This window comes from Eumetopias jubatus, unplaced genomic scaffold (genome assembly GCF_037043125.1).
Source record: "Eumetopias jubatus isolate StellerSeaLion01/CBP00866 unplaced genomic scaffold, mEumJub1_p1.0 scaffold_4, whole genome shotgun sequence".
NCBI lineage: Eukaryota > Metazoa > Chordata > Mammalia > Carnivora > Otariidae > Eumetopias > Eumetopias jubatus.
This window is the reverse complement of record NW_028274810.1, coordinates 110,260,748-110,401,525: the sequence shown is the minus strand read 5'-3', so window position 1 is coordinate 110,401,525 and position 140,778 is coordinate 110,260,748. Positions and strand designations below refer to the sequence as shown.

Below are 140,778 nucleotides of genomic sequence, written 5' to 3'. Positions count from 1 at the left end.
TGCTTAGCTGTGTTTGCGGAATTAGATCATGGAAAGTCTCTGTTCTTTTTTATTTTTTTAAACCTGATACTATTCTTTTACAATAAATAAAATGTGGAGGAATATTGAATTATCTCCAAATCCTGACACTGACTCAGGAAGAGCTATGATTTGTTGCTAAAGTAAGACCGTAAGCGCGCGGCTTGCCGGGACCGCGTGGGGCCTGCTGTGCTGGGCGAGGCCGGGGTCCGCCCCAGGACACCCAGGCGGGGCGTCCGGGGCGGTTGGCTGAATTTTGCCAAATGTAGACACTGTGTGACCACCACCGCTATTAAGACAGAGAACATTTTCACCACCCCCAAAGCTCCCTCACGCCCTGTGGTACTTCCCAGCCCCTCTGCCCTCAGGCACCTGCTGGTCCATTATGCATTTCCGTTGGTTGCGGTTGTGCCTTGAGCAACACGGTTTGAACCGTGCCTGTCCACATACACCCAATTTCTTTCGACAAATACAGTAATGTAAATGCATAATGTAAATGTATTTTCTCTTCCTTAGGATTTTCTTAGAAACATTCTCTTTTCTCTAGCTTACTTTATTGTAAGAATACAGCATATAATGCATATGACATACCAAATACCTGTTAATTGTTCGTGTCATCGGGAAGGCTTCTAGTCAGCAGTGGGCTATTAGCAGTTAAGATTTTGGGGGGCGGGTGAGAAGTTCTACACAGGTTTTCAACTGCGTGGGGGGTGGGTGCCTTTAACCCCTCACATTGGTCAAGGGCCAACCATACTTCAAAAGTCAGAATGCATTTGGGAAACAAATGTGGTCAAGCACTTTCCTTTGAGATGTTTACTCGCTGCTGAAGTATGACCCAGACAGAAACTGCACGAATTCCAGCCGTGTAACCAGCACTCACAGCAAGAAAAGAACATGGCCAGCCCCCCAACACCCCACCTCCCCACCCCCTGCAGGTAGGCCCCGACCCTGGGCCGGCCACACCCTGCTGTCTCCCATCCGGGGGGTTGTCCCCCCGTTGCTGGGCGGCCCTGGGCCTGCCGGCGGAGGCAGACGTGTCAGCGCTGATTAGAAATATGCTAAAATGACAGTTGGAGGCTGATACTTATTTTGTGATGTGATTTTTTTTTTTTATTTTAGTTTATTGACTCACCTGAAGCTCTGTAAAGACTTTGAAGTTGACAATCACATAAAAGATTTTGCTGCCAAACTGTCTTTAATACCTAGCCCGCCGCCTGGACCGCTTCACTTGGTAATTAAATCTGAAATTTTGTCTTTTCTTTGCGAATAGTAAAAGTCATATGATGATGACGGTTTTAATGTTTTAAACTATTTCTTACATTCCAGTGTTTAAATTATGCTTCTCAAGTTCCTCACGGAATCATCTTATTACGCCATTTCTAAAGATGAGTTTGCCTGCCAGCCTCGTGGTGTGGAGCCTGTGATGGGCCCCCTTAGTGCTTAACACATCGGTTCATTACTTCCTGTGCAAAAAAACATACTGAATTTACTCAAATTACAAATGTCCCTTTGGTTTATTTGTCTGGAATATTGGGTACTGTATTACATTGATTCATGTTTTCTCCTGTCCAGGGTGATTAATGAAAAGTACCTGGCTTCCTATTTTTTAGTTTTTCCCAGTGCTGTTGAATGAGTAGCCAAGTGTTTCCGGGGATCTGGGTTCCCTGGCAGGCTTGTCCTGAGATGTTGTTGGCTCTTTCACCACGCAAGGGTTTCAGGCTAAGGACAGTTGCAGAAAGGCAGCCCACGTTCCCTCTTTGCCGAGTAACGGGCCAAGACGGCTGAGCCCTGACGACACCTGTCTGGCTCAGCATTTTCCAGGCTGACACAACCACCGGGCGCTTCCTCATTCTCAAACAGGCACCCGCCAAATTAGTGTCTCGAGGCAGGTCATAAATTTGACTCTGTTTCACTCAGTCATTTCTAGAAGATTAGACATAGAGATCTTGGTTCTCTCTATATTATTATTCACAGTTGAGAAATTAATTTTATTTCACAGGAGACACGTGATTATGAACTTAAAAAATGTATATTTTTAATACCACCCTATAGTGTGTGGGGTGGGGGTGGGGGGAATCCTGCCAGATGCGTTCCAGGCCCAGAGACAGACCAGGTTGCCTGAGTACCTTGGTTCCGCTCCCAGAAACCTTTGTAGGGACATTTATTGGGTACTTGTTTTGTGCAAGGCTGTCATCTTTATTACATGAGTGATTGGTGGTTTTTTATGGTACACTGAAGTCATCGAAGTTTCTGTTCTTGCTCTATTCACTCAACAAATATTCCCTGAGGACCGGCTAAGCAGTGAACGAAACCGAGTTCAGGACAGTTTGAGGGTTAACCCTACATATTATGTTCTGCCTTCGAGCATGAGTAATGCACGAACCACCCCTGTACCAGTTTTCTGTACCTTGGAATCTTGGATTAATTCATAGTTGGTTCTCCGACTTTTACCACCCCTGTGAGAAAGTTTCCTGGGGGTCGTTCTTGACACCTCTTCTCTTCACCCCTGCATTCCATCCATCACTCACCCCTGACCAGCCAGCTCCCAGCGTTTGCCTCCAGTTGGCCACAGCCACCCTCTCACGTGGGGCCACCGGCTTCTCCCACCTGCGTGACTTGAGGAGCCACTGGTCTGTCCACGTCCATCCTTGACCCTTCATTCCGTTCATCCTTTGCATAGTGGCTGCAGAGACTTACCAGCTATCCATTGGACTCTCCTTTTGTGCTTAGAACCCCACAATGGCTTCTTGCTATATGTACCTGCAGCCAGTCCTACATCCCTGGCCCCTGTGTCGTCTGCTCTGTCTGCAGCCTCACCCCCTTGCTCACTGTTGTCCAGCCACACTGGGTCTCCCTCCATCCCTCGCAGGGGCTGCCCCTCGCATGTGCTGTTCCTGGAGGTCAGGTCCTTCGGGACAGCCTCTGTGTGACCTCCCACCCCATCGCTCCGTGCCCTGCTCCCTTCTGCAGAGCCCAGCACAGTCTGCGGTTGGGGCTCGCGCACGCGTGTGTTTTGTTTTCTCCATCGGCCTCCGAGCGGCGTGAGGAAGAGGCCCCGTGCAGAGCTGCATATGCGGTGCTGTCACTACGCCCGCTGTTGAGCGAATGAATGAACGGATGGGTCGTGTTTCAGGCTTAGCCTGTCGTGTTCTCAGAGTGGGGTCTGCATCTTGGCTCTTGCGCGTTTGTCCGAATGAGCTGAGCCTGGCTCAGGCTTGCCGCTGTGATCCTCCCTTGCAGCCTCACCAGCTCTGGGGTCCCTGTTGACACGTGGCCCTGACCCATCCTTGGGAGTGTTGAGCCACGTGGCTGTTCCTTGTTTTGGAGAAATGCGAGGCCAAGGTTCTCCTCTAACCCAGGAGCCGATTCTGCAGGAATTTCCAGAACCCCCTGCAAATGAATGTCAACGGAGAGGCTTGTAGCTAGTGCTCGGGAGCTGTGATTCCTGAGAGTCAAGTGCATGGGTGCCAACTGGGTCATCTCTGGTCTGTGACAGGGGAGGTGGCGCCCAGCCTGGCTCCGTGCCCTTTTAGCGGACAGCGCCTGGACCACCAGCCCGAGGGCAGCAAAGACACCCCACGCCCCTGGGGAAACACTTTCCAAATTTCAGCCTGACTATAGCCCCAGGCAAACAACAGGTTCCCCACACAAGGCTTCTCTGCCCACCAGCGGGTCTGATTTTATGTGCTTTCAGAGCACGGGCCAAGTTATTGGGTGTACACACGAAATGGGCATTTTCCTTCTCTCTCTACCTGACTCATTTCCTGTGTTGCCTTGTGTGGGGAACATGTTGTTTGCCTGGAGCTACAGTCAAGCTGAAATTTGGAAAGTGTTTCCCCAAAATATCTCTCTGTCCTCAGTTTCTTCCCTATAAGGTGATGAGGGGGGACAGCAGAGCCCAGCTCAGAGGGTGTGGGTCTCACGCGCCGCAGTGGACACGTCCCAGGGTCCCAACAGCGTCACTGGTAGAATGACTGGCATTTGTATTTAGTTTTTATCTGTAGTTGGAAAGCCAGTTGACGCGTTTATTTTTTGAAATATTAAGGGGAGTTTTTCACATAAACTTTACAAGTTTTCATCATTCATCACCACCAGGAGCATGTAACTCTGCTCTACCTTGTTTTGTTTTAAATAAAAAGGATGTTAACATCCACACAGAGCCTCTGCCTTGTTCCTGATGTGTCTTGCTTCTGCAGATCAGTGGGTGACAAGACGGTGCCGTCAGGGGACACTTGCAGAAAGAAGTCCTCCCTTGTCCTCAGGCTCTTTGCACGAGCGTTCACACAGAGCTGTGGTGACACAGGTGTGAGGAGGTGTGGATGGCGAACATTTGTTCTGGAACCTTCTTCCCTAGCCAGTGCTCTGTGTCTCTCCGTGTGTCTTCCTTCCATACTTTTCCTGGCGGGAGCTTCTCTGTCTCAGATTCGAGAATCTTCTCTCTGCTTTCGGCCCGGCACTGCTCACACTCGGGTCACTCCATTCTGATCGCCCCCGGGGTCCAGGGGCACTCCTGGGTGCTCCCCCATGAGGCTGACATCCATGGTCAGGAGTGAACTTGCCATCGAGCTGGAAGGCCCCTACCGTCCCCCTCCATCCAGAAGGGGCATTCTGCAGATATTGAGTTCGAATTGAAGCGTTATTTTGAAATACTATCATTTGGAAAAATAAAGTCTTTCTCGGCGATTTCTTCAAGTCCATGTCTTTAAGGAGCTTTGATGATTACGTTGAAAATACTAAGAGAATTCGTTAATATGCAGTAAGTGTTCTAGCTAAGATTAACCTGATCGTGCTTGACTTGGAATCTGTGCTGATTGGGACTCACGTCCGGGCGTCGGTTAATCTTTGCCGATGAGCAGTTTGCTAATGAATTAAAGAGTTTAGGGAAGATTGGCTGAAAAAGACATTCAGTACTTGATTCATGTATGAGCCTTTCTCAGCGGTTCTGTGTGTCTCTAGACTGTTTTGTTCTGTGCCATATGCAGTGACTGCATGAGTCTTCAAACACGCATCCTAACTCAGACACCCTTGGAGACTAAACTGAGAGTCTCAGTGCATTTTGGCCTCCGCTGGGAGTGGCTCTCTGAACTAATGATGGAACTTGGTCGTCACAGATATTTAACATGAAGCCGCTACAGATCGTGTTTCCCTCCCGCGCGGACCCTGAGAGCCCGCTCATCGACTTGGACCTTCACCTGCCCTTGCTGTGCTTCAGGCCTGAGAAGGTGCTGCAGGTATGCGTCCCTCTGGACCCGGGGTGTCCCTGCTGGTTGGCTTAGTGGGGCATCTAAACTGTCGTCGTCTGGAGGGCGATGCCAAGGCACATGTGTTCCAGAATGCACTGGGAATAGTTGCTTTTTGGCTTCAAGCAGACATTCAGGACTGCATATGCTGTTCACAAGTAGTGCTTTTTGGGGGGCTAAAGGGGCTTTCGTTTTGGCAGGTGTCAGCCCATGTGGTTTTAGTGGTGCGGTTCAGGGCATGGCGCGTGGCAGGTGTCAGCCCATGTGGTTTTAGTGGTGCGGTTCAGGGCATGGCGCGTGGCTGGAGGTGTGCACACGGTGTTATTGATTCCCCCCAGATCCTAACGTGCCTCCTCACGGAGCAGCGGATCGTGTTCTTCTCCTCCAACTGGGCGCTGCTGCCGCTGGTTGCCGAGTGCTTCCTGGCCTACCTGCACCCCCTGCAGTGGCAGCACACCTTCGTGCCTGTCCTGTCACACCAGATGCTGGACTTCGTTATGGCGCCGACGTCCTTCCTCATGGGCTGTCACCTCGACCACTTTGAAGAAGTCAGCAAGGTTAGGCCTCGAGTGTTCGCTGGAGAATGTCGGATCCTTGGGAGCCCTGCCGGGCCCGGCAGGCAATGGCTTCGAAAGGGCCCCGCAGGGAGGGCCGTGCGCCGTGGCCAGGGAGAGTGCAGTTCTTCCCGTCCCCGAGGCTCGTGCCCTGGGTGCCACACACGTGCAGGGTGCTGTCGCACATCTGCACCATCCCCCTGCGGTCCTCCAGGCGTGTTCAAGGCCATGGGGTTCTGGGCGCCGGGACCCTGTGTCACCTGCCAGTCCGCTTAAATTCCCAGGGGTCCGTGGCTTCCCACAGTTCCAGCGAGGAGAGTGCGGGCTTCGGCGCTGACGGAGCCTGCTCTCTGGCCCAGCTGTGGCCCCGTTCTAGTTTTGCGGCCACAAAAGTGAGGTCCCAGCCCTTGCTGAGCCTCAGCCGCCTTGCCTCTGAAGCGGGCATGTCCTCCTGGGCTGGGCCCTGAGTGGGGACCACCCCGCACCTGCCGGCACGTGGCAGGGGCTCAGCAGACTGCAGCGGCCGGTGTCCCTGCTCCAGATCTTGTGTTTCTCTGCTTGGTTCAGCTTCTGTTGTTCAGTAATGCTGTGGACCCTCCTGCTAGAAGATGCCTGTCCGCGCTGCATGTCACTCACAGCGTCGGGGTGTGTGGGCCTTGCTGCATGCAGTGACCGTTTACTTGCCATGCCTGACCTTCGGCAGAGCGTTCGGCCCTCTTGTGTCCTAGTCATAAAAGACAGAGGTTAATTGGACACTTAGGTCATCAGGGTCAGGGTCCCCGACAAGAAGGCAAAAGCGCCGGGACAGCTAAGACAAAACCACACTAGTATCCTGCTTTACACCTTAGACGAGACCACAACAGCATCCGAATGGCCTCTACAGGAGTGACTTTTGCAGAGCATCCTGAAACAAAACAGTTAACCATGAAACACTGGTCGCTGTCACAAGTTGAGGCACTTTAGTCTCCAGATGTCAGCCCAAAAGACCATCAACACGTGAACAATAACCCGATGGGTAGACAGGGGCATGATCAAAGCCCTGATTGGCACACCTTAGCACCCACGGGGGCCCACACTCAGGATGCTCAAGATAGTTTCTCAGAAGAGCTTATAAAAAACCCATAGATTTGAATGCCGAAATGGCAACCCTCTCAGGGAACTTTGTACTATCGCTCAATAAACTTTTCCCTGCTGCCCACCACTCTTCGTCTGGTCACCTCTTCATTCCGCGAAGCGGCGCGACCAAGAGCCGTGGGCACGGAAGGGAACAAAGATCCTGTAACAGCAGTAAGTGTGCTGGCCCCATTATCGTGGTAGGGATCAAAGGGTCCAGTAGTACAGCACTCAGCATACAGTAAGTGCTTAATTACATACGTTTAGATGGTGAGCTAATGTGGATTTGTAACACTGTGATAGTGTCGGCAGGCAGAGCAGGTTTGGCTTTCTAAAACACTTTTATTCATATAAAATACCACGAAGTTTGCCCGATTAAAATGTGCAATTCAGTGGCTCTTAGTAACTTGACAGAGTTGTGCCAACTAATTTCAGACGTTTTCGGCACCCACAGAGAAGCCCTGTATGCCTTAGCGTCGCCGCATGCTGTCCTCCGCCCGCCCCTGGCCACCCCCACCTGCTTCTGTGTCCGTGGATTTGCCCGTTCCACACACGTGGTTTTAGGCCCGTAGCTGGCCGTTAGTGGCTTCCTTCGCTCAGCACAGCGTGTTCTAGGGTCGTCCATGCCGTGCATCCACATAGCCATGGTTCTTGCTGCCGAATAGGATCCCGTTGTGCAAACGTGCCACAGTTCGTTCGTTCATTCATCGGTCGATGGATGTTAGAGTTGTTTCGATTTCTGACTGTTGTGACCAGTGCAGCTGCGAGCCTTCGTGTGTGTGAGGTTCTGTGCAGCGTGCACTCTCCCCCGCGCGGGTACACACGCCCCGCAGACGCTAGCCGTCTAGCCGCTGGAGGAGAGGCCGGGCGGTGCGTGCATTCCCACCGGCAGCGTGGGGCCGCGATCCTCTGCCTCCTCGCCAGCGCTGGCCCCATGTATGCTTCTGGCCGTCGAGGCGGGGGGGACGTGGCATCTCACCGTGGATCTGATGCACGTTTCCCCAGCGACTGACACTGGAGCACCTTTGCGCGGGGGCCTGGAGCGTTTCAGAGCAAATCCCGGGAAGGTGCCCGGGAAGGTGCCAGGTGTCCTGTTCGGCCCGGCCGCTCCCGGGGAGGAGCCGGGTTCTTGCCGAGTTCTTGCCAAAATCAGTGACTCACCAAGCGACAAACACACTTTGGGGAAAGGCAGTTCAGACCTTCACGTAAGGAACGGAAAATGTCTCCCAGTCTGCCTTGCAAATGAGGAAGAAATAGGGCCATGCTCTGAAGTTGAAAATGTGTGTCTTTTTTTAGTCATTAGGGAAAAAAATCATCTTGTTTCAGGCCTTTCCCTGGGGAACCTTTGTGGGCACATCCACCTGACAGCTCCCGTCCATAGTCACGAAGGAGGCCCACTCAGGGATTTACGTGTTCTGGAAGATTTCAGGACAGGCAGCAGGCTGAAGAGCGTGTGTTGGGTTTGGACGTTTTCCTCTGTAGGGCTGGGGCCTCGGACGTGGTCGTGCAGCATGCGTGTGTGAGAATGCTCACCTTGCCCAGTCAGTGTGCTGGGAGACGGCGTGTGTTCGCTTCTTGTGCCACCTGGAACAGGCATTCAGAGCCGGGCCCAAAGGGGAGTGGAGGGGGGGCCTTCAGAGAGCCCAGGGCTGCCACACTCCTGGGGCTGCTGGATGCGGGACTCCAGAGCGTGACTCAGTGTCTGTGTATCTCGTTACACATCAGGCTTTACAAGGAACCCGGGCACATAGTTCAGAAATCCTAAGTGTGTGTGCTCACTGAGCCCGGGGCCCAGCCCACACTCCAGTTCTGGAATGTTCTCTCCAGACTCCCTGAAGTGGCCCACAGAGTGTTTATACCAGGGCAGGGAAAAGCCAGATGACACTATGGAACCCTGACTCAGCCTGGGGCGGATTTGATCAAATCTAGCTTGTTGACATGACTCACAGCATATCCTACATTTTTTGGTAGGGACAGTATAAGGTGCTGTGTACGTGTTAAGTGTGGTGATTTAATTAATAGCAACGCTACCTCAGGGAACGCAAAGTGTGTTTTTGTGTTTTCAAAGATGTCTACAAATTCATGTTCTTACATCAGTCTCTTCAAACTTACAGGAAGCTGATGGTCTAATTCTGATAAATATCGATAACGGGAGCGTCACCTGCTCTAATGACGAGGACGTCGATGTCCCGGACATCCCCCTGCTAGCGGCACAGACCTTCATTCAGAGGTAAAGGCGGGAGGCGTGTGTGCTTGGGGACGTCTCTGCTCCACTCTGTACTTGCCCGCTCTGAGTGTCTTGAGTATCTCTTCCATCTAACATTCCAGAGCCGCCCTTTCTGTCTTTATAGTTTGGAAATTATTCGTGAATGTTTTAAGGTGAAAGTCATTCGTCCTTGTTCTGATCTTGTCTGCGGAGTAATCGCGGCCCCACAGAGTCACGTGATGGTCTCATCATCCCCCAGGGAACCTCCCACCCCCTCTCTGTCACCCTGTCGTCTGCCTGGGACCTTTGAGGTTCCTTCCGCTCCTGCCTGCCTCCTTCCCTCCCTCCTCCCAACCGTCCTCCCTCCTTCCTCCCTTCCCTCCTCCTCCTCTCCACCGCCCTCCGCCCCCCCCCCCCCGCCCCGGCATGAGACATGTATTCAGACCCGTGGGACGCCCCCCCGCCCCGGGGCAGGATTTGTGTGCTGCCCCTGCCCTGCAGCGCAGAGGTGGGCATCCCGCCCCCGACGAGATGTCGTCCTGTCCTCACCCCAGCCCCCATTAGCGCTCTTACGGCCTCCTGCCTGCCTTGCTCATCGCGCGTATGGTTTTTCTAGCTCTGCTACCCATGTCCTTAGCCTGCACCAGGCAGCAGCAGCTGCTTCCCAGAAGGGCCAGGTGAGGCCTTGCGGCCTGTAGTGGGGGTCGAGGACTTCCGGAGCTGCGTCTGGGGAGGGTGAAGGAGCTCTCGTTCTCATCTGCCGGGACGATGGTGCGTCCCGTGGTCGGGGTGTCTGGCCATCCGGGACGGGGCAGCACCGTGGCATCCTTGGTCGTGGCCGGCTGCTGGGTGTGTGCAGGGGACCTGAGCAGGGTGTGCTGGTGGAGTGTCTCCCTGTGTGAACCTACATTTGTAATTGTTCACTTTTTGGTGAGCAAAAGCCGCTTTCCGCTGACTCTGAGTCTGACGTTTTAGCTTTGGCAGGCGCTAGTGTTTGGTGCTTCTCAAGCGTGCGCTTCGGTGGCGCATCCCCAGTGGGATGGGGGTCTCGCACTTGTCCGTGTGGCATTGTCAGGATTCTAGAATATGCACAGTGGCTTGCGTCTCTGCTTGGCTGGACCCCCACATGGATGGGATATCGTGCCTCCTCCAGTCTCAACCACGTGAGCTAACCCACGTGCCGTCGTGGCACATCTGGGAAGGCTCTGAGGCTGCACCGGGCAGTGGTGGTCGGTGTCCCCGGGGGTCCTGGAGTGGTGGGGTGTCCACACGGGCCTTTTGGTGGGGCAGGCAGGACAGGAAGCAGCCCTTCCCCATGAGACGCCCCGATCCCACTCACCCTCTCTGTCCCCCGTCATCCTCACCTGCATCTGACTGTGTGTTCATGGTGTGTCCTCCCTGCTGCCCCCCACCTCCCCGGGGCGGGACAGGGACCCCAGCTCTCCCAGCCGGACTGTCGCAGAGTGCTCAAGTAGGAGGGACAGCCTTCTCCTCCAGCGGAGGGGTCGTCCCTGCACAGAGCTCGGAGGGGGAGGCGGCCGCCACGGCTCTGTACGGATTCCTTCCCCGCGGCGCCCCCGTGCTGCCAGGTGCGTGGCCAGCTCACGACCCTTCCAGGTGGCAGGTACCTGAACAGATCAGCTGAGGTCGGCGGGGCTGGGACACCTGTCTGCAGCAGTAGCTTCTTGTCACACGCGGGGCAAATCCAGAGTGCTCCCCGGCCCGCCCCGGCCCCGCCGACCACTTGGACCCAGTCTCAGCCTGCCTGCCCCACCTCCCCAGGCTCCCGTGGGGCCTCTGGCAGCTGGGTGCTCCCTACCTGCTCAGGGCCGTTTGTGTGTGTCTGGCTTTTCACCTTTCAGGCCCGAGGTCCTCGAGGGGCCCCTCCAGCCCCCAGCCAGGCTTTTTCAGCAGGGGGGGTCCTACTCTCTGACCCCCACGCCCTCCTATTTGGGGTGCACTCTTCTGTTTTTCTGTTTCTTCCCACTTGCACATAGGCCCCACCCTGGAGCTTTGCCTTTGGTCACCATGCAGCCCACACCCAGATGGTGCCAGGCGTGCAGGGGGTGCTCAGGAAACACGGGTGGGATGGGTGTTTGTTGGGTGTGTGTCTTCTGCATGTAAACCGCATGCTTGCTGGTTGGTTTCCGAAGCTGTGGCCTTGATCGTGCGGGGGAGGCCGGGGTGGCCCAATGCCGGTGCAGGGTATATGGACACAGGGTTCCGCCAGGCGGCCGAGAGCCGTGACACACAGGGCGTTGGGTGCATCCAATTCTCCCAGACAGCACGTGGTGGTGGGAAGCTGCCGGCCAGGAGGCAGCCTGCGCTGGAAACCCCTTGTCCTTCCTAGGGTGGGGAGTGCATACTCTTGCCAGGCAGAGCCGGGGGGAGGGACGGATTCGGTTTGGGTGAAAACGTGCACAGTCCACAGTGGAGGCCTTTGTAGGTTCAGCATGGATGAGCTGTTAGCATGGAGCGGTGAGTGGACTCTCCGGGGATGTATTTTTAGTGACCCAGCCCGGAAGTTCTTGATGGGTCTTCTGAGCATCCGGGGTGTTCATGCACCTGGGAGAGTGTTCTCCCCGCCCGTGAACAGCAGTCCCGGCACGTGGCGTGAGCTGTGGTCAGCGTCCATCTCTCTTTTCTAGGGTCCAGAGCCTCCAGCTGCACCACGAGCTGGACCTTGCACACCTGGGCACCAGCACGGACCTGAACGAGGGGCGCACCCGCAGGCGGGCCTGGCAGCAGAGACTCAACTGCCAGGTGCAGCAGGTGGCCCTGCATCTGCTCTTCAGCATCTTCAGGTACCGGAGACCATTTCCTTGGCCGCGGTGGCTCAACCCCAAGTGACGTGGCTGAAATCCTTGCCCCTTCGGCCCCCGACCGCCTGTGGGGGATCACACCAGTTGAGAGCTTGGGGCCAGCCCAGGGTGGGGACACTCGGGTCACTGCGGGAATGAAGCCCACCCCCGAGGCAGCAGCACTCCGGATCTGTCCCCGTTAGAGAGCCTTCCTCTTTGTCCTCATTCCCGTGGGCGCCACCATCCTGCAGGGTTTAGACCAGAGCCTTTGTGATTATCCAGTGGCTGTGTTCTTCAGATGTATGTATTTCCGTAGAATAAATAATTGATCAGGAAGAAAATGGGACCGTGTATTGTAGACAGGTTGTGTTATCTCTGCTCAAAGCAGTGTAGTTGGTGTGGACACAAATAGGTTCTTTTCATTTTGCTTTTTTGAAATGAAATCTTTCACGAGCAAGGTTGGGTTTTTTTTTTTTAACACCTTATAAGCTTGATGAATTCGTAAAAAAGCAGAAACTATGAATACAGAGGATCAAACTTTATGTCCCTTAGATAACTTTTCCTGACAACAGAAGGAAAGCGTTGAATGTCTGACACATGGAATGTGGCCCATGGGCTCGTTGATCCCACGTGTGGACTACTTCCGCTGTGGCAGATCGTACGGGTTCACGTTCAGAGTCTGCCTGCTCTACGGGGTTGCCCCCTCGAGTCCGCTTTGTGTGTCATCTGCAGGAGGAAGTAGGGGCTGGGAAGGGAGGAGGCCCGTGACGGTCCCCCCAGGAGGGAAAGGCCGTGCTGAGGTCACCGAGCAGCTGGAGCAGACCACGCCCAAACCCAGCCCTCCCCGGGGTCGGAGCCCCCTTTCCGCGGCGGGGCTTTTGCAAGGGCTGGCCTTCCCGTCTTTCCTGGGTTGCTAAATCGTCATGACTCTCACATATTTAAAAATAGTTCCACACCTAGACCCTTTTTCTCTTCATCAGGGAAGTGAAGAACCACCTAAATTACGAACACAGAGTGTTTAATAGTGAGGAGTTTCTCAAAACCAGGGCTCCGGGGGACCAGCAGTTTTATAGACAGGTGAGGAGCGAGTGGGGCTGGTGTGTGCATGTGCGTATTCTGTCCTGCATACGTTTCTGTATTTGCAGCATTATTCGAAGTACATTTTTTTCAGCATCTGTTAGTATTTTGTGAAGTATTAACGTTTCCAGAAGGTTTCTTTCCACATGGTCCCTTTGGACCCTTTGGCCCCGTTTTTTGATCCGCTTTTCAGAGTATAATTTACCTGTCATGAAATGCACCCATTTTCAATGTAGTGGGCGATAAATTCTGACAGATGTGTGTGCCTGGGAGCCACCTCCTCGGTCCGGATCGGGACCTCTCCATCAGCTCGGACGGCTCCCGTGCCAGGCGCGCGGCCGCGGGGCCTTTCCGTCCGATGCGGGAGGCGGCGGTGGCTCTGTCCACCTGCTCACAAGCCTGTGGGACGCTTCCGTTCTTGTCTGTTACGAGCAGTCGTATCTGGGGCTTCGCGCTGGCAGGTGGTGCAGCTGGCACCGATCTTCTGGGTCCTTGAGGGCTGCTTTCACACTTTTCGGGTGGCCTCTCTCGGTGGCGCCCTGTCCAGCTGATGGCCAGAGGGGCGGGTGAGCCTTGCGCCCGCGCCGCAGCTCCCCTCGTGACTGAGGCCCCACAGCAGTCATTCACGTTGGCCGGCCAGCAGCCTCTGCTTCTCCGGGCACTGCCCGTGCCCCCATGTCTGCTCTCTGACATTTGCGGGACAGACTCCACGCTCCCCCTGTTCGCGGGCGCCCCGGCCATCTGCTCCCTCTGCACTCACTCCCCGGGGCACAGAGCCTGGCCTGCAGGCCCCATGCTGCCCACAGAAGACCCTGCCGTGAAAGGCGCCACGGAGGAGCACAGGGAGAAGCCACAGGGACGCACGTGGGGCCAGAGCAAAGCCAGGAGCCCCATTCGCAGCCGGGTCACAGCTGTGACAGGCGCCTGGGCCGAGCTCCCTGCCGTCCACCTCCTTGCTCCGCCAGCTCGTGGAGAGTACTCCAGCAGTCCCCGGGAGCCAGCTGCCACCTCCCATCCCGCTGCGTGTCCGCTCCTGCCTTCATTCTTCTGCGGGTGTTTTGTACGTGGGGTTTCCAGCACCTTCCTTGTGGGCCCTGTGCCCCTGCAGCCCTCCTGTCACCAGGCTGGGCGGTGTCCCCTGGGCCTTGTCCCCTGCAGGCTGTTGGACCACAGCAGGGAGCAGGGTAGGGACAAGCACCAGCTGCTGGAGGGTCACCTTGTCCAGCGAGAGACCAGCAGCTGGGTCACGGGAGCCACGGGTGGGTGCCAGCCCGTGCACCTGCTGTGAGGAGGGGGCTGTGGTCCCTGGAGATCTGGAATCACAGGCCACAGGGCACCGTGGCTCTTGCTGTCATGAGGGCAAGGTGGTTGAGCTTTTGAACGTTTGGTGGTCTTTCAGACACAGACTGGCCGGTCCTTCGCAGTGGCCTGGGGAGGACCTGGAGGCTAGCGTGGCAGGGTGGGGTCAGTGAAGACAGCTGCCGCTTAGGAACTTGTGTCCAAGGAGCCGGGGGTCGGGGAGAGGCTGCGGCCGGTGGGGAAGGGACCGGGCAGCCGCTGCAGGCGCCCCGGCGGCACAGCGAAGGCCAAGAGCGCGGCGGTAACTGGCCTTCCGTGGTCTGTTTCAGGTGTTGGATACCTACATGTTTCACTCTTTCCTTAAAGCCCGGCTCAGTGGAAGGATGGATGCCTTCGCCCAGATGGACCTCCACATGCAATCCGAAGAGGACAGGTGCTGTCTGCAGTGTGCAGGCACAACTCTGGGGACCAGACGCTCGAGTAGCATGGATTTATTTGGGTGGATGAATGATACATCCGACCAGAAAATCTCATTCCGAAACTTGTAACACGTCGGGCTCGTCCCCGAGCGTTTCTGTTGGGGGGGAGGGGTGGGACGCCGAGCACAGCGCGTCTGCCCTGCCATCCACTGCCGTCCGCCTTCCCTCTCCTGCCGCATCGCCACCGCCCCCCCCGTGCTGTTCCAGCTCTTCCCACACTGTTCCCGACAGACTTTGTTTATGTGTGTCCCTTCGGGGGTACGGTCTGTCCTCCAGCCGCTGGCTGCACCGGGGAGACTCCGACACAGTGCTCCTGCTGTTTTCCCCTGGCACGCGGGAATAGCGGGCACCGGTGTCACCTGGGAGAAGAGGCTCAGGCGTTGAGACGTATTCTGTAGTTGTTCTTCTAGCTAAAAGGTGTTGCTTTTTTCTGACCTCAGATTTAACGGGATGCTGGCAAGTCCAAGAAGACCGACCATTGAGAAGATGGCCTCACGGAAATCCTCACCCCTGCACGTCGCTCACAGGAGGATGGTGGTCAGCATGCCCAACCTGCAGGACATCACCATCCCCGAGCTGCCAGCCCGGAACTCGTCGCTTCGCAAAGTGGATGCCTCGGAATGCAGTAGCGGCAGCACAGGTGATAAACTGGCCCCTGTCCGGGCGCTGCTCCGCCGCTGGGCTCTGCTGGGACCAGTCGCTAACACAGCCAGGGTCTGCTCAGCGCAAGGGGGTGGGTGTTTGGCCTGTGTGTGTGTCTGCGTGTACTTACAAAACACACGTTGACACGTGTCCGCATCTGACGGACATGACTGGCAGGCCCCAGCAGCCACCACGCTCACTCTAGATCCTGGGGTACGAAGGGCCCGGTGTCCCAGCCCTCGTGGAGCTGCTCTCCTGGGAGGAGGCCAGACCAGAAACATAAACACGGAGCGACAGGGTGTGCGGTGTCCCAGCACGAAGGAAGCGGCGTCGGGGTGGTGACGGGGGCTCAGGTGTGGCAGCCACGGTTTTCAGCAGACACGGAATGGCGAGGCCAGGCCACTCCAGTGGCAGGTGGCAGGCGGAGGGACAGCAAGGGCCCGTGGGTGCCATGACGGGAGCAGCTCCGTCTGGGAGGCAGGCCTGTGTGCACAGTTCCAAATGTCAGCCGGGAGTTTCCTTGGAGTGTAAAGTGCTCTAGAACACGTGTGCACGTGTGCGAGCCCATGTCTCCTTTCTGTGTGAGCTGCAGCAACACGAGCCACGTGTGCCTCAGGTATTTACCCTCAGGGCCCCCTCCGTGGGGTTCCAAACACAGCGGCCAGGAGAAACGGGTGCGGCCAGGCGCCGTGCACCGGGGGGGCCCTGAGGCCGCTGCCTCGGGCTAAGGCCCCAGGTACCAGTTGGTGCCTCCTGACGACCGTGCACAGCAGAGTGGCAGTCTGAGTGAGGGGCGCACCCAGCCGGCCTCAGGAGGGGCCGTGTGTCCAAGAGAAAAGTCCTCAATGACAGAGCACGCGTTCTGGAGGCGCCTGCTGGGTCTGAGGCCCCTCACAGCGGCCTCCTGGCTGTGTGACCCTGGGCAGGTGGCTTCACCTCTCTGGGCCTGTAGTTCTTCTGTAAAACCCAGTGATGCTTTTCACCCCTGGCTGTGCTCACTCTGCTGTGGGAAGGCACTCTGCCCTCTCTGCCCCCTGAACCTTCACCTGGAGCCCCCCTTCCCCTCCCAGGCTCCTCCCTCTCCCCCAGGCTTCACGGCGGAGACGCCACCTCCGTGGGGTACCTGGCCTTACCTACAGGACTGGCCTGGTCCTGGTCCCCTGGTGCCACCTGAGAGGCACTTCAGTGACATTTGTGGAAGGAATCGGTGTGACACACCTGGATTAGGTTGGCTCTGGCATTTAGTAGCTGGGCACCTGGGACGCACAAAGCCTCAGTTTGCATGTCTGTACGACGGGGTTGATGGCAATGGCCGTCTCACAGAGCAGGCGCATCTCGGCTTGGGTCATCAGCTTAACCCTCCCGTGAAGACTCACTACCAGATGTTTCTGTTTAGCGCTAGAGTCTTAGCAAATAAAATTATTCCGTATTCTCAAGGTGCCATGGAAGCAGAGTGGGGGGACCCCCATTCAGCTCAGGGGCACGTGGAGCTTTCTAGAAGAGGCATAGAGGTTCTCACTTGATGTTGCACCCAGGGCCCAGAAACGTTAACCCGGACGAGATGACAGGGACCCAGGTCTGTTTGTCGGGTCTGCTGATTGTGTGCGTGTCTCCTCTCGGCTCTAGTTCTGAGTGTGACCCCGAAGCCGACGTATACGTTCAAGATCCCGGAGATCCACTTCCCCCTGGTGAGCCAGTGCGTGCAGGCCTACTACTCCGACTGCGTCGCCCTGCTGAGCAAGGCCATGAGCCTTCTGGCGCCCGACAGCTCCGTGCTCCTGGCACGGTACTTCTACCTCCGCGGGGCCGTGCACCTGATGCACGGGCAGCTGCTGGATGCCCTCCTGGACTTCCAGAGTCTGTACAAAACAGACATCAGGATCTTTCCTGCTGACCTGGTTCGGAGGATGGTGGGGTCCCTGTCAGGCCCCCAGCGCGCCCAGGCCGAGCGGGTGCCTGAGCTGCGGCGGCTCATCAGTGAGGTGGTGGACAAGCCCGGAGAGGCCCCCAAGCCGGACGACCGCGTGAAAAACTTCGAGCTGCCCAGGAAGCACATGCAGCTGGACGATTTCGTGAAGAGGGTTCAGGAGTCAGGCATCGTGAAGGACACCAGCATCATACACCGACTATTTGAGGCGCTAACCGTAGGTAAGAGGCCGGCCGTGGCCCAGATGGCGAGGCGTAACCACTGGGGACGGGTCTGCAAACCGTGCCGCGAGCCCCCGTAGGGGGAGGCCCTACCGGACGTGGGCAGTTACAGGATGGGGGGTGAAGGTCCGCCCAGGGTCTAGGGGAGTGTGACCAGAGAGCCTGAAGCCGCGGCAGGCTGGCTCCTGTCCTGGGGCCCCGCTCGCTGTGCCATCCCCCGGCGGTGGGAACGCTTCACACGACCTGACGGCGCAGACAGGAGTGCCGCCTTGTCCCGCGATTACTGCCGCTGCCTGGCTCATTTGGGACCTTTCTGCCCCCCCGCAAGGGACCACCGTCCCCAACTGGAGCCTGCCCCTCCACCGTGTGTTTACGTGTTTACTGCACGCGGCACGTAGGCGTGTGTGGTTTTAAATGGCCCGAGCGTCCCGCCGCGTCAGGCTCGTCGCTGTTGGGCAGCCTTCCGTGCTGACGCGCGTGCGCCTGGTTTCTCCACCGCATCTTCCGACGCTGGGGGGGGGGGGGGGGGGCGGGAGCCAGCACGGCGCACCTGTGTGTGGCCATCGGGTGGCGTCCGGGCGTCTTACTTTCCCAAATACTGACGTGGCGGGTTTCACGTACCTGCTGCCCTACGTGGTTGTGCACGGGTCTCCCTGTGACTCGTGCCAAGAGGCCCAGTCTGGGCACGGGTACCGCCATCCTGACGGCGAGCTGCCTCCTTGCCCTCGGCGGCTGCAAGGCCCGGGACACACCCACGTCCCACCACCGCCGGGCAGCGCTGGGCATCGTCCGCCCTGGGTGGTGGGTCGGTGTGACGAGTGTCCGCTCGCCCGCTCGGAGCTGCTCTGGTGTCGTCTGTCCATTTCTACACCAGGATGTTCGCCTTTTCCTTCCAGCGTGTGGGAGCGCCTCGTGTCCTCTGCACAGGCTGTCCTTTGCCAGACGCGGGCCTCTCTCCTTGGTCTCGTCCGCGGCTCCGTGGGCGGGCTCGGCCATGCAACCCTCTTTACCTAGATGCGTCCTGCTGCCCCCGCCAGGAGGAGGAGCCGATCGCCCGTTTGCTGGCCCCAGGCACTCGGCCTGACCAAGGCGCAGGCCAGCCCGGCCCTCGCTGGTCACCTCCCTGTGCGGTGCTCTGGGGATGCCACGGAGAAGAGACACCGTGTTGGCCCGGGCAGGGCGCAGTGGAGCGCATCTCGTTGGGTGCCCAGGAGGCACCCGTGGGGCGGACAGCTTGGGAGGATGAGCTCGGTCCGAGGGGAGACAGGTGCTCGCAGAGCGCCCTGGGCAGCAGTGCTGGGGCTGCCAGGAAGGGGGAGCATGGGCCCCCATGACTCATGCTTCTCAGGGGAGACCCTGCCCCTTCCCTTTACAGCGGGGCCGGCCAGTCCAGTGGCCTGAGATACGGTGGATACAGCCACTGGTGGTATTGTTCTTGGGGAACGAGATGTCCAGGTTGTGCCTGGCTGTTCCTGGACGTCACCAGGCTCCCCTAGCGTGGCCGTGTTGTTTCACGGCACGAGACGCTGATGGCCCCGGGCGGCGCTGTTCTCCCGGCAGGAAGAGGAAGGTCTGTCCCCACTCCTGTGGCCAGAAGCGTGTCCCGCAGCATGTAGCTGCCTGGGGAGCATGGTTTAATGGCTGGACGCATGGACAGTGTCCAGCATTTCCAGACTGACGCTAGCAGGGACGCGGAGGACGCCCGGGAGGGCACCGGCAGACATGGCCCACGCTGATGGGCCACTGACGGCCCGGTTGTCATTTTGGGTCCATTCACATTGCAGAACACATCCGTTAATGGTCCCAACTCTGGGACATGTGAGCCGCTGTAGGGCAGCACCAGATGGATGTTTCGGCCTAATGGCCACGTGTTAAAAAAGCTCCTATTAAATCAGAGATGAATGTTACCACCTTGGAATGAACAGCTGTCGTCTAAGAACACACCTGAGATTTTATTTAGGAGATTCCTGTCACTGTTTTGTCATTACGCGTCTTTATAGACGTTTCAAAGTCCGGTGTTGACACTGCAGGACCAGTAATTCCCGAGGGGCCTCAGGGCAGGGAGGTGGATGCGTGCGTGAGCCTGGGGTTCCAGAGCTGCCACCTGCACCGCAGGTGATGGGGTGCGGGAGGGAAAAGCCGGCATTTCTGGGTGGAACTGGGGACAGGTGAAGCATACGTGACCTGTCTGCACGGGTGCGTGCAGGAGCCGTGGTGGGGCACGGCAGCCCCCGGTGCACGCAGCAGGCGTGTGGGGAGCTCACAGATGTGCGCAGTGGCTGCAGGCTTGCACCATCCAGTTGTGCGGCAGCCCCGGAGGGTGTGGTGGCCAAGGCCTGCAGATGGCTGCAGGGATGGCCCCCTTGGGCCAGACTGTCTGGTGGCCGTGATATCCAAGTTCCCAGGGGACTCTCCCCCTGACACCATGTTATGGAGCCAGAGCAGGGACGCGGCTGCCCTGGAGCTTTCCTGCATCTTTTGTCCATTTCCGATCTGGCCTCCAGCAGGGCTGGCTGGGGAGGACACAGCTCCTGCTCTCCCAGCCGCCTCCGCAGGAAGGCACAGCCACCCACCCACACAGCCAGGCCCGGCTCCACACTTAGCCTGCCAGCAATGGCCTTCCTCCCCGTGCCTTGGTTTCCCGATTTGTGAACAGCCTAACAGTGCCTGCCTCCTGAGGGGGCAGGAGGATTGAGTGGGACCCCGTGTTGTGGGGAGTGACACGTGAGTGAAATGTGTGTGCAGCTTCAGGGAAGGGAGCACGTGGGCTGTTTTATCTGCGTCTTGCGCAGGATGCATAGGAGTTTTGCGGTCTGAGCACCCTGGACCAGTGTGCGCAGAGGCACGTGACATAGGCCTGTTTTGGAATATACTCAGTGCGACTGGAGTGTGCGAGTGTGAAGGGGCACAGGGGCCCAGTCCTGGAGGGATTTGGGGCCTGGTGTAGAGGAGGAGCCCTGAAGTGTTTGAACGGGAGAGGGAGCGCCTACTTGTATCTGAGGGCATTCCGCGCGCCAGGTGCAGCAGCTGCGAGGCCGTGTGGGCGTTTGTGCCTGTGCAGGACGGGAGGGGCCTCTGTGTGACCGAGGGATGCGGAGCAGAGGCGGAACCCGGCCACAGCAGCAACAGACACAGGGAAACGTGGGCATCAGAATGGGCTGGACTTCTTGGCAGTCGGGTGGAGTGGGAATGGGGTGGGCCCATTTCCGCTGCATGGATGAGCAAGTGGGTCCGTTACACAGCTTGCTTGAAGTCCCACCACTAACCAGGAAAGCTGGGCTTCAGATTTGGGTCTCTCTCTGACTCAGAGCCCGTGACTGTTGGGCATTTAGAAATGTTACTATATCAAGTTCATCTTGGTTACAAATAAGACTTATTTGCTCATGTAAGCGGAGAATACTGAGATAGGGCTAGCTTCAGGCAAGGCTTGATCCAGTGATGGAGGAGCGTCACCAAGGGTCTGGTCTCTTTAGCATTAGCTTCATCTAAGGACTAGCTCCCCTCATGGCCCCACGATGCCTGCCGCCAGGTCTAGTGGTGACCCAGGGCTTTGCCACCGTAAAGCGTGTCCTGAGAGTTACTGTGGCCGCTGGGCTCAGGTCACAGGGCAGCCCCTATCCCCTGGTTCGAGTGCCCATCCTCCACGGGCAGGTGGGGCGGGAGGCGTGGGTGCTGGCGCCACCTGCTGGCCCACGTGGGCAGCACACCGCGTCTTCTCCCACGCAAGGGCTGTGTATGTGGCTCTAAGAAATCTCTTTTCTCTACAAAACCAAGGACACCAGAAACAGATTGACCCAGAAACATTCAAAGATTTCTACAACTGCTGGAAGGAGGCAGAAGCAGAGGCCCAGGAGGTCAGTCTGCCTTTGTCGGTGATGGAGCACCTGGATAAGAATGAGTGTGTTTATAAGCTGTCGAGCTCTGTCAAGACGAATCACGGCGTGGGCAAGATCGCCATGACCCAGAAGCGCCTGTTCCTCCTGACGGAAGGGAGACCAGGCTACGTGGAGATTTCCACCTTCAGGAACATAGAGGTAAGAGCGCAGCCGCTGGATTGTGCTGTTTGCTAACTTGGGGTGCCCCTTCGAGTGTAAAGGTGGTCGTCTTCCCCACTGAGGACGCTCAGCTGTGGCCTCGTCTCAAGCGTTATATTTATTTTCGAGGGGCGTATTGGATGTGTTAATCCAGCTCTGAATGCTCCTGGAGTTGGGAGAGGCAGGAAGGTACCACAGCCGCGGGGAACGCTGGCCCGTGGGTCACCCCCCGTCCTCCAGTGCCCCCCAAACACCTGCTTCCACAGACTGCCTCCCAGAATTCCAAAGAAAGAGAAGCATTTCAGGAGGCAGAGGAATGAACCCTGTTTGAACCCTGTTTGAACCCTGCGGACGAGCGCCTTTGTGCGGATGTGCTAACAGGTCACGCCCGTGGTCGGCCAGGAAGGGGTCCCCGACCCGCTGTGACGGGTGTCTGACAGCAGGGTCGCACGGAGGCCCCTCTCTCGGGCCGTGCCTCTCCTCCCGCCCGGGGCCGGGCTCCGCCTGGGGCTCCCCGCACCGCACCCCGGCCAGCCCCCCATTCTGCCCCCCTCGGCCCGGGGCCTGCCTTCACGCTCGGGCGCCAGCTGCTGAGCCACCTTCCCTTGCTGACCCCCGAGTTCCTGCCAGGGGGCATCTCTCTGACCTGCTGCTGCTTTTTCCGCCTCCACAGGAAGTGAGAAGTACCACCGTAGCGTTTCTGCTTCTGCGAATACCCACTTTAAAAATTAAAATGGCGTCCAAGAAAGAAGTGTTTGAAGCTAATCTGAAGACGGAGTGTGACCTGTGGCACCTGATGGTGAAGGAGATGTGGGCCGGGAAGAAGCTGGCTGACGACCACAAGGTCTGGGGGATGCGGGTGCCTGCTCATTCCAACTCACGGCTCGTCTCGGGGGCTCGGGCGTGGTCCCGTGAGCACGTGTTGGTTAGACAAGGTCCCTCCAGAGGCCCTGGAGATGCCGTGGTTTGTATGGCCCAGTGCGTGGCCAGTGGCATCTGGGGACACTGTGGAAGGACCGGGGCTGGCCTCTGAGGTCTGAGTTGGGTCTCCCGGGCACACCCTGCTCCAGGCGTCTCCTCTGCTACCTCCCAGGTCTAGGATTCTGGCAGGGGGCACTCCTCCAGTTGACTTTAGAGCCTAGGGATTTGTGTGCTTTCACTTGCTTTGGGCCACAGTAGCTTTGAGTATACAGAGTAAGGATTGCGTGGGCGTGAAGGGCACCACGGACAGAGGCCCGGATGGGGCACCGGTGGGGCGAGAGGTCTGTACCGTCTAAATGGCAGATAAGGCCGGAAAGCCCACAACCCAGTGCACAGAGCATGGATGGGGACTCACACACGGGGCAGGTCAGGGGCCGCAGAGGGGTGCACGGCCCAGAGTCATCAGAGGGAAGGTGGGGGAGGCAGCCGCCGCCACAGGGGCGAACATTAGAAAGAACAGACTGTGTGCGGTGGGAGCACCGGCCGTCGTGAGGGAGTCGCCAGGCACGAGGGGGCCCAGACCATGGCTATGGAGGGAGTCTTTCTATCTGGAGAAGGGAGGGGGACCAGGTCCTTTCCAGGGCCCCAGCACTCCGTGACTTTCCGACCAGCCATCTGATTTATGCCTGCTGCTGGATTTTGCACAACAGTACAAACTGGAGCCCGTGGGCCATGGACCACCTCTGGCTGTTTTCGAGCCCGGCCACAGAGCCGAGTGGTTGCCACAGAGATCCCAAGGCCCACGGAGCCCCAAGTATTATTAGCTGCCTGGCCCTTTGCAGAACACGTTGGCCAGCAGCGCCTGTATAAACGATCGGTGTTTGTCTTCACTAAGATGGACAAAGTAGTCACATGACATCAGCTCCAACGTAAACCGAGCTGCCTTGAAAAAACACGCCTCTTCAAAGGTGTGGTTTGATGTAATGTCCCCAAGTCTCGCAGGCGTTTTACGGACTTGTTGAAGTGAGTGCCTTTCTCCCACAGGACCCTCAGTACGTCCAGCAGGCGCTGACGCACGTCCTGCTGATGGACGCCGTGGTCGGCACGCTGCAGTCGTCCAGTGCCGTCTATGCCGCTTCCAAACTGTCCTACTTCGATAAGATGAAGAGCGAAAGTAAGCGAAGCATGCGTTCGACAGCCGTGGTGTCCCGAATGTGCCTCCGTACTTTTATGCGGTTGACATCACTTTTTTCCGAATCCCAAGTTTCTCACTTTCTTCCTTTGACACTTTTACACGTTTATGTTTGAGCAGCACACGTCCTTCTGGTCGCCCGTCCCCGGGCGCTCTGTGTGTACCCACACCCACGGAGGGACTTCCTGCTTGAGCTCTGAGTGACGTCCCACAAACGCTGGGTGTTTTTGGTCAGGATTCCCAGTTGCCAGCAGCAGATCTCCAGCAGCTGGTTACGTGGAAGAAGGATTTGTGGACGGCTGTCGAGTGGCTCGTGGAGCCCCTGGCAAGGTCACCAGCGCTCAGCAGTAGGGAATGCGCCCACCGGAGAGCTGTGTGCGTGGTCGGTGTGTCAACTAGAGCCCGAGCGGAGGCCCCCAGGTGGACGGATCTTTTCTTCCCCTTGATGTGGTCGGTTTCCCCAGATAGGAATTCTCTGATCACCTGCACATAGATCTGAATCTGGCTCTCACATTCTGGAAGCCATACAGAGAGAGGTTGGCGGTGGGCTATTTTTATTTGGCAGGGAGTGGATTTTTCAAGTCTAGGAAACAGCAAATGGGTAAGAATAACTTTACGTATCATTTTAGCTACCTCTGTTTTGTTCCAACTTTTAAATGATCTAAAGCCAATGGTCTTGTGATTTGCTTTATAAAGGAGAGAATAGAGAGGACTGCTCATTATTACCATCACTCCGAGCCACGGCCGCCCTGTGCTAGGTCCACCAACAACATCAAGTTCGTGAAACACAGGCGAACTACGTAGGGATGTTTTTAAGACCGTCTCTGGTCCAGTTTGTATGCACTGTTTTTTGAATCACAGCTTTACTGAGATGGAATTTACACACCATACTCGGGGAGGGTGTACAACTCCATGGTTTTAGCGTATTCACGGACTTGTGCAGCATCAGCAGAGTGAACTTTATTTTTTTTTAAAGATTTTATTTTTATTTATTTGGCAGAAAGAGAGAGAACAGGAGCCAAGGGAGCGGCAGAGAGAGAGGGAGAAGCAGACTCCTCGTTGAGCGAGGAGCCCGACATGGGACTTGATCCAGGAACCCTGTGATCATGACCTGAGCCGAAGGCAGACGCTTAACTGACTGAGCCACCCAGGCGCCCCAGCAGAGTGAACTTTAGAACATCTTCATTGCCCCAGAAAGAGACCCTGTACACTTAGGAGCCACCCCTAGCCCCCAAGCAACCACCGATCCACTCTCTCTCTGGATTTGCCTGTACTGGGCACTTCATATACACGGATCCTTTAGCACGTGTCCTTCTGCGAGTGGCTTCTTTCATTTAGCACAGTGCTTTCAGAATCCATCCCTGAAGCAGGTGTCCCGTGTCACTCCGTCCTGTGGCTGAATAATGTTCCATCGTGCGGGTGGACCACTTTGTTCATCTGTTGTCAGCTGACCGTTTGGGTTGTTTGCACCATTTGGTTTGTTGCAAATAATGCTGCTGTGAACACTTCGTGGACAGGTTTTATCTGGGGATGTTGTCATAGCTCCTGGGTGCATAGCTGGAGATTCTGGTTTTTCAAAAAATGTTTTTCCAGATGTAGAAAAAGCAAATCTCAGTTAAGTGTTCATTCGCTTTGGCACGTGTTGCTCTTTGCCACGGCTGTCGCTAACTGTGAGGTCCCTGATGCTTCCTGATCCCAGAACCCCCCCATGTGTCCCGGACCTCACCCCCATCCCAGAACCCCCTTTCCTGGGAGCAGGCAGGATGCTCTGGTCACAACACCAGCAGACTGGGAGGAGCTCTTGTCAACAGTCCTGGAAGCAGGCGTTGGTTGCTTGTTATTTTTTTCATTAGGAACAAAATCCAACACTACAGTTCAGCTGTTTATTCTCAGTCCAAGCTTAGGCCTCCCCTTCGTCAAGAGTTTCTGCAAAAGCCTTCTGACTCCTTTGTGAATGAGGCACACCGTCACCTTGGTGGTCACCAACACCTGTCAGCTCACTCTTAATTGTTGTCCACCCTGTTCCATGTGGTGAAGGCAGGTTGTCTAGACTCAGTGTCCCTGATGCCTTGTCACCCACAAGGACTGCTCTCTGGTGAGCACAGCTTGATGAGGTAAAGGCAGTAAGCCCAGGTTTCGGTTAGTAGCCTGGGGTCCACTCATGACGGAAGGTCTAAAAATTAATCTCTATGAAGTTCCGCACCCCATCCCGGCAGGAAGGCATTTGGGGATGGGGGAGACACCTGTGGTTGTGTGGGGTGCTACCGGCATCTCCTGGTGAGGCCAGGATGCTGCTGACTGTCCCACGGTGCACAGGTCGGTCCCCAGAGCAGCCACACCTATGGCCTGAGATGTCCATGGTCCCCAGGCTGAGACTGCTCTCGGGCTAGTTGTCTTGGTTTTGTCTTGAGACTATTTAGTCACTGAGAAATGTGTTAGGTCTTGTCTTTGGTGGATAATGGGGATGGCTGAGTGTGGACAGAGGTCAGATCACAGCTTCCCCACTGGGACGTGAGCGGCGTCCCGGTCTCACCGGCGGTCCTCACGCACAGCAAGGGAGGGAGGCCGCCCGGAGCGGGGTGCCGTACTCTGATGTCTCGTGTCAAGTGTACGAAGCTCCTGCAGAGAGCAAGTGCCCAGGCTGGGGGAGAACACAGGCTTCCCTGAGTCCGCGAGACTAACGGGGTGCTTGCATTTCAGTGCCCTTGACGGTCCCAAAGACAACCTCGGAAACCCTGAAGCACAGGATAAATCCTTCAGCGGGAGAGACTTTCCCACATGCCGTGGACGTCTTGCTGTACACGCCAGGTGAGGCAAGCGGCTTGCTTGTTGCTGCTCTTTTCAACACACTGGGGACACTGGGTTTGTGTTTGAGGTCAGCCCTGAAGTGAAGGGGGACAGGACCTGTGGAGGACGAGTGGGGACCAGGCAGATTTCTACTTGTTGAGGTGAAGCCCTCTGAGAAGGTGAAGCCCTCAGTGAGGAGGTGAAGGTGGGTAGCCGCTCATGGACTCCACCTTGTGAAGACCAGAGCCCGGGAGCCTGCCGCAACCCCACATCGTGGAGGCCGAGGCCTGGAGGCCGCGGACACCCCGCGTCGTGGAGGCCGGAGCTGGGGGGATGGCCGCGGAGAGCCCCGCATCGTGGAGGCCGGAGCTGGGGGAGCCCGCGGGGACTCCGCATCAGGAAGCTCAGAGCCTGGAGGCCGCGGACAGCCCCGCATCGTGGAGGCCGGAGCTGGGGGGATGGCCGCGGAGAGCCCCGCATCGTGGAGGCCGGAGCTGGGGGAGCCCGCGGGCACTGATACGGGGCAGACACCCCGTGGAGACTCTGCTCCAACCCAGCTGTTGCTCATGTTGCACAGCACTCTACAGTTTAGAAAGTACTTGCACTCACACCCTTTCCTCCGGGGGCACTTAATCCACACGGCTGTCCGACACCCGGGATCTCGTCTCAGGAACTGTGTGTGCATTTGCACGTCCGAACGCGTCACCACACGGGTCCTCTTCATCTGGCGCGGCTGTGCGGCCGCCCTCCCGGATGCGGACCTCCTGGCTCCCCGCAGGCTGCGGCAGAACGAAGGTCGGACAGGAATGGACGCTGCCACAGGTCTAAGCAGGAACGAGGATGCTTTTCTTTAAGCCTGCCTTGTAAAGAATTGCGGTGGGAGGGTTGCTCGCAGGGCTCACCAAGTTGGAAAACAAAGGATGTCATTCTGGGCACTAAAGAACCTTACGGTCCAGGCGCTTTGCTCATCGGAGCATGAGGTGAGCGACGGTGAGCACCATGGGTGTGCTCCCCTGTCCCCTTCGCGGTTCTGACCCCATGGCTGTCCCCAGCTCACTGGTTCCAGATGGCCATATGGCAGCTGGATGGCAAAGCCATTTCCCGGCGGGAGAGGACAGTGATCGTCCCAAAGACCCTGCAAAGTGACAGACTGAGCATAAAGGAGGACAGAGCCCAGTTGGACCTCGCCCCACTGGAGACGGACCAGATTCCTCCAGTCAAGGCTCCTTGTTGACTCTAACACCACAGACTGAGACAGTTTTCATCGCGGTGTCTGGATAAATGAGTATTTTTAGACCTAATTCAGTTTCCTGTACATTAACATTGACTGGATTCTGGGCCTCCTGTCACGATGGGCTAGGTAACTCTGAGAACATCTAGAAGGGCCAGACAAACCACCATGAAGAATGGGGGAGCCCCTTTCTCCTCTGGATTGTCTGCCAACTCTGGAAGTGGTCTCTGAGAAGTGAGGAACTGAGCAGAGCTTTGGCCAGCACCGAGGGGCAAGAGGGACAAAACCAGCCAGGACCTGCTGAGAAGGGGAGTCCTGGTAAACCCGTTAGTGGTGGCTCCAGACTGCAAGGGTTACCCGAGTGTTAAGGAGCCAGCCCTCCGGCACTGAAGCCCAGCCTCAAAGCATCCCAGTCCCTGGTGGGCCTGAGGAGTGTGGGGGGTGGTGTGTCTCCCCAAGGGGGCCCAGAGGCCAGTGGAATGAATACCCCAGAAAGATGGACACATTTATGTTTCCTTGATTTATGACAGAGGTGATATGACCGAGCAGGGGTTTGAGGGAAAGACAGTCGTCACCATAAATGACGTTGGGACATCGTGCTTCCGTATGGAAAACACGAAGCTTGGCCACACTCCAGGTCATGCACAGTTCCAAGTGGATGGAAAGGTACATGGGAAGGCACTAACAAGTGTAAATGAATGAAGCAGGCAAGCTTCCAGCAGCTAACACAGAGGAGCATGTTCGTGACCTCAGGGTAGAGAAGGAAACCGTACGGAAGTGCTAGCCATGAAAAGATTGGTGGATTTGACCACTAAGATTATGGACTTTAAAAAGACACTTTCCGGGCGCCTGGGTGGCTCAGTAGGTTAAGTGTCTGCCTTTGGCTCAGGTCATGGTCTCCGGGTCCTGGGATCGAGCCCTGTGTCAGGCTCCTTGCTTAGCAGGGAGCCTGCTTCTCCCTCTGCCCCTTCCCCCCAACTCATGCTCTTCCGCTTGCTCTCTCAAATAATAAATAAAATTCTAAGAAAAAAAAGAAAAGGACACTTTCAAGAGAGTGAACCGGGTAGTCTGGACTTGGACAGGATGCTGGTAACACAGCAGAGCCAACAAGCGGCTCAAGTCAAGGAGAGTAACACCACCCAGTTCAGAAATGAGCAAGAGACAGAACACCCCCCCACAGAAGATTCCCTCCGCATGGCGGTTAAAGCCGTCAGCCGCTTGTGCAATCGGGGAAATGCAAACCAATCACAATGCAAAACCCCATATCCTCATACTGTTAGAATGGCCAAGATGCAGGACCGACCCCGCCGAGTGTCAGTGACAATGTGGAGCCTGAGGTGTGTCACACGAAGCAAAAATGAACTATTGGGACTTCGTCAAGATAAAAAGCTTTTGCACAGCAAAGGAAACAGTCCACAAAACCAAAAGACAGCTGACAGAATGGGAGAAGATATTTGCAAATGACATATCGGATAAAGGCCTAGTATGCAAAATCTATAAAGAACTTCTTAAACTCAACACCCAAAGAACAAATAATCCAATCAAGAAACGGGCAGAAGACATGAACAGACATTTTTCCAAAGAAGACCTCCAAATGGCCAACAGACACATGAAAAGTGCTCAACATCGCTCGGCGTCAGGGAAATCCAAATCAAAACCTCCATGAGATACCGCCTCACACCCGTCAGAATGGCTAAAATTAACAAGTCAGGAAACGACAGATGTTGGCGGGGATGCGGAGAAAGGGGAACCCTCCTACACTGTTGGTGGGAATGCAAGCTGGTGCAGCCACTCTGGAAAACAGTATGGAGGTTCCTCAAACAGTTGAAATTAGAGCTACCCTACGATCCAGCAATTGCACGACTGGGTATTTACCCCAAAGATACAAATGTAGGGATCCGAAGAGGTACGTGCACCCCGATGTTTATAGCAGCAATGTCCACAATAGCCCAACTGTGGAAAGAGCCGAGATGCCCATCGACAGATGAATGGATAAAGAAGAGGTGGTATATATACACAATGGAATAGTATGCAGCCATCAAAAGGAATGAGATCTTGCCATTTGCAACGACGTGGATGGAACTGGAGGGTGTTATGCTGAGTGAAATAAGTCAATCAGAGAAAGACATGTATCATATGACCTCACTGATATGAGGAATTTGAGAAACAAGACAGAGGATCATAGGGGAAGGGAGGGAAATATGAAACAAGACAAAACCAGAGAGGGAAACAAACCATAAGAGACTCTTAATCTCAGGAAACAAACTGAGGGTTGCTGGAGTGGTGGGGGGTGGGAGGGATGGGGTGGCTGGGTGATGGGCATTGGGGAGGGTATGTGCTATGGTGAGTGCTGTGAATTGTGTAAGACTGATGAATCACAGACCTGTACCCCTGAAACAAATAACATATGTTAATTTAAAAAATAAATAAAAGTAAAAACATGTTTGGGTTGCTTTCCTCTGCAGGGCATCTGGACCCAGCAGAAAAAGTGGAGGATGCCCACCCCAAGTTATGGTGTGCTCTGAATGAAGGCAAAGTGACCGTGTTTGACGCTTCCTCTTGGACGATTTACCAGCATTGCTTTAAAGTGGGCACTTCCAAGTTGGTGAGTAATCACCGCGCCCTGTGACATGGCGGCTTCCCGGGCCGGGCTGTGAGCTCCGGAAAGATGGACACGTCCACCCGTACACAGCAGTGGGATGCACATTATCCCACAGCATCGCCCCATTCGGTAAACAAACAGGAGGTTGCATTGTGAGGTTTTTCACTAGATGCAAACCCGTTCTGTCCCGTCAGTGTCCTTGTTTAGGTGAGCCGACAGTGGCTTTAGCCGCCCCCCAGCCTGGAACCTGAACATGGATTTCAGTGATGTGGACGCAGAGTCCTGTCTCGTATCCACGTTCCCCATCCCAAGCAGAAACGTGCATTATTTTAACCTATTTGGGGTTGAGAACCAAAAACAGTTTAAAGCATGTCGACATGATGTGAAGGTTTGAGCTTTTAGACGGGTGACTTTAAGTAAAGTTGATCACGTTAGTTTGAACAAAAACAGCCATCCCCACCCCTCTCAACCCAAGGTGCTGGGGCGGGCAGTGTGACGCGGACTCAGCTCTGCTTTTCCGAGACTTCGTAAGGCCCCTGAAAACCGCGTCCTAACGTCCCGCGCTGCATGGTGAGGGGCCCACAGGCACCGGGGCCCTGCTGACGGGCCCCACCCGGCATGTTTCAGGTGCACCCTGGTGTTTGCAGGTGAGGAGGCGCTGCTGGTCTGGGACTGCGGCCTGAGGTCCAGCTCAGCGAGCCCAGCGCCCCCCTCCTACACCATCCCCCATCTCAGGGTACGTTCCCACTGACCATCTGGTGGGAGTCATCTGCTCAGGACGCCCTCGGCGTATAGAAGAAGCTGCTGTCCCAAGAGGTGTTGCTAGGGAAGCCCTCACCTCCCTCCTCCTTTAAGGTGAAACTTTGTTTTTTCAGGTTTGAGGTGAGAACAGTCTAGCAGAGTTAGGTGCCTCAGTGTTCAGCATCACTTAGTACCAACTTTGGTGGCCACGTTCCATCATTTAAACATAATGTGGCAATCTGAGGCACAGTCTAAGCTTTCAAAACTCTGTGAACAACAGAAATGCTGTGAATTCAGATGCGTGTTGCTGGGGGCTGGGCTCGTTCTTCACTGAGTGAGCAGCAGACCTCATGTTAGCAAGATAGCAAGAGGTTACTAAACTATTTCCTCCCCTAACCACACAGTGAGCCTCAGACGATAAAGTAACAGGACCCAAGATAAAATATGTACTAAGGTCTAATAGTGCTTCAGAGCAAACAAACAAGAAGGAGAAATTGAGGAAATCATTTTTATTCTAAATTTAATTTTTTCCTGTTGAATCTTAGTTATATGCGTTTCAAAGATTTTTTAGGGGCGCCTGGGTGGCTCAGTCGTTAAGCGTCTGCCTTCGGCTCAGGTCATGGTCCCGGGGTCCTGGGATCGAGCCCCGCATCGGGCTCCCTGCTCGGCGGGAAGCCTGCTTCTCCCTCTCCCACTCCCCCTGCTTGTGTTCCCTCTCTCGCTGTGTCTCTCTCTGTCAAATAAATAAATAAAATCTTAAAAAAAAAAAACTTTTTAATAACAGAATAACTTAAAATCCTAGTTAAAATAAAATCAAAAGGCTGCATTATGTGGCCATCTCTGCTGCTCCCAGTCAGGCCAGGTAACATTTAGGTAAAGCAGTAAGTTCTCCCACTTATGTGAAAACACCTCTGTACTCATCTCACTGAGATACTCTGTACTGTTTAACAAGAAAGAAAGTCGGATAATTACCTCAAGAAAATGCTGCCTCCTCTGAAATTTGAAGTTCCAAGTAGTTTAAGATATATTTGGGCCACTAAAGAAAGACATTTTACTAAAATTATACCAGGTCTCAGGTAGATGCCTGAAAAGAAAGGGATTTTTTTTTTTTTTTTTAAGATTTTATTTGACAGAGAGAGATAGCGAGAGCAGGAACACAAGCAGGGGGAGCGGGAGAGGGAGCAGCAGGCTTCCCGCGGAGCAGGGAGCCCGATGCGGGGCTCGATCCCAGGACCCCGGGACCATGACCTGAGCCGAAGGCAGACGCTTAACGACTGAGCCACCCACGCTTTTAATATTTATCTTATTTTTGTACCAAACAAGTAAACTTTTCACGATTTTATTTATTTGTGAGAGAGAGTGAGCACAAGGCGGGGGGAGTGAGAGGGAGAAGCAGGCTTCACCCCGGGACCGTGACCTCAGCCTAAGGCAGATGGTTAATGACTGAGCCTCCCAGGCGCCCCAAGAAAGGGCTTTTTCAAATGATTAATTTTGAAATTAGTAAGCTAGCATCCTTTTCTGACTTACGGGAATATTTATCGGTAAAATTAAAACTATCACTTTTAGGGGTGTCTGGGTGACTCAGTCTGCCCCTCCCCCCGCTCGTGCTCTCAGTCTCTCTCACATATTAAAACTGGGGAGACTGGGTGGCTCCACCGGTTAAGCGTCTGCCTTCGGGCTCACCGAACGCCCCGCGTGTCCCCCGGAGCAGAGGGGCGGTGTGGGCTGTGAGCTGTACAATAGGACCGCGGTGGCCGACGAGACGTGACTGTTGGCGCTTCCTCCCTGGCCTGCGTCAGAACTGCATGGTGATGGCAGAGCAGAACCAGGTGTGGGTCGGCTCCGAGGACTCGGTCATCTACATCATCAACATCCACAGCATGTCCTGCAACAAGCAGCTCACCGACCATCGCTCCAGTGTCACGGACCTGGTTGTTCAGAACGGGACGCCCAGGTACCGCTGGGTTCTGCTGGGACAAGGGACCCTTGGGCTCCTGGGTGGGTGGGGAGCCCCGAGCAGGAAGGGCTCCCAGCCGCTGTGGGCGACTGCCCGCGGGGCCAGGCCGGCCGTGGAGAGCGAAGTGGGTCTGTCACAAGCCAAGTCAGGTGATGTTCTTGTTTCTGGTCCTGAGCACGGAGGAGCGGGTCCCCTGCAGGCCAGCTGCAGGGTAGGCATGGCGGTCAGTAGCCATGGGCATGTGGCCTTCCTCGCCCGCTCTTGGGGTCTGGGCATCTGCCAAGAACCTGCGGCTTGCAGACACATCCTTCTGGTTCTCCCGCTTCACACAGTGCTACCCGTGTCCAAATCTCCCTTCTTATAAGGACGCCAGTCATGCTGGATGAGGGTCCACCCTGTTAACTTTAACTTGAATACCTCCATAAAGGCCCTATTTCTAAGTACTGTTGCACTCTGACATCTTGGGGGTTAGGACTCCAGCGTATCTTTTTGGGGGGATACAGTTCAGTCTGGAAGTTGTGTCTGCTTCATTCACTGTCTTTGCCGTATTGGGACTGTCAGCCCAGAGGCAGGCACCCCTGTCTGTTCTCTTTGCTGCGTGTCCTGTGCTTAGAACAGGGCCCGGCACACAGTAGGTGCCCAGCGGAGACTGGAGAATGAGGAGGGGTCCCATTTCCCTCTGTGAAGGAATTGGAGGCTCCGGGAGCAAGGTCACCTACTTCAAAGAGGCAGCCCTCCCCAGGGCGCGGGTACCCCCCCCGCTCTGCTGCTCTCCTCCATGCAGCCCCCCACTGCCTTGTCCCCTGAGTTTTAGGGTTGCCATCTGTCCTCAGTTGGGCCCGCTCAGAACATAAGGCACTGACCTGAAAATTAATCGTTCTCGGGGTGAAGGGCCCGCACATCGCTCTGGCTCGCACTCGCCCCTCTCCTGCAGCCGCTGGTGGCCGACGCGGCGCTGATTTGTGAACTTGGGCTGGGACGGTACGCATGCTTGGTCTCACCCGGTGTCAGGGGCTAGATTTGACTCCGTGGTCATGTTACGGTTCTGCAGAGCTGGCAGCAAACACTGAGGGGCAAGGAGAGGCCTCCCCAGAAAACCATTTTTGCCTGCTGCATCGGTTACGTCGTAACTAATCATTCTGTCCACATGGATGGAGTTTGCTTGGGTGGTGGACCTGTACGTAATGGTAACTTTGTACTCCTCGGGGTTAAAGCCTGTTGGAGCCAAACCTGCTCTTGTGTGTTCACACCACCAGCAAGGTGTATTCGTGCAGCCGGGACGGGACCATCCTGGCGTGGAACGTGAGCACCCTGCGAGTGACCAGCAGGTTCCAGCTGCCGGGCGGCAGGCTCTCGTCCATCAGCCTGCATGACGGCTGCCTGTGGTGCTGTAAGTCCTCGGTCCCCCGCTGTCCTTAGGGGTGCCGGAGCCCTGCTCCAGCAAGAGGAGACTGAACACGAGCTTGAGGCTATTTCCTTTGCTGTGCACCTTCCCGGCCTTCCAACTCGGACTCCTTCTCTGTGCTCGCGGGCTCCCTGCTCGTCTCCTGTCTGTGTGGCTTCTCGGGCCTCCCTCCCCCACGGCGGCCGGGACGCCGGCATTCTCCTACCTGCTGCCTCTCTCCTGCTCACCTCTGCTCTCACCCGGCCCTGCTTGGAGTGTGAATGCAGCCCCCATGCCCCCAGGAATCATCACTGCTCCTTTTAGGAGCCCTCTGTGGCCCTGTCACTTTGTGTGTGACCCACGGCCCCCCAGCCGGGGGCAAGCGGGGCAAGGCCTGCTGGGCGTGCCTCGGCACAGACCTCGGGTCAGGACTCTGTGGAGCTCAGCTGGGCATCCTGCCCGGGGTGTGACGGGAGGTGCAGAGGCTCGGCCTGGGGGTGTAGGTCCTGCATTTCTGAGCATCCCAGAGCACACTGTCTGCACTTTCAGGTCTTCCCTGGGCTGTGCCAGATGCCAGGGTAATGGTCATGAACGTAATTTTTTTAAACTTGAGGCATATTTTACGTATGGTAAAATGCACAAACATGAGTGTCGTTCGTTGGATTTTGACAAAAGCATCTAGCACATAACCACGCAAGGACCCAGATATTTCCATCACAGCGGAAAGTTCCTCTGCGCCCCTTTCCAGGGAGCGCCTGCCCAGAGGCCACCCGTTGTGGATTCTGCCGCCCGGGGCTGTGTTGCCTGTTCCCAAGCCTTCCCTGCACGGACTCCGCAGCAGGGCCCCTTCTGTCGCCGCGCTGTTCACGAGCCTCTTGTGCGTGGGGCCACCTGCGATGTTTGTTTATGGCTCGCTCCCGCGATTGCGGAGTTCGATTTGGTCGTAGGAATATATCGCGATGTGGTCATCCAAGGGTTAACCCGGTGTTTACCCCATTGAGAAACCGTGGGTCCGACTCTTCTCTGAAGCTGCCGCACCATGTGGTGCTCCTGCCGGCCAGCCGTGTAGGAGGGTTCCGATTCCTCCGCACCTTCACCGTGCTGGTTTTTACTGTCGGCGCCCCCATGGCTGTGTGCGGCGGCGTCCCACGGTGGCCTCCCTGCCTTCCCAGCCGCATGCCAGGGTGCGTGTGCCCTGTGCGTGTGTGCGTGTTGTCTACGGCAACATCTGCACGCCAGTCTGCTCACTTCTAGCGCCGTTCCGACGGCTCGGGCGGGAGCCCGCCGTCCCCTCTGCCCTTTTCCCTTTCCCACCTGTCCTTCTCGGCTTTTGTTACTCCGTCTAAAAGAAGGCAGGAAAGAATTTTTTATATTCAGTTTATTTTTCTGTCTTTTTAGCTCTACATTTTTTTGCTTTACTTTTTAATGGTTGCTCGAAGGACGGCAGTATGAGCCTGCCCTTCTCACGGCAGACCTTAACATGTCATATGTAAGCCCACAGTGGTATCAGCAATTCCATTTACCTTTTCCTGTCCCTTTCGCTACTGTTGTTAACAGCAGTATTTCATTTCTACAACTGTGATAAACCTCAGAAAATCGTTTTCAAATTTTTGCGTAAGTACTCACTGATTTTTGCCCATATGTTTACCGTTTCTGGGGAGCTTTGTACCTGGTTTCCATCTGCATCGCTTCCCTTAGCTCAAGCATTTCCCTTAGTATTTCTTATTATCTGAGTCTGCTATAAGCAAATTCCAGGCTGATAGACTGTGTTTTTTCCCCCCACACTTTAGAGATATCTTCCCATGGTTATGTAGCTTTGTTTGTTCCTGATGAGAAGTCGGCCCTCTTCCTGTTCGGCTGATACATCGTGTCTGGTTTCTGTGGCCGCGTGGAAGCATTGTCTTTGCTTTTGAGGAGTCAGACTAGAGCGTGCTTAGGCGTGAAGGTCTTCGTGTCTGTCTCACTTACGGTTTACTTTTGTGAGTCAGGAAGACTTTTAACCATTATTCCTTCCGGTATTTTTGTGCATTCTCTTTCTCCGTGTTTTCTGGGATCTTAATTGTGTGTGTGTATGTGTGTATTCTAGAATTACGTTAGAATATAAATATATATTATAGTATAATAATATATATCTCAGGCTATTGGATAATGTCCCACAGGTCTCAGGCACGGCTATAATTTTTTCCCTCTTTTCCTCTGCTTTAGCTTGGTTAAGACCAGACCCTTTCTTCATCTGTGTCCTGTCTGCTGCTGGACCTGTCCAGCAAATTTTCATTTCAATTCGAGAATGTCCATTTCTCTTCTAAAGTCTTCCTGTCCACCCATCCTCTTTATATCTTCCTGTGAGTTTTTAAATTCATTCGTAATTGCCGGTTGAGCTCCTCCTCTGCCGGATCCTGGGTCATCTGTGGGTCTGCTTGTGTGCACTACTTGTTCTGTTGAATCCTAGTCGTATCTGCGTGCTTCACATGTGCAGGAGGTACTGTATTCTGGATGTCGTTGACGACACGTCTAGGAGACTCTGCTTATATCCTTCTTTAAAGACCATTAGGTTTTGTTCTAGAAGGTCATTAAATTACTTACTGGCCAATCATCTTACTCTTGTGTAGAGGCTTGGTTTTTGGCTTTTCTGGGGTAAATATATTTCACTTTTGACCTTAGTCCTGGAGCACATAACACTTTGTTCTGGTGCACAGTCTTGATTTTTGTAAGCACAGCTCTTTTAGGGTTGCAAGGGAATGCCTGAGGTATGTACAAAGCCTTTCTAGCCTGATGAGCTACTATTTTGAACTGTTCCAGTTCTGCCTTCTGTGTTTATGCACAGTTGAGGAGTCAGCCAAGGATTTGAGAATCTATACCTACATTTTTGGGCTCCCTCATTTGGGGGATATTCCTTCTTTCCAGCCACATTGGCAGCCCTAAATCATACCCTCAAGCAAGGTGGACTGTGACAGCACTAGAACATTTATTCCTCAGTGTCCCACAGAGAACTGGGAAGTACCCCCAGGGAAACCTGGGTGTGTGTGCAGGTTATGGAGTTTACTTCTTTCTTTCAAGGACCATACGCCTCAGCCTTGATCTCCAGTGTGTGTGTGTGTGTGTGTGTGTGTGTGTGTGTGTGTGTGTGTGTGTGTCCAGCCTGGATGCATTTCGGATTACCAGAGCTGACCAAACTCTGGGCTAAAAGATGCCTGTTACATACAGTGAGGGAGCAAACAGAGGACAGAACACCTTGTATTTTCCAAGTTAATACAATAAGTAGTTTTCCTATTTAGCAACAATGAGAAAAATGGGGTTTCTTCAGGTAACAGAGAGCGCATGCCTGAGAAGTGTTGTCCCAAGTCTCTTTCTGAATAAGAGTAACAAGCGGAAACCTCGGCCCCTCATCATATGTCACCAGTGCAGATACTGGGACCAGATCAGGGTCTTCTCACACCGGGACGTCGGTGTGCTCGGAGACAGAGCCTGACAGTGAGGGCTGGCCAGGCGGTGCGTCTCGCTTCTCCCCAGGCGCTTGGTGAGGTGAGCCTGAGGGGCTGCGATCTTCCTCTCTAGTCCAGTAATGAGACCTTAGACCTGCGTGTCTTCCCCTAGGACTGCGTGGCCGGCTGCCCTTGCTCAGGCACCCCGCGCCTGAGTGCTGGGTCATTTTCTAGGAGGGAAGTAAACCCCGTTCCCACACCCCGTGGTTCTGCTGTGGCCTTCAGGTGGGTGCATTCAGGTTCAGGCTTTGCCGCCAGACAGCTGGTCACTTTGGAGTCTGTGTCTTCATTTGAAAGTGAGATAGAATACTACCCTTCCCCCTGCAGAGCTCGCTAATGGCTACGAGATGCAAGAGGCCAAAGCGCCATCGTCCTCAGAGTGCTGTGGTGGGGACAGTAGCCCTCCTCTGTTGCTCCACTGCTCACGCCCCTCTTGAGCCTTGTCTTGTCCCGTGCCCCTTCCTATGGGGCCCCTTCCTATGGGGCCCCTTCCTGGGCTCTGTGTCCAGTCCGCTGAGATGGGGCTCGAGGGGCGGAAGTGCCTCCCACACGGCGGGCCCGGTGTTCCTAACCAGCCGCGGCATCACGAGGGCCTCACCAGTTAGCCCAAGTGGGTAATGGCATATCTGGCTAACGGGCCATCATAGGACGAGGTTTTGCTTATGGGGTCTCAGGAAAACCACCCTGACCCCAGCTTAGAAGCTGGAAGGAGAGATGGGAGGGCAGCTCTTGCTTTCCATGACTGAAACCCCAGCTGAGCTTCTAAGTCCTTGGGGCGGCCAGGGGCAGGGGCTCCTGTGTGTGGAGGCTGAGTGTCAGGGGCCTGCGGTGCACTGGCTGGCGACGGGAAGCCGGAGCGGCACGGCTGGGGGCTCCCGCCTCCCTCTGCATCCAGCTGGCACCTTCCCCCACCGAGGCCATGCCCGCCTGTCCCCATGTCTGTGATGCTGGCACGGTGGCCTCAGCGCCAGCGGCAGGGGGCACACGCAGGAAACTCACAAGGAAAGAGCATCTGGCCACCTGCAGCTCTCTCGGTTTGCAGAAAGCCACGTTCCTTGAGTGATTCACAGACGCGGAAGCACGTGGTGACGCATGGCACTGTCACCTTCACCTCTCATGCCCGATGGGGAGGACTGGCTGTGGCTTCAGGGGGCAGGACAGGAGGAAGGGTCCCAAAGCTGCCGTGTCCTCATCAGTAATGGTGGGGTGATGGGCACCGGGGCCGCGAGGTGGCAGCGCGTGGCAGCTGGCTGCCCAGGAAGACCTTTCCAGCCGCTTCATCCCCGTGCCCCAGGCGCGCCCCTGGCCCTCATGCTCACCCCTCCGCTCTGCAGGCACCGGGAACAGTATTGTGGTTGTGACGTCGAACGGACTGCTTTGTCAAGAACTGAAGATCAGCGAGAACGTTGGGGACATCTGCACGTCCTTCCTCAGTCTCCAACTCCTCCCCGAGGTATCTGTCCCCGCAGCGCCGTGGGGGCCGGCTCCACGGAGCGCTGGGTCACCAGCCACAGCCTGACTTCTGTTTCAGCAGGAGCAGCTCTGGGCGGCGTGTGCCGGATTCAACAGCATCTACGTTTGGAGCCTGAAGGACCTGACCCAGCGCCCTCAGGCGGTTCACCTTCAGGACTGCTCCGAGGTCAGCTGCATGATCACAGTGAAGCAGCAGGTAGGGCGAGGAGCCACACACACACCCCCAGAGCACCGCCCCCCTCCCCCAGGCTCCAGGAGGACTTGGTTTTGGGGGTGAACCATTCCACCCGGTACACCGGGTAAAGCACACCTACAGGGGTCCCCCTTCCCGGGCCAGGCTGCGTGTGGCCGACGCCCCCTCCGTTTCTCCCTGGCAGATCTGGGTAGGCGGCACAGGTCTGTCACAGGGCAAGTCCAAAGGGAAGATCTACGTCATTGACGCCGAGAGGAAGACAGTGGAAAAGGAGCTGGTGGCCCACATGGACACGGTGAAGGCCCTGTGCTCGGCAGAGGACAGATACGTGCTGAGCGGGTCCGGCGGCGGGGAGGGGAAGATCGCCATCTGGAAAGTTGAGTAAACGTGGGTGAACATGCTGAACAGGGCTGTGTTCTGCGCCCCCCGCCGGTGCTCCCCCCCGGAGAGGGTGGGGTGGGGAGCCAGTCCGGGCCCCCAGCGGGGGAGGGCAGTGTGTCGGACTTTCCCGATTGAACCGTACCAACAGCCTTTCGGGTTGGGGTGCTTCTCAGGCAGGCAGCTGGATCAACTTGCTAATCGGCTCTGCCGGGAAGTTACCCTGTGTGTTGTCTAGAAAGTTCCAGAACCCACGACTAGGGGCCAGCACCGGAGCCAGAGGGAAGCGATGTAGCCAAATCACGTATGACCGGCAGACCTCAAGTCTCTGGTTTGCGTTTCCTCTACTTCACTCATTTAAATATACAGTAAGCACCACTTTGCAGGAGACCTACAGCCTTAGGCTGACCTCTTGTTTCCAGCAGTTTACGAGAGGAGGTGTTCTTTAAATGACAGCTTTGTGGTTGAGGAGATTTGTGCCTGCCCAGAGCAGGTGACCGAGGAGGGGACAGGGAGGGGACAGCACTGTACTCAGGGTGTCTGGACAAGGGCTGGGCCAGCTGAGGCAAGCTCTGTGTTTCTTTCCTTTAACTAATGCCAAGTTTTTATAATGAAGAAACCTAGAGAGACTTTGCTGCCAGAGATCACAGAGGAAGAGTTCCACCTAAAATAGCCTTATATAATCAAGTTTTCTAGTGAAGTTGCTGCCACTCACAGTCATGTACCTTTCAACCGTCTGCATCTTGTGTGAGTGTCATCTCTGTCTCTGTAGATGGTGCTGTATTATTGATCTTATTAGCTATAAGTAAGTATTTGCAGAAACCACCTCTTATGCATTTTTACTGTAATATTGAGATGTCCAGCAAGGAAGGTTTTGACGTAGTTACTGGATGTGGAGGGAACATTCCCCTGATGGCTCTCCCCCGATGGACCCACCATGAGCTCAGCCACAGACCCTCTGCCCTGGGCTTGTGGAACTCAGACGCCACGCCGGACCTCACTCACCCTGAGAGGTCGCAGACGGTGTTCATCAGGCCCCCAGGACAGGGTTGAGCTCAGTAGCGTCCAGAACCTCCAGATGAAAGCTTTGACCAGCCCTTGGGTTTGTCTGTAGGACCTAAGCGTTTTGCAGGGTCCAGATCACGGACCCAGATTCTGGGGTGTTCTGGGAATGTGGTGCAGAGAACAGCTAGGTGGCCTTATGCCCCCGCGACTGTGCTTACAAAGAGGGTGTGTTCCTGACTTCTAGAAGGAAACAAAGATTGAATTCTGCTTTTGTAAACACATGAAAAATTAGTCAAATCCTGTCAGAAATACTCATAAATTATTTCATGTCAATCCACACATAACCAGGTATTTTCACCTTGTCAATAATAAATTCCTTTGTTTATTAAACACTGATGTCCTGTCTCCTTACTTTCCCCACATTCACTGGTGGGAGAGAGCTATAAAATAATCCAGGACCATTTTGGGTTTGCTCTTGATTCATTCTAAGCGTGCATCGTTATTTTAATGCAGACTTTTCATTCCCTTTATTCTTAGTGACAATTTCCCAGATCTTACTTGACAGTGATAGAGTGGCCGGTGGGGGTTGTTAAAATGGAAAGGGCACTTTATGCCTTCGGTGTTTCCTCTATGCTTTGAAGAGGTTCCGTGATGAATGATTTGTCACAGGAAGCCCCAGATGAGCTGGAATTCATTAGACAGACGATGCCTTCCCTGTTGTGGCTTCAGAAACCTGAATTAAGTTAGTACCCCCCCCCAAAAAAAAGTGTTTATCTTGAATGAGAAGCCAGTCGACTTTAATATGATTTCAGCTCTCCAGCTGTATTTCAAACAATAGAAGAGAAAGCTTGCCCTGGGTGCCGGCCCAGCGCTACGATGCCCATCACACGCTTGCCCCACTCTGCTACTGCTGAAGTTGTCCAGATGGTCACTTGCTACCGCCTTTACGATCTGCTCTCTCAATATGTGAACGCACTGGCTGCCCTCAAATGACAACCTTGGAATCGGATGTGATTGTAATGTCTGAATTAAAAGCACATGACTTCTCTCCATTTCTAGAAGATTCCTTAGGAAGATGAAGGGGTGCTTCCTCCGCATGGCTGGGGAAGGCTTGGATAGAAAGCCAGGCAGAGTTGCCCCACTGTGTCTACTGCCTGGAAATGTCTGTATTTCTTGCAGCGATGCCATGGGGGTCTCCGGGCGAGTAAGAGGCTCAGACACTCAGGAACTAGTTTTTCACCTGTGCTGCTACTGCTCTGCTATGGCGTGACCATGACCTTCAGCAGGCACAGGACTCCAAAGCTCTAGGTTTCTGTGCCTTGGAACAGAGAGGTGGAACAGGGCCCCAGGTGAGGCCAGAGGCCCGCAGGCCCTAGTCCAGGCCTAGTCCATGAAGTCCTGGGCTGGTGGGGTGACTAAGAAGGGCGCTCCACTGCTGGGCCCCGGAACAGCCCAGAGAATACTCCAGCCAGGCTGCTTTGCTGGGCGCTCGTGAAAATACTCAGAGCTTGTAAACACGTGACAGCAGCTGCAGTGGCCCAGAAAGGCCAGTCCATGTCCCGTCCCCTGGAGGACCCAAGATGAGGTCATCCTGGCTTAGGGCGGGCCCTAAATGCAATGACAGGTGTCCTTGGAAGAAGACACAGACCAACACACACATCATCTACAAGAGATGCACTTTAAATACACCAACCTGGAGCGGGGGGGGGGGGGGGGGGTGCGCCGTGAAAGCTGGAACGGGCACACAAGGCAGACAATCAGCACAGTTGCAGTATCGCTATTTGCGTCAGACAAAACAGACTCCAACTCGTGTGCATAATGCCAAAAAGGCAATTCTGTTCCTTGTGATAGTGTTATTAATCCATAAGACATAATCCATATATATTTATATATGCACTTAATAGAGCTTCAAGACACATGAAGCAGACATGGTAGAACTATAGGAGAAAACAGATCCACACTAGGAGTCGGGAGATTTTCACACCCTTCCCTCGGTGAGAGAACCAGTAAACAAAAACTCAGTGACAACATAGAAGGTTCAACACCATCCGCCAGTGTGGCCTGACATTACAGAACGCTACACCCCACAACAGGATACCCCTTCTTTTCAAGTGTACAAAGACTGTTCATCAAGCTAGATCATACGGCTGGACTATAAGTGTGAAAAGATTTAAATCTTACAGAATATGTTCTCAGACCACACCAGACTTAAATTAGAAATCAACAGCAACAGTGCCCTCAAAATCCCCAAATGAAAATTATGTTGGAAATTAAACATTACTTCCAAATAACCTATGGGTCAAATAAAAATATTACACAAGAAATTTAAAAAGTACAAAATTCGTGAGATGCAGTTAAAGCAGTGTTTAGAAGAAAGGTTATCGCTTTAAATGCCTCTATTAGAAGAAAGGTTTAACATTAAACTTCCATCATAAGAATATAGGAAAAGATTAAAGCATATTTAATCCAAAATATGTAAAGGAGGGAAATAATAAAGATAAGACCAAAATCAATGAAATGGAAAGCAATCAACAAAGCCAAAAGTTGGTTCTGTAAAGTAATTGGTAAACTCTTGTAAAACCAATCAAGAGAAAAGGAGCAGACACAAATCACCAGTGTCAGGAACGAAAGACAGGCTGAAATCTTCTTGACATCAAAACAGTAGGTGAACAACTTTATGGCAATAAATTTGGTGAAATGTACAAAGTTCTTGAGAAACAACTGTATGAAGCTGAAGCCAGTGCAAGAGGAAATAGAAAATCTTAATAGTCCTACATCTATTAAGGAAATTGACTTTGGTCAAAAACCTTCCCGCACAGGAAATCCTGGGCCCTGTGGGTTTCATTAGTGAATTCTAACAAACTCTTTAGGATGGAATACTAGAATCCCACAGAAGTCTTTCAGAAGGATAGGGAGCACTTCCTGACCCATTTAGGAGACCAGCATGATGCTGTACTAAAACCGGACAAAAGATCTTACAGGAAAATAAAAGCGCACATTGGTTCCCCTCATCAACATAGATGCAAAATGCCTGAACAAAATATTAGCCGGTTGAATCCAGCAACATTTTGAAAGGATAATACAGCATGACCACGTGGGGCTTGCTCCAGGAATGCAAAGCTAATTTAACATTCGACAATCAATCTGGAAATTCCACATGTTAACAGAATAAAGGAGAAAAGCTACAGTGGTTATCTCAACAGATGCAGGAAAAAACTGACAGAATAAAATAATCGTTCACAATACATATCCCGGCAAACTGAGAAGCAAACGTCCTCAGACTGATACGGGGCACCTGCGGGAACCCACAACGGACGTCGCACCTGACGGCCGCAGACCGGCTGTGCCCCTCTAAGACCGGGAACAGGGCAAGGACGCGCACTTTCATCCCCCCATTCAACACCACACCCCAGGTCTTGGCCTTGGCACGAAGGCAAAAATAGATGATCGAAAGACTGGACAAGAAGGACAAACTATTTATACACAGCCAGCATTATCGATTACATAAATCCTAAAGAATCTTTTTTTAAAGGAAGTATTAGACCAAGCAAATTTAGCAAGACTGTGGGATACAGGTCAATACAGAATAACCACTGCATTTCTATATTTTAACAAACAATTGGAAAATGTAAAAATATGACTTATGATAGCATTAAAAACACATCAGATACGAATAAATTTACTGAAAAAGATGTGCTAGACCTGTATACTGAACTCCAAAACACTGCTGAGAGAAATTTTAAAAGGCCTAAATAAATGGAAAAGTATACTATGTTTATGGATGAGAAGATTAAATATTGTAAAAATGTTAGTTTTCTCCAAGTCAACCCAGTAGATTCAATGTAATTCCAATCCAAATCCCAACACAATTTAAAAATATATATGTTGACAATTTGACATGCACAGGTGTGCACGCACACATGGAAATGCCAGGTTGAATAGTCAAGATAACCCTGGAAAAATCGGAGCTAGAGAACTCACAGTATGTAATGTAAAGCTTCCCCAAAAGCTACAGTGATTAAGACGGTAAGAGTGTGGGCATAAATAGATCAACAGAACAGAAAGTAGGATCTAGAAACATACGCGTAACTGACTATATCAGTTGATAACGCTTAACTGACTGTATCAGTTGATACAACTGTCAACTGACAGTTGATATTCAACAAAACTTGCAAGACAATTCAGTAGGGAAATCTTTTTGACAAACAGTGCTGTAACAACTGGATAAATGTGTGGAAATAGGAAGAAGCTCAACCCTAATCTCACTTCAAAAAATTTAATTCGAGGTGGTTCATCTAGATGTAAAACTATAACTTCTAGAAACAAACAAGGAATATCTTTGCAACCTTGGTATAGATAAGGATATCTTAGAGAATAACACAATAAAAGCTAAATAGAAAAAAAATGATAAATTGTACATCATTAAAATACATCATTAAGAAATTAAAAAAAAAAAAAACCCGAAAGGAAATATTTACAATGCTGGATCTGACGAAGACTTCTACCCATGACATATAAAGAGCTTCTAGAACTCAATACAAACAGCCCAATTAAAAAATGGGCAAAGGATACTTTACTAATGAAGATATATAGATGCCAATTTGAAAAGATGCTTAAAATCATTAGTCATTTAGGAAAGACATTAAGCCACAATGAAATACTACTTGATAGTCATTTGAATAGCTCATATTAAAGAGTCACAATAATGAACGTAGATGAGGCTATGCAGCAAATGGGATTTACTGTGTATGACTGCTGGATAAAAGCTCAGCCACTTTGGGAGAACTGTTTGCCAGTTTCTTTTACTTTTTCAAGATTTATTTATTTGAGAGAGAGCAAGCAAGAGCACAAGCAGGGGGAGGGGCTGAGGGAGCGGGAGAAGCAGGCTCCCCACCGAGCAGGGAGCCCGACACGGGCCTCCATCCCAGGACCCTGAGATCACGACCAGAGCCGAAGGCAGACGCTCAACCGTCTGAGCCACCCAGGCTCCTGTTTGCCAGTTTCTTAATGACACATACCTACCCTACAACTCCACAATTCCACACCTCGGGTTTTTTTTTTGTTTTTTTTTTTGGTTTGTTTGTTTTTAAGATTTATTTATTTTAGAGAGAGAGAGAGAAAACCACAAGCAGTCTCCCTGTGAACAGGGATCCCAACATGGGGCTTGATCTCACGACCCTAAGATCATGATCTGAGCCAAAATCAAGAGTTGGACGCTTAACTGACTGAGCCACCCAGGCACCCCCCCCCAACTCGTTTTTTACCCAAGAGGAACGAAAACCTGCGTCTACAAAGAGACTCTTATGAGTATGTCCATAGCATCTTTATTTGTAATAGGGCTACACTGGAGACGCCCATCACCCAGAGAACAGTTGTGGTGTGTCCTCCCATCAGTGAAGAGACTGGCCCACTTGGTACACGGCAGTGTGTACCACCACCCTCCGAGGCAGTGCGATGGGTGAAAGCAGCCAGGCAGAAAGGCTGCAGACTCTGTTTCCATCCATATTTAGTCCAAAACAGACAAAACTAATCCATGCTCAGGTCCTATCAGTGGTTGCCTGATATCGAATCAATGTAAATGTAGGATTGGATTGAACTGGAAGGCGTCAAGAGAGAACTTTCTGCAGTGAGAAAGATGTTCTATGCAGAATGTGTGTGTTACTCAGGGATGTGCATGTATCAAAACTCACAGACTCGCACACTGTGTCGCCGTATGTCAGTTCACCTCAATTAAAAACCAGAACAACAACAAAAAAATCTATGGATCCTACAGCTGTTGAAAAAGATAGTAAGGGAATTTTTTGAATTTGATACCAATGAATTTGACAACATGGCTGGAATGTAAACATTATTTCAAAGGCACAAAGCAATAAAGCTCATTCCAGAAGAAATAGCCTGAAGAGCCTCATTTCTAATCAAGAGATTTAACCCATAGTTTAAAACCTTCAAAAAAACAAAAAAGAATTCACCGATGGGGGCGCCTGGGTAGCTCGGTTGGTTGAGCATCTCACTCTCGGTTTTGGCTCAAGGTCATGATCTTGGGCTCCGTGCTGGGCATGGAGCCTGCTTGGGATTCTCCCTCTCCCTCTGCTCCGCGCCCCCCTCGCACGTTTTCTCTCTAAAATAAATAAATAGATCTTTTTAAAAATTCACTGGTGAACTCTTCCAAACATACAAGGATAACATGTAATTTCTATGCTAATTTTTTTCATAAAAATAAGGAGTGAACGCCTCCCTATCTCATTTTATGATACCAATATTGCCTTGCTACCAAAACCAGACATTACAAAGAAAAGAAACACCATTTCCCTTCATAAATATAAACATTAAAATCTTTAACAACATTTTAGAAATTCAAATCCAGCAGTAGGGGCGCCTGGGGGGCTCAGTCGGTTAAGCGATGGCCTTCGGCTCTGGTCGTGACCCCAGGGCCCTGGGATCGAGTCCCGCATCGGGCTCCCTGCTCCGCGGGAAGCCTGCTTCTCCCTCTGCCTGCAACGGCCCCTGCTTGTGCTCTCTCTCTCTGTCAAATAATAAAATCTTAAAAAAAAAGAAATCCAGCAATAAGTGAAAAGGATAATACCTATGACGGAGTGGAATTCATCCCAGGACTGGTAGGATATTCGAGCCCATGATGTAATTCACTGTATTAACAAACTCAAACGAGGAACACATGCTCATTTCACTAGATTCAGAAAGAGCCCCTGAGGGAATTCAGCGTCCGCTCAGGATGAAAGCTCCCGGTCGTACTTCGTGGCCAGAGACTCAGTCTTTCCCTCAGAACTCAGGAACAAGGCACACTTCTTCCTCTCTGAGACGAGGAGAAAATAGTCATCAGGACTTGTAGCCTTAAAAACCTATTAATAAGAAAAACCCACTAAACACCAGGACAGAACATCCAGTTCGACATTCCACGGAAGATGTACAAACGGCAAACCCAGGAAGAGATGCTTAGCGTCCGAGTGTTCCTGGGAGCCGCCCAGCCGGGGACTGGCCGACACTGGGTAAGCTGGCCTGGCCGGGTGCTGGGCAGGCACGCGCAGCAGCCTCTAGAGCTCTCGCTCATGGCTGTGGGAGCAGAGTCGTGGGGCCCCCCCGGGAACGTTTGGTAGCTTTTTATAACGTTAAAAATACACCTAGCACGTGACTCGGCAATCCCTTCAGATAGTTAGAAGGCTGCTTGGGCAAGGCCTTCACTCCCGGAGCGACCACCTCCGCCAGAGAGCTATGGGGTTTGTGAGCTGCCTCCAAATCCCCCTCCCCACGGAACCTCCTTCCAACCCTTACACAAAAGTTCCCTGTGAGCATTTCAGATTGTTTCCGTCTTCAGTCTGATTGCTTTCCATCCTTCCAGGATTCCTACCCTTGTCGGAGTGTAGGTGCGCTTTCTACCATTTCTAAGAGCCTGGAATAGAACACGTGCGTGTCTGCCTTCTGGTCTCTGAGTGGTTTCCTGATCTAAAAATTATAGTACAGTCTCCTCCTTTCCATTTCGTTGGAAGAACCAAGTACCATAATGATGTCAAAGAGCCACGTTAGTAGAAGCGAAAGACTGATAATTACAACCAATGTGTTCTCCAGATGGAGTGAGAAGCCAGAGGTGAGCTCTCTCATTAATAATTTAACTGTTTCACAAATGAATTGTTCTTGTCTACACAGCTCCTACTTGAGGTGCCCCATTCTTCCCAGGAAAATCCTAAAGTGCGTCACCCAGAAAAAGTAAATTAGTGCTGCATTTTTAGGAAAGATAGAGGAGATATACACAGTAGACAGAAACTTCACTAACAAAAAACAGAAAACCCCCAAAACAAAAACCCTCTGTTCACCTTATTAAAAGGATGTAGGAGACCTACACATACGAATATGATGATCACATATTTTGCGAAACAGAACATGTCGATCGCAAACCCACGCGTGGTTCCGTTTTTTGTAAAAACCAAACCAAACCAAACCAACACGTGGTTTCTGCGTCAGCATGTGCAGAATCTGGCAGGCTGCCCCCCCGCCCGCCACCTGGCACCTGCACCAGGTGAGGCTCAGGGAGGCCGGGCGGGCGGCAGCGGGCGTTGTGGGGGCAGCAGGAAGGCTGCACAGAGCTCCAGGGGCCTCCAGCCTCAGCCACCACCCCCTCCCCAGGGACCCCGCCGGGACCACACGGTCCCTCCCTCCCTCCCGGCGCCCCGCCCTGCGCTCACATATCCCTGGCCCTGTGGCCTTGAGTAACCTTTCCCTCCCTCCCCCCTCCCCCCCACCCCCGCTTCCTCCGGGGCCACCCCGGGGGGTGGCAGCAGCTTCTGCCGCCCAGGGCCCCACCCAGCCTGAGGCACAGGCACCCCAAACCTCAGGCTTCAGCTGCTTACCTGTGTGGCCAGAGGTGCAGGCCCAGCTTCTGAGCAGCTCCCCCTCTTCACAGGAGGGGAGGCCAGACCTGGGGCCACACCTGTCCTGGGGCCCCAGCCCCGGGCCGGCCCTCTGGGCATAGCCAGCATGGCTCCTACCTGGACGCCCCTGGGCCCCGCGAGGCAGGCAGAGCCTCTGGCCGAGGGAGCTGTCCCGGAGGGGCCGGGGCTGAACGTGGCCTGTGCTGGGGGGTTCCAACACGGGCCCCCAGGCTTGGGAACTGGGGGTGGGGGGAGGTTCTCGGAAGACTCAGTGAGCCCATACTCTGTCCACACTCGGCAGCAGGCCTGGGGGCTCTCTGCCCTCCCCCCATGAGACCCACCCTGGCCCGAGCGGGGGGCAGGGCAGGCCCAGGTCCCCAGCCCAGCCACAGGAAGAAGGCACAGGGAGGGGCTGCGGGGAAGTGACTCAGACACACCCACGTGGTCACCTGGTAGGGAAGGTTTATTAAGATTTAACCACAGAGTTACAGCAAAACAGACCCAGGGAGGCCCTGGGGGGAGGCCAGGCCGGCCTCGGTGTGGAGATGGAGTGCCCCACAAACAACCGTGTGCACAACAGTGAGGCCGACACGCAAGCTCAGTGTACCTGGAAAGAAACAACACAACCGAGGGCTCGCGTACAGACACACAGACATCAGGCCACTTTGCACCACCTAATATAAAAAGTTAATATGCGATATTACTCTTCTTTATAATCCCCTTTCCTCATAAAACATTGTGTTTAACACACACTTGTATCATTGCTAAAATCAGCAAGAGCTAGTATACTGCCCCAACTTAATAAGTTGATAAAAAAAAGTCCCGTGGCCAGTTCACAATGGAACTAAATAGTGTTGCTCCAAGATGCCTGGGGAGTTTCTCTCGTAACAAGAGGCATTTCCAACAAACGGGTCCTTCCACCACCAAGAGACCATCTCAGTCCATGGCACAAGGAGACGTGCCCCCAGCAGCCCAGCGGAGAGCCAGCGGACTCAGCAGGTGGGGGGTGGGCACTGAGCTCTGCCGGAGGTCCCGGTGGAAAGAGCCGGCTCCTGAGGATGCGCTGGCCAAAGGGCCATCTCAAGACTCGGGGTTCGGGCCGGGACGGTGGCAGCTGGCTTCCCGTGAGGAGGTAACGCGCAGCTTTGAGGCTGGGCCCCCAGATGGGCCGCATGGACCCCACTCCCGGGGAGCGCTGGGCTGAGTCCCCCTCCAGCCGTACTCCCACTCCAGGAGTGCTCGGGAAGTGGCCCGGAAGCGGGCAGGGAGATGGATGCCCGCAGATACAACACGAAGGAGACGGGTCTGTCCCCAGCAGCGCCCTCCCAAGAGGACTGGCTGCCAGCGCCCTCACTGAGGGTTAGCTGGTCAGTGTCTCTGGCGAAGCGCGTGCGGGTCAGCTGTGAACTGCGGGTGTTTTACAAACTTGATCAGTGACAGGTGCCGCCAACTCCAGCTGCCACAGGCGCCATCAGACCCCGAAGGGAACAGTCAGCACCTCCTCGAGTCGTCAGACACACACGTTAGCCGTCACAGGCTGCCAGGCTGTGCCACCCCGGGGGGGGCGGGGCGGGGGATGGGCAGGAAGCGCCGCCCCTCAGCCTGAGCTCAGCTCCCCTCCGCCTCCTGCTTCCTGCAGCCCCACACGCCGGTTGCCCTTTGGGGATTTGGGGGTCAGAGACCCACTTCCCCACACACTGGTACCTTTAAGGAACACACCTGAGCACCTCTGGGCGGGGGCCACAGAGGCTGCCAGCTGAGACGCCTGCCCACCTCCCCACCCCGGCTCCAGCACAGTCCAGACTTCGGCTGCACGGGTTCGAGTCATCTCCTTGATTTTTTACTTCGTTGACTTTTATAGGGAACAAAAGTGCAAATCAGACCCACGTTACCCTGTTTTGGTAAGCAGCCCATTTATACTACACAGTAAACCAACTGCCGGCCACACTCCCAGCCCACGGACCTAGGCCCACAAACCCCAGGACCCCTGTCCCGGGCATCGACACCTGCCAGCCCACCCAGCGGGCACGCGTGGGCCTGTCACAGAACCCTCCACCACCAGGCCAAAGATGGCCTGCTCTGGGACATTCTCCTCCGTCCCCCTGGGGCCCACCTGAGCTACCGCATTAGAAAACACCGCCTCCCACCCTCCGCTGAGCCACAGAGCGCAACCACGCTGTGCCCACGGCCGGCTCCTCCTCACGGCTCTTAAGACACTGGTGAACACACTCAGTGCGATCCTGACATGTCACTTCGAGGGTGGGCAGAGGTGCCCCTCTGTGCTCACACCCGGGACGAGGGCCCAGGAAGGCAGCTCCGGAGACCGACTCTGATCCAAACCACAAGGCACCTCCTCCCTCTCCTCGTAGGTCTGCGAGACCAGACCTACAGAGGGAGGAAGACAGGTCATCAACATCCACGTTAGACAGCTACTGGAGCACCCCCAGCCCAGGCCGGCTGGTCCTGGGAGGGGTGCACTGTTCCTCTTCTAACAGGGAGCCTCAGCCATGTGTCTTCTGGGCTCCTTGGTATTTCAGAGCAGGGTGAAGTGGAAGGCTGGGACGTCAAGGGCTAACACGCTTTGATGACAGTGGTCCCACCGTAAGCTCCTTGTGCCTAAACGCCGAGTCCCAGCCAGGCCTCGTGCGTCCGGCCCTGGAGGGAGGTGGGTGGCCCAGAGGCAAACGCTCGTTCACGTCACGTCTGGATTCGGGACTGTTCCACCACCACCCGCATAGTCCGCTCTCCTGCCGCCCACTTTTCCCACTTTTCTGGCCACAGGGAGACCCCTACGGAGCAGGCTGGCTAAATGGAGGCTGTACCCTGGAGGACCCTCCTGGGGCCCTGAGAACCAAAGCAGGGGGACCCAGGGCCGCAAAGCTGTCAGGGGGCTGGGGTGAACTGGATACAGGGACCTGCCCAGGGTGCCCAGCCTGGCTGGCGCAGGAAGCTGGGGCTTCGTGCCCAGGCCAGCCAGCGCTTCCAGGAGCAGGACAGACTCTCCCTGTCCAAGGTCCACATTCACGAGGCCAGCCTCACGCATGAACATGCGGAAAACGCTAGCGTCCTGGTGCCGGCCCTCCGAGGTCCTGGGCTCCTGAGTGGACGGGCCCCGCTGGTCCTTAGACACAAACACGGCCTGCACAGCGCGCCACCAGCGGCCGGGAGACACGGCGCGGCCAGAGGCTGGCCAAGTACACTAGACAGCCAGTCCTTGGGATACACAGAAAATTCAAGTAATTTATTTAAAAACTGCTTAGTCTCATCTTGAAATATATATATATATATATGTATGCATATATATTTGCTTTAGAATGATCATATTGCAGCATGATTGTTCATGCATCCTAAAGTTCTTTATTTAAAAAACAACTTGAGGCAGCGAAGTATTACCATTGTCTGTGTCCAGGTGACACCAGGAAGCTTAGACTGACCATTCCAAGTAAGAAAAGCAGAAACTGCTCAGTTATAAAGAGACTGTGGTTTGGAAAGCATTCCCAAGTAGCTGCAGCATTTCGTGACTGTACTTTCCCCAAAGTCCGGGTTTGGCTTAGACGCTGGAAGCAGAAAACACCGCCAGAGTCCTCTGGGGGAGTGGACCTTCCTTTGGGCCCAGACACTTGCTTCACTTTTCCACTGCTCTGGTTCCAGCGTCGCGCGAGAGGAGCAGGCGAAGAGGTCAGAAGAGGTCAGTAGAGTCCCAGCATGAGGAGTTCACACGCGCCGGGGCCGCGCCCCACACACCCGAGGTAGGCCTGGTGGCAGGACCCAGGGGGCAAGGCCACGCCTGGAGCTCTGCCCTCATGATTTCCCCAACAAATGGTTGAAACACGAGTCAAAGTGCAATGAAAGAGTCCACCACCGCTCTGGGGAGCTTCGGACAAAGATGACGGGGTCGGGGGTCTGGGCATGGACACGCGCGCCCGCCTACCGGGGGGGCCCATCTGCCAGTTGGGACGCTGCCCGCCGCGGGTGCCCGTCCCAGCCCGCCATCCCCGTGGGTCACCCTCCGATCACCCTCTCCCGCCCACGGGGTCCCTGGGGCCCTGCCTCCCCGTGGGTGGGGGTGGGGGTGGGGGGGCGGCTGCCGCCTCCTGCTGCCCAGAGGCAGGCCTGCCGCTCACGCCATCTGTCAGAATCTCTGAGGAAAAAGAAGAAACACTGTTTCTTCTAAGGAAACCAGTTTTGAAAGAAAAAACATTGTTTTCTAAAATAACGATAAAGAAAAATACTCTCCAGTAACTGCAGCACCAACAAAACGTGAGATCTGACAGGAAGTCCCAACGCCTGCAGGCGTCCAGAGAGGCGTGGAAAGGTTCAGTCACCGGCTACACGAAGGACAGCACATACTTCTGTTTCCAATTATAACCTTGGAAATGAAAATCTTACTTTTCTCTAAATTGCCTGTGTCTATTGTAAATCTGACTTGTAATTTTAAAAAACATGCAGAGTAATATACCTGCGGAATAAAAGAGTTGAAATTAGAAGATCCTTTTCAATTAAAAAAAAATATTTCAAATGATTTAATTGTGGAAAGAGTAGTTAGTGTGGTGTTTTTGCCTAGTGGCTCAGGCCTACCCTACGACCACCGCACCCCCACCCGTGTTGTGAAGGAACTCTGCTTTGTGCTGCCACCAAAGCCAACAGTGACCACCCCTGCCCACCCCGCCACCCACCCCCCCCCGGAATGTGTGTGCACAGGGGCGAGGCTCAGACCATGGACTCTGTCTCCACCAGCCCCTGCAGGCCCTGCTTCCGCGACAGCGTCAGCACGGTGGGCTTCTGGCTGCCGTCCCCACCGTCACCTGACGGCTGGCGCGACAGGCCTTTCTGCTCCTCCTTGGCCTCCTCAGACACCTCCGGGTAGATCACCAGGAACGTGGCTGTCAGGAAGCCCAAGAAAGAGCCCACGGAGGCCACCACGGGAATGACACGCACGCTCCCAACGGCGTCCACCACGCCCCCGAGGGCGGACGCCACCAGGATCTGGGAGATGTACACTTGGCAGGAGAGGATTGCGCAGTCTATGCCAAAGCCGCGCTTGGAGTTCCCGGGGCTGTGGTGCACATACTGCAAGAGAAGAGAGCACAAGAGTGAGGGCCGGGCGGGGGGGGGGGGGGGTGCTGAGCCATCAGTCAACGTCCCCATGGTTCGAATATTAGCTCAGAAGTCTGGACACAAAACTTGCCTTCCACTCAGCCTGTCCCCTGACCCCGTCCCACTTCTATTCAACACTGTATTGGAGATTCTGGCCATTGCAAGAAGGCAAGGAAAATAAGTAAGATGTATTAAGGATTGGAAAAGAAAAAATAAATCCCATTATACACGGATGATGTGATTGTGGATGTCCAAAAGAATCCACAGATACGCTGTAAGAATTAACAGAAGAATACACCATATGTATGGGTTGAAAGGCTCAGTACTATAAAGTTTATAACTCTCCCCAAATTGATCTATTTCATCAATGTTTCCAATGCAAAAGCCTAGAAACCGATCTAACATTTAGATGAAAAGTAAACCGTCAAGAATACCCAGGACAATCGTAACGAACACCACAGTTGAAGGACACACAGCACCAGGTGTCGGGTCTTACTACGAAGCTACTCAGAAGAGTAGAACACTTGTCTGAGGACAGACCAGCCAGTGGAAGAGAGGACGGGGGACCAGAAACAAGGGCGCCACCCAATGCCAGCGCCAGCAGCACGGAGCACAGACTGTGGCCAGATGGTGAGAGACGAAAGGGAAGGAAGAACCGCCGCCCTCCGTAAGCACAGGCGTGAAGTCAAAGCAGATATTCCAGTCGCCTAAGGTTCAAACACTGGCAGGATGACTACACAGGGTCAGAGGTTAGGATGAGGCCCAGCTTTCTGTTGTTTCTGGGTCTGCATTAGCTTTTCCAGTTTGTTTTCCAAAAACCCACTAAGCTCTTCATCACTTACAGTTTGTGTACTTTTCTTGTAGTCATATTATGCTCCAACTAAAAAGCTTATTAAAAAAATAATGCTGTTCTTTGGATTTTCGTTAGTTTGGTATTTGATAGGAACCTAATCATAGTGGATTTACTTTGCTTCTATAATTGTGCAAGGAAAGATTAAACATAGTTTAGGTTTAGGAAGAAAGAAATCCGAGCTTTTTTGGGTTTCTTCCTTTCCTTTTAGGGTCTGTGTTTGAAGTTTGAGAACCACGGTCTACATCCGCACTGTGGCTACTAAGCACTTTGAAAGATGGCTGGTCTGAGTCGAGAGGAACCGTAGGTATAAGATACACCCTCATTTCAGGGCTTGGGGAGAATAATCAATATTTTCTACTGAATGTGTTGAAATAATGGGTGTTTTGGATGTACTGCGATAAACAAAATACACCATTAAAGTGATTTCACCTGTCTACTTTCTCTTTAAATGTCGGTACTCAAAGCATAGACTGACCCAGGTGCCTCACGCTCAACTGGACAGGACAGTGCTGGCAGTCCTCAGGGGTCTACGAGGGGACAATAGGGGGCAGGGAGCCTCCCAGGTGCCCAACCAAAATCCCTCAAGATGCAACTGAAGCCTCCAGGCAGGTACCAGTGGCCCAGGCCACTGAAGGTACAGAGCCTTGCAGCCAGGAAGCCTGGGCCTCAGACTGACCCAGGCAGGTGGTGGCTCTGTTGGTCCCTTCAGAACCAAAGATCTAGGGGGATCACCCCAAATGTCCCCCAAGTGGAAGGTACAGAGCTCTGCCTCGAGATGAGTGGAGAAGAACACGGGCTTTGGAGCCAGATGGGTCTGATGATCTGACCTGATGTACATTTTGGGCTGGTGACCTCGTGCCCCAGCACTTCATCCACTGTTCCCCGCCCCCCAGCCACGGACGCACCTCCTTGATGTCATGGTACTGCCCAAGCAGGGCGTAGGGGCAGTAGGAGATGCTCATGGAGACTATGCCCATGGTGCTGATCATGATCATGGCAACATAGACGTTGGCGAACATGGCCATCACGGCTGTGCCGATGGAGAAGCCCAGAGTCCCCAGCACGTAGATGACCCTGATGCTCAGATCATAGTTGTCCAAGTATTTCTGTAACAGGGCTGTAGAGAGAGCGTGGCCACAAGGCCCTGAGCTGCGTGCCCACCTCACTCCCGTCGGGCGCCGCCCACAGCCCCCTGCTGCCTCCACTCCAAGGAGGCTCCTTCGATGCCCACCTGCCCCCACATCGCGGCCCACCTGCCCCCAACAGCTTGCGGCAAACCGTGCCTCGCTCAACTCCCTGGGGCTCCAGCACCTCAGACATGAGCCCTCTTGGGTCCCAGAGCCCAGAGCCTGGTCCCACCCTGCAGCTCCCTGGGGCTCCCCCGCCCCGTAGGCCAGCCTGGCCAGGACCCTGCCCACCAGTCCAGCCCCACACCAGTCTTGACTTGGGATCTCGAGTTGTGGCTGGTTTCCTCACGGGTGAACCCCTGGGTCTAGAGGGACAGCCTCCTGCCGACCCTTTCTGACCCAGCGGCTTAATGTTACCTCCCCCAGGAAGCACCTCTACGGCCTTCCTGAGAACTTCTCTGTCAAACACAGACAATGCTGTGGTGATGGTCAGGTGGGCTTCCCACTGCTTCATGGCCTTCACCTTGGCCATCCTCAGGTCCAGGCCAGGCTGAAACAAAGCTGACCTCCCCCTCCACGGTTCATGTAGAGAATGGGCAGGACCTAGGCCAGACTTGTTTAAAGAGATCCCGGACCCTGACTGTGCCCCATTTCTGGAAGGTGTGCCTAAGCATGCCACCCCGACCCCCATCCTCAAGGATAACCTGCACCTCCAGGGAAAGGCCTCTCCCCCACGGCAAACTGCTCCCGCAGCCACCCTGACGGCTGCAAACACACCTCATGCCCTCATGCAAGCCTTGGGATGCTGGCACCACCTCTCCCTGCCCTCCTGGCTAAGATGCGAAAGACCCCTCTCCCAGGATTGTGGGCATGGTTCCTGGAGTCCCCCCATTCCCGACCCCATCTCCAGCAGAGCCCCTCTCTGAGGAGCCCCCGGGCAGGAACCGCAGAGGTCTCAGGATGCCCAATTCTAGACACACAAGTTTCCATGCGTCTGCCCCTGAACAACAGTCCTGCTCAAAGTCAGGCCCGCCTTCCGAGCAGGATGACCTTGGCCCTATTTCCCATCACTGGGCATCTCCTGGGGAGCAATACTTCTCCACCTTGAGGATCGCTTACCTGAACAAATTGCACCGGTGGCCGCGTAAATCACCAGGCCCCAGCAGCCCATCTTCACGCCAGCATTGTAGGCCTGCCAGGCGGTCGAGTTAGAGGGGGCCTGTTCCGGAAAAGAGACTGGGGTTCAGGGGGGCAGGGATCACGTGCCACACCCTTTGGGCAAAGAAAGTGACTTTACATCTCAACTGCAAGCAAGCTCTTCATTTTACAAACAGTGATGAATGCTACACTGACTGACAGGAGACTCGGCCACAGTCCCGGCTGGGACCCAAGCACGTGGTGTTAACCCCTCCCAGCCTCGCCCCTGTCCTGTGCCGGAGCCGGAGGGGAGGGAGGCCAGAGCCTGGGCTGAGGCCATCTGGCCCAATGTCGGGCAACGCAGCCACAGGTCGTGAGCCAGCTAATGGCACGGGGAACAGAACCAGGTCCCGGCCGGGCCAGGCCGCGGCGCAGAGGGGCCCTCCGTGGAGCCGCTGAGCTCTGGGGCAGGCTGGTGCACAGCAGTGGGGCGCTGCGGCAGTGCCCCCCTCAAGCCTCTCCCAGCTGCTCCTGCCTCGTGGAGCCCCCGGCGTCCCCAGCTACTCTCTGTGGACCTTCCGAGCACAGCAACAGGGGCGCACGCTAGCCGCCTGCCCCCCCCTGCACCCCCTCGGGAGCAGCCTCTTGGATGCAGCGCGCCAGGCTGCGGCCGCGGGCACACGCGCCCGGGCGCTCACCTTGGGGTCCCCTTCGAAGATGACCTGGCCCATGAAGTCGGTGTAGAAGACAGCCTCGGCGATGACAGAGAACCAGGTGAGCAGGTGGCAGAGGCAGAGACGCATCAGCTCCCTGGGCATCTTCAGCATGGACAGCCAGAGCAGCCGCACGGTGGTCTCGCCCTCGCCCTCCTCGCTCTCCGTGTCGCCACTCGAGGTGGTGGCCCCGCTCTGGTTCCGGTGCCGGCAGCGCTGTCGCTGCCGCTTCTGCAGGTCGTACAGGTCGCTCATGCTGCGCGAGGGCTTGATGAGCACCACAGCGTTGGCCCGCCGGTACCGGTAGCGGTGGGAGCCGATCTTGCCATAGTAGGAGAAGGTGCTGGAGGCCTGCCGCCGGAACATGTGCCTGCGCCGCCTCATGGAGCCGGACGCGGCGGGGGGCTTCACGTCCACCCTCGTGTAGCCCACGGGGCCGTCTTTTGGGGGGGAGCCGCTGCCGTTGGGGACTTTGGCTTCATTCAAGTGATTATCGAGCAGCGTCTCGTCCTCTTTCGCCGTTTCCCTGAGCAGTGAGGCCAGGCGGGGCGGTGGCCTGGCTCTGGCGAGCTCCTGGCTGGTGCTGCGGGGGGTGCCGGGGTAAGAGCCGTCGTGGAAGATGGAGGGCTCGATGTCGGGCAGGAAGGGCAGCTCGGGCTCCAGGTCCAGGGCGGCGTCCGGCACATGCAGCACCGAGTCGCTCTTGCTGCGCACCATGTCCACGCTCAGGTAGTCCAGCGTGAGCTCGTGCTCCGACTGCACCTCCTCGGGGAACAGGGCCACGCCGCCGTCCAGAACATTCACACGGGCAGTGGGGGGCAGGGCGTCGGCCCCCTCCCCGCCCCGCTCCTGCTGGGGGCTGTACTGCTCCTCCTCGATGCTGAGCAGGTGCAGGGCCACCGACACCACGAAGATGATGGCCGCGAAGAAGAAGAGCACCTGGTTCTGTGTCCGGAGCCAGGCGCCCAGGAAGGTCTGCGTCCAGTCCAGCCCCCCCAGCACGTAGCCGACGGCCCCGCCGAGGCCTGAGTGGGTGGTGGAGACAGACGGAGCCTGTGAGCCATGTCGGGCGGCTCGACACTCCCTCCCAGGAGGTGGGGGGTGGGGGGAGGGGGGAAGCTAGGAAAAGATCTCGAAGGGCCCTTACCCTTAATCGCGACCCGAGCCAACATTCATAGCTACGTCCTGAGTCAGGACAAGTTTTGGGGATGGAAAATGAGTAAATGGTAGGAAAAACAAGCTGAGAAACTACAGCTGACCCTAGGTTTGGAGTTCTGGCTTAACAGACTCCTGCCTAAGGAATCAGGAGCAGCTATCTGCCAGGATAGGAAACAGATGGCTGCCCGGGACTCTGGGCAGCACTGACCGCCATCCCTTAAGCTCAGGAAGCTGCTGTTCCCAACGGATGTGAGCAGTGCCCGAGTGCAGGGAGAGCTTAGCAGCGGCCTGCTCACCGCCTTGCTGGCCAGCGCCGCCCAGTGCCGCCCGACGTGGGGAGGAGGGCCTTGGGAACAGCCTCGGCGCACCGGCCGGCCTGGGGCCAGCTGGGCGCGGGCAGGGCGTGGGGGGCGCGCTCACCGGCAGAGAAGGCGTGGGTGTTAAGGGGGCGCAGGGCGCGCTCACTGGCGGAGAAGGCGTGGGTGTTAAGGGGGCACGCGCTCACCGGCGGAGAAGGCGTGGGTGTTAAGGGCCATGTTCTGCTCTTCACTGTCCACCACGTCCAGCAGGTAGGCCCGGATGGGGCCCTCGGTCGCGTCGGCGCTGAAATCCAGGACGACCACCCCCAGCACCGTGAGGACGATGCCAATGGGCTGCCGGTTGGGGACATCGCCAAGGGACAGACCTGACCAAACATACAGGGGCAGTCAGATCTCAGCTCCCAAGACCAGACAGCCACCTACAGGGGGATGGGGGCGCTCTTGCCAACGCCCGAAAGGGGCGTGTTCCTGGGCACAGACGTTCAGTACAGAAGACAGGCCCTGTTTTTTCCATTTCTGTTATTTGCAGGGTTATTTCTGCTCCCCAGTCACATTAACCGTTCGGTGAACCTCAAAGCTTACTTACCTTCACATTTTGTAACTAAAAAGGGAAAACGATCCTTCCTCCCCAACCCTCACTGGGGAAGGAGGACCGTGTTCGGAGCACTAAGTGAACATCAGTGAGGAAAGGTGATGTGTGACACACTCAGTCACACGCACCACACTGGGGTTCGAGGTCAGCTCCCGGGCCAGGGCCTGCGGGGGGTGCTCCTTCAGCGCTTACTGAACACGTGATGGGTCTCCCTGGTCATCCACTGTAGTTTCACACCTTCCAACGGAAGACTGCTTGAGTTTGTCTCACTGATGCTGCGTGGTGAGCATGTGTTTATTTTCCAAGAAGAACAAACCTTCCAAGGCCGACACTGATGACACGTCGTACTCAGACCGTACCCAAGGCACCAAGCCAGAAACACGGGCCAGCTGTGCAGAGGGCCACACTCAGACCTCAGGTGACAGACCACCCCAGCCCACGGAAGTGCTCATGATCTGCCCCGGGGTCGTCAAGTGCATTCTTGGAGCAGCCCACGTTCCAGAAAGGTGCAGCTCTGAGGAGCGACGGGAATGGCCCCACTTCTAGAACAATTCCTCCCTCAGCAGGTTGTAAGCACCCAAAGGAAGCAGCAATCACATGCCACGTCTCACCTGCCATGAACCCAGAGACCAAACTGGTACCCCAGTGGCCAAGCTACAGCTGGGTCCATGAGGCCGGCTGGCATCCTGTACCCATGGATGTGGAGGGGCCGTGGGTAGAGAACCTGGGCCCCGGGGCAGGTTAGCTGCAGCATGGGAGGTGCAGGGGAGAAGCCCAGGAGAAGCGTGAACACAGCTAGACAGGGTGCCAGGCGGAGGCCAGAGCCCCCACGTCACTGCCATGCCAGTCCCACAGACACAGCCTCGGAGAACGCCATGCTTTCTCTCTGGGTCAAAGTGCTGGGAAGGGACACCTGCTCCATCGGCTGAAGGGGACAGGCTGAGAGCACCAGCAGCCCCGTGCCCACAGTTCCCGGAAAGCGGCCCCCTTCAGACTTCTGGCCAGCCGGCTGCAGTGGCCTTCCTGGGCCCCAGTCCGGCCCCACACAGGCCTCTGAGAAACCAAGGGTTTCTGGGGCCTCTCCGTGAGTGATCCAATGTCACCGCTTCCACCTCACTTGACGCAGACTTGGGGTCTGCTGGTATACGTCAGAACACAGATGCAGCCTCGGTCTTAAAAAGTCACTGCCCGAAAACAAGGTCTTGTTTTGAACAGTTTTGATGGGCTCCCTCAGGGCAAAAACTATTTTCCCACACAGACTGGCTTTAATTACAAAACAAAACAACAACAAAGGCAGAACCAACCATGAGTACACGAGACAAAAAAACAAGTATGGGCTTGGGTCTGGCCACTTTCAATACCAAGTCTGAGAAAAGGAGAAAAGAGAAGGGGGAATTTCTGAAACTCTGGAAACAGGACGCGCTGTCAGATACGCAGGGGACACAAGCGGTCACAACAGGAAGTGCTTCCCTGTGAACGGGTCCCCACGGCGTTCCCACGTGGGGCCCGGCCCCAGCCCTGCCAGGAGAGCCCGGAAGCCCCGCGCCAGCCCACGGCCGGCCAGGCTGACCTACGGCGCCGAGAGCACAGCCCGTCTGCCAGGCCGTGGCGGAGGGACACTTACCGATGGCAGAGCCGTTAAGGAAGAGTGCCACGCCGAAGAGCACGCCGACGCACAGGGCAAGGATGAAGGGCCGCCGGCGGCCCCAGCTCAGGGTGCAGCGGTCACTGGCGGAGCCGATGATGGGCGTGAAGATGAGGCCGAGGATGGGGCTCAGGAACCAGGTGAGGCTGTAGTACTGCTCCGGAAGGCCTGTGGCAGACACGTGGCGAGCTGTCACGGGGGCGAGCACGCGCAGACACACGTGCACACCTACACCCAGGGCCAGGAGAGGCACCGTGGGGTCCAAGACCTACCTTTGAAGCTGAAGATTTGAGACCCACCAAAGCCCAACCGAGAAGCATCAGGTGGCTGGAGGCCAGCACCTGGGCCTCGGAGCAGGCATCCCCGACAGCCGGGCACTAAGTGTGACAAGCGGCACTTGCTAGACCCAGCAGAGCCTGGACCGGCCACGCACACACAGAGACCAGGCACCTGCGGTGCCGCTAATGCTGACCAGGGCCCCACGTCTCCGGCTGCTCAATGCCACCTCACTGGCATCAGGCATCGCACCCCCATCAGCCCAGAACTGGGGTAGGAGTGAGGACCGCCCCCTCCCCCCGCTGCTATTCTGGGCCATTCTGGGCCTCACTGCCCAAAATCCATCACAGGAGTCCTGCTGAGGGGCCGCACAGACACTGACATGCTCCCTGACCCCCACGGTGGGCTTCTGAGTGGCTCCTAAGGGGCCAACGAGAGGGGAGGCCTGGGTTGGTGTTCAGCTGGAGCCAAGGTGTTTTATCTGGCACCAGATATCCACTCTGCTCTGACCCTCCTAACTGCCCTGGGAGGTAGGGGTTATTGTGCCCACTGTCCAGGTGGGGAATCTGAAGCTCAGAGAGGTTAGGTAACCTGCGCTGGGTCACACAGCGAGAAGGTAGGACCCCCTTGCACTACCTGCTGCCACCCTATTGCACAAACCCCGTGCCCGTCACCAGGTGATCGGCACACTCCACACACCAGAGCGCTACACTCAGCTGGGGGGACCAGGCTGCAGCCACGCACAAGCCGGACCCCACACGTGCCGGGCACGGAACGGCTCACAACGTGCGGTCCGTTTACATGAAGTCCAAGTGGCTAACGGGGGCTCTACTGGCAGATGCCAGGGTGGCGGTGGCCCTTAGGAGGGGTGGGGGCTTTGGGGCTGGTGTGTAATCATCTTCTTGACCTGGATGGGGGTCACTGGGGACCCGTCCCCCTGCCACAGGCTGCCACCGTGCACCTGTGTCCTACCTCAATGACACATTTACTCAGACAAGGACAGCGCTCCGGCCTGCCAGCGATCCCCCGGTCAGCGTGCCGCGCCGCCACGGGCACTGGGGAACGGGGTGCTGGGATGCACCACTGGGAGCCGCACTCGTCAGCAGAGGGACGCACCCTCCACTAACACACCCACGCATGCCATCCACAGGTCAAGGCATCTCTTCGGCCTCTACACCAGGCAGAACCGTGCTCCTACTGATGTCCCAGCACCGTGCCACCTGCTGAGGGACATGTCCCGCGACGTGCCATGGCTTCTGCCGCAGGCCTGGGGCCTCGTTTCTCCTCGGCAAGGGCAGGCAGAGGGGGCAGCAGCAACCGCCCAGGCCGGGCCCACGCTGCCCCAGGAAGGACTGCGAGCGAAACTACTCCACGTGTACGACGCAGAGCGCTCTTACCCCTGGGTACATGGACTCTTACTTTTGTTGGGGTTTTTAATATGGCACAACTTTACTCATAAACACTGACTGGCCAGTGAGAAGACCCCAACCACCGACCCTCTGTTAACCCATCCTCGGGCTGCAGAGGCCAGCCCATGAAACTCCTCTGGTCTGGCCCGTGGCTGTGGCTGGCCCCCTCCATCCCTGGAAGACCCTCACCTGCCAGGCCTGCATCCACCTACCCCGGTGATACCAAACCCTCCCAAGACGCCGGGCTCCCGACAAACCCACGCTCTCCAGTGAGATGCCAGTCTCATCCAACTGCCACGCACCACCGCCACCCCCCCACCCCGCCCGCACCCTCCTTGGCCACAAGCACTCCCTCCTGGCATCACGTCTTCATGACTCCTGGCTCAGGCAATGCACACATTGCTGGTCCAGGTGCCGGGGGATCAGCACCCACGACCTGCCCGGGACCCGCTGGGCCTGCCCTGGGGGCATGGCAGCGAAATCTGGAATTCTGCTCATCTTTGCCTTATGTACCCCCGAGCCCTGTTTGTCAGGAGCACACACATTCCCAGCGGTTGTGCCTCATCACTGACCTTTTCATCCCGTGAGCTGCCCCCTTTCTCGCTGGCAATGCCCGTCTCTACTGGACGTCCACTTTGTCTGAGGTGGGTATGCTTGTCCCCACGAACTCGGGCTTCCTACCTGCCCGGCAGATCTCGACCCATCCATTCTCAAGCCACTGTGTCATATTCTGAGAGTGGGTGTCGCTCTCAGCACAACAATGGCTCTTCTTCACCCCTGCTCTCTGGCCTGTTTTGTCCACTTCCGTGTAGCGCAATTCCTTACGTGGCTGAGAGAATTCCTTACGTGCCACGTTGCTACTCACTGTCTCTGCACCTCTTGTTCCTGCCTGCTTTGGGCCAAGTTAACGGAATACTGCCTTGCATTCCATTTTAATTTATGTATTGGCTTTTCAGCATCATTTTGTAAGTGGTTGCTCTAGAGATTTCATTACACACCAACTTTTCAGTCTAGTGGATGAGAAGCTCAGCACGTAAGAAAGAACCTCACAATCGTCTGTGTCTTTGCGCCCGAGTCTCTTCATGCTACATGTGGTACATGCATCCCATCTACAGACAGCATAAACCCCGTTCTGTGCTGTAAACAGTCAGATTTAAGGGAATTAAAAGGAAAACTCTTTATTTTTACCTCCCATTTCACCACTTCTTCCTTCCTTCCTGAAGACCAAGTGTTCACATGGTAACACATCCCTTCCGCCTGAAGGACTGTCTTTAGTCTCCTCAGCATTTCTTACAGCAAGCTGCTGATGTATTTGCTCTTATAAATGCTCTTGTATTTTACCTAAAATGCTCTTGTATTTTACCTAAAATCTCTTTCACTTCTATTCTACAGGATATTTTTGCTGGATAAAGAATTCTGGGTTAACTCCTCCCACACCGCCCTCCATGTTGAGGCTGTCATTCCCGTTTCTGCAGAGAAGGCTGTGACATTCCATGTGACTGGGGATGTGAAATGTCTTCCTTTCCTCCGGGTGCTTTCAAGATTTTCTCCTTCCTGTTGATTTTTAGCACTCTGACGATGATGAACCGAAGCAAAGTTTTCTTTTTCTTTCTCCTGCTTGGACTCCGCTGAGCTCCATGAATCCGTACACACACGTCTTTCAGAACACGTGGGAAATTTTCAGTTAGTACTGCACAAACTTTTTATGCCCCCTCCTCTAGCTCCTCTCCCCTGGGACCCCAATCACAGGTGCGTCAGACCTGCTGACACTGCGTCACGGCGTCCCGAGGCCCTGCCCCTTTCTGGTCTCCATCTTTGTCCTCTCTGTTCTTCAATCATTTCTGCCAACCAAGCCTTCAGTCTTTCTCCCATCATCCCCCAACTCCCCTAATTTTCTCAGATATTACATTTTTCAGTTCCTGAATTTCCATTTGGTTCTTCTTCAATAGTTTCTCTCTGTTGAGATCTACTACTTCCCACTATGAACATGTTTTCCTTTACGTCCTTGAGCACCCTTAAACACACCTGAGGATTCCAACGAGTCATCACCTTGGGGTGAGTCTCCACTGCTGCCTTTTCTCTGGACTAAGGGTCCCATTTTCATCTTCCCTGTATTTTACCTCTAATAATACTAAGCTGTACCCTACACAGTATAAATGATATGTTGCAGAGACGCTACATTCTGCTATATTCCTTTGAAGGCTGTGGATATTCTCATTTTAACACGTAACTTGGCTAGACTCAAACTCAAAACTCTCCCCCGCAACAGGAGCCAGAAGAAATCTGTCCCATTTTTTTTTTTTAGCTGAGCTGCTTAAACTCTGGCCCATAAATCCACCATTTCAAAAACCAGCCAAAGGAGCGCCTGGGTGGCTCAGTCGGTTGAGCGTCCAACTCTTGGTGTTGGCTCAGGTCATGATCGCAGGGTGGTGGGATGGAGTCCCATGTCAGGCTCCGCACTCAGTGAGGAACCTGCTTAAGATTCTTTCCCCCTCTCTCCCTCCCCCTGCCTTCACTCATGCTCTCACTCTAAAAATGGATAAAAAATAGGGTGCCTGGGCGGCTCAGTCGGTTGGATGTCTGCCTCCGACTCAGGTCATGATCTCAGGGTCCTGAGACTGAGCCCCGTATATCAGGCTCCCTGCTCAGTGAGGAGCCTGCTTCTCCCTCTGCCTGCCACTCCCCCTTCTTGTGCTCTCGCTCGCTTGCTCTCCTTATCTCATATAAATAAAATCTTTAAGAAAATTAAAAACTTTTAAAAAGCAGATACATAAAATCTTAAAAAAACCCCAAAAAACAGGCAGAAAAATGAGCAGAGACGTTGCAGGATTTGGAGTTTCCCTGGCTCAAACTCTGCCCCAAACTTTGTGCTTGAGTCCTTCCAGTAACAGCACGTATCCAGCGTCGTAGCTGCCTATCTTCAGGCCGAAGGCCGTAAAATGACGCGAACTTGCCCAGCACCGCTCCCTTCTTCTGGTTTCCGATGTTCTCCAGCGGCTTCAAGGAGCTGCTTTTACATTCGGCCCTCACTTTGTGTGAACGGCAGAAAAGTTCTTCTGATGGGAGCTGCTGTGCCTAGCTTCTGCGTGGTTTTCAAAATGAATAATGCTGAGGGATCATTTCATTCGATCCTCGCAGAGCTCCGTGAGGCCCAAAGTACCGCCTTCACCGCAGCCCGTACTCCCACCACCTCTTCCGGGCTGCTTCGCTGCATCACAAGCTCCGTGAAGAAAGGGACGAGGTGTGCTCTGTGCCCTGCCATAGCTCCAGCAGGTGCTCAGTAGCTACTGACCGAACCAAAGGGTGTCCTTCAGCAACCGCCAGCAGTTCCCCAGCCCACGCTCCTGACTTGAGACGGGGCCAGCTGTGCAGGGAGACAGAGGGACCCAGGCACCACGTGGTAAGTGACAGGTGTGCGGGGGGGGGGGGGCGGCGGCTGGTAGCTAAGTGGTGGAGGGGACAGCCCCAGTGCCCCAGGGCATCTCTCGTGTTCCACTGACAAGCCTGTGGAACAATTTCCAGAGCCCAGTCGCATCTCATTTATCCTCACAGGCAGCCAGAGAGGTTTGCACCACCATCCCCATTCTACTGGTGAGGGACTGAACGCTCGGAAAGACCTGCCTGTACGGATGGCGAGGGACACACGACGCTTAAATCCGGCACTCTGTCGCCGGAGCCCGCATCCTCCTGCTGCTAGACCACACTGATGACTCTGCGGGGCACATCCAGCTTCCAGTTGGGTCTCGTGTGGGCCACTGGCTCCACGGCCAACCAGAGGGCCAGCAGCAGCCCCACACTGGAGTCTGTCAACTCCCCGAGTCTTGGGCGACCAGCTGCGCCTGCAGGGCATGGGGGCCTCGGGGCAGGAAGCCAGGGTTTGGGGGTTGACGGAGGGCAGGTGCAGAGCTCCAGCACACAAGCAAGACAAGTAGCACCCTCTGGGCACCACGATGCAGCCACCCAGCGATTGCAGATGGGATGGGTGTGCATGCCCCACTGGCAGGTCCTGAATGGTGGGCGCACCACACTCACGGGTAGCATCTCTAGTCCCCAGTCCCACTGCGCTAACGGGCAGAGAGGAAGCTGCACGGAAAAAGTTCCTTCGAGACGTGGCCTCAGCTGGAGAGGCCTAAACAGTGGCCAGCACTTCCTTCTGGCCATGCTCAGTCCTTCCCAGAGCTGTGACCGAGCGCCAAGAGGCTCTGAGCCTGGTCACGAGACAACTGTGTGCACATAATCCCTCCTTAACTTGCACAAACGACCGTAAGCCTCTCCGAGGTGCGAGGCTCCGTGGCAGGCAGGAGCATCTAAGACTGGCTGCTGAGTGCACACCACCACCTGGGTGCCGCCAACGCCTGGTGTGAGCCATGCCCTGACCCCGACCCGCCGGCCCCTGGCTCATGTGAGGCCAGGATGCTGTCCCTAGGAAGTCCTCGAGGCCAGCAAGTGGGCGACACAGCAGGGTCTGGCTGACACAAAGCCTGTGCTCTTCCCCAGCACAGGCCACAACACAGACGTGGCTTGAGAAGCTGGCTGTCAAGGGGACAGGGAAGGAAGCTGCCCCACCAGAGGGGCCCTCTGGAAAACAGGGCTTCCTGCCCCCCCATGAGAGGGCTGGCAGCAAGGGCAGAAGCCTGGCCCTGCCCCGGACAGCTCCCCGTGCCCGACGGATGCCCAGAAAATGCATGGTGGTGGCGACTGAGCCCAAAGGTGTGCTCACACTGTGGCTCGCGCTCCAGTCCAGTGCCAGCTGATGGGTCCGTGAGCTGGGGAGGTGGCGTGCGTGTACCTGGGTGCCCTGCGCAAAGGGCTGCTGCTGTCCCAGGCCCGTGCCACACGCCGGCCCGCCCTAACAGCTGCTTCCTGTGCTAGGCTTGCTCAAGGTGGCCTTGCCGAGCAGGAGCACTGGGCCACGGGGTCGGGGGGGGGGGGGGTGCTTGTGGGAGCCCCACTCAGGCTACATCCCGGAGATGCCCAGATGGCCTCTGGCCCGCAGCACCCGCACGAGGGGAGACAAATACTGGGAAGCTGTCACTCCTTTCTGAGAACAGGCACATGACCAAAACCGAACAGTCATGTGATTCAAACCCCAATCTTAGAAACACATGAGGAAACCAGCCACGCGGACAGGGGTCAGCAACTCACCCCAAGCCTGGGTAGTCGCACAGAGCGCCGGCTGGCCTTGGCAAAGCGGAGGTCAAGACACGGAGCACGACACGTGCCCTGGAGGCTCTATTCCCTGAGAGACAACAGGCTGGGGGTGAGCCACCCGGCTCTCCAGAGCGCCCGGGACCCGCACGTTGCCGGCCCCTCTCTTGCCCAGCCCAGATAAAGCGCACTATGTGGTGGGCTCAGGTGCGTCCCCTTCCTACAGCGCCAATCCCCCAAACAAGCTTCTCCCCGCCCCTACCTTGCATTCACCCCTCCACCGACGGCGGTCTGGCCTACCCCACAGCCCTCCAGGTCTGCCCTCTCGCGGGCCACCACTGTTGCCAACAGAGCTGGTCCTCGTGTGCTCCACTCAGCCCAAGCCCCATAAGGGCAGAGTGCTGGCATCATGCCTGGCATACCGCGGGCACCAAAACCACGGGCTGGATGGAGGGGCCGCTGGGCAGCAGTGCCTGCAGCCCCACCCCGGATCCCCAGCACCCGGCCGTGCCTGGCTCCTCACTCCAGCAGGGCTCTCTTCCCAATGGGGTGGCCCTCATGCTCTGCATGTGAACCCCCCACCCCAGCCTCCCTGTCCACCTGGAGCTCCCCACACTCCCCCCCCAGCACAGCTCTGCCCCGCTTCCTGTGCTGCCCACCCGTCAGGCCTCCCACCTTCTCTGTGACTGCCACTAACTCATCTCCCTCCCTGCCCAATATCCAGGGTCATCTCCTCAAGACACGCCACAGCTGCAACCCTCTGTGCTCAGAAGCCTCTGCCTGAACACTTGGGGTGGGAAGGGCGGGCTGGATCCTGCCCCGCCACACATCCTCAGAGGAGACTCACCAGGCCTGGCAGCTCCCAGGCTTCCTGTCCCCATGTGTCCCCTCCAGCTGGACACCCCAAAGTGTCCACCCATTGAGAAAAGTGCCCACAGAGGGGCCCACAGAGCAGAGGCCAAGGAAAGCAGGAGAGCATGGGAGGAGCAAACAGGACCCACAGCGGCGCCAGCTCAGTGGTGTTCTCCCCAGTGCTCCCAAAAGTGAACCCCAGGTCATGGCACCTGGGGCCCAGCAGGGAGCCCCCGGGAGGGGGATGGCGGGGGCGGGGGGCGAGCTGGGCACAGCGGAAGTGGCAAGGGACAACGGCTTTCTTTGTCCAGCAGGTTGACAAGAAGCATCAGCACTTCCCATCACGTCCCCCAGGCAGCCCCAGGGGCGAGCGAGCCCGGTCTCCCCACTGCCGCGAGGCTGCGGCTGGGACACCTCCGACAGCGCATTTCCCAGCACAGCTCTCAACAAACAGCACGCTGCCCGTAGTAAATGATTTTTGTTTTCTCCCAGGCAGAAGCTGAACAACAATGGTGGGACCAGGAAGGCTCCCCGTTCACAGGAAATGCTCAGTGTGTCAGCATCGTCGGAGGGCCGTGCGAGGTCACGGGCGTCGGTGACCATGCTGCTCACGCGCGGCAGCTCCCATTCAATGTGACGGCTTTTTTGATAAACTGGTCCTTGTTGGGGGAGGGGAGCCAGGGGACTGGGAAAGTGGCCTACAAATGTTTAACAAAAGATCTGAACCGGGAATAGGAACGTACATTCTTTTTTTCAATAGACAAAGCCTTCCACATCAAGATAGGTTTGTATTCTCAGACAAGAATTCCATGATAACGCTTAACTCATGAGAACTAGCTCTCTGGCGGACAGGCCCACCAGCCCTGCGTGACCTCTGATGAACATACATCAACGAGCCCTGGGGGCAACCCTGGCAAGGGCCACGGGCACCCCCAGACACGACCACCGGGCCTGCAGCACTGAGCCGAAGCCACCGGCTCAAGAGCAACGGCCCCAGGGAGGAAAGGGACCCCTGTTCAGGGAGGGCCTACAACTGGGCAGAGGGGGGCAGGCACTCCTCCACCTGCACGGAATGTTCTAGAACCCCAGAGCCACGGGAAGGTAGGGAGTGCAATGAAGGGCAGGGAGCAGCAACTGGCGTTTTCAGGTGAGGACGAACAAGCCCCACGTGTGTGCACACAAGCCCTTCCCAGAGGTCCAGAGGCCCACCGCCAACCAGGCTGCTCTCAGGGGCGTCCCCAGCACCCAGGCTGTGCTCCCCACGTGTGCTCCTTCACCACAGCGCTAAAGAGTGGGCTCGGGTATCCAGAGGGTGCAGCCCCCACCTGGGCAGGCTTTGGGGGGTGCGGGTCCCCTCGAGGTCAGGAGCGGAGGGGAAAGTGGTCAGTTCATGCTCCCTGTGGGTGGATGATAAAGAAGTTTGCCCGAGGGGTTCTCTGGGGCTCACTGTGCCACGTCACAACGCGCTATTCTGAACAGAGGCAGCAGTTTGGAAATGGTGTCCTTCAAACTTACTGGGGGGCACTGAATTCCTGCCCCGTCACACATCCTCAGAGGAGACTCACCTCGGGATTCTGCATTGTCTTTCTTCTGGTAAAACAAGCACTCCCCAGCCCCTGCACTGGCTCTGAAGCTGGGCTGTTTCCAGGGAATAAAGGTGCACAGCGCCCACCAGCCCCGCACTGGGGGCTCCCAACGCCTCCGTGCTGGGGGTACTGGTCCTATTTTAAAGGAGGAGGAGACTCAACAGCCCACCTGGATGCACTTGGCGGGTCACTGAGCCCCTGGAAAGCCAGGGGCGCGAACCTCCCACTGCCCTGGTGCCCAGCTGCTGTGGGCCCTTTCCTTCCCGGAAGCGCCTCAGGAGCACAGCCCCCTGCCAGCTGGAGCACCAGCTGCTCTCGCCCCAACCACCAGCACAACCACCCACCTCACAGCTCTAAAGTACACACTGCAACAAGCAAGCATCTTCGTGATGGCACAGCCATGTTACCTTATCGGTCCAAGAAATCACAAGGTGCTTGGCCTAAGATTCTAGAAGCTTCCCGAAGTGCATGAAATGCAGCTAATCCCGCAGCCAGGCCTAAGCTCCTGGGTCAGGACAGTTGCAATCTGTGGCCACCTCTCAGAGCTACACGGCTTCCAGAAGCCAACAGCTGCCCGCCCACCAAGAGGACCCTGGCCTCGGAGGTGGATAAAGATTCTTCAAATTCAACATGTGCAGAATCTACACCCTGATTCGTGGCTCCAAATCTAGTCCCCCTCGGGGGTCCCCCAACTCAGGAAAAAGGCCACCATCCACCCAATCATGCTGGTGGAAGGCCAAGAGTCCCCTCCCACCCCACGGGCCCCAGAGCTCAGCTCTGTGCCCCCCCACCACTGCGCCCCCCAGGGCCTCCTGCCCAGACCCCTCACCCCACCCCGCCCTCTGTCTCCCAGTGCCTCCAGCTCCTTCGAGCCCTCAAAGGGCTGCACTTCCACAGGAGTGCAACAGAACAGCCCTCTCCAACTGTCCCCTGCTTCCCCATGTCTTCCCACCACCCACCGGTTAGCAGCCAGCAGCCTTCCAAAACCCTAAATGAGTGGATGTCCTGGACTCACCAGCTGCCACAGCTCCCAACCCCCGGCCTACGAGGTCCACGAGCTGGCGGGGCCGGCCCCATAGCAGACCCCCTTTCTCGCCCCTTTCGAGGCTCCAGCGACCCCACCCCCGACCTTCTGTTCCTAGGCTCACGGACCCCGGTGTCTGCATGGAAGCCCCCCCGCCAATCTTTGCAGGGGTGGCTCCCTTCATCATTCAGACGTTCCCGCCATGGCGCCAATCGCCATCTCAACCCGTCTGTTGGGGCATTTCCACCGCCTGCCGCAGAAGGCCCTCAGCAAATCCTTGGGGAGAGAAGGAGAGCAGCATGCCTCCCACTAGGCGGCGGCCCCACGGCCCAGACCCCAGCAGCCTTTCCAGCACACAGTGGGTGCAAGCAGCCTCCAGCCCCAGGAGATGGGGCCAGGCCCCACTGAGCACCAGAGAGCCGCGTGGGCTCTGCAGCCGGAGGCCGAGGACACGCTGACAGAGGTGAGCCCTCTGAAGATTCAACAAGAAGACACGTGCACACAGCTCAGCCCCGGGTACGTGGGCTGCTCCACACACGAGCCTCCCTCCCTGCGTCACTGGGGCCATAGTGCTGTCAAGCTTTCAGTGGGCACGGAGTTTAAAACACTGGGAGGACAACCCAACAGCTCAATGACACGATCAAAACAAAGTTCTCTGGGCGTCCATGTGCTCTCAGGAAACAGGGGACCGTAAAAGCTGGCCGGCCGGATGTCCACACTGTGTAGGTCATAGCCCACTCCTTGAAGTCAGCCTCCCTGGGAGGCGAGAAGCACAACCCTTGATTTCTGGACCAGAAAGCTCCCACATACATGCCACACCTGCCCCGAGAGAACACGGGCCCCCAGCGAGCACCCAGCCCTTCACCCGGAAGGCGCACACGGAGACGCTCAGGTGCCTGGCACTGGCTGGCGGGGCCCATGCCCCCACAGGATGGACTTCAAGTCACAAACACGGCTGAGGGCAGCTCCCAGACAGTCCTGAGGACAGCGAGACATGCCGGGCGTGGGAGTCTAGAGGAGCAGGGCTGAAGCCAAGCCCCTGCCTCTGGAACCACTCCCCCCCACCGCCCCCCCTCCCCGCGAGCATGTTCTCAGATCCTCCATCACAGACCTCACGGGCCCCCCACCGGGGCTCCACAACCTCTTCTTCCTGGTGAAATCAGACACCTAAGAAGTTCCATGCCCGGGTAATGTGGACACTGACACCTTCCTTGTTTCCTGGCAGAAACCAGCAGAACGCTGAGGTGGGGATGCTGCAAGGGAGACAGGCGGACGATGGGGACCAGGCACTCTGGCGGGCACCTGCGCCAGGGAGGATGCCGAGGCGGGTCCACCACCTCCCGGAGCCTTGCTCCCCTCGACTGCAGAACAGGGAGGGCTGCCTGAAAGAAGCTGTGGGGTTCGAGGAGGAGGCTGACAGATGGCTGGGACAAGACGCTCACAGGAGGCTGAGAAGTACCCCGAAGGTCCCCGAGAGCAGCCTGCTGCTGGCACGCACCATCATCACAGGCCCATACGTTGAGCTCGCAGGCGGGGATGGCCACCGTGCCCTCTGCGGCCCTCCCAGCAGTCCAGGCCCGGACCCCGGCAGCGTCGCTGCAGCCTCAGGCCCAGTACAAGCAGGAGGCAGACTGCTTTGAAGAAAAGGACCATAGGAAACTGCATCCCACACAGGACAGCCTCGCCCGGGACCTTCGGGGGGGACTGAAAGGTAGCAGGTGAGGCCCAGGGCCAGTGTGGAAGGCACACTCTGGTGTGAGGTCCCTCCCCATTGTGACATTTGCCTTTTGCTAGCACCCTCAGCGTCCCACGGGACCTGGCCTCCCCACCAGCAGCTGCCGTTCACCATGAAAGGCTCCCAGAACCAGTCAGGAAACATGCCAGCTCTACCTGAGCCCTTGGTCCCGATCAGACCGATGGCTTGCCTCTAGAAAATTCCCCTCCATGCGGCCATGACTAGGGCCCGAAGTGACTGCTCTGACAGAGTGGTCTCACGCCCCAGGAGGGCTGGTACTCCTTGGCCCACTCAGCATACCAGGCTCAGCTCTGACCCGTCCTCCCAGCAGCTTAGGTTCCCAGCGGCTGTCCTTGTGGTGGCTGTAGGACTAGCTGCTGAAGAGCGTGTCCCCTCCTCTAAACGCTGGTGTGCCCTCCCTGAGGACAGGAGGGCTCGGGTCGCCTCCCCTCCCAGCAAAGGGGACCTGCACACTCAGGCTCTGCTCACCAGCCCCGTGGAGGTGAGAGCCGGGCGCGGCCCAGGGTCCCACCCCACACCAGTCAGGTGTCTTCTCCTCTGCTTGGACACCACTCCCCTCTTCGCGGAGGTGAGCAAGTAAGCTTCAGCAGGTGCCCAGGAGCCCATTTAAAAATCCTGTGTGTCAGGGGGCGCCTGGGCGGCTCAGTCGTTGGGCGTCTGCCTTCGGCTCAGGTCATGATCCCGGGGTCCTGGGATTGAGCCCTGCATCGGGCTCCCTGCTCCACGGGAAGCCTGCTTCTCCCTCTCCTTCTGCCTCCTCCCCCGCTCATGCTTGCTCTCTCTCTCTCAAATAAATAAAATCTCTAAAATAATAATAAAATAAAATTCCCAAGTGTCGAGTCGCAGCGACACAGAGAACAGCCCCTGCAACCTGCAACGCTGCTGCGTCTACCCACCCTGCAAGTCCGGCCGGGCTGTGGTTACATTCTGCTCTGCTGGCATAATCCAGCAAGGTGGGAGAATATGGGGAGCCAAAGGCCTTCTGCTACCCTGTGAACGCTGCCCTGCACCAGCGACAGGCAGCAGGCCGCGGGGCGGGGGGGCGGGGCTTGGTGTGAAAATGGGGAAGTGTTCAGAGCTCAGGCCTCCCCGGGGCTGGCCCAGCGGAAGAGGAAGAGTGTGGGGCACAGGGCAAAACTGCTGCTGGGTCCAAACAATTACCATCAAAACAGGCCGCAATTCTCCTTAGTCATGTTCTTAAATGACAGCAAAATGTAAGCAGGTGTATGTCTAAAAGGAACTTCAAGCAGAACACAATCCGATTTGAACTGATGCAAGGTCAGACCTCCCCGCCCCCTCCACCCAGCCCACCTCCTGCCGGCAGAACCCTCCAGGGCTCTGGCCACTTTCTGCCTAGGCCCAGGGTCTTGTCCAAGCCGGTTCACCCAACCTCAACCCGGACTCTCTCCCAATCCAGCCCCTCCCACCTCAAACTGAAACTCAGGTTTCCAGGTCCCCCGTTTTCCATTTTGCGACTCACCCCCGTCCAGATACAGTACTTCTAACATAGTTAATCCAGATTCTCAATGTTAAATTGAAGTGTCTTAAAGTCACTGTCTGTGATGTTCCCAAAATACTTCACAAGCATTTAGATACACCCATATCCATTCTTCACCTAAATGGAGGGCAGACAACGTATACTGCACCCAAGACAAATCCTACTGACCTTCTATTTACATAACTTATGTGTGTACATGTTTTGTACACATCAAAACATGTTAAGATTTAAATGGCTGATTTTTTTAATGACAAAATTACCATCATCTGGAAAATATCTTGCGGGTAGACACATTCTATACCGAGTGTTTTTAAGATAAAAGTTAAGAGCGTTTGCTCTAAAGTTTATCATTGAAAAAAACCTCTCTGGGATTCTAATTTTATTTCTGATACATGTTTACAGAAAATATTAAATAATCACAGTGATGCCTTTGGATCTATGCCTTGAAACACCACCCTTCTGGGGGGAGCCAGGAAGCCACCTGGCTGTGCTCACCTGAGGGCGGGAGCACACAGGTGCCACAGGTCACCCCAAATGCAGATACTCAAGAGTCTGGGCTGGCTGGTTATCTTATAATTTCAAAACATATTCGTAATGTTTTGTTACAATTTATTTAACTCATTTTTGGCTTTCATCGTCAGTTAAATGAGCTTTGTCTGCAGGAATAATTGACATAATTTTTTCTGTTTAATCAAGTGTGCATGTGCCTCATGTTTGGTCACCACAATTTTGCAAACTAATCTGGCAAGTCTGGAAACTGCTACAGTACATTGCTTACTATTAAGACTTCTAAAAACATGTTGCTTTACCAATGCTCAATATTGAAAAAAGGCACAACTGCCCAGGTTTCTCTGTAAATCACCTCCTTAGAGTGGCACGTAACACCTCCTATGATCGATCCCTGCCTACCGGAGGCCAGATCTCTGCTCACACCACTCTGCAGCAAGCTCCTGCCCTTCTGCCACTGGCCAGGCCGCACTTTCCCCTACACCTCTGCCTGGGACATCGCAGTCTAGAATGTGCTGACTCACCCTTGCTTCACTCACTGACATCAACTTACTCTTTGCAAGAGGGAGGCCCAGCGTCCCCTCCTCCACAAACACAGCCTCCTGACTTCCGGTCCCCTTCCTGCGCCCAGGTGGATAGCCTTCTGCCTTGTTCGCTGTTCCCAGGCTCGAGTTCAACAGCAGCCAACAGCCAGTACTGTAACTGTCCTTCCTAATCTTTGCTTCTCGCAACCACCCGTCACAACCTTCCCCCAGGTCCTGGCAGAGCCCCCAGCACAGGGCACACCCTCGAGGCCAGCTTATTGGATAGATAACCTCCCTGCAGGCCTTCCCTGGTCTGGAATCATTTGATCCCTGGACCCAGGGCTCTGCAGTCCGCACCGACCCCCACACCCCAGCACCCCAGCCACTTGTTCTAGTCACATGCCCCGTTCTCCGTCTCCACTCTAAACCCAGCGGCTGCACCTGGCGCCGTGCCCAGCACCTAGCAGGTAGGTGCTCAGTCAGTGCTTGATGGAAGAATAACAGGCTTCGTAAGTCCTTGGGAAAAAGGAGTACAGCTGACATTTCATTGTTTCTAAAATACAATGATCTGAAACACAAGGAAATCCAGACTTCCCAATCCAAACAAAACAGTCTAACACGGATTTTTTCAATTATTTTGGTCAAAATTCAGGAGGTTTTGACAAACTCCTAAGTGTGTGCCTCTCCTCCTGGCATGCTGCCTGTCATCCGGTCAATGCCAACAGTGCTCTGGCGGCGCAGTGAGGGTCCCCTGACCTCGGTGGGCTTTCCGGGCAGGATTCCCGGGCTCGCACACCATGCCTGCGGGCTGCAGAGTTCTCTCCCACTGGACGCGGGCGGGCAGTCTGCTGACTCCAAGCCCGGGCCATGTGGCACCCTTCGGGCTTCCTTAGTCTCGCGTCAGCAGGAAATCCAGTGTTTAGCTGGATATTTTGTGGGACCCATCCTATTTTTTTTCACATTTTGAAAACTGGTAAAATATACGTAACGTAAAATTGGCCACTTCAACCATTTTTAAGTGTACAGTTTGGGGATATCAGATACATTCACGTGGCTGCACAGCCATCACCAAAGTCCACCCAGGACACTTTCATCTTGCAAAACCGAGACTGTCCCCATGAAACACTGACTCCCCATTCCCCCCTCCCCAGGTCCCACCACTCTACTTCGGGTCTCTATGAACCTGATCTGATGCCTCTGGGTCCCTCAAAGAAGTGGAATCAAACAGGATCTGTCCTTTTGCATCTGGACTGTTTCACTGAGACGCATGTCTTCGAGGGCCCATCCAATTTCGGACATTTACCATCCCCTCCCCCACTCAGTACCTCCAGTCTGGAGGCCCAGCCCTGTGGCCCATGCTGCTGGGTACACCTGCCTCCTCGCTCTATGGAGCTCCCACCGCCCAGCTGGAAGCAGTCTGAGCATGCCCCCCGCCCCCCAAAACCAGGCCTGATGCTAGATGCACACACTGGGCACAATACCCAGACCGTGGGGACAGGGCAGTCATGCCCCTGCCCTTGGGGCCTTGCAGACAAGCAACCAAAGATAAGTTAAGGGCTGAGCCAAGTGCCAGGAAGGACGGGTGGGTCCTGGGGGAAACCCACCCAAGAGAGCCTGCTGATAAAATTTCCCCAGGCTTGTAGGGCCTCAGTTTCCACTGATCTGGGAAGAACTGTTAGATAAAGGAGCCTCAGCCACCTGCAGGGGAGGCAGCCATGCCAGGCCTGATGTTCGGCTGCTAGAGAAAAACTGGGAGAGGGAAAATACAGAATTAAAATCCAAAAACTCCAACCTGCTCTCGGCCAAGACAATGACACCCTCCGTGCAGGGGAGGTTCCCACACACTGCCCAGGGCTTCCCCGGCCACCGTGACACTGAGGGTCCTCATGCTGCCTGAGGGGTGGGCCTCCCGTGCCCAGGGGCCGGAGGGCATCACCTCAGTGTGGGTAACGGGTACGCAGTCACTTGTAAGCGGGGCGATCTGTCCCTTGCTCCTGGGCTCTGGGGCCCCAGAGACACAAGCTCATGCCTCTGCCACCTGCCCATTTTCCTGGCATTCAGGGACAAGGCCTCCAGCCTTCCTGAGCTATGGCTTCTTCAGGCTAACACGGCCACGTGATTCTTTGAAATCTCCCTTCAATGACGCCACTCCCTTCCTGCCCCAGCCTGTGTGCCTTCTGCAAACCAGGGGAGCCACACCTCAGCAGAAGCAAGAGGCCAGGCATCAGAGGCAACTCATCTAATGTCTCTGGGCTCAACTGTCTGGATCCCGAGGCGAGTAGGGCCCTAGTGGATTTCTGTAGGGCCCACTTCAGCGTGGCAGATACTGAGACAGCGGGGCAGGTGTGCCTCGGGGATGCTTCCTGCCCAGAGGAAACGGGGTAGCTAGCTGCTGGCTCTGCTTTTTCAAAACAGGAAAACCAACGAAGGGTGCTATCTGCAGAAGGCCCCGGAGGATCAGTACCGTCAGACAAAATACGAAGGTTTCACTGGACCGTTTTGACGGCGTCACCGTACACAAAGGGGACTCCCAGAAAGACGTCAAAAGCATTTGAGTTGCAGAAAGTACACCTGCCACGTCCCAGGCAAGGTGAGTTACAGTAACACCGTACAGCCCTTGCTGCCCAGATCTCAACACACGTGTTGGAAGCTCCAAGTTAGAGGCATCCTGCAGGAAAAACAATACCTTGACCTCACAACAGGTCACCTGGTCAACACCACCCATGCTCCCTCCAGGAGTGTGGAGGAGATGTACCTGTGCTCAGAGACGGAGCACCTCTGGAGTTCGTGCACACACACACGCACGCACACGCTGAGTCACCAGATGCATTTCCAGTTCGGATGCAGCGTGACCCTGTTTCTCAATACTCACAGAGACTGTGTTCACAGGTGCTGCGCCCTGCGGACTTCCCCTGCGGACTTCCCACCATCCAGAGTCAGCTGCACCAGCAGGCAGTGGCTGCAGGGCAAGGGCGAGGCCCGCAACCCACCCCCCACCCCCACCCCTCGCAGAGGGCACAGATCCTATGCAGGATTCACCTCGAGGCCCCTGCCAGCCCGGCCTGCAACATCCCCCTCCCTGAACAATCCAGAGAGTGGAGCAAAGTGACGAGCGCTTAAGATACTTCGAATGTTTTCTTTATGGCAGGCTGTTCAAGGGTAGGCTTCTCCCACAGAAAGAAAAGGTGAGCTTCAAGTAACAACACATCATAGCCTTGGAATCCCGGTTCACACTAAGCTGAAATGGAAAAGGGGCAAAAATCTGGATTTTTTTTTAATAGACAAGCCCCAAACGCACACAAACTTTACCCTGCATCCTGGATGAAGCAGACAAGTTGAAATCGAACTCTTTCCATGAATTAGGATCTTACAAAGATAAACCCAGTTCTCATTCATTAGTCAAACTGAGAGACCGCAACAAGGCAGCCTCTTTTCTATGGCTTTCCTTTCCTTTCCCTGGAGGATATACCCTGAACCAAGAGGAAACCAGGGGCAGGGTGGGGAGCGGACGGACTTCTCCTTCCCAAAGAAGGGGTGCTCCCCTGGACCAGGCCCAGGAGAGGTGTCTGCTCGTTAGGAAGGGCTGCTCCAGGGCTCGGGGGCAGGTGCTTCCACCACAGGCTTTCTTTGAAGAGTGACCCCACGTGTCCACTTGATGCTCACCACCACCAGATCCCCCGCGCACACAGGCCCACACTCGGCACTGACGGAAAGCTCACCTCCGGGGAAAGGGGGCCCCCCTCTGCCCTCAGACCACCCAGGCGGGCGGCCCCAGGAGGCGTCTTCTCTGGAGAAGGGCTGAAGCCGCCTTGGCACTAACAAAACCAAACCTGGAACCCGGACTTGGAGGTGTCCCCTCTGATCTCCTTTATTCCAATCTTTGAGCACAGTTTTAGAAGTCCCCTCCAAAAGCTAATCTGTTCAATACATGGGATGGGGGTCCAATGCGTAAGAAACTGTCAGACAAAATACAAAGGTTTCACTGGACCCTTTTGGGGGAGGAGACAGGCGAGGAAGGGATGGGCAGGGACTCTGAAGGCACAGGGGACCAGCCACAGAGCAGAGCTGGGGCCACCAGGCAGGCACCAGAGATGCCAGCACAGACGGGCTTTCTGCTCTGACCTGGAATCGGGATCCTCATCTGCTCTGGATGCTCTGCAGGAGCTGCTACTGGGGACACCGACAAGTCACAAAGCCACTTGTCTTGTATCTTGTCGGTAGGAAGTCTCTGGAAGGAGGTACAAGAAACTGGCTGCCTCTGGGGATGAACCTGGCAGTGGGCAGCAAGAGAGGGATGGAAAGCTCACCATCTGGACAGTCGGGACTTTTGAATTGGTGGAAATGCTACCGATTAAGGAAAAATCAATTTCAAATTCAAAGACAGCCTCCCGGGGCGCCTGGGTGGCTCAGATGGTTAAGCGTCTGCCTTAGGCTCAGGTCATGATCCCAGGGTCGTGGGACTGAGCCCCACATCGGGCTCCCGGCTCAGCGAGGAGCCTGCTTCTCCCTCCGCCTCTCTCCCTGCTCGTGCTCTCTCTCTCTGTATCTCTGTGTGTCAAATGAATAAATAAAATCTTTAAAAAAAATAAAATAAAATAAATAAAGACAGCCTCCCCTGTGAACAAGGGTTCAGAATGGTGGGCGCAGGCTACGGGCTAAGCTAGGCCTGCTCCAAGGACAGTGCTCAGGGACTGCTAGCGGCATCTTCCACGGAGCACGGTGTCCCTTCCATGCCTCTACAGCCAGCTAGAGGCCTGGGGCCCAGAGCCAGGAAGAAAGGACACGGCCCCAGCACCACCCCTCCACCTCGTCTGCCGCCTCCTGGGCCCAGCAAATTTGGCAGCATCCTCTCCAGCCCCAAGAAATGACACTCGCTTCTAGTCTAAAGGCTCCTTTCAGAAAAAGAGGCGGTCACTCAGGATCGAGACACCTGACTTCAGGTCCCCACCTGGCCAGGTAAAGCAGGGACGACAGCGTTCCTGTGACCGAGCTTCCCATGGGGAGCGTGGCCATGGGTGCTGGGGTGCTCTTTACACTTACCCGTCAGGGAGTGCACACTTCACTCGAGTGCAAGACACATGCACACAACACACACGCACACTTTAGACTGTCTGGATTTAAACTGGCACTCACCAAAACTTTTCCTCTTGAGGATCCCGTCTGGCAGTGGAACACCCTAACAGATGCTGCAGAGCAACAGCCCAAGCCGACAGCAAAGGTCAGCTCCAGGGTCAGAGGAGAAAGGAGGCAGCAAGGCCCTGTCCTTCCCAGAGTGACACGAAGACAGATGGGCTCCGTCACCCCCACAGCACAGAAACAGACCAGTCCTGCCAAGTCTGCTCATCATCACACGCAACACTTAGCTGAGGATCACCGAAGACCAGTGCGCAACCAAAAATAAACCCCCAGGACCCGAGTTTACTGGGAAAGGAAACCCAACCTGCATGGCTACGAATGACAAGTAGGGAGGAAACTGAAAGACCCGGGTTCTTCCTTACGATCCCACTTGTGCAATGAACAGAATCTACAGAATAAAACAAGTATATTCTGGAATTATTATTGTTTTTTGAGTTTCTCCAGCCAAGGACTGCAAACAGGCCAGCCCAGCTGACTTCGACAGTGCGCCATGCATGGGCTGGGTCCCGGTCAGGGCATTTCGACACTGCTGCCTACAAAGCACGTTCAGCACAAGAAGAAAACGCTGCACAGGGCACCTGGAGGCACAATCAGTGAAGCATCTGACTCTTGGTTTCAGCTCAGGTCATGATCTTGGGGTCATGAGACTGAGCCCCAGGTTGGGCTCTCTGCTCAGTGCTTGGATACTCTCTCTCCCTCTGCCCTTCCCCACTCATGCTCCCTCGCTCCCTTTCTCTGATAAATAAATTAAAAATCTTGGGGCGGGGGGAGGAAAAGCTGCAACTATAGTTGTAGAATCCAGCACCAAGAACAGACCACCATACTCCACCGTACCAGGAGCCAGGAAGACAACTTTCGTAAGAACAAAAGTTAACTGGTTTGTCACCTGCTGGAGATCCACAGTGTGTGGCAGGTGCCCCAGCTGACAGGGTGCCTGTCACAGTGTGGGGCAGGTGCCCCAGCTGACAGGGTGCCTGTCACAGTGTGGGGCAGGTGCCCTGTCACCTGGGGCACCTGCCCCAATTTGGGGCCACCCACCTGCTGGTTCACACAGTCACTCCCACTCAGCTCACGGGTTGGCCAGGAAGACTGGTGACACTGCCTTCCACTGGAACCTGCGAGGCCCGGGCACCACCATCCCCATGCTGAGTTGACACACGTACACACCCTGGGAAGGGGACTTGCAACCGAAATACGGGTCCCCATTGTCATTGCTTAATGTACCCTAAAATGTGGCCGAAGAGTTAGAGCGTATACAGCAGGCTGCTGGGTCCCGGACCAGGCAATAGGAAGCTCTCCCAAGAGAGGAGCCAAGTCCTTGTGGGACAGTCTCCTGAAGCACCCAACATCTGCCAAGCATATCTGGCTGGCCAGCTTTCAGAAACTGTGCAGTCTACTGACGCATTACAAAATAATTGTTTCAACTAAACAGAACGTCCATTTTTAGAAAGCCACTACTCGTCAGTATGCCACAAAATCACGTCAATCCTAAAAGACCTAGGAAGGTCAGGGTGCTCAAGATGGGGAGATTCAGCAAATCAGGGCAGCCGCTGGGTGCTGAGGCATGCTCTGGGGTCCCCTTGATGGGGCCCGGCTCCCCAGAGATGGCAAGAGCTCAACAGCTCACCCCCTCTCATATCTGCCAAGATCACATGGCAGGTCATTCCTCATCACGGTGTATACTTCATCTCCCTAAGAGAGGACTCCAGAACTCTCCGAATCTGCCAACCGGGCCTTCTGCACAGTGGCCAGCCAGCAGGGAAGGGACGAGCTCTCCCATCTCCATGCTGTGTTAGGGACCCCAGCAAAAATTCCCACAAGCATCGAGATCAGTATTCCCCTGGAGGCCCCTGCACACTCAGTCCATCCTCTGAGCCCAGCCACCTCTGCCCGATTTGTCCTCCTGCCAGGAGGCTGTGGAACAAAGGGTACCATGTCTTCCTTCTGTGTCCAGAGGCCCTGTGACTGACTTAGGGTCCTCCAACACCACTGACCTGCAAGGCCAGATGGAGGGAGGGCCAGGCTCAGTTTAGAGACCGGTGCAGAGGGCTGGGGGGACAGAAGCTGCAATGGCCCGACACCTACCAGCTCTGCGTGGTACACAGCCCAGCAGCCACAGCAAAGACAAACAGCCCCTGTGTCAATGGGTGGCTTTAGGACCACAGACCGGGCAAAGCTGTGGCAAAACCCATTGCTTCCACCTGTCAGGACAACAAAACAGCTCACGGCCAAGTATGCTAAAGCTGAAAGTGTCGCCAGACACTTCCCAAGTTTTCACAATGCCCATTTCTCTCCCCGGCAGGTCAACTGGGCCACTAGAGACGTTTGGTCCCTACTCGATTTCAGGGGGCTCCCAACTGAAGCAGGTGTACCCAGGGCGTCCCAGGGCCACGAGGAAGCTCCGTTTTGGGTCAAGAAAGGTGCTGACGGTAACACCTAGTTCTTAAAGGCCTCTTCCCTGGGGAGCCCTGCGGTGTCACCCGAGGGCCGCACACACAAGGTGAGCCTCTCCTTGGATCCCAGCTCCGGGAGGGGGAAGGATCGGCACCCTCCTCTCCTCCCGACAGTCAGTGTCTGTGGAGGTGTGCATGCAGCCGACACACCCGTGGCTTTCCAAAGCTACCGTCAGTACACAGCGTATGCATTTATGCTCTGTGGTAAAATACTCGTGTTTATTATCCCAGATTATCCAAAACTGGTATTAGTCTCATGTAGCACATTAAATACTCAAACCCCAACCAGGAAACGTGCTAAGTTGTATAGAAGTTGAGACTCTTAACCTATAAAGTAAAACATTCCAAAGAGATGTCAGTACCAGGGTTTTAAGCCTTAATACATATAACCTACCACAAAGAAAATCTGGGAGGTGACACCCTCAGATCTGCACTTCTAGAACAACCTATTTCTCGATCACCAGAGCTTCTGAATCCCATATTTGTCACCATAACCACGAGGTGGTCTAGAAACTGGACAACGGCACTCCATTTCTAACTGTAACCACCCCACTTACAGTTACGACTGCATTTGTAATGACCTCAACTGTGGTGCCAAACCCAAGTCCTTCCATGCTGAAGGGACAAAAAAAATAAATGTCTGGTAAAGTGAATTGCCACTGGACTCCCTGAGGTCTGGCCACAAAGCCAGTCTTCATTTCTTAAACTTGCCAAGCCCCTGTCTCCCCGAGTGCCCTCTGCTCACTCTCCACACTGTCACCCAGAGCGCCCCCCCCACACACACAAGGAGGGTGTCCCCCTCGGAGGGTCTGCGGCCACACTGCTCCCTCCTGTCACAGGAAGTGGCTCTAGCTGGTCGGGTCACTCCCCTGCCTCCACCGCCAGAGAGAGGCCACACGGGCAGAGACGTGGCATCCTGTCCACCCTCGGGCCCCTGGCATACCTTCCTGGGTACGGAACGTGAGAGCAGAAACGCAGGGATGACGAGTACGGACAGGAGTGACCCACATCGCTCATGCTCCACCATCCCCAACTCTCCGGAAGAGCTCCCAGCCGTGCCCCAGTCTCGTGGAACCGTCTCAGGGCATCTTTAAAGATGCACGATAAAGCACAGGATTACAAACAGAAAAACGTGTGGCAGGATGGTAACCTCAGGACAGAGAGAAGAAATGAATGTGCTGAGAAGATGCAGGGGTGCGTCCCGTGACCACGGCGATCTGAAATAATCACAAGCACACCCGCCACGGCCAAGGTCGCTCCCCGATGATGGTGCCATTCATAATCGAAGGAAACGCGGCGAGTTTCAGATCCCTGCGCTTCACTAACGGATCCACAGAGCGCTGAGCGCTCACCGAACAGGAAGCATTACGTTTGGAGAAAGAAACATTTCTAAAATAACCAAAATAAGCAGATACTACGCACATGTGGCGTTCTGGAATGAAACAGAAGATTTTAAACAGCTCGGCCCCTTATCCAGAACTCTTAGGGGCTGGGAACTTGCAGATTTTCAAACTTCCTTAGACAACAGGGAAAACTAAACACCGACATGTAATCCGGAGGGGATGCCAGTGTCTTCCATATGGGGCTCCGTAATGCTGAGTAACTCCGTAAACTCCAGTATTTCTGGAAATGCCCGTCATTCGGCCACCTCAAGTCCACCCGAGACTCAGATTTAAGTCGTCAACAACAAGAGGCTGGTAATAAAAAACCATGTTATTCAGGGTTTTCTAGGCCAGGCTTTGTTCCAAGCACTTGCCTTGTGCCCGACCAGGGGACGGTCTGCAGTCACCCTCCCCTTCTCGGGAAGGAAGCTAAGGGAGAGTCAGGGAGGTTCCCTGGCCTGACCCAGGAGGACAAGGCTGGTGACCGTGTCTGGGAGGCAGGAGCAGGGCAGGAGGTACCACAGGGGAGACAGGCACACTGGGAGCAGAACGTATCGAAGCTGACTGCACACATTCAGGTGCTCCACCAGCACCTTGCGGAAACAGGTACTTCCTTGTCGCCATCCAAGGCCCACCCGCCACCCCAGCCCCAGCCCAGAACGGGAGGAAAAAAATGGCCAGGAGGTGGAGGGGAGCAAAGACAGGATGCTGGCCCCCAGGGTTCTTGAACACTTCCCAGAGCACGCGACGAGGTCCGCGTGCTGACGTCCGCTTGTGTGTTCAAACGGCGAACGCCAACGCTCGGTGCTAAGGACCAGGCAGAGGCGCGGACGGCACTTACCAATCTGCAAGAGGATCGGCGTGACCAACGCCGTCTCCATGGCGTAACAGAACTCCCTGCCAAACATCACGGCCCCGTGCATCACCCACAGGCGCACGGGGATCCGGTCTATGGACCCCTCGCTGATGGTCTCATCGTGGGTATCGGCGCTTCCCGGCTTCTGCAGATCCGGCAGGGGCACAGGCAACTCCTGAACTTGCATAGATTCCGAGTCGGCGTTCTGTGGGGCCATTCTCATTACCAACAAAAACATATATATGTGTGTGTATATATATATTTCTTTTCTCTACCTATATAAATAATACTATCAGGTATCTTTAAGGATAAATTAGGACGCCTTCTCTCTCTGCTTCAGTTGTGTTCCTCTGGCAAGTAATGCTTATATCCCTCTTTGTACAAATAGAGATCTCGCAACTTCTCACGAGCGGGTGAGACACGCAGCAAAACAAAATGATTTTTGGTTGGATTTTAAACATATGGCTTGCTCGTTTACTGTGAATTAGAGTTAAAAATCCATAATTGCCATTCAGTTAATACCAGTTTCATCATTATTATTGAAGAGGTGCTGAAGTTATTTTTCTTGCTACAGAGAGGTGGGAAGGTGACACAAAAAGGAGGTCCGCCGTTGCTCCCCATCGAGTGACTGGCTGATCTGCAAAAGAGGAAAACAACCCCGGCAGAGAGTCAGTCGGGGGCGGCCGCCGCATGGCCTCCCACCCCTGGCTGTCCAGGCCCTCCACGGACTGGTCCTCAGCCACCTGGGAGAACCCAACCTCAGACCACCACAGCTTCTCTGGTGCTGACTCTGGGTCAGCTGCTGAAAAAAACAAATCCTAATTCCAAGAGAAACATCTCGTATGGATCTAATCCTGGGGCAGGGTAAAGACAGGACAATGAAGGGCAGACAGCAGAAGAGAGCTCAGCTTCCGCTCTTGAGACAGCAAGAACCAGCAAGAATTGTCAGCCTCCGGGGAGTGGGGATGGAGAGGCTGGGGAGGCAGGGAGGCTGGATTAAGGAGCGAAGATGCCACCCAGGAGTGGAAAGCAGGGAGGTGGGTGGAGCAGGGATGGGGTGACTTGCCACCCGAAGGGAGGTAATGTTCCAAGTCCACTGAAAGGCAGCTGAGTGCATGCTGTGGGCTGTCTACAGCAGTGGTCTTTAACCTTGGCAGCTTACAGCCCCTCTCCAGGAGAAAAGTACCTGCATCGCAAACTCTGAATATCCTGTCTAGGGGCTCAAAGACTCCCGACCCACACGTGGCATTGCTAGTGGTGTGCAACTCCTGACCCCAGTCCTACATTCCCACTGTCCTGGTCCCTCGACTCGGCTTTGTGATGCACTCTCTACCCAGAGGAACACACCACAATAAGGCGTCCACTGCCTTGCATCTAACTAGAACTTTCCCCTTAGACAGGTTTTAGGAAAATGCAAGGTAAGACTAAGGATGCGGCCCCACCCATGCGCTCTGCAGGATCATAGGCCTCCAGGCCCTGGGGTTCTCCTCACTCTGATCTTCGTAAGAAGAGGGGGCCCTGAAATCACAATGGTGTTCCTGCCTTATTTTAAGGTAGGTCTGCGAGTTGAAATCTTACCAGAGATTTTCAACAACTGGTTTAATTAAAAATATCTCTAGTTCATATTCACTTAACCAAAGATGGTCTTAATTAGCTCCTTCTCCCTTCCCCCCCAGAACCAATGACCAACCAATGACCAACCAAGGGCGGCCTTCACACTGAGACCCCCTTGGGAAGCCCTGGGGGCAATGGTGGGGCTCCAGCCTCAGGCAAGGCCGGGCTGCTGTCCCCTGAGGTCAAGTCCTTCCCTCATCATGTCACCACTTCAGGGCTCCCTCCCAGCCCCTTCCTGCTGCAACGGGCGCATCCTTGGGGCCCGCAAGCCCGTGTCCTTGTCTGCATGTGTGTGTCTCACGCCCCCCAGTGCCACTACACTTCACAAGGATGATCCCCGTCAAGACTGCTCTCAAATTTTCCAAGCGTCCCCTACCATATAACAGCTCAATTAAAACCAGGGCTTTGCAGGCGCCTGGGTGGCTCAGTCGGTTGAGCATCTGACTCTTGGGGTCAGCTCAGGTCATGATCTCAGGGTCATGAGATCGAGCCTGCTTGAGATTCTCCCTCTCCTTCTGCACCACCCCCCCGCCCCACGCGCATGCTCTCTCTCTCAAAACAAACAAAACAAAAACAAAACAAAGAACAACCAGGGTTAGATAACCGCAATCGTTTCAGAAAATGTAGTTTATAAAACTATTTCTAAAATACAAAGTAAACAAAACAGTGTTAAAAAACCCCAAATCGCCCAGCATTAACAATGACCAACACCTGCTGTTCCCAATCCCTCCCTACCTTGGGAGTGATCCCTGACCTAAGAAAGTGGAAGAGAAGAAATCTGTTTGTCAACCTGTCAATCTTATACCAAAATAGCATCCGTGATTTTAAATGCCTTTTTCCACCAAATAAGATGGATCATTTTTATATTAAGGACATGTATCCAGACAGGTTTTCAAAGCCCACACTGATGACCTGGGTTCTGGGGGCAGGAATGACAGTCACTGTTTTCTAAGAATCCTAGTGACTTACTTAAGAACACAAAAGCATCCAGCTGGGTCCCGGTGCCCCTACCCACGGCTGCCGCCATCCTGACACCCACGCTGAATGAGGGCGGCCTCTCCCAAGGCCATGGCAGCACCAGCAAGAAATCCGACCGAGCTCCGCACTAGGTATCTGCGAGCTCTTCTAAGGCACTGGTTCTCCACCAGGAATGCTGCACCTCTGAGGACACCAGTCAATGTCTGGACACGTTTCTGGTTGTCACAAGGTGGGTCGGGGCCAGGATGCTGCTCAACACGGCCCCACGCTAGAGAATGATCTGGCCCCAAATGTCAACTAGGCCAAAATTGAAAAACTCTGTTCGAAGGTTATTATTAAATGGGAAAAAGACTTCTACTGAAATGCTGAAACATTACATTTTACACTACTACATTCTGAATCCATCAACTGGGCCAGATGTGGCAAACTCAACGTCACTGCCTCTCCATGGAACCAAATCAGTTGTTGCTCAAAGTGGACAGGAAAATACCAGTGGGCTCAAGGCACACTGTCCCACAGCAGGAGGAGGGAGCCTCCGGGATGCGGTCGGTGGCAGGGAAAAGGGTACCAGCTATTCCCTCTCGGGAGTGTAAGAATCCCTGGGGAATTCTCCAAAAGCCCCAGCTTGCCACCGCAGCCTCCCGCAACGTGTTCGGATGGCGTCTCTGAAGACCCCTCTCCAGCTCAGCTCCCCCCCGGAAGATGGGCCGCGGCCCCACCCCTCGTGCCGGGGGCTCTGGCCTGTATCTGGGTAACTCGACCCTGGCCAGGGCAGGGAGAAGCTCACATGGCAGAGGCCGCCACCCACGCTTCATCTGTCCCCTCACCTCCCATGATGCCTGGCCACACAGCAGGAGCCGGGGGAGGTCATAGAAAGAGCGGACGAACACATGAATGAATGAATGATAGCCAGCTAACCTGCTGAGCAGAATGCACTAGGGCCTGTGTGCAGTGGAAACCAATCCCGCCCGTACCAGCTCTCTCCAAGAGCACCACACCCATGTGACCTGGGCAGCCAGCGACCAGGGTCAGGCTGCAGGGAAGCCCGCGTGAAATGGCATGAGCGTGGCGTGGGGTTTACCTGTCATTCAAGGAGGCTAGGCATTAACACAGCTGGCTTCCCTTCCTCAAGCCGAGCAAACGCAGTGGCACAGTGAATAGATTTTACACAGGCAACTTCACTGTCATCTATATTGATGAAAATGACAAATATCGTTAGCATCTTCAGTGAGTTTGATTGTAAGCAGCAGTTAGTAAATACAAAAGTCCGTCCAGGTCTCACAGCTCTCCAGACTCCTGCACATTAGCTCTCAAGCCAAGGCAGTAACGCCCACACAAGTTAGCACAAATTCCCAGAGCGCAAGCCACTTTCCAACAGGTACCTTTAAATGAGGCTGAACCGACGAACAAAATCTACTCGTGTTAGTGGACACTGGGGTTCCTTAAAGATCTGACCAACCTGGTTTAGAGCCAGGCACCTTGAAGACAATACCCAAGTGCTCATCAGCAGGTATCACTTGGCGGAGCCAGTTTCCAAATGCTCTTTCTGCAAGCCCTGGGGATTTTATAAGCTTTTTAGGGGATGACAGAGGATACTTTAAAAATAAAATTTAGGCATCATGCGCTTAGAAACACGAACACTGGGTACCAGAGATCTAAACTGAACAGCGACCACGGCAACCAAGCCTGTGAGGGGAGAGCCAGTTAAAGGCAGAAGAGCCTGTGCAAGCATTTCTGTTCAAGAGCCACAATCGAGGGACGTCTGTGTGGCTCAGTCACTTAAGTCCGACTGTTGGCGTCAGCTCAGGTCATGATCTCAGGGTCGTTGACATAGAGCCCAGCATCAGGCTCCATGCCCCGCACGAAGGCACGAAGTCTGATTGGGATTCTCTCTTCCTCTCCGTCGGTCCCTCCCACTCATGCTCGCGCTCTCTCTCTCAAATCAATCAATCTTAAAAAAAAAAAAAAAAAAAGAGCCACAGTTGAAGGGTCCATAGTATGTGAGAGGTGTACCAGCCACTTCTGATACGTTCCATAGACTCTGGGTCAGGTTATGCACACAGGCTGCAGGATGTTCAACTCAGCCATTAGTTCCCAGGGAAAATCTTGTGCGGCACATTTTACATCTCGGATCCATATTCTTGTGTGTGGTGTGAGGTAAGGATGCACCGTTCTCCTTTCACTCTGGCCATCAGGTCACTAAGTCCGCTCCCAACACTTTGAGACTCCTCTTCGTCATCCACCAAATCTCCATCAGTACTGTTTCCCCGAGTCTGTTTCCCAGTTGCCTATTCCATCCAACCAGCATGCCTGCCTGCCCATGCCCAGTAACCCACTTCCGAAAGAACAGAGGGTTCCAGAGGTTCCAGACTCTGCTGAGACCGTACTCTGTCACTGCTTCTTTCCCCAGCGCTTCCCTATTTCTTCTTGCACGTTTACAAGTATATGAGCTTTAAGAGCTTGACCAGCTCAGGAAAGAAGGTATTTTTTGTTGGTAATTCTTACTGTGATTCCATTAATTTTATACATTAGCTGAGGGAAAACTGCTGTGTACCCCCGTCCGAGGAGGGCTTTCTCTATTTGTCCGAGACCACCTCAGTGCCTCTCGTGAGGATTTCAAAATACTCCTTCTACAGGACGCTCCTTTGCACATTTCTAGTTAAGTTCCTCCCTAACGATTTTACCTTTGGTGTGTGTGTGTGGCCACTGTAAAGGGGATTTTCTCTTCCCTTATATTCCCACTGTTTAGTTAGCCTACAGGAAGGCTAGTAGTAAATGTTGGTTCATTTGCTCAGGTAGGACTTACACACAGTGAAAACATACCATGTTCAATCAGTTCTGACAAACTTATATCGACACAGAACACTTCCAATACTCTGGCAAGTCCCCAAGTGTCCCTTCCCCTGTAATTAAGGTTAATGATTTTACATTTTAATTTGGTAATTTACTTCTTTAAGTGTCTGAGAATGGGCAAAAGGGCTACCACCAAGTTAACAACAAATCTACCAACCATTACCAAACTATGTATAGTCCCCAACTTGGCATAGCTGGGTTATGTTCCAAAGCTCACATATGCATTCCTTGGAACCTGATCATCGGCTCCTCAGAGACAGAACTCAGGGTCCCTCCTCGTCTGAACTGAACTAAATCACAGCACTGGTTCAGGAGGGAGGGACCAGGACCCACGTGGCATTTGGCTGCCCCTGTCCTGGGCACAGAGACTTCGTAATAGTCTCCCCTCACTTGTTCTATCTCTAGGGCCCTTTCCCTCGGGACTCCACAAGAAAAGGCAAGAAGCTTTGAGAGGAAAAGGCAAGAGCACACGGGGCGGGTCCCCACGGCTGGTTCCACCACTAACCCTGGGTGAAGGGTGTGTCATCGCACTGAGGGGAGCAACTGGACCCCATAAAACCAGGTTTACATCGCCCACAAATCTTATCGCATGCAAATTGTTTTAAGGAAGCTATTTTATATAAATGGTAGACCATTAACCAAAGTAACTGAAACCATTAAAATAAAACATTTTATGAACATTCTTCTGAAGGACCTAGCTTAAAAAAGCCCAAGCTAAAACCTGACATATACACGGAAGCAGCTTAAAGAGAAGACTGGTTTGCTCCTTCCCCAAAGCATGGGCAAGTGCGTGTTCCTAAGAGCCTCCTCCGGAGTTGCTGAAAAGCTTGAAGTTTAAGCTGTGACCCATCCCAGTATCTTCTATCCAGAAGACCCAGAAACACGTTTCGGGCAGGTTTTCCCTAGCAGAGAAAATACGCTTCCCTCTGGGGCCCGCTCCAGGGACTGTCGCCACGTTCAGGGACAGCGACGTGGGTATGATTTGCAGATGCACTTAGACCAGTGAAACTACCATTGTTCCAATCAACAACTTCCTCTATTGTCCTGTTTCTAATTTAAGGGTAACCGATGCCAGAACATGTGACTTCCTACAATTTGCTCTGTGGAAAGCCGGCTGTTAACTGAACACCATCAAAAAGTTAACTGCAGAGCAATTTCTGACAGGCACCATGAGCCTCGACCCATCTCCTGGAAAATGGTCAGAGAGGAGTTAATGCACGCTTGCAATGCGACTCAAACACATCCTGCGCCCCCCCTTCCCCCGGCCACAGGCACACATACATGCTCGCGCTGACAGCGCTCTGGGCACGGGACACGCGGCAAATGCATTACGGTGCCTGCTTTATGGCAACAGCTGTTTGCTTTGTTCACCCGCCATTTAAAACCAGGCATCCATTCCCCCGAGAAAATCAACTACAACTACCAACATTTTTCTAAAATGTCATCAACTATTAGTCTCCGATGACCCCGCTGAAGAGTGACTAGTACAGTGCTCCCCATCAGCCTGCCTCCCTCTCTCACCAAATGACCATGGCAAAGAATACGAATCCACACACAACACAAAGGACAGGGAAACCAAACGAAGGGCAGCAGATAATAAGGAAGATCAGCTTTTAGACCAAGAGTATGAAAAGACGTAAAATCGAATCAAGCAAGTTCAAAGTATCCTTGGTAAGAAAGCAGCATTCCGGCAAATCTGTTTATAAGGTTATTTCCTGAAAAGCATTTAAGAAATCCCACTGACTTCCAACATAAAATCAACGTTGTAGCAAGAGACAGACAAGCCACAGATTGAGAGAAAATATTTGCGAAAGACACATCTGCTAAAGGACTCTTCTCCAGAATACACAAGACACTCAACAATAAGAAAATGAACAACTTGATTTAAGAAAGGGCAAGACACCCAAAGAGATGGCTCACTAAAGATTCACAAGACGGAAAGTGATCACGTGGAGAGATGCTCCACGCCACATGGCATCAGACACCTGTAAAATAAAGTGAAATCCCACAACACACCTATGAGAATGGCCACAGTCTACACACAGACAACACCAGGTGCTGACGAGGACACAAAGCAACAGCTCACTCACGGCTCACGAGAACAGCCACATGGGAAGACTGGCGGATTCTCACAAACTAAACATGCTCTTCCCATGGGGTCCAGCAACTATGCTCCTTGGTATTTACCCAAAGGAGCTGAAAATGTATCTCCACACGAGAATCTGCATGTGGATGTTTACAGTTTTATTACTGATTGCCCAAACCTGGAAGCAACCGTGGTGCCCTTCAGTAGGTGAATGTTTAAATAATCTGTGATCCACCCAGACGATGGAATGTTATTTGGTGCTAAAACGAAATGAGCTCTCCAGCCATGAAAAGACATGGAAGGACCTTAAATGCATATTCCTAAATCAAAGAAGCCAATCCCAAAAGGCTACTCCCTGTAGGATTCCTACTGCATGACATTCTGGAATAGGCAACGCCACAGAAACAGTAAAAAGACCTGTGGTTGCCGGGGATGGAGTGGGGAGGCATGGGGGAGAGTGGGGACAGATGAATGGGTGGAGAGCAGAGGAATTCCAGGGCAGTGAACCTACTCTGCAGGATACCATGATGGCAGATACCCGTCATTACACATCTGTCCAACCCCACAGAGGGAACAGCAGCAGGAGTGAATCCTAGAGTAAACGATGGACTTTGGGCGATGATGTGTGTCAGTGCGGGTTGATCAGTTGTGTTTTTTTATTTAAGATTTTATTTATTTATTTGAGAGAGAGAGAGAGGACACGCAGAGGGAGAAGCAGGGTCCACACTGAGCCGGGAGCCCGATGCAGGACTTGATCCCCGGCCCCCGGGATCATGACCTGAGCCAAAGGCAGACGCTTAACGGCTGAGCCAGCAGGCGCACCAGGTTCATCAGTTGTAGCCCACGTACCACTCTGCTGGGGGACGCTGATAATGGGGAGGCTGTGTGTGCATGAAGACGAGCGTATACAGAACGCTCAATTTTGCTGTGAAGCTAAACTATTCTAAAAAATGGTTTACTAATTTCTTATTTTATTTTTTAGAGATCTTATTTGACAGAGACACAGTGAGAGAGGGAACTCAGGCGCCAACAGTTTACCAATTTTTTGAAAGGTGTCCTTTATATTAAAAAAAAAAAACACAATCAAAAACATCTGACAAGAAAGGACTCAAGAGGTGATCAGACCTAATGTTCCATACCCGGGAATACCTTCTCACATCTGAAATTACCTTCCTGTAGGTATTATGAGTATCACCTGCAGAAACCCATGCTGGTCTCCTGATTCAATGTGCCTCTACAGTCTAGGAAATGTGGGCTTAAGAAATACAAAATTAATATAAATAAGAATTAGGGGGGTGCCTGGGTGGCTCAGTCATTTAAGCATCTGGCTTCGGCTCAGATCACGATCCCGGGGGCCAGGAACAGAGCCCCGCATTGGCTCTCTGCTCATGCTCCCTCTCCCCCGCCCCCACTCTCTCAAATAAATAAAATCTTTTTAAAAATAAATAAATGAACGAATAAATAAATAAGGCGTGTGACTTTGCGGTATCCCCAAAGCATACAGCCCCTCGGGGTCTGCAGTGCTGTTTGAAGGTCTGTGCTCCCCACCAAATTCCTGTGCTGCCAGAGTAGGAGCTGGGGCCTCTGAGAGGTAATCAGGTCATGAGGGTGGCACTCTCATGAATGTGGTTAGTGCCCTCATGAAAGACACCCGTGGCTCTCCAGCTCCTTCCACCGTCCACCGTGCGAGGGGAGGACACAGCGAGAAAACATGTCTGAACCAGGAAGCAAGCCCCTAAAACAGACAAGTGGTCAATCTGCCAGCACACGGTACACCTGATGCACTTCGCAGCCTCCAGAACCGTGAGAATTAAGTGTGTGCTGGTGAGGAGCCCCCAGCCTGTGGTTGTGTTATGGTGGCCCCCAATGGCCCGAGACCACGCTAATCAGCGTGGATCAGGAAAGCTGAGGGGTTCATTTATAAATGTCGATTTAGGGCGCTACCCTTCTCCAAGATCTGGTTCTCCAAAGAACCGGCATTGCGACAAGCTCCCACGGCACAGCCCAATGTGAGACGCTCTCAGCGGGTATGAGGACCATGTGTCTCGGTTACGCGGCGCAGTTATTAGCTGCACCCCTTGGCACTCAAGTGTCCTGGTTTGGACAGCGCGTTGCCACTCTGGAGATAAATGATCAAAAGCTTAACTAGGACTTGAACCTTTTCATAACCCAGCCTTTGAGTCTTCTGTGTCGTAAGACACAGTTGAGGACACTTCAGAAACCAAACACATCAAACCTGACATCAATTTCTATTTGACTCCTCTGGATCAGCTTGCTGGGAACCTGATGTTGGTAAAGTGGGGGTGGGGGGGTGGGGTGGGGAGATGTGTGTGTACACACTATTCTGAGTATTAACAGACTGAAGCAAAGGAAATGTGGAAAGAGGCTCCCTCTGGGCGCAAGGGGATGAAAATATTGCTACACTGTTAACAGATCAATCTAATTAAAGTCTTCCTCAATGGATTCCCATCCCAGTGCAGGCAGCAGGTGCCCAATCCCTGGACCTCCAGCACTCCTCCCAGACGACTGTCGTGGTGACCATACTGCCTGCCCGCCCCCCCCCCACCGGACAGTGCTGGTGGTCTCCTCCCCTGCCTCTTATACACTTGCCCCCTTGAACACATGCCCACCCCCCCTCACACACACCTCCAGCAGAGGCCTGGGCCAGGCTGCTCCCTCCCGTAGGAGGCCAGGGCATGTGACTGTTCAACAGCACAGCCCCAGCCCCACTGTAAGCTCCCAGAGGTGGGGACAGGCCTGCGGGACAGGAGGGAGCAGCTCCAGCCCACAGGCCTTCCCTGTCCACCTGCGCAACTCAAAGCCCTGCTTCCAAGACCCTGGCAAGCACGACGTCCTCTGGGCTGGCCAGGCCCCTCTGCTTTTCCTTCAGGTCCCACCGGCCTGGGGGCATAGCCAAGACCAGCTGCCCAGCTTTTTCCCCTCCCTGGCCCTCTGGTAAAGGGAACAGCACATTCCCCTAGGAGACAGGCAGCCTGAGCACACAGCAGACAGTGGGCGCCCACCCCGAGGGCAGGACGGCTCGGGTCCCACTGGGTAGTCCAGCACCTAACCAGTGCAGGCACTCGGGATGGCTGGGAGAAACGGATTCGTGAGCGCTGAAGGCAGAGGACCAGACCAACCCAGAATTACTCCATTGAAAAAAGAAAACTGATTTTTAGAAATCCCTCCCTTTTAGAGAGAAAAGCAAGATAAGCACAGAGCTCAAAGAAAATCCCTTTTTCTCCTGAATAGGAAGCAAAAACCAGTGTGTCAATGCTAATGAATAGTCGAGATGATTTTTTTCATGCCTTAAAACTGGCATATTGCAATTCAAGTAAACTTTCAAAATGCACACACTGCTAAAGGTGTTATTTTTTAAAAAGGCACCACACTCTCCAAATAAATCACAGCAGCTCGCAATTTCATACGTAGGTGGACTCTCTCAGGAATTCCTATGCTTTGTTGAAACAGCACGAGTCCAGGAGTGCCCAGAGCATAAAAAACACCGCATGGCCACGTTTCACACGCAGCATCCTCCAGACCACCCCCCAGCCACCTGCTGGGGCTCCCAGTGCTGAGTCTGATGCCTGCGCTGTCTAGCAGACTTGTCCCAGCCCAGCTGGGAGGCCTCTCCTGGGCCTGCATTCTTAGCAGGACATCGTAGACACCAAAAGGCCTTCCCCAGCACAGGGGTCCCCGGTGATCCTCTGACAGCCAGCAGGCCCCCACTGGCACCCACTGCCCCAAACTGAGCTCCACGGTGGCTAGGAGCAGCCGCCTGGTCTGCACTGGTCTCTCCCGCCCACTGGATTTGTGACCCCGGAGGTGGGCGGGGTCAGGACGCTGGGACACCGCAGGAGGACAGGTAAAGTCATCTCGGGCACTGCGCTAAAGCAGAGGCGAGAGCCCCAACCGCAGTGCCCTACAGAGGGCCGGAACGTCAGGATGACTCAGCAGGCTCACGCCCAGCCCTCACCCTGGCACAGACCGGCAGGGAAAGGTACACGGGCAGAGCCCTCCGGGCAGGGCACTGACCTACCAAGCTGCAGCGCCACCGATGAGCACCATCTACTCGCAGGGCCCCAGAGTTTCTCTGCGGAGCACACCCAATTCCGGAAGCCACTTCTCCACGTGCAGGGGACAATGTCAGAGTTCCAACAGAGCTGCAGGATTCCTACCACCTGCCCAGGCATCCAGGAACTGCATCTCTTCGGTAACACACAGCAGGACAGTGGGGTGAGCCTTGGTGTGCCTGAACCCCGTCACAGGGACACAGCACCGAGGGCACTGCATTCCAACAGGACCCGGCGTGCCCCGCCACCCTCCTTCCCTGGGGCCGTGGCCACGCTGCACCTGCCACAAGCACGGGTTCGGTTTAAAGAAGAAGGAAGGGCGCCTGGGTGGCTCAGTCAGTTAGGCGTCTGCCTTTGGCTCAGGTCATGATCCCGGGGTCCTGCTCTGCGGGGAGCCTGCTTCTCCCTCTCCCTCTGCCTGCCGCTCCCCTCTGCTTGTGCGTTCTCTTTCTGTCAAATAAATAAATAAAATCTTAAAAAAAAAAAAAAGTAAGGGCAGGATAATACACTCAACATAAATTGGCAGACTCCACGCACAGTCTATGTGACAGTAAATATTTCGAATGTTGGATCAAATCAAAGTACTTATTCTTCCTAAATTTTAGGGGGCATTTTTAGGACCAACATCAAGCACCTTTCTATGCAGAATCCACCTGCATCTCATACTAAAACAAGCTGTTACCTAATATGAAGGAGAACACAGCCCAGCATCCATCCCTCGGAAAGCAAGCGCAAGTCCGTGTAGGACGAGATTATGTTGAATGAGGACAAACTGCCCCCAGAGGAGGATATTCCCTGCAACGTTTGCCTTCTGCTGAAATAGAGACTTTCTCTTATTACTTTTTACCTTTGACCTTTAGATAGTTTTCTCAGACTGGCATAATCAACTCAGTGGGGTGGGTTTTGTTTGTTAATTAAAAAGCAGCAAGTGAAGTTTTCTTCCCCCTGCACTTCTTCTACACGTTCCTAGCAAACCCCGGGAGTCCAAGGAAGCTTTGGCTACCATGGAAACAAGAGCCTGGCCATCCACCGCGCAGCTCCGGGAACCCTGGCAAGCGCCGGGAGAGCAAGCCTCAGGACCGCCCGAAATGCCAAGTGGGCAGTCACTGCCGACACCTGGAGTGTTTCTCACGAACGTGCATGGTCTTCCTCTGAGGGCAGAGCCAGGTACAGATGGATTCCGGGCCAGGGGCGAGAGAGGCAGGCTGGCTGCAAGCTGCCTCAGGACACTTGTAACCACCAAATGGTATTGAAAAATAAAAACCAGACTCCTCACATTACAAACACATCACCAAGGGCTGGCCTCAGAGCAGGTGGCCGAACGAAGAACCACCAGCTACTCTGCCAAGACACAAAGAAACCCTTTGCCAGCATTTACATGTAAAACCAAGCCAAAGCCGTTTCCAGGTTCCACTTTTACCCTAAGGCAAGAAGGACACAGTGCCACAGAAGTGAAAAACTGCGAATGGACTAACAACATGGAATGACTTGAATTATCGGCCATGTGTCAGGTGAACACAAAATGCCAGTTTTTAAAGAGGGGAAGTATGAAATCTATTTGAGAAACAGCAAAATCAAAACCAGTTTTCCTAGAAAAGGTAAAGTTTTGGTTAATGAGTAGAACTTACATGTGCTTTCTATATGGCCTGGAGTTAAATTTACTCTTATTTTCTAAGAAGTACAATGACAGCCATAAAGCCAGCACAGTTTCCCTCCGTACACCTGATGCCGGAGACACAGGCCAGTGACGCACACAGATGGGGTAGGTCGTCTCTGCACCGTTTACGAGACAGCATGCATTGCTGGGCCACTGAAAACGTCGTCTTTTGAGTGTCTCCGCCCTTCATAAACCCCTCCATCTCACGAATCCCTTACGGCACACCTACAGTTGGTTTTACATCAAGGAAAACGGGGTCCCAGGACCCCGTCGGGGAGCCCCCAAGGCCCCTCCTCAGGCCCCTGTCCAGAGGCCCAAGGAAGGCGGGGCGCGGAGGAGAGAGGGCAGGGCGGCCACTTCCCTTGCCCCTCCTGTCTCCGCCCAGGGAAGTGGCTTGGAGCAGAGACCAACTCTTACAGAAGGGGGAAGGGGGGACGGGAGCCTGCTCCCACGTTCCTCAACAGTCTAAGTCAGACTCTACCTCTACAGACAAGACTGACCCCTTAACCTGGAGGTTCCCCAATTTGCTGTGATGCAGAAACCCAGTTTGGTACCTAAATGACTAACCCTTCTGCCATCTGGAGAAGTCAGCAAATCAGAACCAGGGCTTCCTTGGGAATCCTGAGTGGACTATCCCTGTGGAATTTGTGAGGATGGTCCTGACACCATGAAAAGGACTTCTGAAAAACGGAAGCTGTGGTCGCTGTGTATCCAAAGCTTCAAAATGTGAATTCCCTGGGACTCTCATTCCCTCTTCGGAACTCGTCATAAGGAAACAAAGGCACAGAAACCCTGAAGCACCCATAAATAAAGTGGCACACCCAGACACAGAATTCTGCTGCAGGACTCCCTGTTGACATGGAAATATACCTGATACCAAGTGCAAAAGGCAGGTTATAGGTCAAGTACACATTATGATCGTACTAAGTTTTTTTTTTAAAGATACGGAAGCAGAGAAAGGGTGTTATTTCTGGGTGATTTGTAGTTATAGTCTCTCTGCTTCTGTAGGACCTAAATTTATCTTAAACTTGAAAAGAAACAGTAGGAGCGCCTGGGTGGCTCCTGATTTCCGCTCAGGTCATGGTCTCAGGGTCATGAGATGGAGCCCCATGCTGGGCTCTGCAGAAGTCTGCCTGAGATTCTCTCTCCCTCTACACCCCCCACCCCACTGCGCACACTCTCTCTTAAATAAATAAATCTTAAAAACACACACACACAGTAAATTACCTTTAAAAATAAATTTTCTAGTGGACCTCTCCAAACGCAGAATAAGATCTTGGCGTGTGGCAGACGTTCGGGTGTTTTGCAATCACAAAGTCAAATCTCATGCGGCCCAGACGTGCCAACAGAGGCAGATCTGAAGCACCGACTATGGATGTAGAGCTACTGGCAGGTCCCCTTAATTAGTACAGATTCAAAGCTGATTATCAGGAACCATCTCGGAAGCTGCTCCCAGCCCGCCCTGGACACCAGAGAGACATGCGCTGTGCTCTAACCCACCCCAGCAAGCAGCAGACCCGTCCCACATGTTTTGGTGCATGGAGGCTATTCATTGCTATGGGACTGCTGGCCAGCTCCTCACGAGGCATCCCCCCCCAGTTCCCAAACATAATCACACGGCTTCCCAGTCCACGGCACCTACTGCCCCCCACCCTGCCACTGGACTTGACTTAGTCTTCTCCCCACTGGACTTAAGTCAAGCACCCACCCCTAACAATGCCACCTGCTCTGTTCATCAGACTCTCCCACTTATGGGGACTCCCGGGTCAGCCTGACTACCAGGCCCTGTGACCGTCAAGAAGAAAGGAGTCAGTGGCTCTTTCCTCTTCTTTCCGGGTTAAGAGACAAGACAGAGAAGCCCTGCATCAAGGTCTGAAATAGGCCCACGTGGGGTTAAGAAACTAATCTTGTCCAGGTGAGGTAGAGCACCTTCCCTGCCTGCGACCCAGATAGCACTGGGCTCCCAAGGCCGAAAGTCTCGTGTGTGTTTCTCAGCTGACAACACCAATAGGCACCCTTCCCACTCATTAATTTGTGGGTGCTGACGTCCCCGGGGCCTCTTAGCACTGCCCTCCAGGACTGGATTACCATCTGTGAGCCAGCAGAAGGCTGCCTCCAGCCAGTGCAGAGAACACAGCCAAAAACACAGCACCGGATCAAGCCCAGGCCTCCCTGAGCGAGCGAGAAGCCCAGAGTCCCCAGATGCCTGCAATGCAGGTGAGGGCCAACGGAGCCAAGCGTACCACCCTCCCCCCACCCCATACACACAGGGCAAATCCAAGCATAGGAAGCCCCACCTGGCCCTCAGCCTCCCCCTGCACCAACCTGGGAGGTGGGCAAGCTCCACCTGACGCTGACCCAAGTCAGATAATGAATGTCTGGAATCTTCGCAGCAGGAGGCCGCGGGGAAGACCACCACCTTCCCCCAAAGGAGAGTACCTGGCCACTCAGCCTGTCGGAAGGTCGTGAGACTGAAGCCTCAGGGATGTAATTAAAACCAAACTACTCTGGGCACAATGCAGTTCTCAGCTACATAAGTGGATGACATTTGCTTTCCATAAACTCAGCCCGACAGCAGGACCTGAGTGTGCTACCACAGACCGACACCACAGGTGCAAAATCAATGGGGTTAAACAGGTTAGGTTTTACATCTACTGGAGATAAATGGCCATTCATGAGAATAAGTCACTGCCCTTCATACAGTGCTTTCCACCCGAGGCCACCCGACATCAGCTCCGTTGCACAAAGCCCCGCACCCCGCTCCGGCCAGCCCGGGGACTTGGATTCCGACAGCCCTGACACTGGACGGCAGCAGCACCCACCATGGGACCGTATTGGCTATGACGGATTTTCAGATGCATTAAAAATAAACGTAAGGAGGACAGAGTTTCCTTTTGGGAAGACACAGAAGTTCTGCAGACAGAGGGCGGCAATGGAGCACTACGTGGTAAATGCATACCTAACGCCACTGGAACTGTATGTACCCTTAAAGATGGTTCCGATGGTACATTTTATGTTAGGTGTATTTTGCCAAAATAAAAGTAAATAATGTAATATGAGGAACTTATCTAGAAATGACCTGGAAAGTCCAATCAGGAAGGTAGCGGGGTTTCTGCCCGTAGGTATTCAGTGCATCCCCAACAGTTCAGCCAACCACCGCTCTTGGATACATTTGAAGCCTACGGGCGCCAGGGCTGACGGGGCTGCAAATGCGTGCTGTGGTGTGGGGGCAGCAGGAGGCCCCAGGACACACTGCCCCCCTGCCCCAGCACTGCAGCAACCACACAGCCAGCCCAGCTCAGGGCATGAGTCAGGAGGGAGGCAGGCAGGCGGAGATACACAGACGCACACAGAGACGGAGAGACACAAACAGATGGAGACCAGCAGACAGAGGAGAAACAACAAGTCAGCAGGAGACAGTGAGTCAGCTGACCAAGGAGGAAGTTCGCGGTCCCTGATGTTCCCCACAGGGCACAAACAAGACTTCACAGGCACCACTGTGACCTCTGCTAGGCACCCCCTCCACCCCACCCCCCCGCCGCACATTTCACCACCTCCAGGGCAGCGCCCACCCCCAATAAGGCCAGATGCACAAGCCCCTCCCGGCCTGACGCCCTTACCTGGGCTCCCCCAGCCCCAGGGAAAGGCATCTGTCTCCAGTTCTGGCCAGTCCCCACCAGCCATGGCTGAATCACTGCGACATTCTGCAGGACCCAGACTTCTCGGGCACTGCTTCTCACCTCCTCCTGCCCAAGCCCGTGCCGGCCCCCACCGCTGGTCCCCAACACCCTTAACACCAGGCCGGAGCCAGGGAACGTGCAGCCCTGTGGGAACCGGGCCCCTCCACTCCCAAAGCACCGGGAGGCATTTCACTCACCCAAGAGTCAAAGAGGGTCAGAGAGGGCTGCCTGGTGGAGGAGGAAACGGGTTCAGGAGAAGATCCAGGAAGTGGCTCCTTACACTGAAAAGTAACCCCCCCCCCGGAAAGATTTCACTTTAGTTTTCAAGGAACAAGTTCACTCCCAGTGTTGTTCTCCTTCAGATCCGGAATCTCCTGACCACGCAAGCAATACCACCTGTCCCCACGGTCTTGCTCATGGTGAGGCCACTGTCCCCTCAGAAGGAGGCACCTCCAGTTTTAAAGAGACAATCATTAAGAGGCAGGGCTTCAAGCACCAAAGTCCACATTCCTGAAAAGCCTGCCGCTCATAAAATGAGTTAACACCTGAACGTATTACAGACTCAGCTGCCCAGGTCCCCCCTCCCCCAGCACAGGCCAAATGCTCGCCAGCAACAAACAAAAACCACACGGATAAAGACCTCTTTACAAGAACAGCCAAAACAATTCCATCTGTTAACAAAAACTAACTGTTGGACTAAAGGTTGCAAGTTCAAACACAATCTGCCTGTTGTAAATAGTGCCTCAGTTTATCAACGTAACAATAATGCTCTTTCAAAGACTGATAAAGTTCTCCACAAATACTCGCCCTCCAGCATTTTTAAGATACTTTGCAGGATAAATATTAGCTTGAGACTTGCCTACAGGAGAAGTGAAAGCTGCCAAAGAAGCAGTTCTAAAAAGAAAAAAAAACAGGAGCGGCTTCAGCCAGAGGGTAGCAAGCTGCCCCTGGCTGCCGGGGAGGAGGCGGGGACCTTGCCCTGCGCTGCGCACCGTGAGCGCTGTGCCAAGGCTGGGCAGCCAAGCCCTTGTTACCCCACCCGTCCTGGGGCCGCCCAGCCTAGGAGGGCAGGGCTGCAGCCCTGTCTCCCGATCGGGGGCACAGCGCCAGGCCCTCCGCAAACAAACCACCCGGCCTACACAAAGGCCTGGAAAATTGAGTTAATTAAAAGGAGAGATTTAAAGATAATTGTCGGGATGGAAAAGAACAAGGAACATCATAGCTTCAATCTGATTTAAACTTAATTTCCTGGAAGACAGTTAAGTAGCCTGGGTAGCCAAGGGCAGCGTGGCGAGGGGATAGCGGGCCCTGCCATCAGCAGCCAGCCCCCAAGCGCCAGGCTGGGTGGGCGTGCGGCCTGTTTGTGCCGCTAATTCTCTGACTGACTTCAGATGGCATTTACCCTTCACTTCACCTGCGGGGGTCTTTTTATGTGTAACACAGTAGCTCGCAACTCAATAGGAACTGGAAGCAAGCTCAGAACAAAGCCAGCCACTGCGCAGGTGACACGTGGGTGACACACAAGTCCTCCCCAGCAAGGGACCAGCTCAGGGAGATGGCTGGGCACAGGGCTCTGCAGAGCCAGGTGGGCGGGAGGGACTGAGCACCTGCGGAGCGTAGCCTCGCCCATCACAGGCCCCCGCAAGACCTGGTTCGGGGACCTTGACTCCCACCCCCTTCATCTTCCAAGGCCACGCTCTGTTGTCCTCACGCTCCTCTGCAACAAGCGGCGGCGTGCTGAACGTCCTCTCAGCCCCGAGCTAACGTGGAACGCACTTGAAACAAGTTATGCTTCCTCCCAGGACTGCAGATGGCGGGGTGGAGAGAGTCCCGAATCACTAACACGGTCCAGAGTCCGACATTCAGCCCTCACCTCCCCAACCTGCAACGGGAACGACACCTCCAGACCATGTGGAGGACCTGGTAGTGCGAAGGATCACCATGGAGCCCAAACCCCGCACATTCTCAGGGAAGGGAGTGCCTTTCACCCCTAAGCCCTCACAGTGGAACAGTGGTCGCGCCCAATTACATTCGGATTAAGAGTGTTGAAAACTCCCTAGGTGAACCAAATCTGTGGTTCAACTACATCACACAGCATGTGGTGCTCAGGTACGCAGCCCTAAAAGAGAGAAATCACAAAAGAGAGCAGAGAACAATCTAACAGAATTTAAGTTACCAAACATGGTCTAATTTTTGTGTGAATGGCTTCAAGAATAAATGAGTAATCTAACAATGACAATACCCCTGGTTTCATGAGAACTTTTACCTAGAGCTGTCACTAAAAGGGAAAAATTCTTTGTTGGAAAAACAAAAATTTACGTTAAGTGGTTCCACTCAGTTATCAGAAAGCAAGCACAGCCGACGATTTCGCTGTAAAGGAAGGTACGCGTGCCTAGGTTTAGAATACCATGGACCCTTTTGCACGGGACCTTCCAGCACGAAGACACTGACCACCGATGATGGAGGTCAGCTCCGTGACCAGGGCTACCCCCTCCGGGCCACCTGTGGAGTGGGCAGGCAACAGGGACACAAAGAAGCCACCTCTGGTCTCGGATAGGGTCCCCCCCTTCAAGGCACCTAAAACAGGGGTGTGGGGGTGGGTAGGGAAGAGCGAAGAGAAGCTGTGTCACCCAAAAGCACAGCCAGTGAGACCTGCCCCCCCCAAGGGTGTCAGAGGTGGAGGAGGCCCCTGTGACAACGGAGGCCAGCAGGCAAGCCTAGACCGACGAAGGGGGTGGCCATGCTCAGAGGCCCAGGCACAGCACAGGGCATGGGCACAAGGTTTTAGACTTGTTATCAGCAGGAGCACGACAGCTGGCTCTCTCGGCTGGGACAGCACTATGTGCTGGGCATTTTCCGACAGCAAGACCTGCCCCTGCAGGGGCTCCGCCCAGGGAGACACTCAAGGGGCCAGTACAGCCCAGCGGCGGGTAAGCCTGGGAGTGAAGAGGTGCTATCCAGGAGGTCTGCAGCACAAGGCGGGCAGCAGGGCCAGGCGCTCAGGGAGGGGGCCACCAGTGCAAAGGGGGGGGGGCAGGAGCTTCGGCTGACCTGGGTCAGCCATGGGGGCTTCAAGGAACCAGTAAGAGAATGGGGCAAGTATCTGGAAATGTATCGGGCTGCAGGTCACGGAGCAACAGGGCTGGTAAGACCCTCGGGGATGGTCCAGCCCCACCTGAACCTCAGAGGAGAAACGGGACCCGAGAGGCCTGGGGACCCAGCATCGATGACAGTGACCCTGAGCAGAGCTGACGTTGACACATACTTCTTTCTCCTGCCTTCCCAGGAGACCCCTTGCTAAGACTTCCTCCAAGTTCCTGAAAACTGGCCATGTGTCTTGGACAGGTGTGAGGAACGAGTGTGTGTGCTCACCCACCAGTAACGAGAGGAACCTGCCAGCACCATGCAGGCAAGCTCTGTGTCCGGTGGCCGGGGACAGCACTCCTTTCACCTGCCGGCCCCGCTCTCCAGGCCGCCCCTGCCTTCCCCTACAGTCCAGCCTCCCCTGGCTGCACCCCCTTGAACTCATTCCTGCCCCTCAGTGCTCCCTGCTGCTGCGTCACCAGCACGAGGTATGGCCAGAACACTGTGTGTCCGGCTTGTCCCCTCCGGCTCCCCTCTGCTTCCGCCCTCCTCACCCCTCAAGCACGGCGAACTCACACTAGTCCTTGTCCGTCTGAGGCCCTGACTACAAACCATGGCCTCCCTCCGCATCAGCCACATTGCCCCTACAGATGTCACACGCGTCTGCTGTGTTCCCCTGGTTTCTGAACAAGCAGCCACTGGTCTGGGGGCCTGACCTAGCATCCTTTCCTCCTAAAGCTCCAAGGGTTACTGCTCACCTGGGCGTGTGGAAGTGGAACAAGAGGGATGAGACAGGAACTAGAGGTGGCAGCCCGACACCCAGTCCCGCAAGGATCTGCCAGCCCACCTCTGCCTCACACCCAATGCCAGGTGGCCCACAGGTGTTTCTGGCCAAGGGCATTAAACCACCCCAACCACCCCTGGGAGGTCTGTTATTTCACCCCAGCTGTATCCAAAACTCATCAGAAGTCACCACCACTCCTAACTCACAACCTCATCACCAAACAACACCCCACATCCTGGGCCTGTGCAGAGCCTCTCAGTAAGGAGTTAAGCCTAAGACGCCCCAAGGCTACCAAAGGGCCTCGGTGCTACCGGGAGAAGTGGGGGGGGGCACTCAGCCCTTCTCTTCCTGGGGACGCCAGCAGCAGCCTACCTTCAAGCAGGCCGGGGAATAGCACAGCAAGATTCCCTGCCCGCCTGAAAGTTCCAGGCCCCTCTACAGCTTCCTGCCCAGCAGCCTGGGACAAAAGCAGGAGAGGGAGGGCAGAGCGGAGGGCAAACAAAGAAACTCTTCACACTGCAGCCCAGAATGTCTCAACCCCTCCAGACATTCCAGGCATCAACACCAGCTTGGGCTCTGCCTGCACTTTAGGGTGGTCCCAGGGGCCCACCAGACAAGGGCACCAAAGGGGCTGCACTCAGGTCAGCCGCCCACGTGCGGGGCATCGGGGACCTTCCTGCGGTGGCCACTCTGCAGCTGGAAGGCGCAGGTGACAGCGGAGACACAGGCCACGCCCCACGTGCGCAAACCTGAGTGCCAGGGTTGGCGGACGGGTGGAAAAGGCACAGCCCCGAACACCAGTGCTTCACAGAGCGCGCCCGCGAGCCCAAGCCCTGCTCCTGTGCAGCACACAGCCGTCACATGAACGGCAAACGCAGACAGGGTGTTTTCATGCTCAACAGTACGGACTTGCTCTAACAACGGCTGAAGCTGGAGCATCTGGGCAGCTCTGTCAGTTAAGCGTAGACTCTTGTCTTCGGCTCAGGTCACGATCTCAGGGTCGTGGGATCGAGCCCCGTGTCAGGCTCCATGCTCAGGGGGTCGGGCGGGGTGGTGGTTCTGCTGGAGATTCTCTCTCTCCCTCTGCCCACCCCCCCCACGGCCCCTGCCCTCTCCCTTTCTCAAATAAATAAATCTTTAAACAAAACCAACGCCCGAAGTCCTATTTTCTTCACTGGCTTTTAACTATATAAGCACTTTACCCTGAAATTCAATGAGGACAGTGACCTACGATGAGGTGACTGTCTATGAACCATGATCGGAGAGTCCCAGAGAGACCACAGCCCCAGGGGAAGCTGGGCAGACAGGGTCCAGGCCTGGGGATGAGGGGGCAGGTGGTGCTTTCGCTGGGGGGGGAAGGGCCCTGGCTGGGCAGGCTCGGCACGCAGGCCACTGGCTCCGGAGAGGAGGGGCTGGCCCTCGGCACGCCCCCACCAGCAGCATGGAAAGTTGGCCGGGGCTGGAGAGGACGTCTGGTGTCTATAAAAATGTGCCTCCCAGGGGAGCCTCTGGAAGCAGAGACTCCATGAGACTTTCATTCTTTTCCTTATTTGCCACTCTGAAAAATAAGCCGTTCTTCCTATTCTGAAATGCAATACAGGTCAAAACCTTCCACAGAGAATAGTGACCCAAAGAAAAAGGTCACCAGATCCAAAATATTTTTCATCTGGCCAGTGGCCCAAAGAAACTCTATTCTGTTTACTTGGTTACTCTCCTGGGGGATAAAAACCTAATCCAATATCCCAAGTGGGCCCATGTTACTCCAAATTCTGTAGGGAGGGTGGGGCTACAGGCGCTTCTCACACCCTCTGCTGGGTCCTCCTGGGTGCTAGCCCCTCTCCCCACCCCAGGGACTCTTCTCTGTCCCCACCGTGGCCTCACGTGGGAGAAAAGAACCACCCATGGAGTGAGTGCCCGTCCTGCGTGTCCACCCCAGACTCCACAACCCAGCAAGGCCAACCCTGAGACAGCAGGTGATCTGCAAAGGAACCAGAAACGGGGCTGAACGTGGGGCTCAGGGTCTGCCAGCTCCAAAGCGGGCTTCCCTCCCCATGGCAGGACGGCACCTGCCGGGCCATCCCGCATGCTACGCTTCCAGTATGGCCCAGTCGGTGGGAAGGAGCCCTCAGCTCCCACCTGCCCCACGTAGCCCTCGGCCTGAAGTCCTCAGTCATGGCAGCCACTGAGCAAGGACCCACACTCAGCACGTCAGCAGGCCTTCCTCAGGTCACGGCACCTCAAGGGCTCCCATCTCTCATCTGGAGCACAGAGCTGTGACCTCACGCGGCAGCCAGCCCTTGCCTGTACTGGAACGCAGGCAGCCCCCCACGACCCTCCCCAGCTCCCCCATCGCTGAGTCCCCGCCCCAGGGGGCGGACAGGGTGCCCGGCCCAGGCCAGGGCGTGTCCCATTGTCCTGCAGAAGGACGCACACTTCCGGGGCATAAACCCCACCAAAGCAGCCTGCCTCAAACAGAGTTCTCTTTCAAACTGTGAGGCCCACACTCCAGCCACTGCACATCCGTGCCCACGTTCCTGTAAAGTCTTTTCCTAGGATGTGCACACCCTAGGGAAAAGTACTGCCCCGGGAAACAGGCAGGAAGCAGAACCAGGACACAAGGCAGAAAGCCCCCGACGGAGGCTGCTACAGTCCTGAATCTGGGCATCTGCAGGGCTCTGCTTCTCAGAAAAGCACCAAGGCTGTCAGCACGAGGGGAGGGTCACAGTGGGGGGTCACTCAAAATGCCCGTGCCCCTGGAGTCCCCGGTGACTCCTCTGTCGCTGACTCCATGCGCCGTACCTGGAATGCGCAGGCGGACGTGCTGGCTTGGGTGAGCTGCTACTCACTGCAGGGCCCCGCTCACATCCTCCCGCTCAGAGGCGAGCGTGGCCTCGGAGAGGCACGAGGGAGACAGGCCCAGCACCCAGTTCCCAAGGAGGTGGGGGTCTGAGCTCATGATCCCTCTAGAAATAAGGGACTCAGGGCCAGAGGAGGAGGAATGGCGGTGGTTTATGGCCTGGCAGCTGGCCCTTACCCGCCCTGTAGGGCCCAGGAAGCACACAGGCTAGAGGCAGCCCCGTGTGCGCGTGTGAGGAACGGAGCAAGGCAGAGTGAGGGAAGCACGCGGCAAGCCTGCAACACATCTTCCTTGTATGTTTACAAGTGCCTCTTAAATAATTCTCTACTTAAAGCGGCTTAAATCCTCCCCAGAATAAGGCGAGTATAAGCAGAATAACAGTTAACAGTTCAAAAGCAAGTGTTTCCCCGTCAAGGAGCATTTAAAGCCGTAGATGGTATCCATCGGCCTCTGAGCTGGGTTCCTGCTCCCGCCGCCCTCAGAAGCCAGGCCCACAGGAGCACGAACCCTTCTCCCGTTTGCCAGGAGACCCTCCTCAGCTTGTCCATTGACTGGTAGCCCTCCCCTCATTACCACTGCATTCTAGCTTGTCCACACCTTCCCCAAGTTCAAGACTACACGGGGGGAGAAGAGAAGTAGCTGCTCTTTACAAACCACTCACGCCTACAGTGAAGCCGGCCAAATTCAAGTAATAGTCTGAAGTCAAGGAGGGAGGGAGAGGGGGGCGCTCCCGGTCTGCCACGGGGCTCTAGCCTCAGTTAGTATTTTATCCCCAGACCCTACGAGTATCGGGCGTGGGCAGCAGAGCAGGACCCCCAGGCCACCGCAGGACCCTGAGAAAGCCGCTTACCTCTCCAGGCCACAGGCAAAATGGCGGGGTGGGAAGCAAGCACCTGTCCCTTCTCTTGCACGTCCACAAGCTTTGAGCCTACAATTTAAAACCACACACCAAGGGCAATATCATCACAGGAGAAAGGCCTGCAGGGCCGGCAGGAAGCCTATAATAGACGCGCTATAAACTCAACACACCTCACTCTGTCTTCAAGACTAATTTTAACAGGGAGAAAACATAACCGCAGCTAACAAACCTTTCCTTGCGGATATAATTTACAGCACCATGACTCAGCTGCCCTGACTGCCTGACAGGTGAGGTCACCTGGATGCACGCTGGTGTTTTCACCAGGCAACCACCCACACCTACGCACGGGGCAGGGACAGCGGGCTGCTCCCATCCCCAGCCTCCCCCCTCCAAGGTGCTCCGAAGCCCCCTCATTAACACTTCATAGCACATGTGGATTTCCCAGTTCCTTCCAGCACGCTGGCCTTCTGGCCTCGCTGGTTCACCAGACAGTTAAGGGTAGTTAACTACAAATATGAAAGTTATTGACCTATTTGTTTAAAAAGGCTGTCCTTTTAAGCACCTGCTAAGTCTATTAACCAAAGAAAAGGAGGCCATACAGGGTCCACCATGCCCCCTTTGCCCCACCGCCCTCCTCAAGGGCTCCAGCGGGTGCGGCAGTCCCCACACTGGGCCAAACACCACTCGGTCGGTGCTCAGACTGGTGACCAGGCGGCACCCCCAGCATCTCCAGCACCTATGGCACCAGCGGCCAGGTACCCTCAGGCCTCCCAGGGCGCAGGCGCCAAGGCCCCTGACTCCCAAGGTTCTCTCCCTGTCTCCTGCCCACACGTGGTTCACACCCACGCTACTCCAAGCCTAGGCTACCTCAGCAGCTCCTTTCTGAGGCCACCCCACCCCCGCACCCACAATTCCACCTCTCCTACCAGGTCCTGACTTCCTCTCACAGGCAAGTCCCTAACCCCAAGCTAGGGGCCCCCACAGCACGAGGGACCCAGCTTGCGCACAGGAGGGGCCGACACACAGGGATCGCATCCACCAGAACCCTGGGCTCTTGCACGGCTTCCTTCTGTTCGCCCCCTTCTGATCCTACTGCATCTGTCGTGGCCCTGGGCCTCCCCCAGCCCAGCCTGGCCCTGACCCTCCAACACAGGAGTGGACCGCCTCCAGAAAAGAAAGGCGAATTCCAGTTTCCCCCGTCCCCTTTCTCTCGGGAACTACAAAGCCTCTCCGTAGACACTCATCTTCAACTGCTTCATGGGGCACAGAACTAGCCGCAACTCTGAACGTCCTTCCTACGAGCCAATTCCGATTCCAGATGCCATACACACACACACTCGCTGAAGCCTCATGACACTCCAGCACGGGGAATCCCATCATTAGCCCCAGTCTACAGACAAGGAGACTGCAGCACCAAGTCTAGCACACAGAAGATGCAAGACTAGAGGCGTGGGGAGCACCACGGCCTCGGCTCAGCGGCCCGGCCACAGCGCTCTCTCCCAGTGCCAAGGTCACCACTGGGCTGGGAACAGCGGAGGGGATCAGAGGAGATGCAAGAGCCTCATTCCAGGCCTGATTTCTGGAGGGAACCCTCCCTGTGAGGCAGGCAGCTGGACAGAGGCACCCAGAACTGCCTGGCCACGGGAGACACCGGAGCCGGTGACCTGGAGAAGCCGGCAAACCGGCAGTGGTGGGCCATGGAACGTGGGAGCACGCGCACAGGGCACGCACGCACGGGCATACACGCTTTGGGAGACGGCGTCTGGAAAGGAGCAAAGCAGCTGCCGCTGGGAGGTGGGGCTCTAGAGAGGGCTGTACTTGTTTCTTTAACTGAAGAAATTAAAACCCAGCCTGATCAAAAACCTTAGTTTAAAACACGCCTTTACTGGGGCCTGGCTGGCTCGGTTAAGTGTCAGATGGATGCATGACTTCAGCTAAGGTCATGATCTCAGGGTCTTGAGGTCAGGCCCTGCGCTCAGCGTAGGGCCTGCTTAAGATTCTCTCTCCCTCTCCCCCTCCCCCCACCTGGCAAGCATGCTCCCTCTCTCTCTCTCTCTCTCTCTGAGAAAAAATAAATAAACATAAAACAGTCTTTACTGGAGGGCCTGGCTGGCTAAGATGGTAGAGCGTGCAACTCTGGATCTCGGGGTTATGAGTTCAAGCCCCAAGCTGGGTGTAGAGATTACTTTTCTAAAAAGTAAATACATAAAAAATAAATAAAACAGTCCTTTACTTCACCTTCCATACATTAATACATGACCATTAGAGTAACATGTGGAGTGGCACATGACAGTTGACTCATGGCTTCCCATTAAGACAGGATTCTAATCTTGAGGGCTGCAGATGGGGTTAGCAGATTGCTGAGTATTATCAGTTACTGTTCACACTAAAGCCACATTCTCTTCATTTGAAGAGTAGGAAGAGGTGATTTTGCAAATGGGTGGGACTCTGGGCTCTTCCCAGCTTAGAAGAGCTGGCCTGTTCGCCAAGAAGCTGGCTGCCGTGTAGGGAGAGACACCCTGGAAATAATGTGCATCCTGCCTCGAGGGGAGCAAAGTGGCCCTGTGCCAGAGTCCTGCAGGGGCCCAGCGGCTGTGGCCTGGCCGCTGCAGAGAAAACTGCCAGACCTGGGTCCTCCAGCCCAGCAGAGAAACAGGGCAAACCAGGCCCCTTGCTGACCCCGCAACTCCTGTAAACCAGGAGCCAGCCAAGCACCTTCTCTGCCTGGCAGGCCCAGGACACAAGGAAGGGTCCAGAGAACTCCTGGTGGTGCAGCTTCAGACTGGATCACGGTCCTCCTGTGAGCCACATCATCCCTCCATCAGTGAAAATGAACTGGGGGGGGGGGGGCACCTGGGTGGCTCAGTTGGTGAAACGTCTGCCTTTGGCTCAGGTCATGATCCCGGGCTCCTGGGATGGAGCCCTGCATTGGGCCCCCTGCTCAGCGGGGAGTCTGCTTCTCCCTCTGCCCCTCCCGCCCCCACTCATTCTCTCTCTCTCTCTCTCTCTTTTTCTCAAATAAATAAATAAGATCTTAAGAGAAAAAGAAAATGAGCTAGTGGAGAACTTGGAACCCAGGCAGCCAGATGTCCTCCCCACCAAGAATTTTAAATAAGTAAAATACACATTATGATGTGACTTTATACCCTAATACAACATTACAACATATCATATGCAACACGCCCTATAATTGTGTCTATTATAGACAGCACGTTACGTTACGTAGGTAAATAAAGAACAGCTATTATAAATTACTCTAATACACACACAGAACATGTAGTATTTTGTAACGTGCTATCACACCATGTCCAGGGAATATGCATTTTTAAGTCCAGGGCACTCTCTATGCCACAGTACCCATCCGGCCACAGGTGAACAAGTGCAAATGTGGAAGTCTAACCCGGTGACTCCTCTTCCAGGTCACACGTGCAGCTGCAAGCCTGACCCTTCCACCCTGGCCTGGCTGGCGGTCAGGAATGCCACCCAGCCCCTCCCAAGTTTTATCTCAATGTGACATTGCTTAATTCTTTTAGACAACCTTGACTTGACTCTCTCACTGCTAATTTTAACTACCCTACATTTCCCCACAAAGTAAACTGGAGCGTCCCACTGTCACCATCACAACAGATTCCAACAGCCACTTGAGATGGCAGCATGCCATGCAGGTCCTGACTCGCTGCTGCCCGAGACAGTGCTCTAAGTCCACGGCTGTTGCTGCTCGTCTTGGTCACGGCAAGGAAACCCAACCACCACCCTTGGGGTTTATCTCTAGCACACTCCTCGGTGAGAGAGACCAGCCCAAGGCCAGCCCCAGCCCCAGCTGCCCGCCTGCTTCTGGAGCTACCAAATGCAGTCTTGGGCAGACCGCCGGCCAAGCAGCCCCCATCGGGCTTCCAGACACAGACCAGGCAGCCCACACTGTTGGGTCTGCAGCTGCGCTCCAGAACACGGGGGTTCCTCAGCTGAGGCCCAGAGATGGGGGGCTGAGAGGGATGCTCCCTGGATGGGTATTAGGAGACCTCTGAAGTATACACAAAATGGTGTCTCCTTACATTTTTGTGGGAAAGGTCCATACTTTCACCAGATTTTCAAAGGAATCCATGACCCAAAAAAGGTTAAGCACTAGCCCAGTTCAAAGTGGGGGAAGAGGGAAGCATCCACGGTCACACAGCTGGTTAGAGGGATTTTTGCTGTGACAAAAGTACTGCATCAGCTTTTCATAACTTTTAAAAGTTGGCCCTCCCTTTTACAGTTTCCTTTAGAATTCAGCTCAACAATTTAGGTTCATACAGGGGCAAAAAAAAAAAAAAAGGGCAGATAAACAAAACGAGAAAGATGAACTCAAAATTTAGGAAAAACTCTAAGGGCCGGCCCAGACTATTCCAGAGCTGAGAATTTTCTAGAGCTTATCAAACATCTGGTGACATCAGAAAAATCAAACCACAATTTCTAGAGCTGATCCTAAAGGAATGGACAAAAGTATGACCCGCTACAAGTAAAACGGCTGTTATTCTCTCTAACAGTCAGGCCATGGCATCTGGAATCGAGTCCTGGGTAAATATTATTTACTTGGCTCGCCAGGGTGATAATGAGCTTGTTTTGAACCTCCTGTATATGGTGTTAGCTCATTCATTTTGAAAAGTAACCCAGGACAGACCGAGCTGGGGAAACACCGAGCAAGGAAAACCAGGTCAGCAAAACACTACTCTCACGTTTCATAACCAAAACATGAGCCAGGCTCCAGATAAAACCTTAACCCGATCTGCATGTTGCATTCAGCCAAGGGGTCCGGGCGTCGCCTCTCTTCCTCAGATGTAGAGCACCGCTGTGCTCCTTCCACTGTGTCTGGGGTCACAGTTCACAGACACCCCATCTGACCAACGCTCCCCTCCCTCATCTGTCCGCTCACTGCACTCCCACTGTGCACACACCAGGAGGTGCAGACTGCTCTCCAGTTGCTTCCAGGCCACCTGGCCACTAACCGGAAACCAGCCAACTCCAGGAAAAGAGACCGTGGCCCCCGCAGCATGGTCACAGCTACACCCTGGACCCACCAAAGCCCACTCAGCCTGCGTTTCTCAGCTGCGCTGGCCAACTCAGTTCCTTCCTTCCGCCACCTTACCAAGACCCCATGTTACCATAAACCCACAGGCATCAGCTCCCACCAAGCAGGGAACCACACCAGGCAGCCAGAGTCACACATCCATGCACACCCCACCTCAGTGACCAAGCAGGAGCTCAGGGCCCTTTGCAGTCAAAGCCAGCCCTGACCGGTCACCACCAGTTGATCAGGCCCCTGCACAGAAAGCCACTCCGCCTCCATGCCCCTGAGCCCAGGGTAGGGTGAAGCCTTCCTTGCTGGTGTCCCTTAACCTTGCCCACCCCTCTGTATGGCCCTAAGGCTCATTGCTCTACTTGCAATGCCCATCTGCTTCCTGCACCAGGACACGACAGACGCGGTGGCCAATGTCCCTCCGTGACATGGACACACACGCGCGCGCAGTCACCACGGGGGCAGAAGCTGGCAGCAGCAACCCTGATACCTCTGCGCGGTTACGAAGCAGTGACTCTTACAAAGATCGTTCTCAATGGGTTACCAAATCAGGATGAGAACCATTGGCCTTGAAAGGGATTCTCTGAGGCAAGCTAGAATGTGTAAGCAGATTGAAGACACTCCAGACCAGAGGCCCGCATGCCCTAAGGACCCCAACTGCATATGCATCACCAGAAATGGGGAGGAGATGCCCCTAATATGTGCACTTCCTTGGGGACAGTGCAAAGAAAATGGAACGCAGAGGCGACCCCACATCAACTGGAAACGTGGGCCCTGACTGGTGTGAATTAGCAGCGCGTGGTGAAGAGGGAGACCTAGTTACAGCACTCCCTCAAAGTGCTCGGGAAACTCGGCCACCGAGTGAAGACCTGCTCTGGGACGCATGCAGGCGCTCACAGGGCTTTCGGACACTCCCAAGCTCCCCGGGTCCTCCAGTGACCTGTGGCGCAGACCCATGACCCTCCTGCCAGTTTCGGCGGCGGGGGGCTGGGGCTCACAGGTGAAGAAGCGATTCACAAGTCAGAGGGCCGAAGGGAGGCAGGCCTCAGGGTCGAGTCCCTGTGGGACCTGTCCACCTTCCTGCCCCACACCTGCAAACCAGCTGGGAGGTATGGCCCAAGGGCGCATGACCAGAATTCCTAGGGTCAGGACTTTCCACGTATGTGACCAGCAGCCAGTCCCTTGAGTCCACCAATAAAGACAAGAAGATTTCATTTTTAAAATGGAGATAACATTTAAACTTAAAACAGTCCTGCTGTGAGTTATCAGGAGCTGTGTGTGTCAACTCCAGGACACTCGGCAGATGGAAGGTCCAATGGACACTTCCTTGAGCCCCGCCCACCTGATATCTTACAGGGGAATCCACGAGCAGCTGGTCTGGAGCATCCCTCTTCTGTGGCAGCCCCTGCAGGTGTACAAATGTGGGAGCTGCAAAGGCTTCAGCCAGCAGCTGCACCTCCGCAGGCCCTCTCTCGTGAGCCGCCGCAGAAACCGTCCCCAGAGGGGCTGGGTGGGCCAGTCCATCTGCAAGTGTGTGCATCCTGATGTAGGGAGCACTAAAGGCAGCTCCTTGTCCCAGTGACCAAGCCACAAGCCAGCAGGACACTCACATGGATGCCACTCACAGCGCACAGCCCAGGCATCGAGCTGGGACACATCTCCTAAGTTGAAAGGCCCTGAGAAGCCCAAGGACTCCACACCAGCCAGCAGGGGATCCGGGGCCTCTGGCACTCTGGCTCCGACACAGAGCCCTCACCCCTCCCTGCAGCGCAGGCCATCAGCCCCTGTCAAGGCCACCATCCAAGCTCCGCAGGGCCTTTTCCTTGGCTTGTGACAAGCGGTAACCCAAGAGGGGTTGTCACTCATCAAAACAGATGCAGCTGAAGCATACCTGACTTCTACTGTCCAAACCAGAAACCACATCCTCAGGCTCCAGGCTCAGGCTCCGTTTCTCCCTAAGCCAGTTACATGGGATTCCACCTCCAAGAAGCCCTCCGTGAAGGGGCGCCTGGGTGGCTCAGTCGTTAAGCGTCTGCCTTCGGCTCCGGTCATGATCCCAGGGTCCTGGGATCAAGCCCCACATCGGGCTCCCTGCTCAGCGGGGAGCCTGCTTCTCCCTCTCCCACTCCCCCTGCTTGTGTTCCCTCTCTGTCAAATAAATAAATAAAATCTAAAAAAAAAAAAAAAAGCCCTCCGTGAGAAGCCCCGCCTGAGGGTGGTACGAATTATCTTTTGTGCTGGACAAGCACCGTATCATCACTCCTGTCTATGTATTATTCTTCAGCTGGGGCCTGGCTGCTTAGGCTCACACTGTTTATGCAGCTCCCACTGTCCCTCGTACATTTCCTAGCAGAGCATTCAGTCAGAAGAGAGAATCCCAGGCGGGGTTCATAAGATCTCTGGGCATCAATATTCTCATCTATAAAACAGGGATACCGCCACTTCCATGCAGAGCGGTCAGAAAAACCCAGAAGTTAACTCTGAGTCTAGATGGCACTTCACACAGAGCCTGGCCCACAGCCACACTGGCAGGGGCCTATCCAAGACAAAGACGCCCGTGGGATCACTGTGAGGCTACTCCACCGACATGCAGGGAGGACAGAGGAGGCCTGGCACACCGGGGCTCAGGGCACAGCGCCAGCACAGTGCTTCTGGGGTCTCATGGTGACTCCGTTGAACAGAACTAACTAGTCATTAGAGTCCCCTCAAGTTTACCACCCTCTAGTGGAAACAAGCTCTGCTCAGCGATGGCCAAAGTCCAGATTCTTCCCCATATAATCCATTTGGTGTTTTACAACGTTTGAACATTGCAGCTATCCCCTGCCCCTCAACTGGGTTATTAAAACCAAGTGAAGGGGCGCCTGGGTGGCTCAGTCGATGAAGCATCTGCCTTCGGCTCAGGTCATGATCCCAGGGTCCTGGACCAGGCTCCTTGCTCAGCAGGGAGCCTTCTCCCTCTTCCTCTGCTGCTCCCCCTGCTTGTGCTCTTTCTTTCTCTCTCTCTCTCTCTCTGTGTCAAGTAAATAAATACTGAAAGAAAGAAAAGAAAGAAAAGAAAGAAAAGAAAGGAAAGAAAGGAAAGAAAGGAAAGAAAGGAAAGAAAGGAAAGAAAAGAAAGAAAGAAAGAAAGAAAGAAAGAAAGAAAGAAAAGAAAAGAAAGAAAAGAAAGAAAGAAAGAAGGAAAGGAAAGGAAAGGAAAGGAAAGGAAAGGAAAGGAGGAAGGAAGGAAGGAAGGAAGGAAGGAAGGAAGGAAGGAAGGAAGGAAGAAAGAAAGAAAGAAAGAAAGAAAGAAAGAAAGAAAGAAAGAAAGAAAGAAAGAAAAGAAAGGAAAGAAAGGAAGAAAGAAAGGAAAGAGAGAAAGAAAGAAAGAAAGAAAGAAAGAAAGAAAGAAAGAAAGAAAGAAAGAAAGAAAGAAAGAGAAAGAAAAAGAGAGAAAGAGAGAAAGAAAGAAAGAGAAAGCAAGCCAGCCAGCCAAGTGGCCCCCGGACTCCCACCGCAAGGGATTGGGATGCCGCAGTGCAGTGAGGCCTGGCCTTCAGCCTCACAGTCAGCCATCTGGCCGGGGAGCAGGCGGTGCTGTGGGGAGGCAGGCCTGGGATCCCAGTCCACACCTGCAGGGCTCCAAGCCGAGGCAGAACTCTGTGGGCAAGAATAAATCGCCAGAAAGACAAGGTTCTGAGGGGATCACAAGGAAATCCATATTAAAATTGTAAACTCGTTTCCAAAACCGTATCAGAAGCAGGCAGAAACCATGGCCTGCATCTACTTGGCTCCCACTCTCCCACAGACCCACAAGATTTCATCAAAAACGTATCTGAATTAGAGGTCCAATGCGCTATCCATTGCTATTTGATCTTTACGCCACAAACTGACACCGTCCACAGGACTCTTATCGGCACACACACCGCCTCCCTTCTGCAGAGGTTGCTCAAACGGTCAGGAATTAACCAAGGACTGATAACCGGCCCCCAGAGAAGCTTCCATTCACCTGCGTCTTCTGGGATGGTGCAGAAAGCACGGTCTCTTCTTATTTCAACTGGCTAGCTCATTCGAAAACATGGTCCCAATTTTATTTTACATTTGATTAGTGTTAAACATCATTTCGTTTTGTGAAAAGTTACCGATGTTTTATACACACTGTAGTGAAGACAAAAACATGATACCCCACACTGCAAAGACATACTCCTGACACACCTGTAAACCCAGCTTTTCATTGGGGGGAGGCGTGCCACACACCTCTGGGGCTCAGGACTACACAGGAGACCTATGGGCCCAGTACCCCATGTGTGGGTCCCAGGGTTCACCCCCAGGCTCAGCCACTTACTGTGTGGCTTTGCACAAGTGACTTCACCTCTCTGAGCCTCCTTTTCCGCTCTGTAAAATGCAGGTAATAACAGGCCACCCTCATTGGGTTCTGCAGAGAGAGAATAAGGCTGAGTGTTCTGCACAGGACTTGGCCTCCTAGATTATTTCTCAGGGCCTGCTAAGTGCCAGGAACAAATACTCATTATGCTTCCCAGATTATAACACAGAAATTGAAGCTGAGAGCAGTGGGTTGCTTCTGGGCCAAGGTCACAAAGCCAGGAATGGCCCAGCCAGGGATGGAAATGGTCCCTGCACCCCAAACAACGCCAGGCTCTAGGACGTTTCTGCTGCAGAATAAAAGGCCCAGGGCCCCTCCCTATCCTCTTAAGAATTAAAAACACTTTAGACATCTGAATAATTCAGGGATGAGCTAGACATGTTTGAAACAGGCCTGAGCTTCCCTTCAGCTTCCCTGTCCCAGTAGGCTTGCCGGGTCCATGCTGGTAAAGCAAAGAGCAAGATGGCTTCAACTCTATAATCCATCCCCAGCACCAAATCGGAGCTCCTGCACATGGGAGTGCTGAAGGACAGAGAGGCCGCCTCCGTCGGGGAGCTCTGGCTCCATCCAGCAGAGGGTGGTGGTGTGCAGGGCCTGGTGGGGAGGATGTTGTCCTCCAAGCTTCTACTGCAAACGGTTTTACATAAGCTAAGAACCACTAACAGTTGCCCTGTTATTCCAGTTCCGCGCAGCATGACTGGCTGGGAGTAGACTGGCATCTGAGTCAGGCCCCAGGGGATCGCAGGGTTTCTAGAACTGAACCCCTCTGTGCGGCGTCACCTGGGTGCCCCTGTTCTCTCAGCCTTTGTTTTATGAGCCTGAAACCTTGATTTCCGTGTCAAGGCCCAAAATGCTAAGAATGTGTAAACAAGGTTTTGTGCTTAAGAGATCAGTGCGGGGGGAGGGGGGGGGCAGCGGCCTGGGTGGCTCAGTCAAGTGACTGCCTCCTGCTCAGGTCATGAACCCAGGGTTCTGGGATCGAGCCCCACATCGGGCTCTCTGCTCAGCATCGAATCTGCTTCTCCCTCTGTGATCTCTCTCACTTTCACTCTCTCTCAAATAAGTATATAAAATCTTTTTTAAAACACTCAATGGAGGGTCCACGAGAGCGCTGTCCCACCCTTTTCCCCACCAGGGTGGGTCAGGCTTGTGAGGCCTTGCCCAGCACTACTCCAACAATGCTTAGAGAAACCACAGGGTTCCTAGAACATGATCTTAGAACTAGTTCCTATCTTCACTTAACCCTACGAACAAAGGCACTGCCTCACAATCTGAGGACCCGACTTGTTCCCAAATATTTACAAATCCAAAATCATGGTGAAGCATTCTTAAGTGGATTCTTAACAGCCAGCCCTGCGGACAGAAGACAGATAAAACTTCAAGCTGACACACATTACCAAAATCCCAGGAGCTGGGCGAGCAGCTTGCTTTCTTCCCCCACAAAACTGGACAAAGCCAGAGACCCCTTGTTACTTGGAGCCTCCCTGTACGTCATAAAACCATCCTGTAATACAAAGTTCCACAGTTCTCAATCCAAGGCACTTTCTGTTTCAGGGCTAACAACAGTAACCGCTTATGCTTTGAGAGCATCTCAGGACTTTCAGTCTGAGGAAGTTCTCGGGTACGTCCAGGCTTCTCAGGGTGAGAGGCCCCACCTCTGCAAACCCCAAGCAGTCAGGCTCCTCTACAACCCCAGGGACCTCTCACCCACCCCAAGAGCCCTCACCCTTGAGGGAAGCCAACAACACACCCTTCTCCTCCCAGAACACATTCTCTTGCTTCTAAAAGATTGAGAAAGGAGACCAGCACAACAGGCTCACTGGATTCCTGCAGGACAAAAGCCTCTTTGGCATCCAACACCCACCCAAGCAGTCTTGTCTGCTTTTAACACATCTTTCCGGAAAATTAAAATGTAACTCAAGGCACAATCCCATAGGCTTAAATTTTAACCCAACCAAATACAAATGCGTTGCCCCTTGACTAAAACATACATCTATCATCTTCTGCCCTTTAACACGTAAATCTAGAAAACACGCAACTAAATATTAAAGTACACATGGGTCAGCACTTAATGTCATCATTTAACGAAGTGGCAAATGCTCTTTACCCCTCTGCCCACCGAGCACAGTAACACAACGCAGTGGAAGCACTTTTGGGATTCTCAGGTGGGGTGCATTTGAGAGACTGAATGTACAGATCTCAATGTCCCAGACCCGACCACCTGAGCTCTGGCCAGTGGCGGAAGCCCCAGCCTTCACTCTCCCTTCCTGCCCCACGAGCAGGAGGCGCTCCTCTCAGAGAATGTTCCAGCATCAAGGGTGTGTCCGAGGCACCATGGGCAGATCCCTAATTCCTTTAACTGGACCACCACTCAGCTCTTTGAAACATGCCTTTACAATGTATTTTAACTTTGTGCATTTAGTAATTATGAAGATCAGTGACACACTTATGCTTCTGTAATCAATTTTATATTGGTAATTAAAATAACAAAAAATGCTTCTGGTTGGGGTAAACACAGCCTTATGATCACAGAACCATCATGGTTTAAACTCCAATTTATATACACTTGTGTCACACGTGTGAAGGACGATCAATGAAAGACTCTGACGTGTAAAAGTGTGTGACATTAGAATCAAACTCCATGAGGGGAAAACGGAACAAACATCCAAGTTCAAGAAGAAAAGAGATGCACGTGTTATCACCATTAACAGTCTGCTCGGTTTTTAAAGGGTGGTAGTGGTTATCCAGTCAGTAGCATAATTGGTATCGGATCCTTTGAAGAGCAGTCTAACTGTGAATTTCAATGTCCACAGATAGACTACACTAGACATGACATCTAATTCTATTTAAAATTAGCAATAAGCTCGATGTCTACTTAGAAATGCACCCGTAGTTTTCGAAGTTATTTTATGGAGCATGAGCAAAAACGTCTGAAGATCTCAGCTGGAAGGCAATACAACTGTGAAAGACCCATAATCTAACGAGCTCTCCCCACCTTATTATGTCCAGTGAACTCTGGATCAACAAGTTCAACCCGGGCATAGAGACGGCAAAACCCCTCCTCCCTCAAAATAATTGGTGGAAAAATATTTCCTTCCCATTTCAAACCAAAAAAAAAAAAAAAAAAAAAAAAAAAAAATCATACTTTTGGATAAAAAGATTTTCCTACAATGATGACTAAAATGTTGGCAATGAGAAGCGTATTTGTTGTTTCCTGGCCTTGCAATGTCCAACTAATGGCTCGAAATTGCGAGATAAGATGTGTATGTGAAGTACAGTGACCACGATCACAGTGATCACCGCGCTGTCCCACCTCCCCTCTGTCAGCCGTTTCAGGGGTCTGCTATGTATTTTGCACTCAAGACTTTCCTGCCTTTACAAAGGGAAACGTTTGGTTGCCAATCGATTCATTCATCCGGCTCCGGGATTCAGAGGCAGAACCCCAGGAGAGACCCTCAGGCAAACCCCCAAAAACACAGAACGAAGAAGGAGCCACACCACCGAATCCAGGTCAGAAGGTACTTTTTGAATGCAGCAAAAGAAAGCGCCCCTCGGGCACTGGTTCAGGAATGCAGTTTTCCTCTCCGCCAGCAAAATCCTTCAACAGGTTCAGGAGGATGAAAACACGGACGACCTCGGACTGAACAATGCTTCCCTCACCTGGGCTTCGGGCCAAGCAGAGGTGGGAGGGCAAGGCAGCCTCGCTCGGTAACTAGAAAAGGCTCTGCAAACCCCTCCGGCTGGGGTGGTGGCATGGTGGCAACCCACCTCGGGACGGCGGGCACTCCCCTGCCCAGGCCAACATGCACCCTCGTCAGGGGGTCCCCTCCAGAGCCTGCCCCTGACCCTGTGTGGCCCCAAATTGGCGACACCGAACTCCGAGCCCTCCTCGCGCAACTTCGTGGTTTCGTGTCCTTTCCCACAGCCTCCCTCGCTCCGCCTGCCCGTCGGCGAAGGTGGGGACACCACGCCATCCCCCGCAGCCGTGGAGGGGCCCCGCAGGAGCGCCAGGCTTCAAAGGAACTCTCTTCGTGACATGAAAACGGTAAGTGGATTACGCTGCTGCCCTCGAAGGCTGTGGACGTTTTAATCTTCTTAAAATGTCTCCTCTAAAAGTCACTTGCCAAGGAAGGAGGCTCACAGACGCTGTTAGGCCCCCACTAAGTGTTTCCAATGTTACCGCTACCCCAATGGCAGTGGGTTGGAAATAACTATCATGCAGACTGGTGAAGTCGGACATTTGGCAAGCTTCCTTCTGATGTAGGGCCGGGAAGCTTCCTTTGCACACAGTGAAAAGATCCACAATCCCCCCAGGTCGCTCCAAGGGCCTTATTGCACAAAGGCCTCGCATTTGATACCTTTAATAAAAAAAAAAAAAAAAAAAAAAAGCCAGTCGAAGCACATTTTGAAAGTTCCATGTTTAAAAAGATCCTTGTTCATTGATTTTGGTGGGGTAATTAAGTGAATCTAAACAAGGGGGCCTTGTGTGGGCGCCTGTGGGGGAGGTGCGAGGGGCTGGCCTCGGCCGGTGAGCCCCCTCGCAGACACTGGTTGCTTGGCTCCAGGGTCCTCTCCCGCCCCCTACCCCCAACCCCCTTTCTAGACGATGCTCTTCATCTGGGAAGCTTTTTCCCTCTGGTCAAATTTCCACTCAGCAAAGCTAAAATGCTCTCACGTTTCCTGGCTTGGAGTGGAAGCAACCCTCCTAATGGTGTTTCACTGAGTGCACCTTCAGCAACAGAACTGCGTTGTGACAGAGAAATCTGGGGAGCCAGAGGCAACAGCTGTGGAGCAGCATCCTCCCCAGGAACACGGCTTCCAGCGCTTTCCGGCTCCACAAATTACAGACAGGGCTCTGCCAGGAGTGTTCCCGAGCAGGGCACTGGCAATTTGGGGTTGTCTGCCACCTAGGGCGCTAGCCGGCCGCCTTCACTCGGCGCCAGGCCGCGAGGCTGCTCGTCCTGAGCCACCCCTAACAGCTCCACGGGGCTGGGCTCCGGGGGCTCGCGGGACAAGAAGGCGGAGGGCACAGGGTGCAGACGGGTGATAGGGCCAAAGAGGCCCCATGGTCGGAAAATAACAGCAGAGCCCGGACCCCAGCGCAGCCCTCGGCTCTTCTCCCCACCATCCCTCTGACAACACAGAGAAAACCAGTCCAACATCAAGCAACCTAATCGCTGGCCGAAATACCTTCTTGGACTCCTTTCCTCCATCGGGGATGGGGGAGCTGCCGTTGCCGCAGCCCCTCCTCCCCCGCAGACCTGCAGGGCAGGATCTCCGGGCTCGGAGGGCAGGGCCCCTTTCCCAGACTCCTCCCGCCCCTTCCCAGCTCCCCTCCTCTCCAATACGCGAAGTTGGAGAACAGAGAGAGCCCCGGGATGTTAAAAGCTGCAAAAGCCACCTTGGAGCGCACCCAGTCCAATCTCAGCTCTGCTTCCCCCTCACCCCTATGCGGCAGGGGCCAAGGCTGCAACACTCCTCTCTGCAAGGGAAGCAGGCCACTGGCTCACTGCCGCCCCCCCACCAGCGGGTGGGCAGCCTCCCCTGGGGGGCACCCGGGCCACAAAAAACCACCACTAAATACCTAATATGCATTTCAAATGCATCTCAAAAGATCCACCTCTTTCCTTTACAGCTGCTGCCCATAAAAACAATTAGCCTGCATGGGACTGAAATTCCTGATTTTTCAGACAAACCTATTTCCCCACCCTCCCACCAGAGAGCACTTGAGATCTGCACCAAGCCTGGGTCCTTCCACCTGGGGCCTGCATAGCTCCAAGCTACCAACGCTGCCACTCCTCAACTTCAGGCCAATTCTGCAAACTCTCCCAAGCCTCAAATAAACTCTCTTTTTTTAAAAAACTTAATTCAGATCTAGCCAAAGAGCAAGGAAATTATTCATATTTTTTTTAAAAGAGGTTAGGGATTACTATTCCTCACACCCAACCATTTATTATACTTAATTAATTAACCAATTCTCCAGCTTTTTATGTTCTTCCCCTTTTTTTCAAGCACAAAATAATAGAGATGACAGATTCCCCCGAGCCGTACCTGTCTGTCCATGGCCGGAGAGTGGTATGAGGTGGTCGTAGTGAAGGAAAAGTACAGGGCACATACACGTAACACTGCCAAGATCCAACCTGGGTTTCCCCAGCAGAAACGGGCTTCGATTCTGACAATCATTTGACCCCACAACTGCTTCAGTCACTCATCTTCCAAACCTTCCTCCCTTCCCAGGACCTAGGGCTAGGAGATGCCCCAACAACCAGGAGCTCCAAGGCCCCTTTTGCTGTAGTTAGCTGAGGTATCCAATGGGGCTGGGTGGCTCAGTCTGGCCCATCAATGCCCCCATTGGAAAAACAAAACAATCTCACACTCCCCAGGAGATCAACTGCCCTTTCCCACTCCTCCCTAGCAACCCTTCCCCTCCCCCCACCCTCCACTTTCTAGAATCATCATAGATACCTAACCAAGAAGCTGGGCTTTTTCCAAACCACCCCCCCTCATTTTGATATACCTCCCCTGGAAAAGACCTCGGCTGGAAAGCACTCCCCAATAACCCCATCAAGAGCAACACACCTTGGGGAGGAATGGGTTAAATTCGAGAGCTCCAGGAGGAGGAGCTGCTCGGGAAAGGGAAGCAGTGCCGAGATGCAGAGAAATGTGCAGGGCAGGGGCTCCGGACCTGGATGCACAGATGCACTGGCCCCTCTCCTCCAGGGAGAAGCCTGGCCACAGGAAATAAAGGTGTCTTCAAAGGGACAGACCGGAGGACAAGCACATGATACACAAATACAGGCACAGCCCAGGGGACAGCTTGGAGCCGGAGGTGTGGAACACTGGATGGGCGTGCTGAGCGCGTGTGTGGTGGGGGGCAGGGGAGGTGGGGTGAAGGCAGGCAGAGAGGACAGGCAAGGGCTGGACTCTCAGAGAAGTTGGGAGATAGATGTCAGGCCGAGGAGGCAGGACGGGGTCGGAGCCAAGGGGGCGAGGCTCCAGATTCCCCCCTGGGTAGAGGACCCTGAGGAAACAGGGGGTGAGGGAATGCTGTAGGGCGAAGGGGGGGCCGGATCCGTAGGAAGGTGCACACCGCGGGGAGGGGGCCCGGGATGCTCCAGTAGGCTGCCGGGACGGGGGTGACGAGGGGCAGGTGCAGCCCGGGGAGAGAAGTGGGGAGGCCGAGGATGAGGCGGGAGTCCCATCGGGAGTCGCGCCCGGCCGGGTCATGGGAGGAGTCGGGGTGCGTGTTGGGGGGGGGGGGAGTGGTCTCCTCCCCGGGGACGAGATGCCCGGGCGGGCTGGGAGCGGGACCAACAGCTCGAGGCCCGACCGCGCGGAGGTGGGGTGGGGAGGCGGGAAGCGGCAGGTGCCGGCGCCCAGGTGCGGGGCCTGGGCGGCGGGCGGGCGAGGCGGCCGCTCACCTGTCTCCTCCGGCCGGGGCCGCGGGGGCGGCGGCGCGGCGGGGCGGCCGAGGCGGCCGGGCCGGGCCGGGCGGAGGCGGCGGGGGCGCGGGGCCCCGGGCGCTGGGGGGCGGCGGCGGCGGCGGCGAGGGCGGCGGCGGGGCCCGGCGGCGGCTGCTTTCGGCCGGCCGGCCGGGCGGTCAGTCTGCGAGCGACGCGGGCGCGGACGGAGCGCTGCGAGGCTGCGGCCGGCGCGCGGGGACAACGCCGCTTTATCGGGTCGGAAACAGCCGCCGCGCGCCGCTTCCGCTGACGCAGCGCCGGCCTGCGCTCATGACTATGCAGCAGCAGCCGCGGGAGGCCGGGGCGGGGCTGGCTTCGCGCGCGCCCATTGGCCTCAGTGCGCCCCGCCCACCGCCCCGCCCCGCCCCGCTGCCCCAGGCCCCGCCCCGATCCGGCCCCGCCCCTCGCTGCGTCCCACCTCCCTCCTCGGGGGAGGGGCGTCCCGCGAGCCCCCAGCCCCAGCTTCCGCGCGCTGGAGCCCCGGCCCTTGTCCCCGCTCCCCCCCTGCCTCCTTCCCTCCGAACGCAGAGGGGCCCCTCACCAGCCTATCCCCTCTAGGAGCATTCTCCTCCCCTCACCCCCCAACCCCCAACCCGTCCCTCACCGAGCAGGGTGGGCTCCGCCCCCAGGTGCTGCAGAGGACGCTTTCCTGGCCTCGCCTCTGGGTCTCCCTCCTCGAACCCCCTACCTTGCCATGGGCCATCCCCCCGCACTCTGCGTCCCGCCTGGGTAGCTGGGCAGGATCCGTGCCAGCCAGGGACACCGATCTCGGAGCACCCGTCAAGCAGAATGGCTACAGTCCCAAGGATGGGTCGCCACGCCCCCCCCAACATCGGAACCCAGGGAGACAAGATTGGGGGAGGCAGCCTGACCAACAGAGAAACGGATGCCCTGTGCCTCGCCAGGGTGGAAGTGGCTGTGCACAAACCAGTTCGCCTCTTAGAGCTGGGTGTCCTCACCTGTAACCCATAGATCATCAGACCCCTCTCATGGGGCCGCTGAAGGGATTTAGAAATAGAGGGTGCACCAAGCAGTTTCCAGAGTAGTTACGATGCGAAAATCTGACAATAGCAAGTGTTGGTGAGGAAGTGGAGCAACTGGAACTCTCTCCCACTGCTGGGGGGGGGGGCGTGCAAAATGATGCTCTTTCCAAGTGCTTGAATGCAAACCCTATGACCTTGCAATCCCCTCCTAGATGCACACCTTACGTGATCATCTTTCTCTTCATAGCAGCACTGTTGGTAATAACCAAACTTGGGAAGGGACCCAAATGCCCATCAGACATAGAACAGATACATCCACAGCATTCTCCTATTGGTGCAGTGCAATGTTAGCATGGCTATGAATAATTTATAACCACACACAACATGGGTGACTCTCACACATGATTTTGAGGTAAAAAAAAGCCAGACATCAAAGCATATAGGATTCCATGTGCATGAAGGGGTAAAGTGTATGTAAGTGTATGTAGACGTCGGGATAGTGGTTAGTGTTAGGGGGAGGGGTGCCAGAGCTAGGAGGGGGAAGACAAGAGAGTGTTTGGGGTGCTGCTGGGATTCCGTTTCTTGATCTGGGTGTTGGTTACATGGGTCAGGACCATGACCTGAGCCGAAGGCAGACGCTTAACGATGGGTGTGTATGTCGTACTTCAGTGAGGGGTTAATAAGAACATCAGTGGCATGGGCATAAAGAGCCCAAAGTGGCACCCGACACATCGTGGGCACCTCATAACTGTCTATCTACCTCCTCTGTTGGGTTTTTGGCTCTTATGGCCAGAGGATGGAGGCAGAGGCGATCCCAGATATGCTGTGACCTTGGGCACCTTTCTTAATCTTTCAGAGCCTTCCTCTGTAAATGAGCCTTCTAATAACATCTACCTCACAAGTTGTCCTGGGGATTAAATAACGCTTTTTATTTTTTTTTAAAGATTTTATTTATTTGACAGAGACACAGCGAAAGAGGGAACACAAGCAGAGGGAGTGGGAGAGGGAGAAGCAGGCTTCCCGCCGAGCAGGGAGCCCAATGCGGTGCTCGATCCCAGGACCCTGGGACCATGACCTGAGCCGAAGGCAGACGCTTAATGACTGAGCCACCCAGGCGCCCCTAAATAACGCTTTTAAAAAAAAAGCTTGATACAGTAAGGAGCACAGAGTAAGGACGTAATAACTTTAATTATTCACTATACCTCAAATGATGCTACTTATCAAATCTATTTTCATTCATTCAGCGACCAGCTACTGAGTGCCTACTGTATGCTGTGTACCCGCCAGATGCAGGGTACTAGAGCTGGCAGCAAGATCCTCTCTCCCTCCTCAAGGTTTCCGAAGCAGAATGGGAAACATTCTGATGAAGGAATGCTTGCTAGCCACTGAGGCTGGGGAGCCCAGCATAGGATCTACTCATAGTAGGTCCTGCATAAATGTTTCTAAAAAAGCGAATGAATGCATGTATAAAAGTGTATGCGTAAGGTTTCATGTGAAGAAAATTTCAACATCAGATTAATTTACTTCTACAGTCTGGGGTTTAAACAACAGAGAATGGACAGAGAGCAAGGTCACTGCACATGCGCATGCACAGGGGCGCATGCATGCATGTGTGCGCACATGTGTGCATGAGGGCTGGGGGCAGGGCCACTCTGCCTGCGCTCCATTCCAGCCTAGCCAGCTGGGGCCTCGTCCAGCTGCCACCACCAGGAAGGGTGTTGCAGAATGCATGTTTGTGTTCCCCTAAAAGTCATGCTGAAGCTCTCACCCCCGGTGGGATGACATTGGGAGGTGGGGCCTTTGGAGTGATTAGATTATGAGGGTAGAGCCCTACTGATGGATGAGTGCCCTTGTAAGAAGAGACCAGAGAAAGTTCCTTTCCTCTCTTTCTGCATGCTGCACCGAGGAAGGCTGTATGAGGAGGCCCTCCCGAACCCAAGCATGCTGGCACCCTGATCTCGGATTTCCCAGTGTCCAGAACTGTGAGAAATAAGTATTGGATGTTTGAGCTGCCCAGCCTGTGGTATTCTTGTTATACCAGCCTGAGCTGATTAAGACAGAGGGTGAGGTGTGCCTGTCGCTGTCCAACCACGGGGCGGGGGGGGGGGGGGGGGGGATGCGCGTTGCAAAGCCATGCAGCTCGTCCTCACTCCCTCCTCGAATGACAGAGTCCCCAGTCCTGTGAGAAGGGAGCTTGACATGTGAGAAGCCCTCCTGCCCTGGAGTCAGAAAGACCTGGACTCTGGCCTGGCTCCAGAGCAGGGTGTGCCTGGGCGCTTACCTGTCACAGGTGTGTGACCTCAGAAACAAGTGCTCCATGCCTGGTTGACAGCTCTGCTGTGACTATCTTTAAATTCTTAATAATTTCTGGGGAGCCTGGGTGGCCGACTGGTTAAGCATCCGACTCTTGGTTTTGGCTCAGGTTGTGATCTGTGGGAGGGACACACACCCTCCCCCCTCCCTGAACTGGGCTCCCACTCAGTAGGGAATCTGCTTCCCCTCTCCCTCTGCCCCTGCCCCCTCCACCCCACCCCTGGCTCAAGCACTCTCCCTCTCTCTCCGTCTCTCTCTCTTTCTTAAATAAATAAATACATCTTTTGAAAAAAATCTTCATAATTTCTAACAAATTATGGAGCCCATCCTATATCCTCATTTGTAAGCAAATTGACCTCCTGGGACACTTGGAGGGACCCCAGGGCATGACAACGTCTCCATCACTGCTTGTGCACCTTGCCTTCTCCCCACCTCACCTGGGGTCCCTTGGAGCAGAGTTGTGTCCTTCTCATCCACGGACTTGCATGGGCCTGAGAACTAATAAAACTGTACCCTTGCCTGTTTCCAGAGACGTGCCAGGAATTTCCCTCTTCCAGGAAGCCCTCTCGATGTCCTGCCTTACAGGAGTGAGTGGCTCCCTCCCATGAGCTCTGAGGCACTCTGCCCCTTCACAGATCATTCCCGACTGTAACTGGGCATGTCTGTCTCTCGAGTGGTCTGCAAGCCCTGTCCAAGGGGCTGGTACCGGGTCAAGTTCATTGCTGCATCCCAGAGGCTGTCCACAATGGGGCTGCAGACATGTTTGCAGGTAGGGGGGACAGAAAGGAAGAGAAAAGGAATCTCTTAATGAGGACCCACGGAGAGACACTGAGGGGTCCGCAGGCTCCTGAAACAATGTGAACCAACCTTGACTGGGCACTTGCTGAAGGCCAGACCCAGCATTCCATGTGTCCCCTACAGTCCCATGTCTCCGTGGGTCAAGAGCTTTCCTCTCCATCGTGTGACCCCACCAGGTTGAGGACACCTGCAGAAGGCATGAGGTCCCTGGCCCTCCCGGCAGGGAGGCAGAGAGGATGGGGGTGCTGGCCTGGGAGGGGCAGGATTTGGGGCAGGTCCAGGTTGGGGAAATGGAGGGGCAATCAGCAGACAGGTTTAGGGGGCATCACAGGGCCTGGGTCTGAACTTTGAACTCAGCGGAGGCTGCAGGCTGTACACTGGGGGTGAGGCCAAGGGGGCTTGCGGAGGGAAGAGAGCACAGAAGCCAGGACTGTGGCCCTCGGGGGATGCCCCCTCTGATCGTTTGCAAAGCTGTCCTTCGTTTTTAAGCAACAACACTTAATATTTTTTTAAAGATTTATTTATTTGAGAAAGAGAGAGAGCCGGCGGGGGGGGTGGGGGCGGCAGCAGGGGAGGGCAGAGGGAGTATGGAGCCCGAGGAGGGGCTCTGTGGGGCTCGATCTTACGACCCCGAGATCACGACCTGAGCAGACCAAGAGTCTGATGCTTAACGGACAGTGCCTCCCAGGTGCCCCTAAGCAGTAACACTTTCTAAAATAAACTCTTGCCAGTTGAAACCCAGTGTTTCAATTAGCATGCTCAGTTATCACCAGGTATTTCTGAGCACCTGCTCTGAGCCAGGCCCGAGTCCACAGTGTTCTCTGGGTGCTGATTTGCAGCTGTGTCCACCTGACGGCACCCTCCTCCCCTGCTCCTGGCTTCCTCGGGAGTTTAGGTGTGATGGAGAGGAGAGCGCCCAGTGTCGGAATTTGAGCTCCGCCCCTTCCCACCGTGTGACCTAGGGGCAAATGCCTAACCTCTGTGAGTCCCAAGGCAAACGGAGACGATGGGCCCTCCCTGAGTGTGGGGTGCAGACCCCCAGAGATACCCACCTGTAGGTGGGTCCACACCCTACAGGTCCCAAGTCTTAAAGCAAGGCCAAGCTTCCCAGTTGCCCACGTTGGGACGTGAGGCCTGAGACGACAATGCCTGCCCAGGCGTCCTGAGCAGTGAGTGACCTTCAGAGTAACCTCAGTTCCAGGGGGGACAAAGCCATGGCAGGACCTGCAGGCGCTGGGATGGGCAAGAGAGCAGCAGGCTCCCTGGGCTTGGAAGTGCCCGGGGTCGTACGGCTTCTCAGAATCATAAAGGTACCCGGGGCATATTGTCACTCGGGGTCATACAGCTGACCAGTGGTGCAGCCACCTGAGTTCATACAGATACTCAAGGTCATATAGCTTCCCAGGGTCATAAGCCACTTGGAGTCACACAGCTTCCTGGGGTCATAGGCTTATCTGGGATTATACAACTTTCCAAGGTTGTATGGCTCCTTGGGGCCATATGGTTACCTGGAATCATACGGCTGCCCAAAGTCATACAGCTCACCAGGATCATAGGGCTTCTTGGGGTGACACAATTGCCAGGAGTCATATGGCTATCTGGTCATAGGGTCCCCCAGGGTCGTATAGCTACCGGGGTCATATGGTCACCTGGGACCACAGTGCGACTTCAGAAGAGGTTCCGGCTTCTTCTGCTGCTGCTTTGTCCTGGGTGAGCCCCACCCCCTCCCAGCCTTTGTTTCCTTATCTGTGTGGTGGACGGGACATCTGTGCCTGGAGGACGGGGCAGTGGTGTCGAGCACGAGTAAAGGCTTGCACAGAGCCGGCCAGGCACCTAGGGCGTGCTCCGTGAGTGGCCGTGACACCGGCGAGACCAGCCGTGGCCCTCAGCACAGCCCTTACCTTCCCAGGCTGGGCAGACCAGACGGTTTCCACAAGAGAGTGAGGCAACTTTCCACCCCGAATGGGGCGGGGGGGGGGTGGCTTTCCGGCCTGGGAGAGGCAGACCCTAGGAAAGGCCTGGCCAGCTTGTTGGGGACCAAATGAGTGTGGTAGGGCAGGGAGAGGCCTCCTGTGGGGGAGATGAGCTGAAGGCCCTGGGGGCCTGGGGGACCACACGTTTTCTGTAGTTGTATATTCTACACCTAAACTGTAGCATAAATAAGTAGGAGAGTAGGATAAGACACGGATTCAGCCAGGCTGGAGGGTCTCAGATGCCAGGCTGTGGGATTTGGCCTCTTGCCCGAGGGTACGGGAGCCTGAGGAGGTCTGGAAGCAGCTGGATGGGAGAGCCCAGTGAGGCAGCGGCTGTCCCATGCCGGGGAGGGGCTGAGAGCCGGGCTGGGCAGGGGAAGGAGGCAGGATGTGGGACTGACCTTCAGGACGGGGTCTGCGCCCTGCGGCAGGGGCCGGCCATCTGAAATCCCCGACCGTGTGGGTCCTTTCCCCCGGGGCTCCCCCTCATCACCCCTCCCAGCCCCCGCAGAGCCTTGGAACAAAGACTGCTTTTCCCTCTCCCCTTCTCCCTCAGGGTTCTGTGCTTCTTAAAAAGAGGGCATTGCCTACCCCCAAAGGAATCCATTGCTGAGGCTGGCTTGTTAGACGCCGTGGCCCAGGAAGAAATGTACCTGGGGATGGTGGAGAGACTACTGAGGGTTCGCAAAGCCTGAAAGCAGGCACACACACACGGTCACACACACGCCAGGCACCCTGATACTATGGCTGGAACACCCACCTCTCGATCCCTTCTTGGCCTGGGCCTGAAGAATGATTGGTGACCAGGCTTCCTCTTGTCTGCGTCCCTGTGGGACCTGCAGTTGCTAGAGAATGGGGCACCATTGCCAACAGGCCTTCTCTGAAGGGGACCTAGGAGTCCTGGAGTGGGGACAGCTGGGCGCCAGCCTGCTTGGGTTCAAGTCCCAGCTTCCTCCCTTCCTTGCGGGCTGCACACAGGGCCCCTCCCTCAGAAGGGCCCCATGTTTGGTTTAATGCTCTGCCATCGCTGTTTTGCATTACTAATAGCTTATGAACAAGGAATCCCCATTTTTTCATTTGATGCTGGGCCTAAAAATTACGCAGCTGGTCCTAGCTGTGAACAAGTCTCTTTGCTTCTCGGTGCTTTGGTTTCCTTATCTGCAATATGGGTGCATGAGTTCAGTGCTAATGTTTGTCTGGTTTGACTCAAGTGCCTGGGGCATGATGGACAGGCACCGCGAGGGACTGAACACCAACGAAGCCCTGCGCCCAGCACTTGTGTGCACTTCTGCTAGAAGAGGAAGCTGAGGCACAGGGAGAGAAGGTGGCAGGCAGCCGGTAAGTAACCGAGCTAGGATTTGAACCCAGGCTGCCTGGCTCTGCGTCCTTGTGCCCTCTGCCCAAGGTTGAGGGCTTGCCAGGAGCTCCCGGACCATCAGAGTGGGGAGAAGCTGCAGCATCTTCTCTGCATTGCGAGTGCACTTGCCAGGACGGCGAGGGAGGGAGGGCCAGGCTCCCTTCAGCCCAGCCGGGAACCAAATGAGCAGGGTGACCTGAAGAGAAGGCAGGCAGCCAGCTGCCCTGGCAGGTGGCAGGGTGGAGCGTCGAGCAGAACGTCTCAGAATGAAGGGTGAAGGCAGGTGATGCGTGGGGCCACCCCACCCACGGCCCGAGGCACAGGCCCCACCTGCTGACATCAATAAGGGCAGAGTGGGCCTCTGGGGTGCTCCAGCCCAGTGGCAGCCCTCAGCCAATGCTCGACTCAGAACTCCCACTGGCACCCCTGCTTGGATGGCAGCCCACCACTACCACCACCCTCTGGGTCGACTCTCTGCCCTCCTGCCTTTGCTCACACTGTTCCTCTTGCCAGCAGTGCCATTTCTCCACCTTGGGTTTTCCTGTCCCAGGGGCACCTCCACCAGGAAGCCCTTCCAGACCATGCAAGTGCATGGGAATTCCTGCCTCCCCCAGCACACACCAAAAATGAAGCTGGGCTTTGATTGTGCCTTGAATCACCATTTACAGAGCAATAGACACCTTACAAGGTATTTTCCTGTCCATGTCTCACTGAACCTCACAGGAACCCTATGGGGTCAGATGGGTTTTGTCCCCATTTTGCAGATGGGGACCCCAGAGGCAAGGGGAGGATGTGAGCTCACGTGGGGGTGCAGTTGCACCAATGGCTAACACTTACTGAGAACTTCCTGGCTGCCAAGGGCTGCCTGTGTTTCCATTCGGTTATTTATTCACTCAGTAACCATTGACTGAGCACCTACTCTGTGCCAGGCACTGTCATAGATGCTGTGCCAGAAAACAGACGAACACAGTCCCTTCTCCCGCAAGCCGCATCCTCACGAGAGGACAGACAGGGAGCAGGTCATAGACGGTAAGTCAGGTGGTAAGTTAGGTGGTGACGGATTCTGAGCCGAGCAGGAAGTGGGGAGAAGTGCTGGGTTGGGGGGGGCGGTGGGGGAGTGTCAGGCAAGATCACTTGCAAAGGGGACTTGGAGAAACCTGAAGGAGGGGAGGGGACAGCCCCAAGGATGTCCCCCCCAGAAGCCAGCCTGGCCTCCCACTGGGGGCTGGGCATTGCCCCTCTGTCCTCCACCCCTAAACAGAGAGGGCCCTTCTGGAGCCCCTCATTGCAGCTCTCCCTGGCCTGCCTGCTGGGCCCTGGCTGTGGCCCCAGCCACCAATCCTGCAATCCTCTCAGCCACACAGTATGATCTCTGCCCTGCTTCGTTGATCTCTGGGGCACGGGCTCCCTGGGCTGAGCCTGGCACACATCCACACCTGGCACAGTGCAGGAAGGAGCAGTGAACAAGAGAAGGTCAGGGCCTTTCGCAGGTCCTGGCCCAGATGCCCCTTTCTCGGGGTGCAGGGGTCAGGTGTGTTAGAGGAGGTGGCCCCCCCTCCCCAGGCCACGCAGGGAATAGCACACCCTCTAGAAATGAACTCAAATGGGTGGCATCCTGGTTCTGCTGCCCTCCTGTCTGTTCACACACCTGTGCATGCATTCACGCAGTCGTTCATTCGGCAAATAGTACAGATTGTCTACGAGGTGCCCGGGTCTTAGTGAGTGTGTATGAGGCAAACATACCAAGTCCTCGCTCTCAAGGGGCTTAACCTTCTGGTGGGGAGACATAGCAACCAATAAACAGTAGGAGTATATGGTTATAAACACTGTCAAGAAAAAAGACGTGGACGGAGGACAGGGAGTGGTGCTGCCACCCACAGCGAGTGGCAGGAAGGCCCCCTGAGTGGGTGCGGGAGTGAGGAGGGTCTGGATGGAGGAGGGGCACATCGAACTTTGCATGGTGGAAGCAGAGCAGGGGGACCACGGGGTGCTTCTGTGATGGTGCAAAGGAGAGCTGATGGTTACAGTGAGCAGAGCAGAGGCTCAGGATTCTGGATAAACACCGAGGCCACAGGACTGACTGCTGGATGGGCCATGGGACATGGGAGCAGAGTCATTACTAGCCGTGAAAGCATGTCTAAGCCTCCTTAAGCCTCAGTTTTCCCACCTGTGAAATGGGGTGCTGGGACCTCACCGCCCAGGTTCTGGTGAGAAGCCCAGGAAAGCGTGGGAGGGGAGTCAGCTTTCATTCATCCAATGAAGGCTTGCTGTGGCCCGGTCAATACTTGTACTGAGGGCGCCTGGGTGGCTCAGTTAGTTAAGTGTCTGCCTTCGGCTCAGGTCATGATCCCGGGGTCCTGGAATCGAGTCCTGCATCGGGCTCCCTGCTCCGTGGGAAACCTGCCTCTCTCTCTCTCTCTCTCTCTCTCTCTGTGTCTCATGAATAAATAAATAAAATCTTAAAAAAATATATTTGCGCTGAGCTAGGCTTGGGGGACACAGCCTGTCATAGGTGTTTCACAAATTGTGGTTTCTTAAAAAAAAAAAAGAAAGAAAAAGTGGGAGGGAGCAAGCTGCAGCCAAAAGCAATGAAGTGCTAATGGGCCTGGGGCCACTGAAATTGGGCAGAGGCAGGTCATTTGAATGAAGGTGTTAGGTGGCTCCCTGTGGCAGGGTGGGTATTGTCTGACCTTGCAGTGGGAGAGCCCAGGAGAAGTTGCTGGGGGTACTGGAGTCCAGAGCCAAGAAGAGCAGGCTGCAGAGACGGCTGACCCCATTTTCCGAGGCAGTGGTGCCAGGAGGCCTGTTTTCCATGGTGTTTACTGACTCCTCCAGCTCCAAGGAGCTCTGAGTGTTTGGGCCATGTTCCCAGGGTCATCCCCCCAACAGCACGCTAGAGGTAAGGAGGGAGCAGTGGGGATGGCTGGGCCAGCTGGGAAGGGTGGAGGCCGCAGGTGACAGGAGGGAAGTGCGTGGCTCAGCCCCTCCCTAATCTGTAGTCCTGGGAAACCACTCCCAGGCCCACCTCTGATTTGGGTTCAGAGCTGGGGGCTAGGGTGGAATGAGCTGAGACCTCTTTCTTCAGGCTGCCTGGTAAGGAAGGGGTGGAGCAGATATATGGCAAGGGGGCATGACTAGTAAACAGGGTCAGATTCAGTCATTGAGCAAATAGGGTCAGGGTTCAGTCAGTAAAACTAGAGCCAGTGATAAATTGAGGGTAGGATCAGTGCTTACTGTATAACCAAGGTCAGGATTCAATGTCTGACCAAGGTTATGTATCTCCAAATGTGAACAAGGATCAGGGCTCAGTATGTGACTAGGATCAGGGCTCAGAATGTGACCAGGATTGAGGCTCAGAGGTGACCAGGATCAAGTCTCAGAGTGTGATCAGGGTCAGCATCAGTTGTGTGACCAGGATTGGGGCTCTGTGTGTGATGGGGATCAGGGCTCAGAATATGATCAGGGTCAAGGCTCACTGTGTAACTAGGTTGAGGGCTCAGTATGTGACTAAGATCAAGACTCAGTATATAATCAAGATCAGGGCTCAGTGTGTGACCAGGATCAGGGCTCAGTGTGTGACTAGGATCAGGGCTCAGTGTATGATCAGGATCAGGGCTCAGAGTGTGACCAGGATCAGGGCTCAGAGTGTGATCAGAGTCAACATCAGTGTGTGACCAGGATCAGGTTTCAGTGTGTGACCAGGATTAGGGCTCAGTATGTAACTAGGATCAGGACTCTGTGTGTGATCAGGGTCAAGGCTCAGTGTGTGGTCAAGATCACGACCCAGCAGGAGCAAGGTCAGAATTCATTCTGGGACTGGGATTAGAGTTTAGTATGTCACTAGGATTCAGAGTTCAGCATGGATCAGGGGTCAGTCTGTGATGGGATCAGGATTCAGCATGGGGCTGGTGCTCTTAAGGTCAGTGAGGCAGCTGCAAGCCTGCAGTGAGCTCAGGGCTGATGGGTCTCTCCTCTGCACAGTTTAGCCCCATTCATCTTTCTCTCTTCGTTTACAAATCATGTGCCCTGTGCCAGGCACTGTACTAGGTGCTTCGGACTCAAGGCTCACTCAGCAGCAGTCCTGGCCCTGAAGGACCTCCCGTCTCCCGGTTGGTTCAGTCAAGTCTCCATTGTACAAGATACTCCCCAGGAAGGACCAGGAACATATTTCCACCCCAGGACTGGAGGTTTACTAGAGAAGGCTTTGAAGCCGGGTTCCTTTGAGCGAGTGGATGGGAGGGCGCTCCAGGCAGAGGGTGCTGCTTGAGCAGGGGCTTGGACGCTGGGCGGCTCAGAGCAAGGGAATCTGGTTGCCAAGGTGAGCACCTGGCCAGCATCAGGCCATACCACAGGCTGTGGACAAACAGCACTCAGCTATCAGAAAGTACCTTCCGGGCTAGCCTCATGGGGACAGGGAGCCAGGGTTACACAGCCAGGAGGCGGCCCCAGCCAGTTCTCCCCAGATGACAATGACTGCTTTGGTGAGCACTCCCTGCCCCAGAGGCCAGCCACCTTGGGTGGACCAGAATGCAACAGACACCGGGAAGGAATGAGTGCTTGAGGCTGACAAGCAGAGTAGGTGAGGGTGCAGACGGCCCGAGGAAGCCCACCATCAGCAGGGGGACCTGCGGTGGGGGCCTGGGACGTAGGTAGGACTCCGTGGCAGGGCTCCCAGCCAGTGCCGCCTCTGAGTGTTTGACCCACTGGCCAAGTCGCTGCAGCGTCCAGCCCCCCACCCCCCACCTCTGGCCTTGGCCTTGAGGACCCTTTGCTGTGCCATCTGTGCAGGGGTGTGCAGGACAGGGTCCCTTGCCTGCTGGGCCCAGGCCTCCCACTGGCCCCACGCCTCAGCTTTGGCATCAGTCTAGCCCACTTTACACCCCCCTTCACAGAGCTGAAGAGTCATTTTTTCCCAAGCACGATGGGAGCAGGTCCTGCCGCTGCTGAGCCCCCTTCCATTCCCCTGCTCCCAGTCCCTGGACCAGACCCCCGGCTTACTCCAGCGCTCGCCCACCACCCCGTTCACGGGACCCCATCCCCCCTCAGGGCAGCCACTGGTGAGGCTGGGCTCTGGGAGTGACAGCCAGGCCGTCAGAGGGGCAGGGCTGCCTCCCAGACTGCCTACTGAAGGGGAGGGGGGGGTTCTGAGGCCCAGCAGCAGGGGCCTGGGGGTGCAGGCAGGGCTGGGGGTACTTTGGGCCAGGGCTGCACAACCACAAAAGCTCATTCAATCCTCCGAGAACCCATTTTGTTGCACCAGGACCAGGATTCCCTTTGCTCAGAGGAGGAAACTGCCCCAGAGCAGGTCAGTGCTCTTGGAAGCCACCCGGCCAGGGGGCAGAGCCAGGGCTGGTCTCTGGACCAGGGACCCAGTGTTGGAACTCTGAAGCCCAGGAGCTGTCAGGACCCAGGATGTGGGGTGCCCCGCGTCTGAATTCGGCAGTGACCGGGCACCTGGGGGTCTGGTGGGTCCAGAGGGCCTTGCTTGCCACCCCCACTCCTGCCTGGGCGCCTCCCGCTGGTATGACCTGTCAGTCTCTTAGACACAGCGTCACCTGAGCCT

General features: G+C 54.8%; 2 protein-coding genes across 9 annotated transcripts in view; one reads left to right on the top strand and one right to left on the bottom strand.

Annotated features, from left to right (window-relative positions):
- The window catches only part of DENND3 (DENN domain containing 3), a 53,430-nt gene extending 12,083 nt beyond the window's left edge, over positions 1–41,347 (top strand). For 2 of the 5 annotated variants that reach the window (XM_028105609.2, XM_028105607.2), the window contains exons 5-23: positions 1,138–1,249; positions 5,130–5,249; positions 5,597–5,815; positions 9,040–9,155; positions 11,780–11,935; positions 12,913–13,009; positions 14,638–14,741; positions 15,228–15,427; positions 17,056–17,577; positions 21,352–21,611; positions 22,285–22,455; positions 23,577–23,706; positions 26,425–26,532; positions 30,208–30,347; positions 32,885–33,039; positions 34,299–34,432; positions 39,243–39,361; positions 39,440–39,577; positions 39,759–41,347. In XM_028105609.2, the coding sequence (XP_027961410.1) occupies positions 1,138–1,249; positions 5,130–5,249; positions 5,597–5,815; positions 9,040–9,155; positions 11,780–11,935; positions 12,913–13,009; positions 14,638–14,741; positions 15,228–15,427; positions 17,056–17,577; positions 21,352–21,611; positions 22,285–22,455; positions 23,577–23,706; positions 26,425–26,532; positions 30,208–30,347; positions 32,885–33,039; positions 34,299–34,432; positions 39,243–39,361; positions 39,440–39,577; positions 39,759–39,959 (3,202 nt within the window). In that variant the 3' untranslated portion in view covers positions 39,960–41,347. Of the gene's footprint in view, positions 1–1,137; positions 1,250–5,129; positions 5,250–5,596; positions 5,816–9,039; positions 9,156–11,779; positions 11,936–12,912; positions 13,010–14,637; positions 14,742–15,227; positions 15,428–17,055; positions 17,578–21,351; positions 21,612–22,284; positions 22,456–23,576; positions 23,707–26,424; positions 26,533–30,207; positions 30,348–30,819; positions 30,991–32,884; positions 33,040–34,298; positions 34,433–38,020; positions 38,134–39,242; positions 39,362–39,439; positions 39,578–39,758 lie in introns of those variants that run through there. The other 3 variants (XM_028105608.2, XR_003609670.2, XM_028105610.2) reach the window with 3 other exon arrangements.
- A 12,229-nt stretch (positions 41,348–53,576) lies between these two features.
- Positions 53,577–127,816, bottom strand: SLC45A4 (solute carrier family 45 member 4). Of its 4 annotated transcripts, none has more exons than XM_088022736.1 (8): positions 127,750–127,816; positions 86,373–87,024; positions 61,960–62,148; positions 59,929–60,108; positions 58,251–59,290; positions 57,535–57,634; positions 56,194–56,405; positions 53,577–54,408 (listed from the first exon to the last, which is right to left on the bottom strand). In XM_088022736.1, the coding sequence occupies exons 2-8, from the start codon at positions 86,623–86,625 to the stop codon at positions 54,049–54,051; spliced, it is 2,334 nt and encodes a 777-aa protein (XP_087878862.1). In that variant the 5' UTR covers positions 86,626–87,024; positions 127,750–127,816; the 3' UTR covers positions 53,577–54,048. The 4 variants fall into 4 exon arrangements, with proteins under 4 accessions (XP_087878862.1, XP_027961507.1, XP_027961508.1 ...); XM_028105706.2 differs by lacking the exon at positions 127,750–127,816 and adding an exon at positions 103,526–103,613; XM_028105707.2 differs by lacking the exon at positions 127,750–127,816 and adding an exon at positions 90,061–90,167.
- Positions 127,817–140,778: the final 12,962 nt, after the last annotated feature.

Bases quoted from the DNA above. Each gene is read 5' to 3' on its own strand.
- SLC45A4 (XM_088022736.1), bottom strand. From the start codon at position 86,625: ATGTTTTTGTTGGTAATGAGAATGGCCCCACAGAACGCCGACTCGGAA. The intron at 60,109-61,959 runs GTAAGTGTCCCT...ATGTTTGGTCAG, and splicing joins CCTTAACGGCTCTGCCATCG to GTCTGTCCCTTGGCGATGTC. The intron at 59,291-59,928 runs GTGAGCGCGTGC...CCACCCACTCAG, and splicing joins CACCCACGCCTTCTCCGCCG to GCCTCGGCGGGGCCGTCGGC.